This window comes from Abrus precatorius, unplaced genomic scaffold (assembly GCF_003935025.1).
Source record: "Abrus precatorius isolate BTA unplaced genomic scaffold, Abrus_2018 Scaffold11, whole genome shotgun sequence".
Classification (NCBI taxonomy): domain Eukaryota; kingdom Viridiplantae; phylum Streptophyta; class Magnoliopsida; order Fabales; family Fabaceae; genus Abrus; species Abrus precatorius.
In genome coordinates this window covers 11,698,281-11,811,410 of record NW_020874303.1, presented here as the reverse complement: position 1 = coordinate 11,811,410, position 113,130 = coordinate 11,698,281, and the positions used below count along the sequence as shown (strand labels likewise).

General features: G+C 35.5%; 2 protein-coding genes and 2 non-coding genes across 5 annotated transcripts; all 4 read right to left on the bottom strand.

Annotated features, from left to right (window-relative positions):
* Positions 1-8,636: 8,636 nt before the first annotated feature.
* Positions 8,637-79,164, bottom strand: LOC113853730 (alpha-N-acetylglucosaminidase). Of its 2 annotated transcripts, XM_027484301.1 has the most exons (19): positions 78,805-79,164; positions 78,179-78,252; positions 77,563-77,774; positions 76,757-76,878; positions 75,815-75,900; positions 74,917-75,011; positions 74,625-74,706; positions 64,967-65,073; positions 61,796-61,826; positions 45,008-45,125; positions 37,307-37,357; positions 31,640-31,749; positions 31,438-31,540; positions 31,070-31,168; positions 21,775-21,885; positions 13,840-14,084; positions 9,964-10,201; positions 9,162-9,240; positions 8,637-9,082 (listed from the first exon to the last, which is right to left on the bottom strand). In XM_027484301.1, the coding sequence occupies exons 1-19, from the start codon at positions 79,012-79,014 to the stop codon at positions 8,844-8,846; spliced, it is 2,412 nt and encodes an 803-aa protein (XP_027340102.1). In that variant the 5' UTR covers positions 79,015-79,164; the 3' UTR covers positions 8,637-8,843. The 2 variants fall into 2 exon arrangements, with proteins under 2 accessions (XP_027340102.1, XP_027340103.1); XM_027484302.1 differs by lacking the exon at positions 37,307-37,357 and having other exon boundaries at positions 8,659-9,082; positions 78,805-79,098.
* Positions 51,134-51,240, bottom strand: LOC113856711. The gene has a single exon (XR_003502944.1). It is a non-coding gene; the product is annotated as a small nucleolar RNA R71 (small nucleolar RNA).
* Positions 79,165-84,434: 5,270 nt separating the features above from the next.
* On the bottom strand, positions 84,435-84,541 carry LOC113856700. Its single transcript, XR_003502931.1, has one exon. It is a non-coding gene; the product is annotated as a small nucleolar RNA R71 (small nucleolar RNA).
* A 15,458-nt stretch (positions 84,542-99,999) lies between these two features.
* LOC113856104 (polyamine oxidase 1-like) lies at positions 100,000-110,077 on the bottom strand. The gene is made up of 10 exons (XM_027487780.1): positions 109,942-110,077; positions 109,579-109,828; positions 109,312-109,449; positions 109,085-109,146; positions 108,662-108,816; positions 105,777-105,920; positions 103,680-103,829; positions 101,727-101,981; positions 100,751-100,832; positions 100,000-100,646 (listed from the first exon to the last, which is right to left on the bottom strand). The coding sequence occupies exons 1-10, from the start codon at positions 109,991-109,993 to the stop codon at positions 100,435-100,437; spliced, it is 1,500 nt and encodes a 499-aa protein (XP_027343581.1). The 5' UTR covers positions 109,994-110,077; the 3' UTR covers positions 100,000-100,434.
* Positions 110,078-113,130: the final 3,053 nt, after the last annotated feature.

Sequence of the window (113,130 nt, the reverse complement as noted above, 5' to 3'; positions counted from 1 at the left end):
AATACAATGCACATCTTGGTTAAACTTATTGAAGAGGAACATAGGGCATGTGAGTGCTCTCATTCAATCTTTTATGTTATATTTTCGTTTAATTATAAGTTCAATTTCCTTGTGATTACCAATCATTCATACAATTACTTTTTCTCTAAATTAACATCTCCAATGGTTATGTAAGACCTAAATTAAAAAAAGCATAAAGCACGTGTGAACTTTGTTAATTTAATAACAAATGGACAAGAAAGATTGGTTTAGTCCACTTAATTCTTTGTCTCGTTTTATCCTATAGATCCATTAACTAATCGAGGTATGGTCGTCTGACGATATAATTAATTAGGATTATACAATTATGTGCAATAGGATAAACACTAATCACATACGAAAATCAAACATAGATTCAATCTTCAAAATCCCATAAATTCATGAACAATAGTTCCATTGGGTGTATGATAAACACTATCCTGTGGACTTACTAATGCTAAAGGAAAAAACAAAAACAATCATAAATAAAGCCATAGAAAAAAGTAAACTAGAATGAGATGAGTTCTTAATCTTCAAGTACAATCTTTCTAAGCTCCAAGTCCCGTCAAGAGTATGCCAAGGATCCTATGCAAGAGAGACAAGATGAAAGGTGTATTAAAGAGTAAAAGACAAGATGTAAACCTCGATGTCTCATTGGGTGCCTAAGGTCTATCTTTTTTAATAGGGCTTGAAAACCTTAAAAGCTTTATATTAATTAATTAAGCTTACCGCAGATGAGCACGGCTATGTAAGGCCATAGGCATGACTGTGCATGGGCTCGAATCATTCCCGTGCTTGGTGAAATGGTCTGGGTGTGCTGACTGCTGTAAAGCTCTGATCTTCCATCAATTTGAGTCCAAAACACACCTAAAATATACTTGTAGCCTCTTTATACTAAACTGCACAATTAACATGTAAATTAATATAAAATTCAAATAAAATAAAGGCCAAACATAAATATATGGCCTGTAAAAGAGGGCCTAAATACAAACTTATCAACTCCCCCATACTTATCTTTTTCCTTGTCCTTAAGGAAAGTTCTAACTAAGAGAATAATAAAATAACTTAAAACATATTACCACAACAAGGAACCCGAGATAAATGAGATAAAAAGAGCAAAGAGATAAATATCACTGAGCATAAGCAATCAAAAGGTTTTCCAATTACAATCTTATATTCCCTAACTTTTCACTCAAATATCAAATTAAGGTACTTTACTTTCCTCTCTCACTAAGTGTCTAGGGACAAAATGAAATATCACTCAACTCCTCCAAAGAAAAGTGTACTACCATAGGCTTGACCATAAACCGACTCTCCATTAAATAAATTAAATGCAAGTAAAAATCATGAGGTCTTTTTCAAGTTGTAATGTGGCCAAAGAGTTATAATAACTAATGTGAGATAAATAAAAAGAAGGGATATACAAAAAGATGATAAATTATAAAAAATTAGAAACATTTCCTAAAATTACAAATGAAGCTCTTGGAGTAATTTTTATATACAATCAATATTTTTACTCCTCTCTCCTTTCATTCATATATAACTCTTTTTCTTTTCTTTTTGCTATTTTTCATTTTTTTTTTCATACTTTCTTTCTTTTTGCACATGAGAGATATGAAGGAGAATTTATCAAATAATTCAACAACTCAATTGCTTCATTCATAAACTCAAGGTCATCAAAATATTTTATACATTTAATGCAAGGGACTAAGAAAATTAATAAAGCTCAAAGTGGGCAACTAGTTGTATCTCTATCTCAAACATGCTGAAGGCCAAGAATAAAAATTCTATTATGCCTCAATCACATTAAAACATGCAATAAAAAATAGTAGTCTCAAATCAATTACAAGTTAAGGTCTAGAGCACAAATCTTAAGGAGATAAGCACGCAAAATAATGAGGAAAGGGATACAATTAATTAAATTAGGATAAAAATTCTCTTTAAGACTCAAAACTCACATTTGTGAGTTAAAGTTTAATGTAGAGCAAAAAAGTAAGGAACTTAACTAATTATTAGTTTTCAAATGAAAATATAATGCTAATAATAATCACTCAACATGCTCTTCTATTTGAAAATTTTTATATAGATACTAATTTAACTCACTACAACAAATAAATCCTTAGGCCACGGTTAAAAAGTGTGGCCATTAGTTACAAAAAGTGTGGCCTTTGATCAATGGCTACACTTTTAAACCTAAGGCCACGCTTCTCCTATCATGGCCTATAAAGCCATATCTTATTCTCTATGGCCACGCTTGTCCTCAACAAAGGCCATGTTATCCAAGAAAACGTGGCTATTGAAGTTAAAAACATGATATATGGTCGAATTAATGGCCACACTTTTATCAGTGCTAAGGCCATATTTAGTAATGTTGTCTATGATTTCAACCTAAGATCATAGTTTAAAGCGTGCCCTTTTATATAAATTAAATGTCACATTCTTGAATCGTGGCCTTCACTTTGAACTTATTGCCATGCTTTTCAACCATGGCCTTTGCTTTGTTCACTTTAAGCTACACTTTTGACTATAGTTTATTTTGTACCCTAACTACAATTTTGAAATGATTTAAATTTTTTATTCAGCAAAAATTATTTGAAAAATTAATTATTTAATAATAATTTATTACTTTTAATTTTAATACATAAATAATTCTAAACTAAGCCAAAATGATTTTCAATTATATACATATTCATAAACTTCAAAGATGTTTCTCAAAATAAATTGTTCAAAGATTAATCATTAAACAAAAAAACACATCTATAATTCATTAACATTGTCTGAAATAATACATTGACAAATTCTGTAGTCTACACAAGTACTAGAAATTAATTAGTTTAACATATATGTCTAGCAATTAAACAAGATAAAAAGAGACATATAAGTCACAAAATCTATGAAACATTATGATCTCCATAATCATTTGCTCACAATACCAAAGATTAGGATGCTCCATTGCCATCTAATCCACCATCAATATTATCCTACAAAAATTAAAATATAAATTAAAAACAATATTAGTATATTTGTGTGGTATAGGGTCAATGGTGCAATAATTAAAAGCAAAAGAAATCACAAAAACTAATAGAATTTGCATGCAAAATGCATAGTAATCACAAAAACTAATAGAAAGTAAAGGCTAGGAACAATCAACAATTAGTCAACAAGATTTTAACTGTCCTATTTCTACACAATCAAGAACAGTTAGATAGTGTATATAATCATCAAATTAGAAGACTTACATTTTCACTAATTGGAATATGACTTGATCTAGAGGAGTTAGGAACATTTCGTCCTACAATATTTGGTGCGCTGTTTGCATCAGGTGGAGAAATCTGGGCAGATTGTAGTAAAGCTTTGATAGCCTTTGCACTCATTCCAAGGTTGTTTTGCTGCAACATTATTCTCATCAAATTACATAATCCATCCATCCTCTGCTACATGTGGTCAAGGCCATTTTGTAAAGGTGCAACTTTTTGGTTATGTTGTGAAATTTGGAGGATTTCTTCATCCTTTTTTAGATAACTTCTTGTGAATGATCTCCAATAACAACGAACTCGACTAGGTTGCTCTTTTCCAAAAATAGACTCAAATGCATTCTTATCATTTTCTCTTGCATCTTGGCAATTTCGATGTTCTGGTTGTTAAAAGAAACCATCAATTTTAGTCCACTCAATCAATTTTACTACATTTTAATTGTCAAACAATATCATAAATTGTCAAGCAATCAGGTTTCAAAGTGCTTATTGTGTTCCTAAGTGCTCAATGCTACCAACATATATAATTGTATGTTAAAATCACCAAAGTCACAAACAATCTAAATTGCAAAGGATATAGGTGTTTAGATGCCTTTGGCAGACTTTAAAGGAGTTCGATCATTGCATGCAAAATGATATGAATTTGATGGAATGAACTTTATATGGTACAAATATTAAGAAGACAAGCTGAACCTATTGCTGGAAGAAAGGTACTCATAGCTAAATCCTATTGCTAGAACAGGGGTGAAAAGAAAGGTACTCATAATTTCTTGAAGATTTTGTTTTTGAAACTTTATTTTGTTCTATTCCATTTGCTATGTTTAGCAACTCACAATCATAGCCTGTGTTTCAAAATCAAGTTCCTTTCCTTTCTTGCTTGTGCAAGTTGCAATGAACAGTTCAAATTGCGTTAGTTCTTCATTATTCTCTTTGTTGCACGCTACAATATGAAAAGAAAATTTTACATCAAAAAGTGTGGCAAAACTCCAATTGAACTTTAGTTAAAACTAATTATATAAAAACCACCAATTGAATAGCCAAATTAACAAAAAAGTGGAACAAATTTGACAATAACAACAAACAGAATAAAATTTCAAAAGACTAAAACCAGAAAAAAAAAATCCATAAAGAAAAAGAAGTATCAAGTCTAAGCATAAGCACACCAATAACACAAACCTTCCATTATGAAAGCCAAAATATCTAATTATCAACTTGTTTGCCAAAAGATCCTAAGATAGTATTAACAAAGTAGAAGGATAACACCAATTCCATGCACACTATTCTAAAATTTACGAGTCCTATTCGATGCCTCTATTTTTGTTTCTTTCTATTTTCAAAATTCTTGCAACACATAGCCTAAGTTCCCACACAAGAGAAGATATATCAATAACTCGATTTTAAGAACATAAGTATATTGAAAAGATTATAACATTGAACATACACAAATTGTTCCATCTTGGACAATAGGAAGACTCCAATACTGAATCAATTTACGAAACAGAACTTCAAGTATGTCCATAGGATGATTCTGCAACATATCTTCCATGAAATCATACTTATCAAAATGGTTCTTTTTGATATGTCTTTTGTATCACTTCCAAGCATCACAAATGCTAGCCATTACCCAAGTCTTTGCATCTTCTGGAATGATGAACTTGGACTATGCAGCCAAAAGCATATAAATTGTTATCATTTACCACAATTAATTGAATAAAAATGTATAATCTTAAAAAAAGGAATCTTTGACTTACATTAACATAATCTAACATGTTTTTTTGTTATTGCAGTTAGGAACACCTTGCCAATTAGTATACAACAAAGTAACGAAGCTACTATTCCTAGCAATTGTGCCCAAGAAGTTACTAAAGTTAGACACTATTTCTCTTGTTGGACCAACAACTTGTCCTTTATAAAGGTTACCTCTACTCGCTCCTCTACATCTCTAGCATGAATTTTTATGAACCTAGTTTTTCCACAAGTTTTTTTCTTTATTATACCTAATTCCATATAAGAGCCCAACTATTTAAAATTACAAAAGTTAGAGAAATTACAAAGTGATCAAACATTCAATATTTTAATATAAGTAAAAGCTACAAGTTATTAGAAAGTTAAAAGAAAGTACCATCATCACCATCTCCATGATCAATACCATTAAGCTCATCTCTTATATGAATAAGTGATTGTATATGCTTATCTTGTTCATCTTCTTTGAAATGTATTCCTTCCTTTTTGAAAAAAGTGGTCCAGACTCATTGTTGGGCAAATTGGTTTTCTCGTGAGCCTCTTTTGATTGTGCTCCTCTTGAATGCATGTTTTGGGTTGGTCCTTCCCACTATTAATAATGTTCTGCCCTTGCTTTTGACTAAATATTTCACCTTGTGTCGTACTTTTAGTCCTAGACAAATATCTCATTTCTACCTCTGAGAAGATGCCATAGTTGGTTGGATTATGTTTTTCTTCATTGGTAGTCTACTATGCCCAATTTCTATTACCTTATGAGTTTCTGGTGTTGTCTTCTAACTTTATTGGGCTTGAGTTTTCATGCTATTTTTCTTGGTTTCTTCTAATCCCTTTTATGTCTTTATTTGATATAGTTTCACCAATTCTGCACTTGACCTACTATTCATTTTCATTTTAGGAATTCGGTCTTCCTCTTTCTACCTTAGGGTCGATACTCTTTTTCTCTTATGAGTTTCTCCTTTGTTCATTCTATGTACAAGAAAAAATAAAGGAAATGAAAGTCAATACACATAATAGGTGAGTATGGTAGGGCAAGCACGAATGTATTAGTGAGCCAAAAATAGGTGCAACAAAACTGTTTCTCTACCTAAACTATTTTATACCATCAAAGAAGAAAAAAAAAGCCTGCTTTCAAACCAATCAATCATATCGAAACCAAATTGTCAAGAGAAGAATTCCATATTTTTCATATGGAAGCATAATATAAACTATTTTCTACCAATCAAAGCAGAAAAAAAAGTTTACTTTCAGACCAATCAATCATATCCAAACCAAGTTGTAAAGAGAAAAATAAAATAAAAAAACCTTACTTTCAAACAGCTTTTGCAAGCAAAAATAGGTCAACTATTAAAGAAGGTTCAATAATAACAATAACAAGTTAAGAATAAAAAATCATAAAGTAGGAACAGATTACCACAACAACTCAATACCTCAAGAATCACGTTCAGATGTTGGGTTTTTAATGAGGCCATGACACTTGGTCTTTAATTTCTCTCCAGTTGGAAATATGAGCAACACTCTAAGCAGTAGCGATGCATTAACAGCAACGAACGTGCAGGACGTAAAAGGGTGGCACAACAGAAAGGACAATGATGAACGTAGATGAGGATGAAGGGAACACAAATGACAAAAAGGAAGAAAGAAGAACAAATGTCCTATGAGAGAGAAAGGAAGAAACGAGCAAGCTTCAACAAAAGGGGCAACATGCAATCTAAGAGATAAAAGGCAGCAACGATTTTTTTTTTTTTTTTTTTGGCTATGGGTTTGCAAGCAAGAAAGAGGAGATCGATTTTCAGGCAAGAGGACGAGAAGTAACTAGGTAATATTTTGTTTCAGAGAAGCAATAAACGAGAGACATTGGGAACCTATTTAGTTTCAGTAATTGGTGGGAACATTAAAATTATAACTGGAATCTAGAGTCCACAATTTTGAAGCATAGCTCAAATGAAAGATAGAAGCCACAACATACAAGCGTGGTCTATTAATAGTTCAAATGTAGCTGATTTACTCTAAATAAGCCAGTTTAAGAAGCGTGGTCTTTTCAATCTATGGCTACATTTTACAAGCGTGACAATAAAAGCGTGGCCAAAAGTTATGACCTTGGCCCACTCCACTAAAAACGTGGTCTTTGATCATTATAGGCCACATTTTCTAAGTGTTGGCCAAAATAGCATATTTATTGGAGTGCCTATATTATATTTAGTATCTCATGTATGTGAATTGTTTTAAATTTTATTTTTATTCACGAATGTCAAATATCTTCTTATTTTTCCTATCTAAAACATAAAAATAAATAAATTTTTATATTCGTATAACAATTATAGACAATAATATATATATATATATATTTGAATAATCTACATTCTAAAACTACATTTTACCTATACATATTATTTGATTAACATATAGTTTAAGAGTCGTGCCTTTTTTTAAAAAAAAAACTAAAAATTCAGTTCTAAAGTGTTTCAACGTTGAGAAACGAATTAATTGATACATTTTATTTAACATGAAAATAATAAAATATTTTTGACATAAAATGAGATGTAGATTACTAAATTATTGATTTTAGTACTACTATCTTTGAAATTAAAAGTCGCTAATTCTGCAGCAATGAATGCCAAAATTTTGAAGGTAATACATTATTAATACATTTCATTTAATAGAATTATGTTTAAAATGGATTTTTCAAAATAAAAAAAGCCACAATACTTCTAAATTTATAATAAGCACAAAATTAACTAAATCTTAAAATTAATTAACCACATTTTAACTTTAGCTAATCAAATAAATATGTTTGGGTGATAATTGGAACACAGGTCAAATAGTCAGTCTTGTTACCCCTTTAAAAGCAAATTTCACTAATTTTATAGCATTGCTTACTAAATTTTTAGAAGTGAATGTATTAATACACTTTATTTAATATGACAACATTAAAGAATAAGTATTTTTTTTAATACAAACAGTACCAATATGGTAAGTATAAAATTAACCTTATGTTAAGTAAATAAAGATGTAAATTGAAACTTAAATATAATATATATGCTATGGTTCTTCTTGCATCTTTTAAATATATTACTTCATTTAGTTTTCTTTAACTTTTCACTTATTGCATCTTTTATATATTTCTTGGTATTTTGAATTTAAATCGTTTAGACTTTTTTTTTGGTTATATTTTATACACTTTAAATTAAAAATATACTATTTGCAATAGATTATTTTTATAATAGAATTAACATTTTTATATAAACCCGTTCCTCACACAAGTACGAAATGTAGTAATGAAAACATAACTATGGATAAAGTATAATTTAATTTTAAATAATATAAAAATTAATAAAAAGTATTGAAAATAATATTAAATACTATTAGATTTTTGTTGACTGTAATCCCACGTTATCTGGCAAAGAAAAAGTATATATTTTGTATTGGATTCAAACTAAGAAAAAAGACAAAAAGAAAAGATGTTGGAAGCGATTCAACATGTAAACATGTCATTGCTCAAAGAAATATCAAGTGAAGCAAAGGAAAACACTTATTTTTTGTGGAATTCTCGCAACACACTTTTCCGATTCATTCTATTCTATTAGCTGAAATTTATTGAAAATTGTATGGATTCCACTGCTAATTTAACGAGCTTTTATTTTTAATAAATTTCAACTTTCTGAACCTATTGCGAGAACTCATTTTTTATCGTTGAAGAATCACACAATTAACATAATTCATTTGAAACGTACATTTATTCCGGGAACACAAAAGCCAGTACCCTATATGTGAAGGGGCTTGGTATTACTTTTGCATTATTGATAATCTCCCAGTTGATGATTTATCAACTTATTTTGCACAATACTTTTCATACAGAGCTTGAGAGATGTCTAAAGCGTCTCCTTTGGCCTTCCCTGGATAGAGCTCATTACCTTCCTGCCATTTGTTTGACTGCGAAATCCATTGTTTTCGCCACTCAATCAACTTGAACTTCTCATTTTGTCTCAAGCTTTCTGACAAATGACTAAAATAGGTTAAAGCTCGGGGAAGATAGTAGCTTTTCAGAAGCCCACTCCAAAACTTGTTAGCTGATCAGGTACAAGACAGAAACAGGAAAAACGTCAAAACAAGAATGAAATTGCCATATCAGGAATTAATGTATTTTACCATAATCATGCAGCTTGCTCTGAGCAGTTTCATTGGTATCAAACCACATTGTCACTTGCGTCCTAGCATTCCATTCGTACTGGGGAGAAAAGGTAAATGCATTAAACCACCTCATTTGTTTACTTGACAGTTATCTAGATAATATACAAGATAAGAATTGCCTGATTAACTTACAATTAATAAGAGAGAAAAGACGGTGACACTATGTAATGAAGGACCATAGTATCTTATAGGTGTACATTGCCTATTTTCTTTTTTCTTCTTATTATTATTATTATTCAGGTTTGAGTGTAAATACTATACGGGTTCAAACCTTAGGCTAACACCTAGGGTACTTAATTTGTCACAGTTAATACGAAAGCTTCCCCAAGGATACCTTCACAATATGACCAGCATTAGGATATAATTTTACTTTCTTTTGAAAATAAAAATAGACACTTGAGCTATATAGAATAATTATTTAATTAATTTAATCAAATTTACAGGAAATAATCATAATTATAGCTAATAGAATTTACTTTTAATGCATTTTGATGCATATTTAAAAGTTAAATTTATGGAAGCTAAGAGAGTAATAGCAGTTCTCGGACATTGAGATATAGTGTGAGCGACGAGAGCAAAATATTAAGGACATTTGTTTGTATAGTTTGTGAAACTTCACAGAAGTACTGATGATTTTTAAAGTAGTGAGTGGAACACGCTAACTAGATAAAATTTAAATCACTTATTTCGGTAAATCCAAATGGCTTCTAGAAAAAAGGTGTTATGCTGAAGGATTACTTGTAAGGAAAACAATCTTTACCTGCTTTATCTCGCTTGGATTCACTGCCAGTTTCTTAGCACCCTCAAGCCAAGTTCCAAGAAGGAAGTTATCGTCTGAAGCAAGCAGCACATCGATATCTTTTATCAGTTGCAGGAACTTATTGCTGTGAAATTGCAAAGGTTCAATATTTTTCTCCTGAAAGGAAGTAACTGCCTTGATGTATTCTTGGTTTGCCAATTTTGATAATACTTGTCGTGTTAAATCAACCAGGTCATACCTGTCAAAAAGACAATAATGCTTTTGATAAATAGCTTTTGAATTTTTAAATCACTCAGTTAACCAATTCGTTTGCTATTTTTATCTTGCATATTCATTTTGAATTTGCACACACCCAGCTTCAATGAAAGATAAATTCAACTTTTATCCAGTCATGATCAGACTGGGAATTCACTAAATTTGTCTTGAGACAAGAACTATGTTCATTCTATTCAGTTGGAACTTGACATCGCTACCTACTGCCAGGGAGATTTTTCTATCTAGGATTATTATTCTGGGTGGTTTCTTTTTCTGTGGGTTGAGCATTCAGCTATCCTACATGCTGATGTTTTGATGCTGCTCTATTGACGGACTCCAACCCCTTCTCTAGACGTGTCTTGGTGAACAACTTCAGGAGGAGCAACACCTACTAACTCAAGGGGACATGTCACATGACAACTTTGTCACATACTATTTCTATTGCATATTCTGTCAAGAGCAAAGGGAAAGGCCATATGCGACAAGTTCAATACTTGTCCTGGTGGACACTTCTAGGTACCAAAATTAGTGGGAAGACTGATTTATCTATCTCATACTTGTCCTGACATGCATTGCTGTGAGTTTGGTAAGTCAATTGTGCACTCTTCTTGTGAAGAACACCTCAATGTTGTCTACAATTCTTAGATACTGGAAAAATGCTCTTGGTAGAGAGGGCTATTTCTTAAGAAGACTGAACAGAAAACAATTGAGACCACTGATGCTGACTAGGCTGGCTCAATCATAGACATAAAGTCATCATCTTGGTATTTTACCTGTTGAGACTTGAGAAGGAAGAGGACTGAGACATAAAATGAATGTGTCTAAACTACAAAGCAGAACATTTATTTAAAATAGAGATCATTAATATATGAATTGAATAATGAAATATATAGTTATCTGATTACTGTAACTACAAAGATATTAACTTTTCTATTTATAACATTACTATGATTACGTATTTCCAACATACCCCTTAGGTTGGAATTATTGTCAACAAAGTAACAAAATACCTAAATCCTAATGTAGTCATAATACGACTGGGATCAAAAGCATCAACATGAACCAAACTAAAAGGAGACAAAGCCTAATGGTTAATATGACTAGGAAAGAAATTGTGAATATGCTTGCCTAATTAACATAACTCACAAGACAAAGTTGATAGTTTGGAGAGACTTGATATCATTTGCTATAACTTTTGAAGACTAGGATGACCTAGCTGAGCACGAACCAGGAGAGGAGAGTCCATTACTAAACCAACATGAGCAAAGGGATATCATTGATAAGGTCCTTGTGACACAACTCCAGTCTTGCCAAAAAATAGAGTCTTTAGTAAAGGATATAGTGCAATCTAAAGAACCAGTTAGAGGACTGACAGATAACAAATTAAAGGGAGACCCAAGGACATAAGGAACAATATTAACGGATAGGAATGGAAGGGGATGAAAAGTACCAAGACCCTAAGATTGCATGAGATCAATCAGGCTATAATAACTGATTGTAAATAACCAAAAGTAGAAAGAGAAGAGAAAGGAGACTTGTTACTGGTGTTGTAATTAGTAACCGCAAAATTAAGGACCCATTGGGTAGGAGAGGCAGAGTGAGAGATACTGTGAAAGACCTGCCAGTGTGCGCAAAAGAGGTAGTGGAACTAGTAGCCTAACATTCCTTCTATCATCGAAGGAAGTCACTATAGGTGTGAGAAGCAGCAGAGGTTGAAAACACAACTGAAGCCGTAAGCTCAATAGGAGTAAGTGAGGCTGCCTGGGCCATGGGACAGCACAAAAGTAAGAGAAACGGATGTGAACAGTGTCAAAACAGTACAGACCTGCTCCAGTGTTATACAAGGTCTGAAACGCTCAACTGACAGATTGAGAATGAGTATGGGGAGATGAGTATGAGTGTGCTTGCACAAATGGTGGCTGAAACAGAGGACTCAAGCACCACCTTGTGCAGCTGAGGTTTTGGCGAGGAGGGAGAATGCAGTGAGCATGAAAGGCACACGTGTAATGCAAGCATGCTCTGATGGGTCTGAGATTTCAGGGATGGGCCAATCTGGAGGAGCTGGTGCTAATCCTGGGGTTGGTGATAGGAAAAAAAAAGAAGGCTAGTGATGAATAGTGAATCTGGCTGTGAACAATGACAAAACATGCTAGAAAAGTGAGGAAGATGACCGGAAAGACCAGAAACCTTGGAAGAAACAATGTTTCTAAAAAATCTGCCAATGAGCAGTGGGCCCACTGGGCAATAACAGATTGGAATTGTCCTCTTGTCAGACTGTAGATACCATGTTGAGAAAGAGACAAAGAAGACAGGATGAATACTAACACAATAAAGCATATATTTGTATTGATAATTGATAGGAGTAGACAATGTGTGCTTGGACCGTGAGGAAAGACCAAAGGTATGGAGAGTGTATGTTACGAGAAACTGGGTTAAGGATAGAGAAGATGAAGTGGCAGGAGTTGTAACAGAATTGCCAAACAGTGGGGAATGAAGATTTGGTGTATATTGGGGATGAGCAGGGGAGAGAGAGGGGGCTGGTTACTATAATTAAATATATTTAACAGAATACAAAATTGCCTACTCTAATAACAGTCACATGACAGATTTTATTTAATTCCTACGCCTCCTAGAATAACCTGTAGCATAGGTGGTTTGCTTGTGCCTAGGATTGGATCCGTGGCCCTACCAAAGAATCAAGCAAGGAGGAGAGAGTATGACCATGTACTTCAACACTCTAAAGAGGATATGGAAAGACCTAGAACTTTGTAATTGCCATGAAAGGAAATCATTTGAGGATGCCAAATATCATAATCAGGCAATTGAAGAAGGTAAAATCTTCAAATTTTTGGCAGGTTTGGATGATGAGCTTGATGAGGTCTGTGCAAAGGTCATTGGAAGGGGTCCCTACCTTTCATAGGAGACTTGTTCTTGGGGGTACAAAGAGAAGAAATTGGGAGAAACATTATGCTGGGGAAGCGAAAGAAGATAGAACCTGCAACTACACACGGGAGACATGTTGGTAACTCCACAGTCGACCAGCCAATTTCATGGGAACTAAACCCAGATTTAAGTTTGGTCGCACTGCTACCATAGTACACAAGGTAAACAAGAACCTCATCAGGAAAGAATAAGTTGATTAGCTCCTCATCAAACTTCTGCAGTCCAGTACATCCTGCAGTATGCTGTAAATATTCCATAAATTAGGAAATCTGCATTTATTGCGCTGATATTGTGACAGGAATCTTTCCTATTTCCTTTTAGCTGTAATCTTCCATTAGGTCATGTTATTTTCCATTCCCTATAAAAGTGACTGCACTGTTTGACTGAAATAATGCACAGTAAAATATTTTCAACTCTAACTAAATAAGATAACGTATGAGGTTAAGACAAGGAAATATGGTAACTAATTTTAAGGGTTAAGGAAATAGGGAAACTACTTCTAGAGAATAATCTCAAAGGCATACTAAGATATGATAAGATATTTTTGGATATTTCTACATATTCCAATATAAGTGATTAATTACAAAGAAAAACTTAACATGGATAATATGCTTCATGTTAACTGACAAGTGACTAATGTAGAATAAACTTCAGCACATGGTAAATTCAATAGATTACCGATATGTGAGACTTCCAACAAGATTCTTCCCACCAGCTTGGAACAACTGTAACGCCTTGATTACATCTTCAGATGGGTACCACAAATGAGCCTGTGGCATATGAGACACTGTTTCCTGGAATAAGTATCTTCTATATCCAGATGGAAAAGAGTAAATTTTCCTCTGGTGGTTTGATACACCAGTTTCAAAATTTGTTGACGGGTCCCAATCAGGAAACATTACAATAAAATCATGATTATGGTCCTGAAATAATGACAAGTTATCCCAATCAGTATCCAAAGCAACTGCAATACTGCACCACTGAACTCTACTCCCTCGCTATACCCCCCTCCCCCAAAACACACACACACACACATGCAAAGAGGCAGTTCAAACACTTAAAAAAGAAAGATGTAATATTGGCTTGCCCAAGAATGTCCATCATAGTTGTTGAAATTATGTAAATATAGTAATACTGTAATAGGGAAATTAGTATTTTTATAATTATGATAACTCTAACTGTATATTCAGTATGAATGATCCCTATTATAAATATATGTTCTGCTGTGTAGTCCAGATAAGAATTCATCCTATGTTTCTCGTTCTCCTTTTGTAACAATAATTCTCCATGCAAGAAAGCATTTTTGACATTGTGTTGATGCATTTCCCATCCAAAGCTAAAGAAAGGATTATCCTTATTGTGTTTATTTTGGCTACCAGAGGGAATGTTTCTTCATAGTCAATCCCATAGGTATATGTGTATCCCTTTGCAACCAGTCTATCTTTATAGCGATCCAACATACCATCTGAGCAATATTTCACATTGTAGAACCACCTGCAGCATACAGTCTTTTTATCCTTTGGCTGCTCAACAATCTCCTACATCTCATTTCTTTCTAATACGCTCATTTCTTCATTCATGGCTTGAATCCAATTTTCATCCTTTAAAGCTTCTTATATTGAAGAAGGGGTTCTAACAGAACAATGGTCAAAATAAAGCTTTAGTGCTGCATAGAGAGGTGTTAGTAGACACAAAATAAAGCTTTGAATCCAATCTCTTCTCTTTCTCAAGGCAATTGACAAGTTATTAGGATTAGGTTCAATAATTATCTAAGAATTTGTGTAGAGAATTAGAAATAGGAGTACTAACCTCTGGTTTGGGCAATTGGAGTTGCTCTTGGACCAAGTCAGGCTTTTTGTCTTCGTTGATATTGATACTTGTCAAGAAACTTGGGCCTAACTCACTCCCAAAAGTAGCTCATAGGAGGAAGACTACCCTAGCCAATGTGGACACCTTAACACACCCCTTCACGCCTAGGATTGGACATTTGGTGTGTGAAATTTGCAGCATTGGACATCTGCACAGGTAGCACAATAGGACTTTACATCTGTGGCAACCAAACATTCAAACTGGATAGGCTTTGATACCATGTTAAAATACTTGAGCCTAACTTACTCTCAAAAACTAGCTCATAGGAGGAGAACTACCCTAGCCCTCATAAGAAATATTCTAACTCTTTTTCTAACTTATGTGGGACATCTTAATAATACCCAAAGAATCTGTCTTCATTTTCCTGTGTTGCTGGTTCAAAGTTCTTGATTTCGTCAAGGGTAGTGTCCTCCTCATTAGTCAAGTCTTGCATAAGAGAGAAAAAGATGACTCATTGAAGAACTCAACTTCTAAACTAATCTCCCCGTGAAGCTGAGAATTGAGGTATGTAGAGATTAAGAGAGAAAGAGCATAGAGAGAGAGACAGATTAATGTGCAGGAATTGGATACTCTACAATGTGTAGACCCTTATATTTATAAGGATACATGTATAACCCTACTGGCCAAGTCCATTATTATAATACTAAAATAAACCCTAATTTTAATATGTCTATTCTAACTATTCATAACACTACCTCTCAAGCTGGAGTATAGATATTAATCATGCCCAGCTTGTTACAAATATAATTGCTACTGTCTCATTTAAAGCTTTTGTAAACACATTTGCTAGTTGGTCGCCTGTCCTAACATGAGAGATGGTTATAAGCTTCTGCTGAACTTTTTCTCGAATAAAGTGATAGTTTATCTCAATATGTTTCGTCTGTTCATGAAAAACTGGATTTGAGGTAATGTGTATCGCTGCTTGGTTGTCACACCAAAGTTGCATAGGCTTAGTGCTACCAAATCCTATCTCTTCCAGCCTATGTTTCAACCATATTAACACACAAGTAGTCTGAACCATCGCTCTGATTTTTTATTCAGCACTTGATCTTGAAACAATGTTATGCTTCTTACTTTTTCACGAAATTAAATAACCTCCCAATCAGCATCAAAAAACGCCTCTATCTATGCATGTCCATGATCTTTGTACACAATTTCTTTTCTTGGTGCTTTCTTCAAATACTTCACAATGCGGATTAGTGCTTCCGAATGAGTATTCGTTGGAGATGACATAAACTGGCTAACAACACTCATTGGAAAAGCAATATCTGGCCTTCTGTTCTGTATTTTTGTGAATCTGCAAAAGGAACTCCATCTGCTGTCAGTTTCACTCTTAACTCCATAGGTGTCTTACATAGTTTTGCTCCTTTTAGTCCGGTCTCAGTCAATAAGTCTAAGACATATTTTCTTTGTGAAAGGAAGATTCCTTGCTTGGAGTACATGACTTCAATACCCAAGAAGTATTTCGGAATTCCCTAAGTCTTTTGTCTGAAACTTGGTTTGAAGAAATTTCCTTAGGTTGTTGATTTCTTCTTTGTCGCTACCTGTAAGAACAACATCATCAACATAAACAATAAGTAAAATACAACCGTGGTTAGTCTGTTTATAAAACACTGTATGATTACTCTTACTCCTCACTAATCCAAATTCCAGAATCACGTCACTGAATCTCCTAAACCATGCCCTAGGCGATTGTTTCAAACCATATAATGACTTCTTTAAACGACATACTCTTCCACACTCCCCCTGAGCAACAAAGCCATGTGGTTGCTCAATGTACACCTCCTGTAAGTCTCCATGTAAGAATGCATTCTTGACATCTAGCTGGAATAATGGCCAATGATGCATAGTCGCAAGAGAGATGAAGATGCAAACAGATGAGAGTTTAGCAACTAGAGAGAACGTATCACTATAGTCAACTTTGGGCATACCCTTTTGCAACAAGGCGTGCCTTCAAACGAGCCACAGAACCATCCAAATTAACTTTCACAGTGTAAACTCACTTACAACCAATAGCTTGTTTGCCTTCGGGAAGAGGAACCAAATCTCAAGTATCATTCATCTCAAAAGCCAACATTTCTTCCTCCATAGCATGTGTCCAACCATCATGACTGAGGGCATCTGCAAGGGTCTTAGGAATAGAGAGACAGTCTACACCAGCTATGAAGGATTTAGATGTAGAGGATAAATGAGCAGACGTCACATAAGAAGAAATAGGATATATGCAAGATCTCTTACCTTTTCGGATAGCAATAGGAAGGTCAAGGTCAGACATAGGATCTATTGACAATTGAGGAGATAATGGTCGAGGTTGAATATGATCTTGATATTATTAGCCAAGGGGGGCACATCATCCTATTGCACATCATCTTTTCAGTTCATGTTTTGGCCGGCTAGAGTATGTTTGCTCAAAGAACTTGAAACCTGTATCAATAGGAGCCAGAGGTGCAATAGGATGTGTAAATTGGACAAGAGTATAAGTCAAGAAGGGTTCATCTACCTCATACATGGACTGAAAAGATGAAGAAGAATGGAAGACCTTCAAAGAACGACACATCAGAGGAAATAAGATAACGACCAAGATCAGAAGAAAAACAACAGTAACCTTTTTGTGACCGAGAATAACCCAAAAACACACATTTGAGGAACTTTGGATCAAGTTTAGTTACCTGAGGACGAACATCAAACACAAAACAAGTGCAGCTAAAAACTTTAGGAGATAGAAAAAAGAGAGATTGTGATGGAAAAAATATAGAGTGGGGAATATCATCATGTAACATACATGATGGCATGCGATTAATTAAATATGTAGCAGTACAGCATCAGCCCAAAAAGTTTTAGGAACTTTCATTTCAAATAGTAAAGAACAGGCTACCTTCATAAGATGAAGATTTTTACGTTCAACTACTCCATTTTGTTGTGGGATAACAATACAAGAAGACTGAAGTATGCCATGTTTATTCATAAAATTAGTGAAAGATGCAGAAAAATATTCTTTAGCATTATCACTTCTAAGAATGTGCACACAAGTATTAAATTGAGTTTTAATTTCAACACAGAAATTACAAAATATAGAAAAGAAAAGACTTCAGATTTAGATTTCATAAAAAACAACCATGTTGCACGAGAATAATCATCCATAAAGGTAATAAAATATTTAAAACCAAATTTAGAAATAACTAGGCAAGGGTCACAAAGATCAAAATGAACAATTTCAAAAGGGGCAGAGTGGTCAGGAGACTTATTTTCTGTAGTGCTCTTGAGCTCCTCAAAGGAAGACTGCATAACTTTGGAAAAGACATCGGTAATATTATCAACCTGCTTTCTTGACAGAATCTGAAACCGAACTACCTCATATTTCGGATCAAGTCCGGAGAGCCAACTTAAAGTCATGAGTTTCTTTTGTTGCACTATCATTTTGTCAAAAGTTTTGCAAGCTAAAAGAGATTGTATCTCCTCAGTATGCTTCTTAAACTTCAAAAAATAATCGATTAGCTTCCGCTTCTTTTGTTTGGGTCGATAAACTTCCTGCAAGAGAGCATATAACTGATTCAAATTATCAGATTTTCCAAAAATAAATTGCAAAAAATCCCACAACTCCTTCACAGTTTTGTAATGGGTAATAATCGCTTGTATTCGCCTATCAACAACGTTTACTAGCAACGCAAGGATCTTTTTATCACGTATTTTCCATATGTCAACATCCTTAGAATTGACAGGTGCTGTTTCAGTCAAATGATTATCCTTTCCCATTTCACCCAAGGTAATCTCAACCAAATACTTCCACTCCATATAGTTCGTACCATCTCCATCCAGCTTAACATCGTTAAGTTTGGATAGAGATACAAACTCCATAACAGCCCCTTGTGTTGTGCATCCTACATATCCTGGCTATCACATTCAGACATTGTAACGTCGCACTCAAATCACCAGAAAAATTTTCCATCCCCACAGCAGCCATGGTTGGCCTTTTCTGAAGCTACTGTTTTTTTTTTTTTTTGGGCGGCGGTGGGGGTGGTGGCGGCGACCAAAGAGAGAACCTAGAAGGCTTTTGATACCATGTAGAGATTAAGAGATAAAGAGCATAGAGAGAAAGACAGATTAGTGTGCTAGAATTGGATACTCTACAATGTGTATAGATTCTTATATTTATAACGATACATATGTAATCTTACTGGGCCAAGCCCATTATTATAATACTAAAATAAACTCTAATCCTAATGCGTCTATTCTAACTATTCATAACAGGGTAGAAAGACACTTTCATGAAAGATGACATCCATTTAGATATAAAAATGACGACTTTGTGGGTGGTAACATTTGTATCCTTTCTTGCTAGGTGCATAACATACAAGAATACGCTTGACAGCTCGAGGATCTTATTTTCCTCTATGAGGATGAGCATGAATAAAAACATCATCCAAACTCTGAAAGTCAAAGTGGGAATAGTAGGAAAGAAGAAGTTCATAAGTTGGATAGGACTGACACCATGTAGAATTCAAGAAGGTAACAGTGGAGAACTTGCACAGGTGAGCTCATGAGTAGCACCCTTATTTATGGTTAGAGAACAAGTGCTAGATGGCTTATTAAATATATCCATGAGCGCTCGTAGACATTCCAGTTCTGCTTTGCTAAGGGCAGGGATTGCTTTCTCAGTTTGTGACATTGGAAGATCTTCATTGGCAATCTCATAGTCAGAGATTGCATGATTGGCATGTCTCCCTCCAATGCAGGCAAGGACCTTATCCTTTCCATGAAGTTTATAGCACATATCTTTAGTGTGGCTGGACTTCTTACAATAGTTGCACCGTGCACCAACACTCCTCACAGTTAGACTTCATGGAAAGCTTCCCATTTGAGGAAGTTCTTTTTCTAGATACTAAGGTAGATCCTTCAGTGAGTTTATCTTCTAGCATTACTGCTCTGTGACTCTGTTCTCTACGAACAACATAAAACACCTGAAAAGGAAAGGCTGTTTCTCCTTGTTCAAAATCTGAACTCAGATAGGATCAAATTCAGGGTTCAGTCCAAAGAGAAATTTAAAGATTCTTGCTTTTCCGGTAAATTTTGTCAGAATGGCAGTATCTTCATTGCATTTCATTGTTAGATCCTGGCATTGATATAACTCAATCAACAAAATTCATTGTTAGATCATGGCATTGTCAGAATTTTGTAATATTCAGTCAGACAGGGACCCTTGTTTAGTGTGGTATATTTGATTCTCCAAATCATAACAGGCTGAGATGTCCTTCCTTTTTGAGCAAGTTTGTTGCAGATGAAACCAAATATCCTTGGCTGCAGAGAAGAACATACAGTTCCTGCTAATCTCAAGAAGCATTGAGTCCCATAGCCACGTCATAATTAGAGTCTTCGGAATCCCAAACTTCATACTGTTGGTCATCCTATTTTGGGGCTTTCCCTTCAATGTGGCTCAACTTCTTTCTTCCCTTCAAGGTTCTGTGAACAAGCTGCAACCACTGGAGATAATTGCAACCATCAAGTTGATAAGATCCCTGTAAAACAGGAAGGTCATTAGGACCTAATGCTTGAGCAGAGACGTTTTTCTCGTCAGCCATTGACGCTCAGATGAAAGAAAGCAATAAGGATTTGTGAACAACAGCCAAACAGTCCTGGTTTAGTGTCAATCAACCCCTAAAAAAGAACCAGTAAGGTCTGGCAACTTGACTAGTGGCATTGGTGTTTTGAATAGAGGCCGCTACAGTTATGCTTGGATTACACTTGCTGGAAATGGAGAGCAGAAATGTTGCACATGAGGTCGTGTGGTGAAGTTTCTGGCAGTGGCACTTCTGGATTTGGCCAGTTTGGATAGAGCGACTCTGATGGAGGTGTCACTGGTCTGAATGGAGTACCTTTCCTATGAGAGTGGCAGTGGCAACTGGCAAGGGTTACAACTAGCTGCTGGTGACAAAACTGAGGTGCAATAAAGGCACAGAAGGTCATTAAGGTTCTGGCGAAGGCAACCTGAGGTTTACCATAAGGTGGCTAGGATTTTGGAATTCAGATACCAACTTGAAAGAAAAAAGGAGTTTTTAAATTGTCCTTTATCTTATGGATAACATTACAAGGGGGTCTTACACTGTATTTATAGGCTAATTCTACCATACTCAAATCTGTCCTGTTTACAGAAACAAATTTGGTCTAATTATGGTAATCAGAATCTGTCTTATGATAATCACAGCATATCACCTTTAACCTGTTCTGATTTTATTGACCAAATATCCTAATAAGTGAAGACTTGTTTCATCCATTTCATCTTGAATTAGTTCTTGAATAAAGGACTATTGGGTTTATTATCATTATCATTGCCAAGATATGTAAAACGATTGATTGAAAGAAAAATGTAATTCATAAAAAAGCAAATATATAAACTAGATTGATAAATAATATATGTCTAAATGTTGAAATTATAGGCTTGAGGTAGAGAACAAGAGAGAGAAAAGTGTTCAATATATGAAGATTATAATGATATTGTTTTTAATAATGCGATACAAAATACAGGGCTTTATTTACACTAAAATACAAGGTGAAGTAGAAGAAAGCACTGCAACTAGTACAAGCCCAGTAACACAATAAGAAGATTTATCATAATCAAGTAAGCAAATATATTAGGAAATATAATGAACAATTCTAAAATATCATGTGAGTTACTTTAAAATAGTCGAAGGTACAATAAAGATATTATGAGATAATTGTAAAGCAGAAATTAATGCATGAAATACATACAGCAATTCCGTCAGTACAATTGTAAATTGTACGATAAAGAATCTCCCAAGCTGCCTCAACTTGATGAATGACTTTACCATATCGTCTATGTGAATAACTCTTGATCCATTCCTGCAAGATACAACGAGAAACAAAATTTCAACAGACTTACTATTATAACAGAGCCTGAATGTAAATGTAAAACGGAGAAATATAGTGGTCCCCAAACATTGCAAAAAGCCCTGGTCCGGTTGTCCTGTTTAGCAATAGATATCTCATGCACCATGATAACCAAACTTTTCAGGGTTGATACTTATGGGGCTGAATGTTAAGCTTATGCTAGATGAGGGGGAGCCATATTCAGACCAAGATCATAGGTACTGACCCATTATTACTGGGGGTCAATGAGAAGAGGAAAAAGAGGCAGAGAGTCAAAATCTCTGACCCTGTCGCAACTATCTAGCAGCTATGTGTAACCAACTCGTTAGGCAGTTATTAGTCAGCTATGGTCCTTAAATAGAAACTTAGAGAGGAATGAGTAGCAATTCTTTTCAAACTGATTCAGCTACCACATTAGAGCTCAATTGGTCTAGGGCTCTTGAATAAAATCAATATTTTCCTACTAAGTTGATTCCAGTGTTTATAAGAAGATATAAAAAAAGGGTAGGAAAATTGAACTATCTCATTATGACTAGACCAGACAAATACATTGGAGTGTAAGGCAGCCGTTTCATCCACCATCGACTTTCACCATCCCAAATGAGACGACCTCATCTATAGTCAGAGGTATAAACACAATATAGGAATGAAACAAAAGCAAAATAGAAAGGAGATATGCAATTATAATTCAAGTGACAAATATAAATAGGATTATAATAACAAGAGGATCTGACTGACACCTTTGTGCAGTTTATGTTCATGAGATAGAAGCGGAAAAGTGGTTGGAGTGGCAGATGAATCTGGAGGATTGAGCTCCAATTATTGCAGCTCAGGATTTGTACGATTCTTCCTATGGTTGGTGAGAAGAGGAGGAGGCAAGAGAATAGGAGCAGAAGCAGGTTGAGGAGAATAAGCACTTGAGAGAATGTTGTCCAAGTGGCTGAAAACATCAAAAGAAGAGGAGAAGGACTGACTTTTAAAGAGGTTGACATGCACAGAAACAAGGTAATGATAGAGGTCTAGAGAATAACGTCAATAACCTTTCTAAAGACAAGATTAGCCTAGGATAAGACACTTGAGTGATTCGACAGAGTTTCCCTCTGACTAAAGTAAGGTCATGGAAAAAGCAAGTGCATCCAAAAACTTGAAGGGAAAGAGAGTAAAAGTCGATTAGGAAACAAAATGGAATACAATATCTGAGTATTAAGGATAGAGGAGAGCACAGAGCATGCAATTGTCAGTTTGCAAGATTTTAATTTGAGTGTTGAATTGAGTTTGTATATCAAAGAAAATGATTGAAAAATAGAGAAAATGTTCTGTTTTTAAGTAAAAATATTCAAGGCTACAAAAAAATCATCTATAAAGTATAAAGGTGACAAAATATTGATAACCCTAAAGTAGAAGTAGCATGACTTGTACACTAGATATCTGAATGGACCCAAAAAAAAAAGGAGACAACCTTTTTATTGACATGACTAAGGAAAGAACTCCTAATATGTTTTCCTAATTGACACGACTCACAATCTAAAGTGGACACTTTGGACAACTTGGAACCATGACATGTAGTCTTTGAATGTTGGAAGGACCCAATTATTGAGATAGCAGGAGACTTGGTGATTGAACAAAAAATCGGAGCTATTGTGGTAAGATAATATAATCCTAAAGATTCATATCCTACTTCAATCATTTGCCTAGTAGTCCAAAACAAGAACAGTTACTAGTTAAAAGAATTAAGTAGAAGAACTAGTAAATTTGTTAACAGATATGAGGTTGAAAGGGCAACCCGAAACAGAAAGAACTGACTCTAAGGAGAGACTTAGGAGTGAGGTTGTGATGGAGACCAAGCCTTGAGAGATCATGAACAAGAAAGGACAAGGAGCCCAATGAGCCTAATACATTTCAAGGACTTGGAAGCCAATGACGAGAGCAAGAACCAAAAAGATTAAGGAGGCCCTTCAACAAGCCATGATCATATTATTTGGAGAGGAGCCCAACATGAATCAAGAGAGGCCCAAGATGGTGAATTGCATTTAAGAGTTAGAAGAGTGATGGCTTAAAGTATGCAAGGAAGGCCCAATGCTTATTGTGCACATTTTTGTTTTGGAACTTGGTTTTTTTATTTTTGTAATAATGGGCTAATATGTTAAGTGGTCCAATTCTTTTAAGTTTGTGGCTGAACTAGGAGTGTCAAAACAGCCATTGAGGGTTATTATTTTATTAAGTGTGAGTTGAATAATGCCTAGGTGGACCATCTGTTGATTGGCTGAATTATTAAGAGAGAGAGTGGTGCTTTTAGTTGCCTATTTCGGTTACAAAATGGTCATTAAGTGAAGCTTGATGAGTGGAGCTTAATGGGACTTTCAATGAACATTATTGCTGTAATAATTTCAGCCACTAACTCATTGCTTAAGGGATGATCAATTTGAATGAAAATTCAGCCTTTGCAAACTTAGAGAGTGATTTTCTAGATTTCTTGAGTGATTCAAGAACTTAGGTTTATCAAAGGATATCCACTCCCTTTGTGTGCATGCCTAACCTGGTGAAAGAGTTATTCTTTCATTCCATTCCCAATTTCCCCAATTACGTGATTGAACCCTAATTCCCCTATTTCCCCAAATTCGAATTTCAACTAGAAAGGAAACCTAATCTTTATAATTTTTACAAATTCTGCATTTTATTTCCTTAATTATCATCACTATATTATTTTCTTTCCATTTTTGTTCACCCTAGTAAGGAAACTCTAATTTTTCCTTGTGATAACTCAATTTTGCAATTTCTTTTTTCAAATTAATCCCAATCAATCAAAGACTCAATTACCGTGAATAATTCTTCCCCAATTCTCCTAGAATTTCGAATTTCCCCAAGGTCCAAACCCTAACGGTCCAATTATTCCTAATTCGCCATTGAGGGACACATCAGGTTGTAATACCAATGCCAGTGACTCTGGTGTGAGAACCATTAGCTAAGCTGATAGGAAGAAGATAAACAAGAGAAGAGAAGTATTATCAGACAGGCGCCGAAATCAAGAACCCAAGGGCCATGGGATGGAGACTGAGAAGCAAAGGCAATAGGAGTACTTGTTTGAGCTACAGAAGTGACTGAATCATACAAAAAAATTATTGGATTGGAAAGAATCTGCTTGCAAACAGATTAAAGTTCCAGTGAAAGACAATGAGAACTAGCACCATTAAGAATTTTCTACGTTGTTGAGCATGCTTTTCTTCATCACTAGTAAAAAGCATAAGCGTATTATATTCAACCATTAAACTACCAAGCTTACCTAAGTAATTCAGCAAATCCATAACCTATTTCTTTATGGTTAAGGTTGTTGGTGTGACCATATACAGAGACAGTGGATCTTATTGGAGTAGACATTTCTGGCTTTCTCCTAGACCTTAAAGGAGGTCTTAAAATAGTCGTATTATTCTTGAAGTTTAGCACCCATAGGATGCTGTAAAGAGAGGCATTGACCTGCTTCCAATGGTCATGCTTGTCCGCAGCAATCTCCTTGGCCTGGTTGGTGAGATGATCTTGGCAGCCTTGCCTTGGAACCATAGTCCTCATGCAAGGGATCAAATGCAAAGTGGTGAAGGTCACAACAGCTTTCTTTGACTTCAACATCATGAGCACATGGTGGAGAAGGAAAAAAAGAGGTGTAGAATAAAAGTGATCAAGAACTGTACCAGGAAGGTCAACAGAGGGTGGGAAGATACTGAGCGAGGGTGCTGGAGCAGGATCAGCATTGGAAAGGACAAATATGAGCAAATAGGGACAGGGCATGAGATGCACACTTGCTGATGGAGGCAGCAGGTGTGGGAACATGCAGTGGCCCTTGGATAGTGGTCGTCACTGGGAGGAGGTTTCTGGTCGCAGCCTCAGATTGCCAAAACAATTGAAGGCAGTGGACTACTTATTTTTCTTGATTTTGTGGAATAGGAAACACAGGATACTCCTATGCTCACTTCCCTCAATAACCTAATCAACCCTAATATTAAGGGTTTCTAATTTGTAATATGACAATGCATCAATGTAAAAGCTGAGATTTTCTGTCAGGTTTGGATGGATTCCAACCTTGAATGCACACACTCACTCACAATTTCTCAGGAATTGTAGAGGAAACGAAAAAGGGAATTCTCATTGATAGATTCACTTTTGTACAAATGGTCTTATTAATAATCCTGGCTTCTAATGATAATAACCATTTTTCGCGCTAAAGCCAGGATTGTTTGCTCTTTAAGCAATATTAACAACTAATAACATAATTAATCCTATTTTAATCCTCCTAACTTTCTATTATTACAATTCCCCCCCCCCTTCAAATTAGGACTTGTCCCCAAGTCCTCTGCTCTCCACTCAAAATCTGGATATTGGGTTTGTAACTCATGTAATTCCTTCCATGTTGCATCCTCTGGATTGGTCTTGTTCCCACTGCACTAACACCTCAGTAATGGCTTTGTTTTTGTTCTGTTTAATTCTTTGTCCAGTATGGCCAGTGGTCTGATCAGCAAGTCCCCTTCTTCATTGAATTTTGGTAACTGTTCGCAAACTACATGGCTGCCATGATGCTTCTTTAAGAGTGACACATGGAAGACATTGTGAATTCTGGTATCTGTAGGGAGGTCCAACCTGTATGCCACTTTGCCAATCCTTTCTATGACCTTGTAGGGGCCATAGTGTCTAGCTGATAGCTTGTGAAAGGATGTGTTTGCCAAGGAATATTGCTTGTAGGGTTGAATCTCCAAGTACCCCAAATCACCACAATATACTCTGTCTAACCTCTTCCTATCTGCATACATCTCCATTCTCTCTTGAGCCCTGTAGAGGTTTTCCTGCAGCAATTTTCCAATCTGTTTTTTGGTCTTCACAGTGTAATCTACAACCTCAATTAGAGTTTCTCCATTGTCTATCAAATTAGGAATTGTAGGAACATAGCCATATAAGGCCTCAAAGGGTGTCATTTGAGTGGCTGTGTGAAACTTGGTATTGTATCATAACTCTACCATTGCCAAGTGATTTGTCCACTGTTCGGGCACGCTTCCTGTAGCACATCTCCAGTAGGCCTCTAGAGACTTGTTAAGGTTTTCCGTCTGTCCGTCAATTTGTGGATGGAAGGCTGTGGATTTTAACAAATTAACACCTTATGATTGCATCAACCCTGTTCAGAAAGTGCTTAGAAAAATGGTATCTCTATCTGAGATGATTTTCTCTGGCCAACCATGTAACTTTACAACAGTGTTCATGAATAATTTATACTTTTGCTGCACTGAATGGATGTCCAAAGGCTATGAAATGAGCATACTTAGTTAGCCTATCTATGACCACCAGTATGACACTCATCCCATAAGACTTAGGCAGACCTGTGATAAAGTCCATAGCAATTGACTTCCATGCTCTATCAGGTATAGGCAAAGGTTGGAGAAGTCCTATAAGTAACTGATTCACCGATTTAAATCTTTGGCAAGTGACATATTCCCTAATCCATCTGTTTACATCCTTTTGTAATCCTTTCCAAAAAAACTGGTCTTTAATCCTTCGATAAGTGAGTTTAGTTCCAGAGTGTCCTCCAATGGGTGAACCATGAAAATGACTTAAAATTTTGTTTTGTAAGTCCATTTGAGCAGCTATGACCACTTTACCTTTTCTTTTCAACAAGGTACCCATCAAAATTGTAGTGTTTATGAGGCTGTTGTGCCAGCCTTATTTTATCTACCAATTTCTGCAGTTTTGGATCTGCCTTCCAAGACTCAGTGGCATCAGTCATTATTTGAGAAGAAAAATGTAGTATTGCAGCTAAACTTCCAGTGTGTTCAACCCTTGACAATGCATCTGCCACCAGATTCTCATTGCCTTTCTTGTATTCTAGGCTAAAATCTAAGCCCATAAGCTTCTCTAATCCCCAATTTTGCATTAGAGTGGTTGGAGGCTGCAATAATAGGTGCTGAAGAGCTTTTTGATCAGTCTTGATGAAATGCTGTCCCCATAAGTAGTGCTACCATTTTTTGACTGCAAACAAAACTGCATAGAGCTCCTTCTCATAGGCGGAAAGCAACTAGTACTTAGGTCCCATAGCCTTGCTGATGTAAGCAATAGGGTGCCCATTTTGCAGTATAACAGCCCCAATTCCTCCTCCATATGCATCTGTCTCAATGGTGAAGAATTGTTTGAAGTTTGGTAACCTCAGTACTGGTGCAGACATGAGTGCCTCCTTAAGCTTCTAAAATACAGCTCAAGTGTCTTCATTCCACTTGAACTCTTTCTCTCTTTGAAGTAACTCTGTTAGTGGGGCTGCAATCTTTCCATAATTCAAAATGAACCTTCGGTAATATCCTGAGAGCCCTAAAAACCCTCTTAGCCTCTTAGTTCTTTCACCGTTGTTGGTGTTGGCCATTGTTGAATTGCTGAAATCTTATCGTTGTTTGGTTGCACCCCTTGGACGGAAATCACATGGCTTAAATACTCTATTTTCTTCTTTCCAAAACTACATTTCTTATAGTTGACAGCCAAGCCATTCTCCTCTAAAATCTGCAGTGTAGCTGTCAAGCATTCCAAATGATTATTCCAAGTCTTTGTATAGACGAGAATGTAATCAAAGAAGACTAAGATAAACTTCCTTAAATAGCTTCTAAAGATATTATTCATGAGTGATTGAAATGTGGCAGGAGCATTACATAGGCCAAAGGGCAAGACAACCCACTCATAATGCCTATTGTGTGTTCTAAAGGTTGTTTATGTATATCTTCCTCTACCATTCTTACTTGGTTATACCTACTTCTGAGATCCAGTTTGGGAAAGTAACATGCCTCATGCAATTCGTCTAGCAAATTCTCTATTAGTGACATAGGAAACTTATTTTTTATGGTGAATGCATTGAGTTTTCTGAAATCTGTGCAACACCTCCAAGAGCCATCTTTCTTTTTGACCAGCACCAAAGGAGAAGCATAAGAACTAGCACTTTCCCTTATAAATCCAGTTGCCAATAATCCCTGCCCTTGTCATTCAATTTCCTCTTTTTGAACATGTGGGTATCTATAAGGTTTTGAGCAAACTGGTGTCTCATTTATCAAATTGATCCTGTGATCACATTTCCTCTTAGGCAGCAGTTCTGTAGGTTCTACAAATAACTGTTGAAATTGCTGCAGAATTGTTGTGAGGTCTTGTTGTTCTGTTGTTAATGCCTCCTGGTCCCTTGCATCAGCAAAACTAAGAAAAATTGAACCGTGGAATGCAAGTAACATGCAAGTACCCTGTACCAGTTTCAGTTTCCCAGTCAATTCTTGAACCTCTGAACAAGGTTGCTCTCCTTGTAATGTCACCACCTGGCCGTGATGATTAAATCTCATGGTAAGAGTAGCACAATTCCAATAAATTTCTCCAATTGTCCTGAACCATTGCATGCCCAGGATGATCCCAAATGTGCTGCTAGGTAACACTAAGAAATATGCTTCAAATGTATGAACACCGAATCCCCACGTTATCTGCTCACACTTCCTAGTGATTAGTAACTTTTTATCTGAAGCAACCATTACTGAAAAATCCTTGATAAGATGTGTTTTCAACCCAAGCAACTTTACCCGCTTGTCACTAATAAAATTATGAGTACTTCCTATATCCATTAGAAAAGGCATGCGCTGCTTCTTGATTAAGCCTTTAAGCTGCAATGTATTACGACCTGCTATGCCTTGTAGAGCATTGAGGGAAATATGCACATCTTCATCTTGAATCATGGCTAGGCTACTATCGACTAATGCTTGTTCCTCCTCACAATCAGTTGCTTGCATTATATCATCATCTATTTCTTCTTGAGCAGTGAAAATTGCATTCAGTTTATCCCATACTTTACATTCATCCTATGGTTTTTATCCCATTTATCACCACCAAATCTACACAATCCCTTAGCAATTCTTTCACTAACTTCCTTCCGAGAGAAAGAAGTTAAAGTGGGTACCTTAGAATCTGCAGTTGCTGGAGAAGAATTGGAAGCTAGAGAATGATGCTGTTGCAGACTTGTGATGGAATGGCCCTCTGTGAACTAGCAGGTTTTGACAAAGACCTCGTGTACCATGATTGTGTTTCAAGACTTCCAAACCTTCTCTGTTGCATCTTCTATTCCATTTCGTTGAGGATTTCTTCTTGGTGTCTTGCAATATACACAGCTTCTGGCAAAGACTGTGGTTTGTGAACCCGTACTGATTTTTCCAACTCAATTTTCAATCCAGACAAAAAGAAACTTAATGCTATGGATTTTGAGACAGCTACATGTGCCAAGAGAGAATCAAAAGCTTCCAAATATTCAACCAAATCTCCTTCTTGTTCAATCTGGATAACTCGGCAATAGGATCATCAAATGCACTGTCATCAAACCGATATGCCACATCATTTAGAATTTGTTCCCAAGATTTATCCTTGAAGCTAGCTTGCTGCATGTAATGTTGTTGCTATGGGAAGGCTTTGCCATACATGGATAGGAGCAGTAATTGTCCACGTTGAACCTCTAGTGTAGCCTCTAATTTGAAAAACTGTTCAGCCTTTGCCCTCCAATCACGAAAATTGGTACCATTGAATGTAGAAAACTGAATTTGCGCACGTCCAATTGCAGATTGACCGGAATCTGGTGTTTGTCCAATGTCTTCATCGTTTGTTATGATGTTCTTGCCGCCGTTCAATGATGCTATGGAGGAAACAAGACTCTCTATCGCTTTTTGCAATGAATCCAATGTCTTCCTTATTGAATCTTATGCGTTTGAGAATGTTGTCTCAAAAGACTCCATGCTGGTTTCGAGTTCCTTCGTGGTCACCATTGTCCCCAAACATCACGAGCTAACTGATACCAATGTCAGGTTTGGATGGATCCCAACCTTGAATGCACACATTCACTCACAATTTCTTAGGAATTGTAGAGGAAACGAATAAGGGAATTCTCATTGATAGATTCAATTCTGTACAAATGATCTTATTAATAATCCTAGCTTCCAATGATAATAACCATTTTTCGCGCTAAAACCAGGATTGTTTGCTCTTTAAAAAATATTAACAACTAATAATAGAATTAATCCTATTTTAATCCTCCTAACTTTCAATTATTACATTTTCTCTCAAGAAAATTCAAACAAATCAACTGTAAATAAACTACAAATAGAAAGCATATGAACAACGTTACCAGAACTTTAACTTTCTCATCACGAAATGCCATTTCAGACATCAACTCATAAACAATAGGGTTTTGCTCTATTCCTTCCATGCACATACCAACACCTACCTGCAGATAACATTAGTATGACATTTAAAATTCCAAAGTTCAAAGATCATCAATAAGTATTTTTCAGCTTAAATTGGAAAAGACTTTATGCCAAGTCAATAAAATGACAAATAGATATTACATTAGTCATGTGATATGCATGTCAAAAGATGGGTTTTCTCAGCACTGCTTGTGCCATTTTTAGGCTTGAAACAAGTAGAAATTCATGAATTATTGTTGATATCATAATCAACATTATGTTCATGAGACAGAAGAAATATTGGCAGTACCATTGTTGAGTTTTCACTGACACGAGCATCAACAGGCCCTGAAGAAATTGCATCCAGTGTACCATACATTTCAATATTGCCACCAAAATTATGTAGCATGCACCTGGAGCACAGTAACATTGAGAATGCCTTTACAATGATGTTTAGAAAATCATAATTTTGCATAGAAAGTAGTAACATGAGCTACCAAAGAGCTAATTACCAGATATAAGGAGTACCATAAAACTGAAAGGAAGTTTTCCATATTGGTTTTACATCAGCAAATAGATCAAGAATAATCATCTTCCCAAGTGGAACAGAATGTAAAAGTGCCTGCAAACAGTATCATGCACGGTAAAATAATTGGAAGCAGCTGCATTGGCATAAATAACATCACCATGTAAACTGCTGCAAGAGAAAAGATGCAAAACAAAGATTAATAATGCATGAAGAGTGTGTTAGATGAGTATCAAGTTTTGGGTCCTAATACTACTAGCACATTGGAATAAGAAATCAATGATTGTTCTGCCTAATTGCTTTAGTAACTGCTGAAAATGATCATGTCATTCTGAAATTTCATAACACCATCAGAGAAACCTCCACCATCTAAACTCATCCTACTAATCTATAGTTTGTAAAGTCCTCTAATGTGTAACTTAGTTTTATGATAACAAAGTTTCTGATATTTTCTGATAGAGGGTATCTTTCTAATCTTCTGAGACCTATACTATACTACTAACAATTTCTGAGTGTTCCCATATTAAAGATCAGAAGATCGAATCAACATGAGATTATACGGAAAAACATGATCTGCGGAACACATCATGAAGTACACCTGTATAATCTTGGTTTTTTCCTAACCAACTCCACCTTCAAACTCTAGCATTGCATGACTATATTTTAATAAACAAAAGAAAAATGAATTATTCCTTCTGTTGAGAGAGAAAATATTGAATCCGTGTTTTGGGCACGGCAGAGTTATTTCAATTTATAGAGAAGAGTACATAATTACAAAATATACAGTTACTATATTTACAAGATTCTAATAGATTCTAACACTCCCCCTCAAGCTGGAGCATATAGGTCATATCCACCAAGCTTGTTACATATGTAGTTAATCCGAGGACCCCTTAGTGACTTAGTAAATATGTCTGCTAGTTGGTCATGGGAATGGACAAAACTAGTAGATGTTTCTCCGGACATAACTTTCTCTCTAACAAAGTGACAATCAATTTCAATGTGCTTTGTCCTCTCATGGAATACTGGATTTGAGGCAATATGCATAGCGGCTTGATTATCACATATAAGTGAGCAACAAAGCAATGCAATTGCTCCATGTAGACTTCCTCGAGCAAATCACCATGTAAGAAAACATTTTTGATATCCAGCTGATAGAGAAGTCAATGACGTATGGCAGCAATGGACAGGAATAGTGGCACAGAGAGCAATTTGGCCACGGGAGAGAAGGTGTCGCCATAATCCAACCCAAAGATTTGAGTATAGCCTTTGGGGATGAGATGGGCCTTAAGCCGGTCAAACTTGCCGTTTGGACCAACCTTGACTGTATACACCCATTGACAACCAACAACTGACTTCCCTGGTAGTAGAGGAATGACGTCCCAAATCCCACTGTTCTGTAATGCACACATCTCGCCTAGCATAGCTTGTTTCCATCCGGGATGGGAAAATGCATCACCTGCACTCTTAGGAATAGAAACAAAGGACAAGAAAGAAAAGCAAGAATAATAGGATGGAGAAAGACAATGATAACTTAAAGAAATATAATAAGGAGAAGGATTATGAGTAGAACGTATAACTTTTCGAATGGCAATGGAAATGTCAAGTTCAGAGGGTGGGACCGGAAGATAAGGCGAAAGAGGTGGCTCCAAAGGTGAGTCCATGGTGTTGTTAGTGCTCAGTGACTCCAATATAGGACGAGTACGACACTGATATACCTGCAAAGGTGGAGGAGATGGGTGTGGAAGGGATGGAGATGCCTCTAGAGGACAGAAAAGGATTGAACTAGGGGCAGTCGTGGACGGGAAAGACTTAAGTGTAGATGTTCTAAGTTCAAAAAATGGAATGGACTCGAAGAAAGTAACATCAGCATAAATGAAATACCTGAGAAGAGTAGGAGAATAACACTTGTACCCTTTTTGAGATTGTGGGTACCAGAGAAAAACATACTTATGAGACCGAGGAGAGAGCTTGTCAATGCCAAGACCAAGGGCATGAGCAAAACATGTAGAACCAAAGACCCGAGGTGGTAAAAGATGAAGAGAGTGGTGAAGGTATAGAACTTGATGAGAGATTTTACCTTATAAAACAGAGGAAGGCATACAGTTGATGAGATAACATGCAGTAAGTACCGCATCACCCCAAAATTGATGAGGAACATGAGAGTAGAGAAGAAGAGTCTGGATGGTGTCAAGTAGATGCCTATTTTTGCGTTCTGCAATTCCATTCTATTGGGGGGTATGAGGACACGATGTTTGATGTAACACACCAGGTGATGCCATAAAGGTCTGAAACTGAGTAGACAAATATTCACGTGCATTATAACTTTGTAAAGTGCGAATAAGGATACCAAATTGATTTTTTATTTCATAAAAAAAAGACTAAAAATTGAAAAAATTTCTGAACGTTCTTTCATTAAGTATAACCAAGTACAACAGAAAAAATCGTCAATAAAAGTAACAAAATACCTAGACCCTAATGTAGAGGAAATACAACTTGGACCCCAAACATCTGAATGAACTAAAGCAAAAGGAGACAAAGCCCGACTTATAGTGCGACTAAAAAAAGAATTAAGAACATGTTTGGCTAATTGACATGACTCACAAGACAAAGACTCTAACTTAGAAAGACTAGGGTATAGCTGTTTCAACTTATCAAGACCTGGATGTCCTAATCGAGCATGAATCAGAAGTGGAGACGTTGCTGCCAAACCAACAAGAGAGAGCTTGTTGAGCTGATAGAGGCCATGGGACTCACATTCGGAGCCAATTGTCCTCCCTGTAATCCGGTCCTGCAAGGAAACAGAATTTTTAGTAAAAGAGATGACACAATCAAAAGACCGGATAAGTTGACTAATGGACAATAAATTAAAGGGAGCCCCGGGGACATAAAGGACATTGTTAATAGAAAGAGAAGGAAGAGGATGAACAATACCAACAACTTGGGACTAAGTTTGAGAGCCATTTGCCATGGTAACAGAAGGTAAATAACCAAAAGTAAAAAGAGAAGAAAAAAGGGATGTATTACCAGTGATGCGATCGGTGGCCCTAGAGTCAAGGACCCAAGGATGAGTGCGAGAGACCAATTGATGAGGACATGGTTAAGGACAAGAGGAACAACGCACTTGAAGGACTTGGGAGACCTATGATTAGAGCAAGAACTAAGAAGGCTAAGGAGACTCTAAATCAAGTGGTAGCAACAATTCTTGAAGTTGCCCCTAAATTGGAGGACTTAGAGCCTAAATTTGTTCATTGCATTATTCCAATTAAAGATCCTTAATGCAAGAAGGGCTGCTATTATTTTTATTTTATTTTTTTAGGGTTTTAAAAGCATTGTATGCTACTAAATAAAGTTTGTCATAAGTTTAAGTGGGCTGCCGTATGGGCATACGAATTTAGCCTAATAAATTTTAGTTATTGTTATTTCTTTTATTTTCATTATGTTTTAATTGGCTAGCTGGCCCATAATAACTTTTAGAGTTTTGTAGCTGCTAAGTGACAGCCCCTATATGTATTCACATTTACATCAATGAAAGTAGATTTGGATTATCAAACAAAACATTGTGTGAGAGTGATTCTCCTGGGTTCTTGGCTGAACCAAGTCTGAGACTTACAAGGGCTTTCCACCTCCCTTGTAGCGTTTTTGTGGCTTATCTTTCTTCCTGAAATTGGCGCCACCCATTATCACCACCACGTTTCTCTTGAAATCCTAAATTTCCCAATTTTCGTCCAAAACAAGTCTTGTTCATAACTTCCGTTCTACAAATCCTTTTTCAATGATTCTTGAGTCAAAATTGCTTCCCAGAACGTGAGAATTCACCTCGTTTTGGTCTCGTTCAATTTCGAGTTCTATAACTTGAGATATAGTTCCGAGTTCGTAAATGACGTTCTCCAACCCTTGTGCGTTTTTTTATCTAAGAAAGGTCCTCTTCCAGAATTCCAGCAAGGGGATTCCTATCACCAATGAAGGAATTATCATTCTGTGCAACAACAGCAGTGGAATCGGAGGCTTGACGATCGTCATACCATTTTAGGAAATCGTCATCGAAAGGTGATGGATGTGGATCCGGAGCCAATGACAGCGCAGAAGTGGATGAAGGAGACACAAAACCTTGGGCCACCTGAGCAATGCGAGGAAGTCAACCATGTAAAGTCCAGCACTTATCAATTGTGTGTCCTGGTCAATGGCAATGATCACACCAAGTACGTCCTTTGCCACCCTTCCGCTATGGAGGTCAGTTGATGTCGCGAGAAACCAAAGTCAAAGAGTCAATAGGAGTGGGAAGCAAAGGCTGAGAGGAGGATTTGGGGGGCACAAGAAGGAGGGTCGCCTAGGTACTGTCCATAGTAGCTTCTGTGAGGCTCCCCAGGATCTGATCACGAACATGAGAATATTTTGGGGGCAGACCGTATAGAGCCAAGAACATGAAAAACTTCTTGTGATTGTCAAGTTCTGCATCTGGAGTGGCAGCGAGAGGAAGCTATTCATTGAACTCACAAAGAGGGCTTGATACCGAGCCAAGATAGGTCGACATAGAATCCTTAATCGAATGGGCACTAAGGACAGTCATGAGGTCTTCACAAACTTGATAGAGTCGTCGAGAATTGTTTGTAAAGAGTTGTTGAGCTTGTGTCCAAACAGCTTTGCAGGTTTTGTGAGTGCGAAAGACATCACGAAGAGATGGGTGAATGGTGGCCCAGATACAGCACAGTTGAGCGTCAACCTTTTTCCACAGAGGACGGTTGGCATCCGAGACATCGTCTGCTGCTTAGATGAGATATGTCTCATAACCCTGTCCAACAAGCCAAAGTTCAATGTGAGAAGCCCAGGAGAAGTAGTGCTTACCGTCCAACTGCTCAGAAGAGAGAGGTGTAGTGACATGGTTAGTAAAAATCTGGGTGTTGGCTTTCGGAGTGCTAGAGGCAGCCATTGATCAGCGAGAAGAGAGAGAAAATGCCCAAACAGCAGCGAAAAAGAGCAAAATAAGGGCGAATAAATGTCCAAACAGCTAACTGAGACTGGATACAGGTAGAGTAGAGAGGGGCGAGCAAACCCCAGTCGATGGTGTCAAGAAAGGACGCCAGACGCACCGTCACGCGCGGAGAGAGAAGGCGGCACGTGAGAAAACTGACTGAGAGGGCGGCACGTGAGAGCTTTGATGAAGGCGCGGTCAGTGGGGTTTGGCCAATCTGACAAGGGCAACCACAACAGCGGGGTTTCCGTAGTGATTGGAAGTCAGACGGCGGCAGCGGCGGCAATGCCAGAACAGTGGCGGCGGGGCCCAAAAAAAGGGCATCGGTGAACAATGGGTTCACCGGGAAAAAAGAAAGGGATTAGGGTTGTCTCTCTAGGCTTTGGATACCATGTTGAGAGAGAAAATATTGAATCCATGTTTTTAGGGCATAGCGGAGTTATTCCAATTTATAGAGAAGAGTACATAATTATAAAATATACAGTTACTGTATTTACAAGATTATAAAAGATTCTAACACCTATGAAACTACGATCAAGAATTTTGCAAGACAACTATTTTCGGCCAATTTGAGGCTTCACAAATGAATTGCATACGCAACAAAAGGATCAAGTGTTTGGAAAAGGAGGGGGGGGGGCTCAAGAAGATAGAAGATATCTGGTTAGTTTTAGAATTCCATACTTCCATTTGAGGCGGCTTCCAAAATGATGAGTCAGAGTAGAAGAGCCAGCCCTGCAAATTCATTTATATTTGTCAGATACAAATCACTGTCTAATGGCATGAGAATATTTGTGAAATGAAATGGAAAAAGAGGATAATTGTAACTCTTCAATAATGCAAAGGAACTTGAAGATAAAAGAATCCACAACACAAAAAAAAAAAACAAAGAAATAAATACGATCATACAATCATCTGACTATGTTGAAAACTAAGTGCATCATGTATATGATTGGTGTCCAGAGTATTTATGTCCTCTGTAGTCTGTACTATATTTGTACTGTACCAGCTAGTACTAATCACCTAATTAACTGAATATATATACAGAGACCTGCACTGACATTGAGTACAGCTCTCCGACATGTCTTTCTAGATTACAAGGCTGGAAATATAAATCTACATTGAGAAAGTGAAAAAAGAACAAGGGTTAAGGAAATTTATAAATCAATGAAATTATCCACAACTCGAAGACCTTATCTAGTAAAGCATGCATTAAATAGCATATTTTACATATGATTATATTAGAATAGGCACATGTCAATGTCTGTCAGATAGCTGTTACTGTAATTACAAATTTGATTTGCATTTATCACTTATTCCTTTGTACTCTAATATGTAACTATAAATAATAATACATACACATGTACTGATCAATTGATTTTGATGCATATTATTTAATTTATGCATGGCCTAATTGAAATAAATTGTGTTTAAATTTGAAGAATTAGCTAGGATTTAAATTGATAGGCTCCATTGGGTTTATAAGCTAATTTTGGTTAATTTTTGGATCATGACCTGCTCTTGACCTTTGTTCTTTGTGCAGGGAACATCTTGCTCAATACTCCATGGTCAAAGGAAAACTTAGACAATACTTACAGTAGACAAGTTCTAGAGCCAGAACAACCTTTTTAACATATAAAATTGGGCATAAAGATGAAACACAACCTCTGCCTTGGCAGCTTGATCTATACCATCCTGCAGAACCTGAATCTGCAACTCATGATGCAAAAGCTCAACAAGAAAATTCATCTCAAATGGACACATTGTGTAAAAATGAACTAGGACGGTAGAGGAAAGCTGGGATATTTGATTAGAGAAGTAAAGAAACCAGAAAACGTTGACCAATCATGGGCAAAATGGAAGGCTGAAAATTCCCTCGTAATGTCATGGTTGATCTGTTGATATGTAAATATAGTAACTAGGCATGATTGATGTGTAATTGTAGTAATTAAGCCAGTAAAATAGCGTAATTACAGCATGATATCAGGATTACTTTTATTAATGTCATAATTTGTAATTAATGTAGATTCCCTTATACATGTACAAATTCAGATCCTTGGGTCATATGCAATACACAAAAAAACAAACTCAAGCATCAAATTTTATATGTTATCAGTTTTTGGTTTCGATCTGACATATGTTTTTCGGTTGCTACAGTAACTGTGCCCTTAACCGGCCACAATCTCCGCCGCCGTTGACTTTTCCCGCTATCTAACGCTGCGACTAGGACGGTTTTCTCCCGGTGACCACCATCGACTATTCACCGTCGCCACCCACCACCGCACGCGCCCTCACATGCCGCTGCAGTCTCCACACGTACATTTCACGCGCCACGACATTTCGCCCACGTCATCTCATTTTTTCGACGCTGGTTCTACTTCAGCAACCTTCTCTACCCTTTTTCCATCTTCGACGACCTCCCTGGTACGTTCTTATAACCTTTTTCCTCTCTTCTCCTTATTCCTGCAATGTCCACCTACGAGAGTGCTGCTGCGACCTTCACCACTCTGCCTTTGATACCCTGTGAGGAATTCCTCGAGGCTCCCAATTATTTCTCTTGGGCAGCGGCTGTTGAACTTTGGTTCCAAGGACAAGGCTACTCTGAACATCTCACAACACAAGCTAAGGACATTACTGCGGACAAACGAGACCATTGGAAGCAAGTTGATGCCTCCCTTTGCAGTGTTCTCTGGTTCTCCATTGCTACTTAAAAATCATTCCAACGTTTTCTCTGTTTTTCTATCCTTTGCTTCTGAAATACAAACTCAATTTAACAGTAAATTAAAATCTTATGAATTGACAATGCTCGCAAATACTTGTCTACTACCAGTCTTTCTTGTCTGATCAGGGTATTCTGCATCAGTCCTCATGTGCCCATACACAACAAAATGGTGTTGCTGAATGAAAAAATCATCACTTATTTGAACAGCTCGCACTCTCCTCATCCACTACAAAGTACCACTCCGTTTCTAAGGGGATGTTATCCTTAAAGCAATCCCCACTTGCTTGGTTCAGCCACTTTAGTGCTGTCTTACAACAGTTTGGCATGACTCGATGTGAGGCTGATCATTCTGTTTTCTTTCTCCATTCTTCAAAGCATACCTATATCTATTTGGTGGTGTATGTGGATGATATTGTCATCACTGGCAGTGATCGCATGGGCACTCAACGCTTCAAACAGCACTTGTCCCTACATTTTCAGACTAAGGATCTCGGTCTTCTCAAATATTTCCTTGGCATTGAAGTTGCCTAATCCTGCTATGGGATTTCTCTCAATCAGCGCAAATATGCCCTTGATATTCTTACTGAAATTGGCATGCTTGACTATCGTCCGACTGATTCCCCTGTGGAACCCAATATCAAGCTCCTTTTGGGTCAAGGGGAGCCTTTGAAAGACCCAGAAAGGTATTGATGCTTTGTTGGTAAACTCAACTATCTCACCATCACTAGACCAGACATCACTTTCGCTGTAAGTGTAGTCAGCCAATTCTTAAATGCTCCCAGTACCAGCCATTGGGATGTTGTTGTTCGCATTCTCAGATACATCAAACGTGCACCAGGCAAAGGGCTACTTTATTAGAATAAGGGAAACTCTACTATTGTTGGCTACTCTGATGCTGATTGGGCTGTATCACCATCAGATAGACGATCTACTTCGGGATACTGTATTTTTACCCCGAACTTAATCTCATGGAAAAGCAAAAAGTAGCACATTGTTGCTAGATCCAGCGCAGAAGCAGAATATCGTGCTATGGCTGTGACCACGCGTGAACTTACCTGACTAAAACAATTACTCCTACAACTTAAAAGTAGGAGAGGTCGATAAGATGAAGTTAATTTGTGACAATCAAGCTGCACTACACATAGCCTCTAATTAGGTTTTTCATGAACGAACCAAGCACATAGAAATCGATTGTCATTTTATTAGAGAAAAGATTCTCGCAGGAGAAATCGAGACAAGCTTTGTTGGCTCCAATGATCAGTTGGCAGATTTGTTTACAAAATCCTTAAGGAGGCCTCAAGTGGAATATATTTGTAACAAGCTTGGTGCATGTGATTTGTATGCCCCAGCTTGAGGGGAAGTGTTGATATATAAATATAGTAATTAGACATGATTGATGTGTAATTATAGTAATTAGATCAGTAAAATAGCGCAATTACAACATGATATCAGGATTACCTTTATTAAGGTAATAATCTGTAAATAATGTAGATTCCCTTGTACATGTATGGGTCATATGCAATACACAGAAAAACAAATTCAAGTATCAGATTCTATATGATTAATTCTGCAGAGCCAGCAATTGGGAAACCTTATTTGCTCTTACCATCAGCCAAGGAAGTGTGGGAAGCTACTAGTGAGTGTTACACCGATTTGAAGAACTTGTCTCATATTTATGACCTGAAGACTTGAGTGTGACAATCCAAACAAGGTGATCAAGATGTTACTACCTACTACAATGTGATGGTGACTCTTTGGTAAGAGTTAGATCAATGTTATGGAGATGATTGGGAAAACCCCATTAATGTAGTATGACTTAAGAGAAGAGAATGATAGTGTATATGTTCCTTGATGAACTGGATCGAAGTCTGGATGAAGTACAGGAAAATATTCTAGCTCAAAAGCCTTTACACTCCATCTGAGAAGTATCTAGAGAAGATAGACATGAGGAAACTAGGAGAAGGATCTAGCCACCTTCCATATAACACCAAGTGCAAGGATCAGCCCTTGTAAAAAAAGAGTTCAATTCTGCAAGAGAACAAAGAAGTCGTCATAGTGTGATCACTGTAGAAAACCGAGGCATACAAGAGACCTGCTGGAGGCTCCATGGAAAACCACCAAACATGAAGAAGAAATATAGAAAGAGCAGCACTATCCAAACCACTTTTGAGGAAATTAAGTAGCCCATCAATAACTAAAACAACTCCTTTCACAAAGGAAGAATTTCAGCATCTACAGAAGCTTTTGTCTCCCAAAATGACAGTTAATTCGTCTAGCTCTTTATCCCAAAAACGTACTTATCACATTGCTACTCTCTGTAGTTCAGAAGAAAGCTCAGAACCTCTTTGGATCATAGATTCCAGAGCTACTGACCATTTGACAGATTGTTCAAACTTTATCTCCTCTCATAGCCCTTGTGCAGCAAATAAAAAAGATCAAAGCTGTAGATGGCTCCTTCTCTGCAATAGAATTGGATCCACATCTTTCTTTGAAACCTAAACTATCATGCTATATTTGATTGCTCTTGCTGCAAATTTCAGGAATTGAATTCAGGGAGGACGAATTGAAATGCTAGAGATTGATGGGCTAAATATATTTGGAAATGAATGTAACTTGAGTGGACAACATCAAAGTAGTGAAATCATGTTTCTAAGGATAGTGAATAGTGAAATCACATTATCGTGGACTATAAGATAGGCCATCCAAGTTTTAATTCTGTGAAACATTTGTTTCCAGAAATTTTCAGAAATAAAATTTTCTTCTTTGAATTGGGAAACTTGTCAATTTGCCAAAAATCATCATTCCCCTCATTTGTCTTAACCGTACTGTTGCAATCCTATATCAGCTACAAATATAGATAAAGTAGAGCTATAAAAGGTTAAACAATCATCATCTTATAAGCTAGCTTTCGAAGGAGGGTTAGGTGAAGGCCCAAATTTAAGATGATATCAAAGCCTACTGAATATCCAAAATTGAGCCACCCTTGACTGTAAAAAAAAACAAATGACCTGGCCCCACGGGTTTTCCCCGTGCAATTAACCTACTCCGGTTGATTTCCAAGTGCAATTTATTTGGCACCGGGGCTTTCCTTGTGCAGTTAAGAAAAATCAGTCCTATAATTTTCACACTCTAGATATCCAATCTTGAGCATGAGAGGGTGTATTAAAATCCCACATCAACTACAGATATGGCCAAAGTAGAGCTTAAAAAAGATAAAGCAATCCTCATCGTACGAGGTAACTTCCAGGATTGAGTTAGCCCAAATTTAAACATACAAAACATCCAGCCCCTTTACCATCATCTGCAGTGATGTTGCACCAGTAGAGTTTATATTTCTAATTTCTTACTTAAAGTAGACTAATTTCCTTTTATCGGAGCAACTCTACCTTTTAATTACTATGTCTATTGTACGATTCAATCATCAAAGAAATAAAATAGGCCTTCCTTCTCCATTCTCGTACAATTTATAACACCTTTTTCTCTTTTCAATCTCTCTTCCCTTTCTCTTATCTTGGATATGTGCTTGATTTTTAATGCTTTATTGGAACTGAATCCACATTTTTCTCTTGATTTGAATTTGATTATACCTGAAATTCAGATTACTCAATGCCTGATTGAGGGTTCTGAATCAACCTAACATTAGAATTGTGAAGTTAATTCAAATCACTGAAACCTATGATAGATAGCCTTAGGAACTCTTCCAATTAATCATTTTTCTAATTTAATTGAATCTTTCTTTTATCTACTATGGTTACATACACAAACCTCGTGGTTGTATCCCTGTGTTACAAACTAGTTGAAAATTTTTATATGGCTGCAGATCATGTACTTTTTATATACAGTATTAGAAGTCTAAGTTCAGATCCTCCTTAGCTAACCTTAGTTTTACCTTTTGCTACTGCCCTCGCCCTCCATAAACACTACCCACACCTCTCTCTGGTCTGGATCTCCACCATCACTGCTCCTTTTGCCAGTGTGCCACTGCAACCAGAGGCAAACTCCAACAAAAGGCTCTCACATGCACTCTACATCATGCACCACCACCCTTTGCCTATGACGTGGTTTCTGGCAAAATAAATCTTGGAAATTGAGGTAGTTGAATCCCATTTTGGTGTTGCCATTCCTCAACATAAGTATGCACTGGATATCCTTGAAGAAACTGAATTGCTCAATTGCTGTCCTTGTGATACTTCTATGGACTCTAATGTCAAGCTTCTTTCAGGTCAGGTATCAACACACAGCAAGCAAACTTAACTATACAACACCACCTTTGTTGATTTATTCAAGAAGGAAGGACTGTGATCATGTGCACAACAATCAGCCTTGAGATTAGGAATTTCTTAGTTGAAGATAGATTTGTTACTAGTAGATAGAATTTTTTATTAGTGGATTAATTCCATGCATTCAATTCTTCTACTTCCATTTATTAAATAGTTTCTTTTATTTTGATAACACTCGGATGTTATAAATACTCCCATGTAGGCTTCGAAGGATCAAGTTTTCTGTTTGGTTATTCTTATGTTGTTGGGAGTCAATCCACTTAATACAGACACTTTGGTTGGGAATATTTGTTCAGATTCTGCATTTATTATTTTCAGCCCTCTCTCTCTTACGCTTCTTCACTTCTCTATATTTCTATTCTTGTTGCCTAACAATTGGTATTAGAGCCTTCCATCATGTCTCTCAGTTACAAACGAGTGGCACAGATGGTGATGCAGGCATTGTAGTGTTTGTTTGGGTCTAGTCAAGGGACTAGTGTAAAGCCAACCCACGGCAGGGTCAGGGCAATAAGTGGAGGGATGTCAAGAATCAGGATCCAATTGCAAGGTATGAGACTTGCGTCCCACATAGGAAGTATGGGGTTTATAAGGCCTTAAGCTCTGCAACTATAATGGATAACTCTTGTGGTAAAGTCTCCCAAGGTTCTTATCAAGTTACCATCCCATCTCCATACTGGACATCACCTTTGCTGGAAGTGTGGGGATTTCGTTTTTGAATCCTCCATGTTAATATAATTATATTAAAATAGGCACGTATGTCAATATTTGTGAGATAGCTGTTACTGTAATTAGAGATTTAATTTGTATCTTCTATGATACACAACATTCAGATATCCTTCTTTTCTATAGTATACTTTTACCTTTTTCAAGTAACTTAATTTCTAGTTAAATACATTGTATATATTTATCCTCTTATATTTTTGCCCATGATTTCCCTAATTGGGTCCTAAAAAATGAAAATGATTTAATATAAAATTGCCAACAAAGATATCCAAGAAATTTGCACAAACTATAACACATGAAACAATATTTACAACAACATATCTAGAACTAGGGATTCAGAAGGATATTGTTGAACAAAATGGAGGCACCATGCTAGTCTATCTACCTTCAAAAATTGAAGAATAAGGCTCCTGTAAATTGAGTTTGCTTATAAAGTATACAAGAAAGGGTATATCCATCCTCAATTTAATTCAAAGTACATTGTGATCTTAACCCACAAATTGAATGGTGGATACAACCTTACATGTGTATACTTTATCAACAAGATCATTGTAGAGCAACTGTTTTTGGAATTGATAAGCAGATATAATTCAACTTTAGACAATAGGTATATAAGGAATAAGAAATGAATCAAAAGATCCTGAGTCAATTGAAACATACTTGCATTAACCACACAGCATCCTTGTTAACTTTGGAAATTCCTTTATATACTGCAGCTCCAAGAGTTGATATATATGCTGGATCACTGGTAGGTGGGGAGTTTTCATTAAATGTGTCACTGCAGTCAATAATATACCATGTATGTCAGCATCTAAGAGTAATAAACCAAAAAAGAAAATTGCATTCTAATCCAGTTAAAACATCGCATGTGTAGTTAAGGAAGATGAAAACAAGCCAACTTGTGTATGACTACTAGATAACAATCACTACAAAATAAGGGATATGATTAGATATCCATTATGTTGTTCCTCAATATGTAATTATAAACATGATTCATGTGTGATCCTTTGACACAACATTCAATAATCCCTTTCCTTATAAGGTATTTGTTGGAATTGTGTAAATATAGTAATGTTTTAAATCGGGAATTAGAGTCTTTATGGTTCCAGTAATTATGTAATTGTTTATGTTCTCTATTAATGATCCCTATTATAAATTTATGCTCCACTATGTAGTCAAGACACATAGATTCATTCTATGTTTCCCGCTCTACTTTCTCCACATGGTATCTAGAGCCTAACATGGGATAATCCTAATTTGTGATTACCCACTGGGCCCACTGCTTACAAGTGCAATTTTATCGTTCAAAAACTCTGCAATTCGGATTTCAGTTTCCCACTTGTTTGGACGCTGAACCGCCGCTTTCTATTATTCTAACGTGTTTTTCCCAAGAACACCCTCGAATCTAGTTTTCCTTGCTCAGTTCAGCCTGTCCCCAAAATTTTGCACCAACCAATGAGCCCACACACCCTCACACAAGTCTTTGCCTCATCAGTCTTCTCTCTCCTCACTGCACCATTGTCGGCACGTCGCCACTTGTGTTAGTATTATGTAGTTTGATTAAGTTCCACAACGCTTATTCTTAAATGACCTCTTTCTTATTGTTACTATATAAGTAACACTTTGAAATACTTTTATATATAAAGTGCTTCCCTAGTGCAGCTGTGGATGTAGTTACATACGTGTACCAAACCACGTTAAATCCTTGTGTTGTTCTCTCTCATTTTCTTTCTCTTTCTTTTATTGCTCCCAACAATTGGTATTAGTAGCTTATCTTAGTATGCTATGTGAATGGAGCTTTGTTTGATCTTCCACATAAAAAAAGATTTAATTTTTCATAGGGACCTAAGTTTCAAGGAAGTAGTCGTAGATTTCTTTAGAGGAAGAAATAGAAGCAATGGCGCTGGAAGAGAGTAAAATAAGGATTAAAAAATTTGATGAAAGAGACTTTGGATTCTCAAAGATGTAGAAAGAAAATTATTTATATCAGAAGTTGTATCAACCCTTGACAGGAGAGAAGTTAGATGACATGCAGCAAATAGATTGGGAGTTGTTGGATTGACAGGCTCTTGGTGTGATCAGATTGACATTGGCCAAGAATATTATTTTCAACATTGTGAACAAGAAGCCTACTGCAGATTTGATGAAAGAATTACCAAATATGTATGAGAAACCATCAGTAGCCAATAAAGTATATTTAATGCATCGGCTATTCAACCTAAAGATGGGAGAAGGTAAAGTATATTTAATGCATCTTGCCAAGTTGATGTTAATGTAGATCATGTTTGATAATAAGGTGAAGGCGCTAATTCTACTATCATTCCTCCTGGATAGTATGGATGCAATTGTTACTACAATCAATAGTTCTATTAGGAATAAAAGTTAAAGCTTGATGACATTCATGACTTGATCTTAAGCGAAGACGTTCGCAAGAGAGATTTAGGGGAGTCTTTTAGTCCTGGTTTTAGTTCAGAATTGAATACTGAAAGCAAAGAAACAAATAAGTAAAAAGGTCAGAATTAAGGCTGAGGCAGATAAAGTCTAGAGGGAAAAAGGCAAACAAAAGTCCAAAATGATATCATCTCTTGGAATTGTGAAAAAAGAGATTAATTTACCAATCAATGCAAAGCTCCAAAGAAAAGGAAGACCGATAAAAATAAGAAATATGATGATGAATCTGCAACCAATGAACTTGCAGATGCATAAATATGCAGCTTCGATAGTCCTGTTAACTCATAGGTTATGGACTCAGGTACATCATTCCACACTACTTCCATAAAATTATTATCTAACTATATTTCAAAAAAGTTTGGAAAAGTGTACCTTGTAGATGGCAAATCTCAATATTGTGAGAAGTTGTGACATTGACATTAGAATCTCTAATGGGACCTTGTGGACATTACACAATGTCACTCACATCTCTGCCTTAAAGAGAAATTTAATATCTATAAGGCAATTGGAGATGGAGCATGGAATGTAACAAAAAACAATTCGGTTGTAGCTCGTAAAATGAAGCAAGAGTGTCTCTACATGGTTGTAGAAGAGGATACGGTAGCAGTTATTGAGACTACAAATAGTTTTTCTTTGTAGCATCAAAGACTTAGACACTAGAGTAATAAAGGAATGAAGCCCATGGGGACAAAGGGTAAACTATCGAATGTTATGTTATCAGCTATGGATCTAACATGTATGGCTATAGGTTTTGGGATGATCAAAACTAGAAAATCATCATATGCAAAAATGTCGTTTTTAATGAGAACATGTTCTATAAGGACAAATGTACAAAATCTACATTTGCAGGTAAACTGCCATAACTTTCCAAGAAATTAAAGTTGAAAAAATTTTCAAAAAGTGATATAGCCAATAGAAGGCAATAGAGGTAGAATTTGAATCAAAACTAGAACCAAACACAGTGCTAGAAACCCCTTTGACCCAATTAAGAAGATCTAGTTGAGTATCAATAGCACTAGAAAGATATTCTCCTTCATTGCATTATTTGTTGTTAACTGAAGCTGGTGAGACAAAATATTTTGCTAAGGCCATGCAAGGGAATGACTCTACTAAGTTCAGTCAACAATGAAAGAAAAACATGGTCATCAACCAAGTTACCAAAAAAAATTTTTTGCAAAGCAGGTGGATCTATAGGTTCAAGGAAGAATCTATTAGAGTATACAACTCAGTTGTATTAGTTTAGTTAGTTTTGTATTTTATTGGTATTAGTTTTGTATCAGTTTTTCTGTTTTTATTAGTTAGTTAGAGAATCTATTAGCATTTCTGTTTTTATTAATTAGTTACAGAATTTGTTAAGCACTCAACTCTAACTATTTATATCTCCTATAACTGATCTAAACAATTCTCAGGAATATACTGAAAAACTCCTAACAGAGTTTCTTTTTTTCTCTCTCTCTTTTCACTCATTCTTTTCCTCCTTCCTTACATTCTATTATGGTTTCAAGAGCTTAGTTTTGATCCATCTGTTTTCTCATGGCTTCTACAACTAATGATGACACTAATGGCACTTGCCCACCGCCTCCCCCGCCACCAACACCAAAAGATGTGTTACCTATTATGACGACGTTTTACCATACTGTCATTGCTAAGCTCACTAATTCGAATTACCTTCACTGGCGATCGCAGGTTCAGCCAGTCATCAAAGGCCATGGCCTACTCAATTACATTCTTGCTCCACAAATTCCTTAGAAATTTGCTTCAGACCAAGATCGAGATCGCAATACACTTTCACCTGAATATCAATTTTGGGAGCAACAAGATCAATTGCTCCTGTCATGGCTTCAATCAATAATCTCAGAAGCGGTTCTTCCATGGCTTATACCCTACTCCCGTCATGGCATGTCTGGGACAAGCTTCATGAGCATTTTCTTTCCATTGCTCATTCAAATAATAAACAAATTCGTGGTGAGCTTCATGCAATTTCACTTAATAATTGCCCAATTACTGCTTATCTCCTTCATATTCAGACTTTACTCGATTCCTTACTATCCATTGGTGATTCTGTTTCGCTGAGTGAACACACTGATATCATTCTTGATGGGTTGTCGAATGAATATGACATGGTGGTTACGGTTCTTAGTTCGAAAAAGGAACCTCGCACTCTTGATGATGTTTCTTCGCTGCTTCTTGAACAAGAATGGCATCTTGAAAAGTCTAGAAAGAACACACTTAGTACTGTGCATGTAACTGAAGGTACCCCATCTTCCTCCCAAGATGCTGCAGCTCACGCTAATCTTACACATGCTTCCTTGAGCTTGTTTTCTAGTTCTAGTTATGAAAATGTGTCTCATACAATGCACAGTCGCACTGGTGGTCGTCAATTCCCGCCAATGTTGCAAGTGCTTCCTCTGCCTCTACGAATAGCTAGTACCCTGATTCTAGTGCATTTAACCATGTAACCAATATCTATCAAAACATTCACCAAGTTGATAAATCCACATTTTACTAATATTTTAGTTTAGTTTTTAGTAGTTATTAAGTAGTTAAGTAGATCAATAAAACTGAAAATCAAATAAAAAATGCTTTAATGTTCAAAGTTCTTTAAATAGTTTAGTATTTTACATTTGATCCCAATTTTGATATAATCCTCCATCTATAATGTTGTTCTAGATTTCTTTTGTTAGTAATTTATGAATCCGAATTTGAGTTTATGAATTAACTGTGGATCTGAACCTTGAGATTTTAATTGAATTCAGCATTTGATTTTGTTCTTAATGTAATTATTGGACTGATCATTCAATTGAATTGAACTTAGAGGAATTTTCATGAATGGAAGTTAAGTTAGTTTCTCAGATCTGAATCAATTGCCAAGATTAATGATATCTTAGAGATAAGCATTCATAATCTTGTAATCCTATGATTTCTAATACTTAATGCAATGTTTACTTGAATTACACCTAAGGGATTAGGGTAGTTAAGTTGAAGATTAGGATCATTGAGTCAAGGAATTACCCTTTGATTAAATAAGTGAAATCAATTATCAATCAATTGAAATACTTAAAGAGTTCAGAACATGATTGAGTTGCAATTGATAATTTGGTAAAGTGATTCCTAACTCCATTTCATATATCATTTTAATACAAAATTCGTATTTTGTTTTACTGCACCTTTATCATTTCCTACACTTGTTAATTCTAATTTTTACATAATAGAAACTCTCAAATCAATTGTATAGCTCAACTAGTTGTTGATTTGTGAAGTGATACTTGAAAAAACTAATTCCTAAGGATGATACTTAGGACTCAACTTTGATTCCAAAAATTTTATAACTTACTACAACCTACTAGTACACTAGCTAGTGAGATTACTTTAGTGCACACACTATGAAAGTAACAAGTTTTTGGTGTTGTTGCCGGGGATTAGTTATTTTCAATATGATTAGTAACGAAAAGACAATTAGATTGAGCTTTTGTTTTCTGTTTCTTATAATTTTGATTTGTATTTTCGTTATGCATTTTGTTCTGCATGTTGTTCTGAAGTTAATTCTGCATAGTGTTCATTCTTTTATATTATTTCTACATAATTCTTTTTGTAATACTGCATCTTATTTTTGTTTTGTGTAAGTGTCTATACTCTAGTCTACTTTCTTAATTTTCTTTAGAATATTTTGTTGTTAAAATTTTCTACATTAAGCGATTTCGTACACTGATTACTTTCAAGTTGTGTTTGTTTTTATTTCTTTTCTGTGTTTTATGCGAGGTAAAAACAAAAACAAAGTTGCTCTTGTATTTAATTCAAACATTGACAAAACATTAAGAAGATTAAGAAATGAGATAAGAGCAGAAAATTTAACAAGTAAAGACCAAGAGCTGGAATCTACACCTTCTCCACCAAAATGTGTTGATTTTCAATTTACTCCACCTCCACAACACCTCAAGAAACCAGAATGCCTGACCAGAATAGAATGAGAACTTTGGAAAACTATGTCATACCAAATATGCAAAGATACAACTCTTCAATAACCAGACCTACCATCCAGGCCAATCACTTTGAGATTAAGCCAGCCTTGCTTCATTTGGTACAGCAAGATCAGTTTTTTGGTGGAATTTCTAATGATCCTAATTTATATATATCTAATTTTTTGCAGTTATGTGATACAATAAGGATGAATGGAATGAGTCAAGATGCTCTAAGGCTAAGACTGTTCCCATTTTCTTTGAGAGACAAAGCTAAGTGCTAGTTACAAGCACGACCTCAATCTCAAGGGAGCCTCACCACATGGACAGACCTTGTGAACAAGTTCTTAACTAAATATTTCTCTCCATCCAAAGCGCCAAGTTGAGAGGAGAAATTACATCTTTTGTGCAACAGGAAGGAGAATCACTTTACAAAGCTTGGGAAAGATACAAGGAACTCCTAACGAGATGTCCACATCATTGTATTCTAGAGCAGATGCAGATGAAAACATTTTATAATGGAATGAATGCAGCAACCAGAACCATGGTAGATGCAGCTGTAGGAGGCTTTTTGAACACCAAATCTCTAGAAGAGGCTCAAAGAATTATTGAGATGATGGCTTCTTCTATGTAACAGAATACTAATTCAAGAAATTCTGGAAGAAACATTGGATATGAAGCCAAAGCTATAGAGACTCTTCTTGAACAAAATTAGTTGCAAAATCAATTGTTTTCTGAGTAGATTGCTACTCTAACTCAGCAGATTAATAATCTCCAAGCTGGACCTGTCCAAAACACTCGGTGTATCTGTGATTTCTATGGTGGAAATCATGCCAATGGTGCATGTGATGTGCCAACACCTGGGCCCAAGAACAGATTAACTGCATGGGAAACTATCAAAGGCAGTATCAATCTTTTCAACCTAGATTCCAACATCCAGCTAATAGGAATCAACAATTCCACAAGTGGAATCCACAAAATTCTGCTGGTAATAGTACATTTGTTCCAATTTCTAATGCAGGACCTCAACCTCATTAGCAATATTTCCAAGGGAATTCCTCATCTCAGCCTTCAAGGGGGCAGCAGTTCACAGAACCTCTGTCTAAGAGGATGGATAAAATGGAGAAAATTTTTCTACAATTTATGGAAACTACCCAAAACAGCTTCAAAAACCAAGAAGCATCCATGAAAAAGCTGGAAACTCAGATAGGACAACCAGCTGAGCAATTGGGAACCAAAGAAGGAAGATTCTCTAGCAGTACTATTGTAAATCCGAGAGAACATTGCCATGCTATTATGATAAGAAGTGGATCAAGGATTTCTAGTCACCAAGCAGAGGAGGAAAAATCAACTTCTAAGAAATTGAAAGAAAAGCAACAAGATGATTTCAAAGGAGAATATATTACTATTTTAAGAAGAGAACAGCCTCAGGACAACAGCAAGATACAACATGAAGGAAGAACCAAAAAGTTGGAAATCAGAATGATGATCCTACACTAAAAGAAGTCCTTGTTGTTGTTAGATATCAAGACAATGAAGAGCATGAGGATAAGTTTACTGAGTATATTAGGCAGCTGGAAGCTCTTCCAAAGTTATTTCCTTCATGTGCTCACACAGATGAAGAGCTGCAAGTTATTAAGAAAAAAGGGAAATACATAAGGATAGAACAAGAATTGTTACCATCAAAGCTATCCCCTAAAGCTAAAGGTTATGAGGTGTCAAGCTAGTAATGTTAAAAGAGGGTTTTGTGAGAGGCAACTCACACTTGTTTCGTTCTAAATTTTTTGTTAATTTCTGTTTTTGATCTCATTTTTCTAATTCTGATTTTTTAGTTGTAGGGGAGAAATTGAACACAGAAAATTCTTGCATCAAATTGGTTTTTCAAGATTAAGAAACATAAGGTGTCAAGCTAATGACGTTGAAAGAGCACTTTGTGAGAGGCAACACACATTTCTGAACCTTTTTCTTTACTTTTGTTTGAACTTGAATTTTGATTTTTAAATTCTGCATAACTTTGAATTTTATTTCTGCATATCTCTGATTTTTGTTCTGTACAATTCTGCATAATCTTAGTTTTGTGTTGGTGTCAATTTGAGAAGCATAGGAGTTCATAAAAGTGAGAAGATTTGAGCCTAAACGAGTGTAATTACTAAAGTATTCACTATGTTTATGCAGAGGAGAGGCGCAGAAGCTGTATAAGTGAAGTTCACCTCTGAAGTGTTAACTTCAAACACTCAGAGTGCACACGCAAATGCTTAGGAATGATTTCCTTCCCTGAAGTTAACACTTTGTGCACTTAAAGTAGTCACACTAAGGCATTTGTGCATGATTCCTGAGTTCAGGTAATGCACGGTCACACTTTGTTCACTTAGAGTGAACACGTGCAAACTGCAGAAGGCTACGCGTTAACACTTTAATTATTCAAAGTGTTAACGCACATTAGGACTCAGTGAGAAGAAGGGACAATAATCTTTGTAGTGTACACTTTAAGTGTTTAAAGTGTACACGCGCATCTCAAATCCCTCACATTAGCCTTTGCAAACATTTTAAGTGAACACATGCAAGCTATTTAGTTAAGACAACTCTTTGAAGTGTTCACTTTAAGCGTTTAAAGTGAACATTCGCATTGTACTGCTTATAAAATACCTTCTGAAGTGTTCACTTAAAGTGAACACGCGCAAACTGGATTTCATTAAACCTCTTCAGCTTGTTCACGATTTTTGCACACAGTGATCACATGCTCTGCGTAGCTATCTAAAGCATTCAAAGTGAAAACACAAAGCATCTTAATCCCTAAAAACTCAGAATTTTCCATATTTCCAATTCTGAAAAATTTGCGCTGATTGTCAAATTTATCACGAGTATGGTCATGACACTTCTTTCTATTATCTCTGCCATGATGATAGCTATGCTCCATCTCAGCCCAAACAAAATCATTCACCCCGCCCTTCCCAGCATCCCTCACACTCAACCAACCCATCCCCTCCCCATTTCCCAATTTTTCGTTTCCTCAATCATCTTAAGTCTACCCTTATTACCCGTTTCTTCCTTTATGCCATCTTATTACTACCCTTCATCTTATCAGTTTCAACGTCTTTCGTCTGATCCCTGCCAATGTTGCAGGTGCTTCCTCTGCCTCTACGAATAGCTGGTACCCTGATTCTGGTGCATTTCACCATGTAACCAATACCTATCAGAACATTCACCAGGTCACTCCCTTCGAAGGCCCTGAGCAAATCACCATTGGTAATGGTAAAGGTTTATACATTAAATCTTTAGGTGTCACTTACTTTTCTTCCCCTTTTAATAAATCTGTTTCTCTCTGTCTTAAGAATCTGTTGTTTGTTCCTTCCATTATCAGGAACTTGGTAAGTTTCAGCCAATTTTGCAAAGATAAGTATGTGTTTTTTGAATTTCATCCTTCTTTCTGTGTTGTCAAATCTCAGGCTTCTAAGGATGTGCTTCTTCAAGGCACAGTGGGAAACAATAGCCGTTATCGTTTTCCTAACCTACTTTAGCTTCCAAGAAGTCTACTTCAACCATCTGCCTTTGTGCATAACACTGTTAATCCTATTGTTTTTGATTCTACATCACATTCCTCAATTGTAAATGTTGCATCTACTACTAGTGATTCATACTCTATTTGGCATTCCAGACTATGTCATCCTAGTACTGAAGTGCTTAAAACTTTTCTAAAATTGTGTAATGTTTCTTCCATTAATAAATCTGAACTTGAGTTTTGTTCATACTGTTGTCTTGGTAAATCCCATAAACTGCCATCCTTTCCCTCTAATTCTGCTTACTCTACACCTTTTGAATTGTTATACTGATCTTTGGGGTCCAGCTCTCTATGTTTCAGAATGTGGATACAGGTATTATATTACATTTGTTGATGCCCCCACTCGCTTTACTTGGCTGTATCTATTGAAATCCAAGTCAGAAAAATTTAGTGAGTTCAAACAGTTTCAGAGTTTGGTTCAGACAGTTTAATCTACCCATCAAAACTATTCAGTCTGACTGGGGTGGTGAATTTCGTTCTTTTACTAATCACCTTGCTGATTCAGGAATTATTCATCGCCTTATTTGTCCTCATACTCATCACCAAAATGGTGTAGTAGAACATAAACATAGATGCATCATTGAAATGTCTCTGACAATATTATCTCAAGCCTCTTTACCAATGACCTTTTGGGACTATGCAGTAATCTCCAGTGTTTTCTTGATCAATCTATTGCCATCCATTGCAATTCAAGGAGAGGTTCCTTTCCAGAAGTTTGTTCAGAAGCTTGCCAGATTATAAGTTTGGTTGCTCTTGTTTTCCCTTGCTGCAACCATACAACTCTAACAAGTTTCATCCACACTCCCAAAAAGGTGTTTTCTTAGCCTACTTTGTGTCTCAAATAATACAAATGTCTCTCTGCAAATGGTCGTATATATGTTTCAAAAAATGTTATCTTCAATGAGTATGGTTTTCCCTACACCAATCTTTTCCCAACTGAAACCTCATCCACTGCTATCAGCTCCACCCATACTACCAACCCTCTTGCTGTCTTAAAATCACCCTCCCTTACACCTGCTAATTCTGAGCCACCCATTGCTGGCTCCTTTGATTCCATTCCTCTACCAAATCCCATTCCTCTTGTTTCATTAGTGAGGGCAGGTAACATTCACCCTATGACTACACGGGCCGTTAGGTGCAGGCTGAATATGATGCTCTCATAAAAAATGGTACTTGAGAACTTGTTGATTCGCCTCCTTTCAAAACATCCATTGGTTGCAAATGAATCTTTCGGGTCAAAGAAAACCCTGATGGGACAATCAATAAATATAAGACCCAGCTTGTTGCGAAAGAAATTCATCAATGATTGGGTTATTGATGAATCCACTTTTTATTATATTTTTACTTGCCTTTTTAGTACTCCTTAATAGAAGAAATGGACTTAGATAGTGTAAATAATACAGAAATCACATTTTGAGTAAATATCATAGATTTATTAATTTTTGGTTAATTTGCATTTAGTTACATAGATATAAATTGCAATTTTAATTATCTTGATAATTTTGCAGAGTCCCCAAGCTAATTTTGAGAAATCTTGGCCCTTGGATGAAAGTTGACCCCAAAGTAGCCACTTTCAGGAGCAAAAGTAACAACTACAGCAAGTCTGGGCATTAAAGGGTCCAAAGTAGCTACTTTCAACCTTTATAGTTCTAGAAAGCTCCAGGGACGCCACGTGGGAAGCAATATGCGCGTGGACACTATTGCCTTTCATAGTGGCTACGCGCGTCTAAAGTAGCTACTTTGAGCATGAAAAGTGGCAACTCCAGAGAATTTGCAAGCCAACGTAGATACGCGTGGACACTCTCAAGAGCCAAAGTAGACACTTTCAAAGGCAAAAGTGGACACTTTGCTGACATGTCCTCCACTATAAATAGATTTTAGGAATTAGGGTACGAGAGCTGAGACTTTTAATTTTCTTTCATTCCTTTTGCCAAATTAGGACATTTTTTCCCAGAGCTATAGGTTTTAATTTTCAATTTTCCTTTGATTCTCATTGATTTTACATTAATGTTGTTTGCGTTTCTGCATTCCCTTCGTTCATTTGTGAAGCCCATCCATATGGAGGGCTAAATTTTCTTGTAATTCCTAGTCAACTCACATGGTTCTTGAATTCTTGGGTTTAATGGCAATATTACTCTTTCTTTCCTTGGATTTATTAACCTCAATCTCTGAATAAAATGAAATTTATATGAGGGGAACATTGCTTAATGAACCCTAAATTACCCAAACGAAATTCTAATACAAAATTGCTTAATTTTGATTAATCTTTGAGATTGCTTAATCTTAAGGATAGAGATTGGAGCCCATTAAGATGCTTAATTTTAATTGGGATGCTAAAGTTAATTTTTACTTGTTAGATTAACTTAATTCAAGGGAAGAAAAGGGGATTATTGAATTATTTGAAAGAATAGGGATAGAACTCATTGATTGACTAGGGATTACTCTTCTTAATTGATTGAATTTCATTAGTTTACACATTTTGCTTTTGATTAAAATCTGAAAATTGACAAACCTCCCCCCAATTTACTTGCTTTAAAATCTATGTTTACACTTGTTCGATATATGTTCCTAACCAAAAATTCCTTGAAGACGACCTAGGACAACACCTTAGTATTGCATTCATTTCTTTACATATTTGATGAGAATTAACGACTATCTTTGTGCATAACGAGTAGCAAAACCCGTTTCATCAGTTATGACTACAATGAAACCTTTTACCATGTCATTAAGCCTGTCACAGTTCGCATTCTGCTCACTCTTGCTGTAACAAATCATTGGCAACTTCAGCACTTAATGTCAACAATGCCTTCCTAAATGGAATTCTTAAAGAAGTCTATATGACTCAGCCCCCTAGTTTTGAACATTACAATAAAACTCTGGTATGTAAACTCCACAAGGCCCTTTATGACCTCAAACAAGCCCCACAGGCTTGGTTTGAGAAGGTGTAAAGTAGATACTGAGATATCTAAAAGGCACTTCAAAAATGTGTTGTGCTTCAAAAAAGATACTCTCACCTTACAAGGATTCTTTGATGCTGATTTGAGAGGAGATTTAAATGACGGCAAAAACAGCACAGGTTACACTTTTACCTTAGGTGGTATTGTTGTAAGTTGGAAGTTTTAACTTCAAAATAAAGTCGCTCTTTCAACCACTGAAGCCGAATATGTGGCTATGTCCGAAGCAGCCAAGGAGATGCTATGGCTAAAGAATTTTCTCAAAAAAAGGGGAAAAAAAATCAAAATGATTCACCATTATTCAGAGACAATCAAAGTGTTATATGTCTAGCCAAAAACCCATTCTTTCATTCCAAATGCAAGCATATTAATATGAAGTATTATTTTATTGGAAACTTGCTAAGTGATGGAGATTTATCTTTATTGAAGATCTCAATAATAGAACCCATCTAATATGTTGACTAAGATTGTCACAACTAATAAGTTGAGGCTTTGCATTGCCTCAATTAGTCTCCGAAGATAATTGATAATGAAGAGAGTGCACTAGCTGAAGCACAGATAAGCTCGTTGCCAAATCTTTCAAGTGTGTTTTTCAAGGTTACGTCTTCAAAAAGGCTATCATATTTATCCTCAACTTTAACAGTAAATAATTTTTGTTCATCTCACAAGAGATCCTCGAGCTATTCCCTCTAGCCTCAATCCATGTTTCATTCCACCTCCTTTGCTCTTACCAAAGGCGATCTTAAGAGTCCAACAATGCTCCCTTCCACTAATCCTCCAGCCTCATATCCAGCTCCAATAGTTGAGCCATTCACATTTCCTGCACCTAGCTTCTAAGTGTGTTATGAAAAAGTAGTCAATTCTCTGGCAACCCTAATCCTCTTTGTGCTTGTATTTTAATGACTATATATTTCCTTTCTATTTCTCTTTTGTCTCTTATTTGGATTCTGTATCTATTCCTAGGTCTGTAGGTGAAATCATGCTGGATCATTGCTTGAAATGACTGTTTTGCATTCTAGTGACACTTGGGATCTTATTCTTTTATGTCTCTCATATAATAGTTGGTTATCATTGGAGTTATATTGTGAAAATTGGCCCTAATGGTAACATTGATCACTTTAAAGCTCGTTTGGTGGTTATACACATTGGCCCTTGATCAAGTGGATATTAAGAATGCTGATGAATCCATATTTTTACTAAAATTTTAAAATAGTTTTAATCTATTTGATATGGAAAATATGTTAGAAAAAGCAGAAAAACTTATAAAAATAGAAGGATTGAAGGTTGTCTTTAAATACATAGTTATTTTAGCATTTGTGTATTTTCTGCATAGAAATTAATAATTCAAGCATGTTTTTGTAGAAAATCCTGAGCAATTTTCATGAAGATGGAAGATCAATGGAGAGATAGAAGAAAAGTAGCAAGTCTGGACTCAAAGAACAAGATTTATGGAGTTTGGGCTGGGTGTGATCACTCTTGCTAGTGAAAGTGAGTGATCCAGAGCTTAATTGTGAAGTAGAGTTTGCGCGTAGTCACTATTATCAGTGAAAGTGAGTGTTCCAGAGCGTTTCTCAGAAGAACACAGTGTGCGTTGTCACTTTCGCTGGTGAAAGTGAGCGTTCTAGAGAAGCTCCAAACATTGCATGTTGTGCGTTGTCACTTTTGCTGGCGAAAGTGAGTGTTCCAGAGAGACCTCATTCATAGCGAGAAGCGCATGGTCACTCTCGTCAGCAAGAGTGAACATTCCCGAGAGACCTTCAGCTCTGCAAGTTACACGTGGCCACTCTTGCTCTCGAAAGTGATCACGCACACTCCTCGACCTCATGCGTTGCTACTCTTAACAACGAAAGTGAATGTTCCAGTCTTCCAGAAACTACATGAGCCTCTGCATGGCTACTCTTATGAAGCAAAGTGACAACGCCCAGAGTCGAGAAAAATTATAAATTGCAGAAACGCTCAGATTTTTTGATCTTTTATTCATTTTTCATTTTCACTTAGTTCTTGGGTGTGGAGAGAGTCTGAGAGAGAGAGTGGAGACGAACACCGAACTTCAAACTAGAGGAATCGGATTGAAGATCGGTTGAAGATGCTTTTTATGCATTCTTCCTCTTCTTCTCTTTCTTTTTCTTTCTCTGCTGCAATGGCTGTGTAATTTCTTCATAGTTAGGGATTGTAGATCCAAAACGAACATGTTGAATTGATTCTAAATCTGGATTTCAAGTTTTGGAATGAATTGAGTGGTTGATTCTGCACTTTACGTAATAATTGAATGGAAATTTGATTAACTAATTTCAGAGGAACTCTTGTCAATAGAAATTGAATTTGTTCTTCAGATCTGAACCAATCACCAAGATTATAGCTTTCTTAGGGATAAGAGAACTTGATCTTGCAATCCTCTGGTTTCTCACACTTAAAGCAACATTGAATTGAATCAGATCTAAGGAACTAGAGTGATTTAATTGAATGTTAGGTTCACTGAGTTAAGGAATTAACCTCTGAATAATACAACGCGAAACTGATTGTCATTCTTTCTAATTACTTGTAAGTTCAGAACTTTATTAATTCAACATTCGAGTTTTGGTGAAACAACTCCCTAGCTATGGTTTTTACCTTTGTTTTCTCACATTTGTTTGTTCATTGTTCTGTTTTTCTTCTGATTTCAATATTTGTCAATTTCAATTCCAAACACTCTTTTGATATTCGTTAAGCTCAACTAATTGTGGCCTTATGAAGTGGTAATTGAATACTTTTATTCCCTGAGATCGATACTTGGGACTCTAACACAGTTCTATCACTTTTATAACTTGCTACATCAATACTAGTACACTTGCTAGTCAAATTAACTTCTCTTCTGAAGTGTGACAAATGCCTTGTGTGGAAATTTACAGGAAAAAGGATTAGATGAAACAGCCCCTGAATTTTACTATTTCTGGTGACTCTCACTTTGTTTGTCAACTTTGACATTCCCTCTATGTTTGAAGTAGTCTTCGTGTGCCTAGCTCAATCAATTTAGCTCTGCCTTCCTTAATACAGTTTGTCATTACTAGGTGTGAAACTAATCACTCTATATTTCTCTATTCATTTTGTATTTGACTGGTACATTTATCTTGTTATATATATTGATGATATCGTAAAATTTTGGGCTCAGATAATTATGGGATTTTGGTGGTCTTTATAAGGCCTTTGGTACTTCAACTATGATGGCTAGTTTTTGTGGTGTGATTCTTCTAAGGTTCTTATTAATTAATATTAGAGCTTTTTACCATGTTTCTTGGCTATAAATGAGCAGCATGGGTGGTGACACCGTCTACATTGCAAAATTCATCCACAACTAATTGAAGGGCTAGTGAAAATTTTGGGCTCAACTAAGAACCTTAGAAAAACTACACCTATAGTAGCCAATCCCAGATAGTGGCGCAGAGCAACGACCCCAAAAATGCTGTAGCGGGATAGCCGGATGACTATTATTTTAGGCATTGAAATTTGAAACAAAACAAAGTAGGAAAATCAAAATAGAGAAAGAAATAAAAAATAGAGAAGGAAAATAGAAAAAAAAAAAGACTGTTTAGTCACAGGAAAACTTTTAGGTTCGTCAGAAGTTTTACCAGAGATGAAGAAGATAACCGAAAAATGTCCAGGTCATGTTGACAGCTTTGCTGGAGTTGAAAAAGATGACTAGCGATGAAGAAGAGAAACGGAAACATCTGGGTCACGTTGTAAGCTTCGTTGAAGATGAAGAAAGACATTGGAAGCAAGAGAAAAATGAGAATTGAGATAAAAGGGAGAAATGTAAAGGGGGCTTGGGGCGAGGTTGTGAGGAAGAAGAAGATATCAGAAATGTAAAAGGGGAGCAAAATCCCAAGATTTCCCCCCTTAAAAGTCACCCTGTTGAGAATCTCTATATTTCTATTATTAATGTAGTTACCATTCTTTCCCTTTATATAGAAATCTGATTTATTATGCAAATAAGGTAATTAGGGTCAGCTGTAATTTACTCAATCAATCCCTATAATTAAAGGATTCAGTTTTTGTACAGAATGTAATTATAAGGACTGCTGAATGACATTGAGAACACTCAGATTTTACCCTAATTAGTTGGTGTGCTTCTGTCTCATGTAAGGGAGGGTAAAGTAGGGATTTGACCTAGGATGAAATAGCAGTCGCAATGGCCACAATTTGCTCTGTTCTTTGCCACGATTCATGACACAACGGCCACTACAATGAAACGCAACACCCTGTCGCTCTGCTCAACACATCCGCAATGGCAGCTGCCATTGACTACTATGACCACACCACAAAAGTTACCATTGTACTTAGATAGCTCTCAGCCTTATAAAGTCACACTAAAATGTCATACTTCCAAACTTAAGTCCCTTGCAATGGGATCCTAACATTGTGTGTCATAAAGGAGAACATTTGAATTAGTAAGAGTTGCAACAATGTATTGACATGGTAAATCATTATCTTGCAACAAAATTATCCAAGAGAAAAAAAAATAATGTGAAGTATGGAGGATAAGTGAATCTACCAGTTGTATATGTCTGTTACATCCCCATATTCTGTAAAATTTAAGAGTAAAGAAAAGAAAAATGTCAAAATTGAGGTAGATAGTGAAGTGGAAAAAGGAAAAAATGCACAAAAGATTAGGGTCACCATCCAAAGACTAATAGTTTTGCTGCCAAGACATTCATCTAAAAATATAAAAAGAAAAAGGAAGTGATAGATCCTAGTATTCACACTGGTATAACAGGAAAAAGCATAGAGCATCAGAGAGTGATGAATAGTAAATTTGATGACACTAAAAGCTGGCCACCAATCTTACTCCACTTGAACCATTTAGGGGTAGTGACGGTCTCCTTTTTTGCAATAAGATGATCAACATAATCTTGACCTTTAAACCAAAGTTTGATATCCGAAGCCCATGTAGCATAGTTGCTCACATCGAGAGTAGAGAGGTAACAAAGCTAAAAACCAGAGTCTCAACCTTCAGGGGTGGAGGATGGGCCATGGCTTAACACAGGAGAGAGAAACCAACATGAACAGTATAAAAAATGCCAAACAATAGGTATGGAGGTCAAAAAACAAGAAACCAAGAACAGATTGGGGACCAGCTATTGAGTTGCCAACACCCAACAGTCCAAAGAGCTACCCTAAAAATTGACAACCACACACGGTGGAGACAACAGTGGAGAAAAAGGACATATGATGTGGTAGTGTGTGACTGTGATTCAGACCTCCAATGGAGATGAGTCCAGTGCAACTAGGCTGGGCACAAGAAGGCAACCCAAATTCAGGTGTTGCTTGTTAGAAACATCGTCAGAAAAAATGATGCTGGCAAAAACAGTGGCAGAGAGAAACAGAAAGTGATAGGAAACTGGAGCAATAGGTAGTGGGCTTACTAGGTCTTCATAGATTAGGATTGCTTTCTCATGAAGGTCTAGATGTCATGTTCAGAGAGAGAGAAACGAAAAGGCATACAATGAATCCATATGTTTCAACTATGCAACAGTGCATATTAAACATGAATACCAAATTAATTACATAATATACGGTTACCTAATTAATAGAATGACAATGACAATATTTAACAACAGTCATTGCTTGAAATTGCATCCTTCTAGATTAAGCATCCTTTACTAAATTTTCCTTTCCAGGACTGTATTGTATCCCAAAATTAAACCCAGTTAGCTTCGAGACCAATGTAAATTGTTCCTCATTCAATAATTTTTGTTTAGTCAAAACTTCCAGGCTTCTTCAGTCAGTTACAAATACAATGGTGAATCAAGTCCGCATCAAGTAGTGAAGCCACAATTCTGCATTGACAGCACCACTGCCATCCATTCTTGTTCATAAATTATCTTCAATTGAGCATGTTCTAAAGAAGTTTGACTGAAAAATGCTATTCGTTTGTCCCAAAAAACAGCTCCTTTTACTTGAAACATTTGCTTAAATCACAGAAAGGCTCAAAAAAGTCTGGTATAGCCAACGTAGGTAAAAGAGACATGGCCATTTGTAATTCTTCAAAAGCCTGTTGTGCCCCCTTTTTCCAACTGAAACAGTCTTTCTTCAATAGTTAAAGGTTTGGCTATATTCGCATAATTCTTCACAAATAATAGCCTGTAAGACACAAGAACTCTCACACCTTTGAAATCTTTCAGTAAAGGCCAAGAATGCATGATCCTTATCTTCAACAGATCTATAGAGACTCCCTCTTCTGCAAAAGAGTGCCCATGATACACCTGCTTAGGCTATGCAAAGTAATATCTATAACATCCAGGGTTCCACAATCTAAGTACAATCACCCTTTTATCAAAAATTAACCTCCATAACTTCCAGGCCTTTTGGGAAGTCAGCCCCATCATTGAGGAAAATAGAAACAGAATACCATTCAGCCAAATTATCTTGATAACAAAGACTCTACCTTTGTTTTCAATCCTACACACCTTCATTATGGCTACTTAGTACTTACATTACTTATATCTAATGTATAACTTCATTGAGCTCAGGTTTCCGTTCCAGTGTCTTCACTGTGCATTTGAACCATGTTGTGGTCATTGTTCACCACTACCACCATCAGTCATTAGCCTCTTCTTGACCAGTGACCCTACCAAAAGTTGGGCCTACACTAGCTCGGCCAAATCCAAAGCCAACCAAAAGTAGCTATCCTACACATTCATGCATTTCTAATCCCAAGTGTTTTTTTTTGTGTATGACCACCATTTACCATCACCCATTTGTCTAGTTCCACTCCATTGTGACCATGATCTAGCCTAACCGTAGCAATTGAAGTTTTCTTTTATCAAACTCTAACTGTACTTGCTCTAAGTGATATTGTTCCACTGCTATGATGGATAAAGTAGGGACCCGAAGCAACCCAACAGCCTAAACATACCAACATACACATTTGAACACTGAGGACCTCCCAATTTTGTCCATTCCTAACTAGCTCAACAGTTGCAACTATGTCCAATGGACTCAATTTGTCTGAAGAAGCAATAAGCAAACTATGTGGGGTCCATTGTTGTTAATAGAAGGTTCATCTCAAGATATTGCAAGTTCTTAGGTGGCAACTTAATTACATGGAGAAGAAAGATGAAGAATGTGGTTGCAAGGTCAAGCATAAAGGCAAAATTTTGACCTATGGTTCAAGGGATTTCCAAATTAGGGATGAAGGCCATTCTTGATGACCTCAGGATTACACAAGACCCCTATGAAGCTGAATTGTGACAAGTAGTCAACCATTAGCATTGCCCACAATCTAGTCCAATATGACCACACAAATCTTATAGAGATAGGCAAGCACTTTATCAAGTTCAAGTTAGAAAATGGTCTCATAATCACTAACATGTTCCTTCAAGATTTCAATGGCCAGATGTATAGACAAAGGAACTTCCCTTGGAGTGCTTTGAAGATCTTACTAACAAGGTAGGAATGAAAGATATCCATTCACCAGCTTGTGGGGAGTGTTGTAGTGCATGATTAGGACCCCATACATAGATTACTTCCTTATTTATTGTAATTAAGTTTAGCTACCCTTGCTTCCCTATTACCATTATTATGCATAGATTTGTTGCCTAAAATTACAAGGTTAGCACTTATTAACTTGATCTTATACATGTTGTATTACTGTAAAATTGTTTAATCAGAAAATAAATTTCAGTTTCGTTAATTTCAAGTTAAAGGGAAAAAAATCATTCACCTTTGATTTGTTTCCTAATAAAAGCTTCCCCAATTTCAACAAATAAAGGATCAGAGGGATCAAGAAGGTATGTACAACACCAGCGAGGATCACCATCAACAGTGTTCCTAGAAGGAAGAATAATGAAAAACTTAATATGAATGCATGGTAGAAAGGAAGGTTTAAAACTCAAAAAGAAGGTATTTGTGAGCAACAAAATCAAAACATGCCAATTACTAAGAAAAAACATTGTACACTGATAAAATAATGTGCAATTCATGTATAAGATGTTAATGAGTTCATGCATTGGAAATTAAATGCATATATAGTTTCCATAGGAATTAGTCTTTAGGTAGTTAGCATCCTATTGAAAGAAAGAGAGGAACAAGAGAACATGTGAATGAATATATCAGTTCAAATGACACAATCGAGCATATATTAAAATCAAGTGTCATAAATACAAGAATTACTACAAATAATTATAAGAATACAAAAATACAGTAATTAACATAATTACAAAAATATAATTTGTCCTATTTACAATATTTATTGTAATTCCATATTTTCAACATTTCTCCTTAAGGTGGAACATATAAATCACATGCACCTAACTTGTCACATATATAAATCATATGCAAACAGACCAAGATCTTCAACTGAAGGCATCTTGAGATGTAAGGTGGCAACTGTGCAGCATCCAAAGTTCAACATTCTAGCTCAAAGTCTTTTGTTTTTAAATTTTCTCCCTTTCATTTTTACTTTATATTCTCCCTAAAATATACTGCATGCTTATATTTGTTTGTGCTGTTGATGTCTTACTTTATCAGATTCAATAGATCCAATCCAATAATTTATATGATTAAAATTAGAGAATTTTGAATGTGTTCATATATTGAGGCTTCTATGTTAGGATGCATTGAAACTGACTTCTGCTATGAAGCAAACACATGGGGTACAAGATACAATTCGACAATTGACATGAAATATTAAAAAAAAGTTAGAGGGACTTTTATGCAATTATATAAAATATGTTCAAGGATTTATTTGTAAATATTATTTTTAAATAATAAAAAATTAAATGACATTATTAACATTTCAGTAACTAAATCCTAACAAAAAAATTTTATAAGGATTTGTCGCAAAATGTTGAATATTCATACGGACTAAAAACATATATAAGCTTTTTAACTAAGAGCATGTTACTAGCATTTCTCATGGCTCAATACACCAAAAGTGGACCTTTTATCAGAGGAAGCACCTACCTAATCTACCTTGGAACATCTCACAGCCAAAGTATAACCTTTGTCATCACATGACAGTTTTTCTTATAGCTCCTTTAATTTACTCAAGATTTGGATTATTGCTTCTTAATGTCCTTCACAAGGCTAGTTAAAGAACTAACTTAACCACATTAACTGCTACAGAACTGTCCAAACAAGTAATAGTTAGCTAGTTCCTATTAAGGGAAATAGGACCTGTATAATTATATTAATTAGGTAACTGTATATTTGTTCCAAATTATGTAGCTATGATTGTGATTGTCCTTCTTAATATAAATATTCAGCCCGTGGTGTAGTATTTATATTCATCACATGGAAACACATGGAATTCATCACATGCTTTTTCATTTTCTCTCATCTTAACATAGTATCAAGAGCCTAACAAGAAGGTAACCCTAATCCATGCTTTCGCCGTGAGCCCAATGCTCATAAGTGTCAATTTTATTTTTTTTCTAGAAATTGTGTGCGTCTCTGATTTCTGGTGTTTTTTTTATTCCGGCAGCCAACTCCGCTGGCCGTTACTGTTCACCCCCAACAAATTGTTCAGCTTGTTTTTGGACTAGCATCTCACCACCACCGGACTCGCCTCTCTGTGCGCAATAAAACCCGATCAATGCGTCCTAAATGAAGGTCCTACGTGCCACCTCTTTCTCCGGCGACCTTTCTCTCTCCACCACAACCTCCACCGTGTGTGACGGCTCGTTTGGCGACTTTCCGACCACCTTTTTTCTAACTAGGCTCACTTGTTGAGACAATTCTAGATTAGTGGTCCTTTTTCTCCCTTTGAGTATTGAACACTATTACTTGACCCATGGCAACTCTGGGTCCTCCCAAACATGATGCTTCTATTTTCACCAACTTTGTCATTGTTCCGCTGTCTACTGACAAGTTGGATGGTAGTAACCATGATTCTTGGGCCTTTGATATCAAACTTTGGCTCAAGGGTCAAGATGATCTCAGCCATCTCACTACCAAAGAAGCAATAGTGGCTGAGACTGAACATGCTCAATGGAGTAAGATTGATGCTTAACTTTGCAATGTCATTAAGTCCACTATTCATCCTTCTATGAACCAAATCTTCTGCTCCCATAATGTCATTGAATCGGTTTGGTCAGAAGCCAAGTTACTTTACACCAGTGACATACAAAGTCTATATAGAGTATGTTAAAATCATGTGGATGTTGTTGCGGCTCAGAAGCTTGATGGAACTATGTCTACCTATTTGGGTCGTATGAGTGGTCTTCTTCATGACTTCAATGAACTTTTGCCTCCTACTGCGACTGATGCCATGAAATTGGAGAATTGTCAAACATTTTTTATGTTGCTAACTTTGTATGGTCTACCTACAATGTACTCCTAGGTTTGAGATTAGATTTTAGGATCCACTTATGCTCCTGCTACAACTACTACTTCATCTTCTTTGCTATGCATTCCTACCAAGGCCAACACTGCCTCAGACGTTACTCCTGTTCTTGTGTCATCTACCCCTATTAACTCTTTAGCCTTGATATCACAGGGAGTTGATCGTGGTCACTCTCGTAGAACTAATGGTGATCGTCGCTCATGATTTAAGTGTGACCACTACCACAAAATTGGTCACACTATTGATCATTGTTATGCTCTGCTTGGTCAACCTCCTAGAACAGCCAATGTGGTGCAATCTGCTCCTCCTAAATCCACTTCGCTGTCTGCTCCCACCAAAGCTGCTTCCACTACCAACATACCACCGACATTATTCAACAATTTCCTTCATTGGTATAGGGATCATCAAGCCGTTGGTTCCACTGCTTCTGTTGTGCCCACGAGTAATTCTTTTGATAGTGTTTCTCATTCCCCATCTCTTGGTCCATGGGTTCTTCATTCAGGTGCCACATATCATATCACTGGTAGCAAATCCTTCTTTTGTTAGTACTTACCTTATGTTACTATGGCCAACGGGTCTCAAACACAATCTCAGGATGTTAGCGCTGTCTCTCCCTTTCTATCATTATCTATTGACAATGTCTTATATGATCCTGAGTCTTTTTTTAATCTTTTACCCATAAGTCGTCTCACTTGCACACTAAATTGTATTGTTCTTTTACTAAAGACTTTGTTTTTCTACAAAACTGGATAACTAGGTGGATGATTGGCACCGGCTATAAGTCACATAGACTTTATCAACTTCAACCCATTACTCAAGTTGGTTCAATGGTGGATTCACCTCTTCTTTCGCATGCTAGATTGGGTCATCCAAGTCTTCAAAACTTATAACTATTGATGCCAAGTTTCTCAACTATCTACACTTTCTTGTGAGTCTTTTCAACTAGGCAAACATGTTCGTAGTTCATTTCCAATCCGTGTAAATGTTGCATCTGCTAGTAGTGATTCATATTCTATTTGGCATTCCAGACTGGGTCATCCTAGTGCTGAAGTGCTTAAAACTGTTCTAAAATTGTGTAATGTTTCTTCCATTAATAAATCTAATTTGATTTTTGTTCATATTGTCATCTTGGTAAATGCCATAAAATGTCATCCTTTCCCTCTGTTTCTATTTACTCTACATCCTTTGAATTGATATATATACTGATCTTTGGGGTGCAGCTCCCTATGTTCCAGAACGTGGATACAGGTATTATATTACATTTGTTGATGTCCACACTCACTTTACTTGGCTGTATCTATTGAAATCCAAGTCAGAAACACTTAGTGTTTTCAAATAGTTTCACAGTTTGGTTCAAATACAGTTTAATCTACCCATCAAAGTTGTTCAGTCTGACTGGGGTGGTGAATTTCGTCCTTTTACTAAAAACACCTTGTGGATTCAGGAATCATTCATCGCCTCATTTGTCCTCATACTCATCATCAAAATGGCATAGTAGAACACAAACATAGACACATCATTAAAGTGTCTCTAACAATGTTATCTCAAGCCTCTTAACCAATGACCTTTTGAGAGTGTGCAGTAATCTCTAGTGTTTTCTTGGTCAATCTACTGTAAGTTTGGTTGCTCTTGTTTTCTCTTGCTGCAACCCTACAACTCTAATAAGTTTCAGCCATGCTCACAAGAATGTGTTTTCTTAGGCTACTCCGTGTCTCACAAAACAAAACGTATAAGGGTCTCTCTGCAGATGGCTGTATATATGTTTCAAAAGACATTATCTTCAATGAGTACAATTTTCACTACACCAATCTTTTCCTAACTGAAACCTCATCCATTGCTATCCACTCCACCCCTACTACCAACCCTCTTGCTGTCTTCAAATCACCCTCCCTTACACCTGCTAATTCTGAGCCACCCTTTGCTGGCTCTTCTGATTCCCTTCCTCTACCAAACCCCATTCTTCCCACTCCCCCTGTCTCATTAGTGAGGGCAGATAACATTCACCCTATGAAGTATAGCTCATATGCAACAACAGACTGGAAAATACCACCACCCAATCATTTTGGTAGTACATCTGCAAGTTGGTTTCCGGAGGATACAAATTGTCCATTTATTCAGCTTCTCCTTTATGAAGTATCTGACTAACTTGAACATGCTTACTTCTATCATGTTGCACTGAATTATGTACAATGTTTATTGATGACTTGTTATTGCAGTACAGTCCCAGGCTTGTTCCACTCAATTTTCAGATCTTCTAGAATGATCCTTATCCATAGTAGTTCACAAATCTCCAATGCCATTGCTCTGAAATCTGCCCCCGCACTTGACCATAGTAGTCAATAGCAGCCACAGCGGGAGGGGCAGCAGGTTGCCGCTAAGAAGACCTTATCATGGCCGATTGCATCGCGTTTCAAAGTAGTGGCCATTGTGCCATGAATCGTGGTTAAAAACAGGGCAAATCGCAGCCTCACAGCTACTATTTCATTTCCTATGTCAAATCCCTATCTTCTTCTTCTCCCCCGTCAAGCCCTAAAATTTCCTCCCTTTCTGTTTCTCTTGCATTTTTGAGGCAACATGCTTTCGGTTCCTCTTGCTTCTCTGGTGCGAAACTGAGAGTCACCATTTTCGACCAACTTCTTGTCATCTTCTTCATCTCTAGTCGCCTTTTTCATCTTTGGCGATGCATTTTGACGTGACCAAGACGTTTCTGGTCATATTCATCTCCAGCAAAGCTTTTGAGGTGATCATACGTTTTCCAGTTGTCTTCTTTGTCTTCGGCGAAGTTTCCGATGTGACCCAAACATTTTTCGGTGACTGAACACTTTGTTTTCTATTTCCCTTTGCTGTTTATTATATTTCCTTCTCTGTTTTGTTCCAAATATGCGTATTAATTTTATATTTTTCAGCATATATATGTGTGTAACAGTGTCACTTAATTTATATTAAGTATATTTATAACTTGAGAATAGCGACTATCCCACTATCCTACAATAGCATTTTGAGGTCAGTAGCTCCCCGCCACTATCCTGGATTGACTACTATGCACTTGACATTGCAACAACGTTTTGTTTCTTGCTCCTCCAAGTTACCAAATTGTACAACTCTTGTGAGAATTAAACATTTAATAAGCCTTTCTGTTTATTCATTGTAATTAGTAGGAGCTATTCTATTCTATAAATATTAGGATTAGTCCCTTATACATGTAATTGTTATGTAATTAGTGAGAATAGAATTTGTTGTAAAATATAATTAGGAGATTTGTTCCATAATTAGGACAGATTTGGCTGATTTGATTTTGATGAATCCATATTTTGACTGATATTTTAGCATAATTCTAACACAAATGATAAGAAAAATATATAAAGAAAGCAGAAAAACTTAGAAAAAGAGAAGGAATTGAATTTTGTTTACATATGTAGTTATTTTAGCAATTGTGAAATTTTTGCTTAGGAATTAAGTTTTTAATCTTGTTTTTGTAGGAATAAATTGAGCAAGGATCATATTCATGGAAGTTTGATGACAAGGAAGAGGAAAGAAGCAAGTCTGGACTCCAAAAACTCAAGAATAAGAAATTGCAGACTGGGCGTGATCACTATTGTCAGTGAAAGTGATCAGTTCAGACCTCAAAGAAGAAGTGAAGCCTGGGCATTACCACTTTTATCATTAAAAGTGATAGTTCCAAAGAGGCAAAATATCAGGAAAGCTCTGCGTAACCACTATTGTCATCAAAAGTAATCGTTCCAGAGAGTCTTCAACTTGGCGAGCTGCGCGTAGTCACTTTTATCAGCAATAGTGACAACGCGCAACTACCTTGGCTCTGCGTTATCACTTTTATCATCAAGAGTGATAGTTCCAGAGAGCTCTCAATATCAGGAAAATGCGCGTGGCCACTATTTCTGGGAAAAGTGTTAACGCGCAACCAAAAACTCTCTGCGTAACTACTATTTCTCATAAAAGTGATGACGTGAAAATCTGGGAAATTTTATAAATACCAGAAACGATCCGGAAAAAAGAGATTCTGTTCATTTTCCGTTTTTTTAGTTAGTTTCTGATTAGAGGAAGTGAGAGAGAGGAGTGGGGATTCAGATCTTGGAGCTTCACGAAGAGGAATTGGAGTGGAGCAAGCTTCCATGGCGTTTCTGAGTTTCTTCTTCTCTTCTTCTCTTTCTTTTTCTTCTTCTACTGCCATGGCTGTGTAATTCGTTCATAGTTAGGGATTGTAGATCTGAAATGAACATGTTGAATTGATTTGGATCTGAATTTCAAGCTTTGGAATAGATTGAGTGATTGATTCTGAACTTCACGTGGAAATTGAATGGAAATTTGATTAACTAAATTCAGAGGAACCTTTGTCAATGGAAATTGAATTTATTCTTCAGATCTGAACCAATCACCGAGATTTTAGTTTTCTTAGGGATAAGGAACTTTGATCTTGCAATCTTTTGGTTTCTTACACTTAAAGTAACATTGAATTGAATCAGATCTAAGGAATTAGAATGGTTTAATTGAATGTTAGGTTCACTGAGTTAAGGAATTAACCTCTGAATAGTATAATGTGAAAATGATTGTCATTCTTTCCAATTGCTTGTTAATTCAGAACTTTATTGATTAAACATTGGAGTTTTGGTGAAGTAATTCCCTAGCTATGGTTTCTTCCTCTGTTATCACATAATTGTGTGTTCATTATTCTGTTTTCTGCAAGTTCATTTTACTTCTAATTGTTCTAGTTTCTGTTACTACATGTTACCACTCTCATTACAAATTCGAAAAAGCTTAAATGGTTATAATTCTATGAAGTGATACTTGAATCTAAATTCCCTGTGGAGACGATATTTGGATCTTAAATTTACTCATCACTTGCTGCAATTCTAGTGCACTTGCTAGTGTTAGATTGCGAACAACAGATTTGTACAGTTTTTTTATTTTTTCCTTAATTAGGAGACTAGTAGTCTATATAAATGTATTTTGTACAGGCTCTCAATTAATTAAGCAATTCAAATAATATTTTGTTCCTTTTTTCAAGTGAATTTATCAAATTAATTTACAAGTCTTATTAACAATCCATGTGCGATAATATCTTGGGATCCCTTATATTCCCGAATTACTTGTTAATGGATGCACTTGACCAATTGTGAACAAATCCCAATGTCAAACTTCTACCAAGTTAAAGAGCTATTTTCTAATCCGAAAATGTTAACGTGTGGCTTTTACTCTTTCTTGATTCTATTTTGGTTGGTCAAAGCAAAGCTAAAATCTCTCTTTTAGTTTAGTATAAGTAATTATTGTTTCTTAGAATTGCAAGTTTCTTACAGCAATTGAAGGCAAAGGTAGGAAACTAGAACTGTATAAATTGGAGAGCTTCTCGACTTGAATAATATCACCATTTTTTATATTCCAATTCAAAGCATAGTCTCTCATAGAGGAAAATTGTTAACTTCATATCTTCTCTTTGTATTCAGAGAGTATCGAGTGTATACACCGGTGAGGAAATACTATGAGGTATTTGGGGTGTATTTGGGCTATGGGATTTGAGTGTTGTGTGTGACCAATTTAGTTCTCCACATTACCGCTTTTGAATATATACATGTTAATTGTCGTTTCTTATGGCTATACGCTAAATCACGTTCGTCGTTACACATCCACTTTATTTTGGGCATTTATTATAACAGAAAAGGTATAGAAAACTAGTAGGAGACTGAATTATCTCACTTCACTCATTCAAAAATCTCCTTTGCAATTGGTTCGTAAATTAGTTTCTAAACTTTCCCTATATAGGACATTGGGATGAATTTATTCCCTTTCTAAATTATATTAAGGGAGCTACAAGAAAAAATTTATAGTATGAAGAAAAAGATTATAATTAAGTTGAGCTATTGATGCAAATTAGACAGGTTCTTCTATTTACAAGATGTCCTCTTCCAAGTATTGCATATTTATTAGTGATAAATTGTTAAAGTAACAAACATAATATTGGAAGATCAAGTGCATAAGCAGAGTATGGATTCACAACATCAGCCACCAGTTCACTTATATAGATAGAAGAGTTACTCAAAGAATTGAGGTTTGAGGAAGTGACACAGATACAGTCATTTGTGACAATCAAGCTACCTTACATATTGGCTCAAATTCAATGTTTCATGAAGGATGAAACACATTAAGATTGTCATTTCATTAAGGAAAAGATATCTAGAGACAACACCACTACCTTCATCAATACAAATGATCAATTGGAAGATGTCCGCACTAAGTCAATAATAGGTCCTCAAAATGTATATGATTTATAAGTTCCAGATTAAGGGAGAGTGTTCAAAATGATGTAAATAAGGTAATAATAAGTTGATTATGCAATTAGGGACATCATGTAATTAATAGGTAATGCTAAATCATTGTATAAATTAGACTATATATATATATATATATATATATATATATATATATATATATATATAAAATTTGCCTTGCTGTGTATTTGAGACATAAATTCATTCATATCCTCTCTTGTTCACTCTTTCATAAAGATACTTAAAGAGAGTGTTCAAAATGATGTAAATAAGGTAATAATAAGTTGATTATGCAATTAGGGACATCATGTAATTAATTAGGTAATGGTAAATCATTGTATAAATTAGACTATATATATATATAATTTGCCTTGCTGTGTATTTGAGACATAAATTCATTCATATCCTCTCTTGTTCACTCTTTCATAAAGATACTTAAAAAGTGTTTCTAGCTTATTAATTTCAACTATCCTTAGATACTTGCTCCTAAGAAATGAATCAACTTAAGTTCTATCATGTACTATCCCCAAAACACTAAGTTCCAGTGTAATAGAACAAATAATGTTGAGCCACAAGCATCACGATTTCTATATACTAGAAAAATAGCAATGTTTTCCTATTTGCCTAAATTCAACATACTTGTTTGGAATTCTAAACCTAGGTCATACAAAGTCATGCAATGGATGCAGCAAAAAGGTAAACCCAACATGACTTTCCCAAGAAGTGAACTATCACATAAAAGCAAAGTGAAATACCAGTCACCAAGTCTAATTATTTTTGCCGTAGGGAATATCTTTGTCAAAGCAGCTGGAACATTCCCAGAGAAGGATGGCAGCACTAGAATACAAAAACTCAATGTTAAACCAGAGCACTAAATTTAGAAATGTAGCACAACATTTTGAGACTGTAAAACCATTTTCCCCTCAATTAATCTGTGATTCTGTATGCCTTAGAGAAAATCACCAACCATATTTAGATACATGTATTGGTAGCAAACAAAATGAAAACTTGAAAGACAAATCTATATGTTGTACGTTGCAAATATACCTGGAGTCATCCCCAGCTCCAACATTCGAGAAATTATCTGTTTCTGTAAGACCAATTGTTGATCTAACCAATTTTGAGATAAAGGTCCACCCCACCTGTGGAAAGATACAACTCATTAGAAACCAAAACACATTCAGTTCAAAAGTGTTATTACATGATCTAACCCCAATCCCTAAAGTTTAGGGCTCAACTTGATTAGCAATTTATTTGTAGTTTGATCATTGAGTTCTGTTTCCTTATTTTTGTTTAGTCAGCCTTTCAATAAAGATATTATGAATGATGTTTGTTAACATTTTACTAGCCTAATGTCTTTCTTTGATTTAGGAGATTTAAATCAAAAATTAAGGAGAAACAGCCGCAGGTCTTTAGTCAAGTTTTTTCTTATACATTTATCTGATAATCTGACCTTAAATTCTGTTCTACTACCCAATTTGACCCAGAATTTGCTGTCCATTAGTAAACTTACCAGGCATATGAACTGTATCACTAATTTCTCCTCAAATAGTTGCGAATTTTAAGATTGGAATCAGGGAAGATGATTGGTAAAGCTAAGGAATGTGCAAAGCATTATATCCTTAACAGTTCTGACAATCCTAAAGAACAAGCATTATAATTTTGCTGCAAGTAGCATATCACTTTCAGTTATTTCAGCTTTACTTAAAAAACATGGTGTAATAGTTTTGCTGCACTAAAGATTAGGTCATCCAAACTTCAAATAATTTTGAAACAATACCAAACAATAACTCTTTTTCCTTCTTTTTGCTCTAAGCATTATAATTTTCATAACATTTTGTCAACGCAAAAAATATTCAGCAAGGACTACCCCCCCCCCCCAACAAGATTATTTAAATAGCAAGACTATTTCTGACAATGGGGTTTACTTACTGCTTTTACATACCCATGTAAATTTCCCATGCGAGCCCAAGCAAGGAAAGCAGGTCCACCAAAGAAATTATTCAAGTCTTCTGAACTAATGTTAAAATCCTACAATTAGAAAATACTAGTCAAGCTGCTATTCAACGAGAGAAAAATATTAAGTAGTTAAAGCAAATTATTCATGTGATAGTTCACTTGTATGGCTAAAGCAGCATATTTATGAGTTAAAGTTTTGTGAGGTAGGACCTATGAGGCTTATTTGTAATAACCAATCAACCTTACACAATGTCTCTAATGACCAACTGGCTGAGATGCTTACTAAGTCACTTCAAGGTCCAAGGATAACATACATTTGTAACAAATTTGATGCATATGATATATGTGCACCAGCTTGAGGGGGGGTGTTGAGAATCTATGTATTTCCATTGTTAATATAGTTACCATTCTTTCCTTTTATATAGAAATCTGATTGATTATGTAAATACGGTAATTAGGGGTCAGCTGTAATCACTCAGTCAATCCCTATAATCAGGGGATTCAGTTTGTATAGAATGTAATTATAAGGACTGCTGAAGGACAATGAGAAAACTAATATTTTACCCTAATTAGTTTTTGTCCTTCTGTCTCAAGTGTTAAGACATTCTTGAATAAGATTCTTCTCTGTTCTTGTTAATTTTTGGTTCCAATGTTAATCAAAAAACTTGCATTTTGTATGACATCATTAATAACAACATAAATAAAACATTGAATTTCTAATGTCCATAACATGGAGCTCATTACAAAAATAATTTGAGTAAATCATATCTAACAGAGTAAAAAGTGGTATATAGCACTTAATCAAAAAATCTATTGGTATTTAAGGATTCTAGGTATCTTTAACATGGTTAATGTCTTCAAACAAAAAAATTCATTTTTCAACCAAGCTTTATCCAGAAACCAACAAAAAATGCAAATAGCACTTCACCTTAAAAACCTTTTGCCAGATTGCTTCCTGCCCAGTAAATGCCAAGGGCAGATTCACCCCTTGAAGTGCCATCCAGTCTATCTCTTTTTCCCACCTTACCCAGTCCCACCAAACATATGAATCTGCAAAGTACCAAGAAGATTGTGATATTTCATAAGCTTACACAAAAGAAGCAACAGGTTGTCCTCAATTTGTATGGTGCCCAATATTTAGCTTATGATCTTTGCTGTAATGGCATCCCCCCCCCCCCCCAAGGTCTGACTTCTCGCTTTCCCTTGTGAGAAACACATGTCAATTGAAAGTCCAATATTTCCTTAATCAGTATGGATTTGTAAGATAAACATAAACATGGGAAGACCAACTCACCCAACTTAATAATATTCCTTTAACTATACCGGAATTGTAGGCAGTGGCAGTTAGCAATACTGTAAAACTTAACTTCCCTCTGATTTTTATTAATCTCAACAGGATTTTGCATGGCAATTTTGAAATATAGTAAGTTTACAATCTTCTCTTTAACTGAAATTTGTTTAATCTACCCATTAGACCTTCAGAATATACTGAATCTTGTTTTTTGCAAGTAGGTTATTTTCCCTTCCAAATCAAGCCTAGGGACTTATTTGGTTGAAAATTTTCCATTTACAAATGGTAATTAATTCAACTTCTTTGGAATGACCAACTACCACTTTAAGCATTGCCACTTGTCAGCTACTGAACTACATCAGTTCAAATTCTCAGTCAGTCATGCAGTTCAGAAAAATGTGAGAGAAATGTATTGTTCCAGGAAAGTTGATTTTGATACTCACAACTAGAAGTCACAACATTTTGGTAATAATTCCATGGAACAGGGCGTTTAATCTTCAGACCCTCATTATTCAAACGGGGTAGTGACCCTGGCTCAGGGACTGAAGCTGTCTGAATGCCACCTGTCTTATCCCATGAGACGTGTACACTGCACCAATACTTCAGATACCAATGGAGGCCAGATGCAATCTCAACAGCTGTGGTTCCTCTAATGCTGTCAAATCAGTATGCATGACAATCTCAGATAACATAATAGGGAGGAAAAAAACTGATCAGGTGATCATATCCACGAGCAGATAACTAATGACAGTTAGAAACCAACCATAACATTAATAACCTTCTAAAATTATACCACAATACAATGCCAGAATTTTTACCACATGATATATAGAGCAAAACACATTGGACCAATTAATTTTTGAGAAACTTCGTCAAGAAAGTTATTAGCATTTTACACATGAAAAGTAAGTTAAATTATATGAAATGCAAAAGAAGAAGAATTAAATGAAGTTGTAAATAAAAGAATACATCCATCTCATAATTTTAAGGAAAATTTTCAGAAGGAATTAACAAACAAATATTAATCATAATCTGCAGCATAAATTTCCCTTGACATACATAATCTCAGGCCCATTCTGGCTTGACTTCTTGTGATTATTTATAAGAAAACAACTGTCTCCGCCACAGACCTCCTGAAAATTATTAAAAAACAAAACACATTCTTAGATTCAATCATGAAAAACGAGGGCAGATGCAGACTCTAACTACTTTGGCCGGTTAAACAGGATAGTCATTGGTGCTTCCAACAAAATTAGCATGTAAAAGTGACTGTCACACATTGATGGAATGGATTATTATACGCAACTTAGTCTACAAGTACACAAGTATACAAAATGCGAGAACATCGGGTCAAGAGAAAAACAGGTTAAGAACTATCTTGTCAACAACAATACAGCCTTTCTGAACACTCAATCAACCATTATAAAGTAAACAGTTAAGACTTTAAAAACATCATAGAGAGGTTACTATTTTGTATAACTTAACAAACAACCTTTTTATTTTAAGAATGGTCACATCTAGCCACATAAAACTCCAGACACTTCATTTTATTTCTTCTTTTGCATACTAACCAACAGAATCAGAAGAAAAATTCCTTCTTTTATTCTGCATAACTATAACAAAAACTAAGAAATGGCAAAAACCAGACAAACATAAGATTGAACAGAAAGGAAAAGGGTAAACACCTTAGAAACTATCTTGAACTCGAAACTGGATAAATGGGTAGGAAGCAATCTTTTCAGAACACCAACAACTGCAGCTTCTTGCACCGATGGAGGTGCCCTGTTGGAATCCAAGCGCTGAAGTAAAGGTTTTATGGCTTCATACTTAGACAGTGCCACAGGCAGTGAAAGCGTTAGAATCAAAATCAGAAACACAAACTCCAACTTCAACATTGTTCTTCCCGAAAAGGAACGAGCATGTAAGAAAGAAACAAAAGTCTCTGTCTATCTTCTATCTCCAATTTCTTCCTTAATATTTGTTATTATTTTGTTCCGACAGCCACTAGCCAGCACATTAACCATGCGTCCAATATACATGGCTATACACAAGTATTCGCCCTGCTCTCCAAATATGTTAAAAATAGTTTACTCAGCAAAAAAAAAAATAAATAAATAAATAAATAAATATATATATATATATATATATATGTGTTAAAAATAGTTAGCTTACTTTTGAGAAAATAATTAAATTATTTTAAGTTTATATTTAATTTAAATTAAATTTTATTATCGTATTATTTACTAAAATTTAAAAATATAATGATTAAATATATAAAAAATAATAAAAATTTGTAAGAATTTTATATTAAGGATGAATATAAATTTTATAAAAACAAATCTTATAAAAAAAATATCAAAAAGAACCACATATTCATAATTTAAATACAAAAAATAATATATGATTTGCATAAGATAGATAATAATGTTTATAATGGTAAATTAAGCAAGAATGATTCTGCTATAAATAATGAATTTATTTTTATAAAAAGAGACTTTTTTCTTTATTTTATCAACTAAGAAACCATAATCATGCTTTGTGGGATTAAGGTGACTAATTGGGGAACCTAGATATTTACCAAAATGGGCAAAATATCTAATACGAGACTAATTTCTTGGGATAAAATAAAATCATAGTTTTTGAAAAAATAAATTAAAAATTTATTTTTATTTATAGATAACCCATAGGCAAAGTAAAACTCACTTAGGAAAGAACTAATCACTGCAACATTATCTTTATTCGCTTTAGCAATTAAAACAATATCATTAACAAAAAAGAGGTGAAGGGAATTAACTTCCTTCCTAAAGGGCTTTTTAGCTAACATCCAAGGTCCAAATTGGTCCTTATATTGATAGGTCATAATTAAGTTCTTGATTCCCTTAGTGTTATTAGACATTCCCCTATTAGCAACTACCATTCTTTCTCCCTTATTGGCATCCTAACAATACTCACCCTCACTCTGGGTAGGACTATTAGCACACTATTCTTGTTTGTGCCTATATTTACCACATTTAAAACATATAAGTGGAGTCTTTCATATTCTACCTTAAATTCTTGGTCCAGAACTTTGAAAGTTGGGAATAGATTCCTTCTTAGGTCAATTTCAATACATATCTTAGCAAATTTTCCTCTAAAGATCAGTGAGGTATGGGGATCAACTTTCAGTACTGACCCTAAATAGTTTTCTACTTGCCACAGAAATCTATTGTTATGAAGCTCTATGGGTAAATCAGGTATACGCACCAACACCGCTATCTTTCTCAGGTTATAATCTTTGGATCTAAGCAAGGGTCTTCATCTCTAAACCAATAAATAATGATCTAATATTAACTAAGACCCTTCAAAAAGGACTTGCTTGTAATCCTCTATGTTTTCAAATTTGACTAGGAAAAAATCATTATTTTAAGTCAAAAAGTTTTAAAGCCTCTTCCCCCCAAATGTTATCAATTTTCTGGTTTAAGTAGCTAAAGCTAATTGATTTACCTAAGAGTTTAACAATCATTGCAAATTTTCAAAGAGAACACCAATCTTTATAATCAACTAAAGGAATTTTAATATTAAGACATTAATTCTTAGAGTTTTCAGGCAAATCAAAATTATCTTTAGTCTCAGAGCTAATATTGAAGTCATCCAAAGAAATTTCACTATTTCTTCATCATTAAGAGTTATATGTAGGTCATTTGACTCTAAAACTATATCTTTATAAGTGCAAGAACTAGAGAAACTAGGTTTAGAAGACACTGATTCATTTTTAAGTTGGCAAGTCTCTGGTCCTCCTGCATGTGCAAGATCTTCACCTCCATTAAGGTCTTTCTGCCCTTTTTTGGTGCTCCAATCCATGAGATCCAACTCTTCTATGGACCATTTTTCAGCTTCGTGGCACTCCATTCCTTCAGGTCCACTAGAGTAGTGGAGTCAAGGCAGAACCCCTTCCTCACGAGCACCTTAAATATTCTCCCTCAACGTTGAAGTCTCACAAATCTCACAGGATGGCTAGGGAGAGTGATAAATCTATAATTAGGCCTTCTTTTACAACTCATATATTCATGTTTGGCCTTTTATTTTAATTGAATTTTACACTAATTTACATATTTAATTGTGCAGTTTAGTATAAAGAGGGCACAAGTAGATTTTGGGTGCGTTTTAGGCCCAAATTGATGAAAGATCAAAGTTTTGCAATAGTCAGCATGCCCAGACCCTTTCAACAAGCTTCGAGCCCATGCACGGTCGTTTAAGGCCTTGCACGACCGTATTTATATGCAGGAACCCAATTATGAATAGCTTTTAGGGTTTTTCAATCCAATAAAAGAGAGACCTCAAGCATCCTGTTTAACACTGTGTACATCTTGGCTTTTGCTCTTTGATACATCTCTCATCTTGTCTCTCTTACACGGGATCGTTGACATACTCTTGATGAGACTTGGAGCTTTGAGCGACCATACTTGAAAACTGAGAACTCATCTATTCCTAGTTTGTTTTTCTCTATGGTTTTGTTTATGATTGTTCTAGTTCTTTCTTTTAGCATGAGTAATTGTAACGCCCCGAATTTTTGGTAATATTGTTTAATTATTAAGTATCTATATACATATATTTTTTATGTGTTGATTGACATAAAGATGATGGATATATGTGTGTAATGATGTGGACATGTATGAAAATGATTGTTGAAAAGTTCGTATGACATAGTTGGAGTGTAATGTGAATTATGATTAGACTGGAATAGATTGAATATATATATATATATATATATGTGTGTGTGTGTGTGTGTGTGTGTGTGTGTGTGTGTGTGTGTATTGATGAATCCATATTTTTACTGATATTTTAGCATAATTCTAGCTCATTTAATAAGGAAAATATATGAAGAACTCATTTAATAAGGAAAATATATGAAGAAAGCAGAAAAACTCAGAAAAAGAGAATGATTGAAAGTTTTAATTCAATTTGTAGTTATTTTCGCATTTGTAGAATTTATGCTTAGTTCTTAAGGAATTTATCTTGTTTTGAAGGAATAAGCTGAGCAAAAGTCATGGAAATGGATCATCAATGGAAAGGAAGAGGAAGAATGGCAATGTTGGACTCCAAAATACAAGAATGATGGGATGTAGGCTGGGCGTGATCACTATTGTTAGTGAAAGTGATCATTCCAGAGCCTAAATGAGAAGAGGAGCCTGTGCGTAATCACTTTTAGTTACAAGAGTGAGCGTTGCCAATGTGCGTTATCACTTTCGCCAGCGAAAGTGAACGTTCCAGAGAAGACTCTATTCCTGAGGAGCTGCGCGTTGTCATTCTCGCCAGCGAAAGTGAGCGTTCCAGAGGCACTTGTATCAGGACAGCTTGCGCGTGGTTACTATTACTCACGAAAGTGATCACGCGCAGCCCTTGACCTCCCGCGTTGCCACTATTTTGAATAAAAGTGAATGTTCCAGAGAAGCCTTCAACCCTGCAAGTTGCGCGTGGTTACTCTTGCTCTTGAAAGTGAACACGCGCACTACATAAAGCTTCTGCGTGGTTACTCTTGTGAAGAAAAGTGACAACACGCAGAAGTGGGGTTTCTATATATACATGATTGAAGCGCGAAAACCGGGATCGGTTGCTCATTTTCTGTTTTGTTAGTTAGAGTCTCGTTGAGAGAGAGTGGAGAGAAGACTGGGGTCGAAGCTTGAAGCTCCAAGAAGAGGGATCGGATTGGAGCTCGTGGCCATGGCTGCTTTGCATTCTTCTTCATCTTCTTCTTCTTCTTTCTCTGTTTTTGTTGCAATGTGTGCTTAATTTCCCATAGTTAGGGGTTTATGGAACTCGAATTGATGTATTGATTCGACTTTATCTTCTGAACTTTAAGTTCTTGGATTAATTGAGTTGTTAATTCTGCTTTTCATGCAATCTCTGAATGGAAATTCATTTGATTAATCAAGAGGAATCTTTACCAATGGGAATTGGATTGTTTGCTCCGATCTGAATTGGCAACCAGAGTTTAGGGATTTCTTAGGGATAAGGAGACCTAATTCTGCAATCTTATAGTTCTAATTCTTAATGCAACCTGAAATTGAATCTCACCTAAGGGATTAGGGAGGTTTAGTGGATTGTTAGGGTCAATGAGTTAAGGAATTAACCTTTGGCTAGATATATGTGAAACTGATTGTCAATTATTCAATTGCTTGAATGTTCAGAGGATTTAATTGGATTGATATTGATATTCTTGTGAAGTAAATTCCTAACTATCCTTCATTGCTATTTCATTTCATCACAAATCTTATACTCTGTTTCTCTGCAAGTTCTTTGCTTTAATTGCTTTGGTTTATTGCTGTTATATGTTACAAATCTCCTTCAAAAATTCGTATGGCTCAAATGGTTATAATTCTGTGAAGTGGTACTTGAAACCTAAATTCCCTGTGGAGACGATATTCTGATCTTAAATTTACTCATCACTTGCTGCAATCCTAGTGCACTTGCTAGTGTTAGGTTGCGAACAACAAGTTTTTGGCGCCGTTGCCGGGGAAATTAGAGTTTCAATATCATTAGTAACATAAGAATAGCTAGATTGAGTATTTTGTTCTCTGAATTTCTATAGTAGTAGTCTGTAGTTAGACATTTTGTCCATTCTGCATAATTCTGCAACTTTTTAACTTGTGTTTCAATTACTTTTACTGATAATTACTGCATAATTTTCGTGGTGCAGTTCTGAATACTACTTTGTAGTTTACTTTTGCTTCATTTTGAATTGTATATGCGTGGCAAAAACAAAAACAAATCAACTCTAGTCTTTGATCCTGACATAGACATAACCTTAAGAAGATTGAGAAAAGAGTCTAGAGCAGAAAAAGCCATAGGGAGTGATAGTGAGTTAGAAGCTGTCCATTCTCCAGAATCTCAGAGTAATCCTAGAGTGAAAAGAACACCTACATCTTTGAGACAACTAAATTCAGAAATAGAGATGGCAGAACAGAACAGATTTAGAACATTAGGGGACTATGCTATTCCTAACATGCAAGGTTTTAACTCTTCTATAATCAGGCCAACTATTCAAGCCAACCATTTTGAGATTAAACCTGCTTTATTACACTTAGTCCAACAAGATCAGTTTTCTGGTGGAAATTCTGATGATCCTAACTTACATATTTCAAATTTTCTACAGCTATGTGACACCATAAGAATAAATGGGGTTAGTGAAGAAGCAATCAGACTGAGACTATTTCCTTTTTCCTTGAGAGATAGAGCAAAATGCTGGTTACAAGCTCAACCACAAGGAAGCATCACAACCTGGACAGAACTTGTGAATAAGTTTTTAACCAAGTACTTCCCTCCATCCAAAGCTGCTAAGTTGAGAGGAGAAATTACGTCCTTTGTGCAGCAAGAAGGAGAATCATTATATGAAGCTTGGGAAAGATACAAAGAACTGCTTAGAAGGTGTCCACATCATTGTATTCCAGATTGGATGCAATTGAAAACTTTTTATAATGGGATGAATGCAGTAACAAGAACAATGGTTGATGCTGCTGCTGGAGGTTCATTAAATACAAAGTCCTTGGAAGAAGCTCAAAGGATTATTGACATGATGGCATCTTCAATGTATCAGAATTCAAACTCAAGGAATCAAGGAAGAAACTCTGGTCATGAAGCTAAAGTTCTGGAAACTTTTCTTGCACAAAATCAGCTACAAAATCAAATGTTTTCAGAACAATTAGCTGCCTTAACACAACAAATCAACAATCTGCAAACAGGGAGTATGCCTACCAGTCAGCTAAGTTGTGATTTTTGTGGAGGAAACCATGCAAATGGTGCATGTGAGGCATCCACAAGTGAACCACAAGAACAAGTGAATTATATGAATAATTTTCAGAGACAACAACCATCATATCCCCCTGGATTTCAATTTTCGAATAATAGAACTCAGCAGTATTCTAATTGGAATAATCAATATTCTGCTGCAAAGAATTCTAATTCAAATTTTCCTTTTTCTAATGCAGGTCCAACAACACAACAGCCTTATTTTCAGAAGAATTCATCCACTCAACCTCAAGGAAATCAGAAATTTTCCAGACCTATGAATGAGAGGTTGACTGAGATGGAAGAAACTATGCTGCAATTCATGAAGGTAACTCAAACAAGCTTCAAAAACCAAGAAGCCTCCATGAAAAAACTAGAAACACAGATCGGACAATTAGCTGAACAATTATCCAGCAGGGATGAAGGAAGATTTCCAAGCAATACAGTAGTCAATCCTAAAGAGCAATGTCAAGCCATAACTACAAGGAGTGGAGCTGTAGTTGCAAGCCCTAAACCAACAGAAAAGAAAGTGAATGATGTAGTAGAAAGAAACATTGAACAAGATCTGCAACAAGGAAATTTTAAACTATTGAAGAAAGACCATTTAGAAGAAAAAGAAAAAGTTCCCATGAATTCTGAAAGGAAAACCAAAAAGCAACTCTTTGAGGAAGCTTGTAAGCCAATAGACCCAGAAAAATACAAGAGGCTACCCTATCCTTAAAGAGTCCAAAATCCTAAACAAGAGGAACAATTTGAAAGGTTTATGAATGTCTTTAAGAAATTACAAATTAACATTCCTTTTGCAGAAGCTTTGGAGCAAATGCCTTCATATGCAAAGTTTATGAAAGAACTACTTTCCAGAAAAAGGAAGCTAGAGCATGACAAAACAGTACCTTTGACAGAGGAGTGCAGTGCCATTCTCAAGAGAAAGCTTCCTCAAAAGTTGGAAGATCCTGGATCATTTAGCATTCCTTGTGAAATAGGAAACTGCACTGTGGGAAGAGCATTGTGTGACTTGGGAGCAAGCATAAATCTGATGCCATTAGCTGTTCTGCAGAAACTTGGAATAAAGGAAGTGAAGCCTACCAACATTACACTGCAGCTAGCTGATAGATCATACACTTATCCATATGGAGTTGTTGAAGATTTATTAGTTAAAGTTGATAAGTTCATTTTTCCTGCAGATTTTGTAATTCTGGACATGGAGGTGGATTCTAACATTCCTTTGATCCTAGGGAGGCCATTTCTTGCAACTGAAAGAGCTTTAATAGATGTGCAAAAAGGTGAACTTATGCTTCGAGTTCAAGATGAGAAGGTAATATTTAATGTGTTTGAAGCTTTAAAATATCCAGTTGAAGATAATACATGTATGAAGATAGATATACAGGATACTTTCATTACACAACATTATATGAAAGATTTTGATGAAATTGCTGTGTTAGAAGAGATAATATCTGCAGGGAATGACAAATCTGAAACTCTGAATGAAGAAGATATCATGGAAGTGCAGCAGCAACTAGAAGCTCTGCCAATTCAAAAACCTGCAGAAAATATAGTGAAAGAAGAGCTGAAAAAGGATGCTAAAGAAGAAGAAAAGCAAAGGCTAGAACTGAAACAACTCCCTTCACACTTGTAGTATGCATTTCTGGATGAGAATCATGAAAATCCAGTCATCATCAATAATGAACTTAAGGAAGAACAAGAGGAAAAATTGCTCAGAATTTTTAGAGAACACAAATCTGCAATTGGCTGGAGTATTGCAGACCTGAAAGGTATAAATCCTTCATTTTGTAAGCACAGAATTTTATTTGAAGAGAATTTCAAACCTGTTGTGCAGCCACAAAGGAGGTTAAACCCAGCCATGAAAGAGGTAGTTAAAAAAGAGGTCATAAAGCTATTAGATGCAGGAATAATATACCCAATTTCTGACAGCAATTGGGTAAGTCCAGTCCAAGTTGTTCCAAAGAAAGGTGGTATAACAGTGGTACCTAATGAAAAGAATGAACTTGTCCCTACTAGGACTGTGACTGGATGGAGAATGTGCATAGACTATAGAAAATTAAATGATGCAACTAGAAAAGACCATTTTCCACTACCATTTGCAAATCAAATGTTAGAAAGACTTCTGGACATTCATTTTATTGTTTTCTTGATGGGTATTCAGGATATAATCAAATAGCTGTAGATCCTTTAGATCAAGAGAAAACTGCATTTACATGTCCATTTGGAGTCTTTGCATATAGGAGAATGCCATTTGGTTTGTGTAATGCCCCTGCCACTTTCCAAAGATGCATGCTTTCTATTTTTTCTGATATGGTAGAAAACATCATAGAAGTGTTCATGGACGATTTCTCTGTTTTTGGTGATTCTTTTGATGATTGTTTAGCTAATCTATCCACTGTTTTGCAGAGATGTCAAGATACTAACCTTGTGTTAAATTGGGAGAAGTGTCATTTCATGGTACAAGAAGGCATTGTCCTTGGTCATAAAATTTCAGAGAAAGGAATGGAGGTGGACCAAGCTAAAATAGAAGTCATTAGTAAATTGCCTCCACCTGTCAATGTTAAGGGAGTTAGAAGTTTTTTAGGACATGCTGGTTTTTATAGAAGATTCATAAAAGATTTTTCCAAGATTGCTAAACCCTTGAGTAATTTACTTGCAAAAGATGCAGATTTCATATTTGATGATAATTGTTTGCATGCATTTTCTGTTTTAAAAGAGAAACTGATTTCTGCACCTATTCTTGCAAAACCAGATTGGAAATTACCTTTTGAACTCATGTGTGATGCAAGTGATAGTGCAGTGGGTGCTGTTTTAGGACAGAGGAAAGATAGGAAATTACATGCTATCTATTATTCAAGCAAAGTGTTAAATCCTGCACAAGTGAATTACACAACAACAGAAAAAGAACTTTTAGCTGTTGTACATGCTTTTGATAAGTTCAGATCATATTTAATGGGTTCAAAAGTGATTGTATACACTGATCATGCTGCTCTTAAATATCTTTTGACAAAACAGGATGCAAAACCCAGATTATTAAGATGGATTCTACTCCTCCAAGAATTTGAGCTAGAAATCAAAGACAAGAAAGGGAAAGAAAACAGTGTTGCTGACCACTTGTCCAGACTTCCTTTGGAGAGTTTAACCACTGAATCATTGGAAATAAATGAAGAATTTCCAGATGAAAAGCTGTTTGCAGTGGAAAACATGCCTTGGTTTGCTGACATTGTAAATTTTAAAGCCACTCAATTCATTCCAAAGAGGTTTACTTGGCAGCAAAAGAAGAAGTTCTTACATGACAGCAAATTCTATGTGTGGGAAGACCCATACCTGTTCAAAATTGGAATAGATGGGTTAATTAGAAGATGCATTCCACAAAGTGAGCAAGCTGAGATACTATGGCATTGTCACAATTCAGAATATGGAGGCCACCATGCAAGTTCAAGGACTGCTGCAAAAGTTTTGCAAGCAGGTTTCTTTTGGCCTACACTCTTCAAAGATGCCAAGAAGTATGTGGAAAACTGTGATAAATGCCAAAGAACTGGAAATATTTCAAGAAGACATGAGCTGCCATTAACCAACATCCTAGAAGTGGAACCATTTGATGTATGGGGGATTGATTTCATGGGACCATTTCCCCCATCATTCTCACACGAATACATTCTAGTTGCAGTGGATTATGTGTCTAAATGGGTAGAAGCAATTCCCACCAGATCAAATGATGCAAAGGTAGTGATTTCTTTTATAAGAAAGAACATTTTTTCAAGATTTGGTGTGCCTAGAGTGCTGATAAGTGATGGAGGTATTCACTTCTGCAATAAGTATCTTGAAGCTGTATTAATGAAATATGGTGTGAAGCATAAGGTTGCTACTCCATACCATCCACAAACAAGTGGACAAGTGGAGGTTTCAAATAGAGAGATCAAGCAAATTCTAGAGAAAGTAGTGAACAGTTCAAGGAAGGATTGGTCAAAGAAACTGGATGACTCACTGTGGGCATATAGAACTGCTTTTAAAACTCCAATTGGTATGTCTCCATATCAGCTAGTATTTGGAAAGGCCTGTCACTTACCTCTAGAGCTGGAGCACAGAGCATATTGGACTACCAAGTGGCTTAACTTTGATTTATCAAGTGCTGGAAAGAAGAGAGTTTTACAGTTGCATGAATTGGAAGAATTCAGACAACAAGCTTATGAAAATGCAAAGTTGTACAAAGAAAGAACCAAGAGGATCCATGACAAATTTATTCTGCAAAAAGATTTCAGACCTGGCCAGCAAGTACTATTATTCAATTCAAGATTAAAATTGTTTCCAGGGAAACTGAAATCTAGATGGTCTGGACCATTTTTAATCAAGGAAACTTCTCCCTTTGGAGCAATTCTTATAGAAGATCTGAAAACAGGGAGAAAATTCAAGGTCAATGGCCAAAGATTGAAGATCTATCATGGAGAGGAGTTTATAAGGAACATGTCATGCATGAAACTGGTTTCTCTTGAGTGAGAAACATTTAATGTCAAGCTAGTGACATTAAAGAAGCGCTTTGTGAGAGGCAACTCACATTTCTAACCCAATTTAACTTTTCTGCATTAATTTTGAATTAACAGTATTCATAAAAGTCAAAATCTGAACTTTTCATCTTAGTTACCTTGCTGAATTTGATGTTTGGAATAAATATGGTGGCTGAAACAAGAATGCAGATTGGAATTAATTAGAATGCTTAAAGTTCTTGTACAGTCTGAATAATAGTTATCAAATTCTGCAAATTCTCTGAAAAATACAAAGTTCTGCATCATACTCATCATATTCTGTAAATTTGATGCAAAAGGTAAATTTTGAAGCATGTTAAATCTGTCATTTGTAGTGAATCTGATAAATGTAATTGGACTTCATGATATAATGTGTTACGGAAAAGTCAGAATTGCATTGTGAATATGTTAAGCAGAAATTCTACAGAATTCAGCCTTGGATGAATGTTGCATATGTAATTAAAGGTGAACATGATGAGAGAAATAGGTATTTTATATGGTGAGTGTGTATTGGAATGATTATGATTTGTTAAGTGAGCCAATTAAAGTTTGGAGAACTTGGATTGATGAAAGGAATCACTCTTTTGCAGGAAAGCAATCAAGCAGAGATGGAATTCTGAGATTTCCCCTCTGGAACAATCACTCTCGCTGATGAGAGTGATAACGCAGAAACTGACTGGGAAACACAGCTCTCTGGAACAATCACTTTCGCTGATGAGAGTGATAACGTAGAGGCAGATGAGAAAAACACACTCTCTGGATCACTTCCTTTCCTTGTCAAGAGTGATCACGCGCAGGTAAGTATAGAATATTTCATAGCGCGTTACTCCTTTTACTGATAAAAGTACCTACGCTCAAGCAAAAAGCTTGCGCGTTATCACTTTGCCCAGCAATAGTGATAACGCGCATTGCATTCAAAATTTTCAAGTTCTCTGGAACACTCACTATGTTCGACAAGAGTGACAAGCAGAATTTTATTCATAAGGGAACGTTCACTTCTCACTTAAAAAGTGGGCACGTGCACACGCGTGACCCCAAATTCCATATAAAGGAACCACGCTCACATCCATTTAAACCTAAATCCCATTTCCCTCTGAATTTCTCTGACTTTCAATCTTTCTTGAAGCAACCAGCAAGCAATTTCTCCCTTTTTTTCATTGTCATTCACATTTTTGAAGCTCCAGGTACGCTCTCTGCATTCTCTGAAATTGTATTTAGGGTTTTTCTTTGCTGCAACTCTGGAAAAATGTCAAAAATGGCAAATGGGGAAATATCTTGAGCGTAATTGATATAAGTAACTTTAAATACTGTGAATAGGGTTTCAAAGTCATTCAATCTCCTCTGTTAACATATGCACATCTGCATTATGCGAAAAAAATCTGAAAATGACTTTGAAAGAAATAGAAATATTCCAGTTGCCTTCAGCGAAAATACTCCTTGCATGCAATATTTGAATGTTGATGTCTGAACTGAGTTGTATGGAATAAGTTACTGTTGTATATTACACTGCATGATTGTACAGATACCATACTGATAGTCCTGCATTAAACTGATCTTTAGTCTTTGATGATAATGAATGAGTACACTGTCCTAATTGTATGTGATTCAAAGAAACAATAGGCAATATTCTGGATGAATTTTACTGACAGAAGAAAATTTCTTTTAGGAACCATTAGTAGTTGAAATTTGGTTGAAAATTGTGATTCTTTTTCTGCATTCTTGGTGAAATTGTGAACTTTGAGTTTACAAATTATGAAGGCCAGTTTAAAATCCCCTGAATATGGTTTGATTAATTTTGTACCTAAGTTCTGGTGTATCTGAAAAGTTAAGAGAGCATGTAAAAAAATATATATATATATGCTGATGACCTATAATAGCATCTCTGTGTTAACCTGATGTGCTTTGAGAGTGTGCACTCTAAACTACAAATTTAAAGGTTTAACCAATTTTGACTGTGATTGCTTAGTAATTTGCAATAGTGCTTGTGTGTTGATATGATTACATTCTCATGACAGCAACTGATTGTAAATAGATACATACTGCAAGTTGGAATTCTGCACATGGATTGATTGAAATTATCTAGTAAAGAGATGTATATTGTCACAATTCTGTGTCTTGAATTTTAAACTGTCAAATTACTTGCTTGTTTTTGCAGTCACTTCAAAATGGTCAGAACTTCTTTGAATACACCAGTTGGACCTTCTAAGAAGACCAAAGCTGGATCTGCCAGCAACACTCCAAGAAGGAGATCTATCAGGAATATGCAAGCTGGAACAGCCAGGAATTATTCAACCACTAAAAGAGCAAGAACTGATGGTGTCTCACCTTCCTCACCCATTGAAATTGCTGACCCTCCTCAGCCAAGTATAACCACACCTGCAACCTCTTCACCACCTCAGCCGACCAGAAGAAATGCGCCTTCTACCTCTACCCCTATTGATCATGATCCAAGATTCAGGAGCATTGCTCATGAAAACTATTTCAAGGCAAATATTCTGAGGAGGAAGATTGTCCCAGATAGAGCCTTTGAAATTGCTGAAGGAAACTACCCTGAGTACTCAGAAGAAATTCAGAAAAGGGGATGGGACAACTTCTGCTCCTTGGCTGATAATGGTTGGAGAGAAATTACACAGGAGTTTTATGCAAATGCAATGCGGTTCAAGGGAGACCAAATTCCCAAATTTCACACAATGGTCAAGGGTATGAGGGTGGATTTCACTGCTGCCAACATCAATCGAGTGTTGGAAATTTACACTGAAAGACAACCTGGGCAGATGGACTTCACTGAATTTAAGAATAGTCAAGACAAGGATTATATTGAAATCCTGCACAGAATTGGAAGGCCAGGCACAACTTGGCAGCTGAACCTCGCCCAGAAACCCAAGTGCATCACCACCAAGAACCTACTACCATTTGCTAAAGTTTGGAGTACCTTTCTATTGAATTCTTTCATGCCAGTCAAGCATAGTTCAACCCTGGCAGTAAAGAGGGCTGAATTATTGTTTGCTATTGTTAATGATATGTACATTGATGCAGGGGAAGTAATTAGTGAATGTATCTTAAATATTCTGAAAACAAAAAGAGATTCACTAGCCTTTCCCTCATTAATCACTTTACTTTGTGAGGATGCAGGGGTTGAAGTTGGAGACTACCAAGAGAAAATCAGATCTGCTCCCCCTATCTCTGTCTCAATGGTAAAGGAAATCTATGCCACCACCTCCTGCACTTCAGCTGCACCTATTCCCACCCAGTTCAGAAAGGAGAAACCAATGAAGATGAAGGACATCCTACATCTTTTGGTTGAAAGGCAAAATCAATTGGCTGAACGACAAACTGAGCTCCACAACAGTTTGAAGGCAGGAACTATGCTAGTGGAATGTGTGTTGATGAATCTTGGTCAGAAGATGGGAATGACCAAAGATGAACTTTATCACACACTAGACTTGGCTGAGAATGCTCAATGTCTACGCTCATCAGTTTTTAAAGACTTGCCAATATACAAGACTCATTTTCCACAGCCAACTGAAGAAGTGGTGGAGGAAGAAGAAGATGAGGAGGATGAGGAAGAAGATGAAGATGAAATTTCTGATGAGGAGGATGCTCAAGATGACTAGCTTAGGATTTTTGTTTTCTTTTCTGTTAATTCGAATTTTCTCTTGATGGTTTTGTAATTAAGTTTCAAACTTTTTGGTTTCATTTTAGAATTTGGGTTTGTAATTTGCACACTTGGTATATTTTGGTTTCATGCTAATTCTGAACAATTATGTTTTGAACACACATTAATTCTGCAGAATTCAATCCCTTTTCACTTGATAATTGATGGAATTTTTGGTGTTTTGTGCAGAAAATGTCACAACCACACAACACTCACACACCTTGGAAGCTGACACTTGCACAAGCTGCCATGAAAGGGGGGTTTCATTCTCTACCTCTTATTCATGAGTTAGCTTCACAATTACACTGAATTATTCCTGAAAAACACCAAAATACTAGAATAGATAATAAATTGTTGGCTGTTAATCAAATAAAAATGATTGACAATTTTGTGAATTCTGTGTAATTTTCTTTTTAAGTTGTTTTTCCCATTCTCAAAATGAGATCACACTTGTATTTTCAAAATTGAGGCAATTGCCACTCGGTGCATAAATTTCTGAAAAGTGCATTGTGTTTTCATTAATCCACATGATCACTTATAATACCTAGTGAGATTTGAGCTGTCTAATTCTTTTCTTGTGTGATTAATCATATTTGGCTGTATTCTCTAGAACTTGCCCTTGTTCTTAATTGAATATGCATGCTACAGTTTTCACCCACATGATAGAGGCCATGTTTGATTATACCTAGTCAGCCTAAAGGCCTTCCTTTATGATTGAATGTCTTAGTACACCCTTTTGAGCTTAATATCCCTTTTCTTGAAATTACCTCATTATAAAGCCTTGCCTGAAAAACCAATTTTTACCATTCAAAAGATCAAAGGCATAATGAGTTTAATCAAGAATGAGTTTTAAAACTAAGTTTGGGGTGGCATCCAGATTTTAATTGCTTGAGGACAAGCAATGTTCTAAGTTTGGGGTGGGAAATAGCATGCTATCTAAGTTGGAGTTCAACAAGCCAGAAAGAAAGAACAAAAGTGCTGCAGCAAAATGGAAAAAAAAAATTATGAAGCAAAGCTGTGAAAAGAACAAAAATGTGATTTCAAAAGAAAAGAAGTGCAGCAAAGTGCTGCAGAAAAGAAGATAGTGACTGAAAGCAAGAAAAGAAGAAAAGAGATGAAAATTCTGCTGCAAGAAAAATTCTGTTTGCTGCATAAGTGAGAGAATTAAGGAGGAATAATGTAGATCCAGGCTAGTTTTAAAACAAATCACTCAAAATGCCTCTGATCTTTTGAAACTGCATGTATTGTTTTCCATTTTCTTTGATACCTACCTTAACCTTAGCCTTGTTATAACCTGAAAAAGTCCTCTAGATGTGTGATTAATTGTACTAAGCAGAGGAGATGGAGAAATTGGGCAAGCATATGGTAGAGTACAGTGAAATTGATGATTTAGAGTGAAAACAGCACCTAAACACTGTTGAGTGATGAGAGAAACACTTCCAAGTGAGCTGTGATCATGTTGATTAATTGTACTCACATGAATTTTGATGAAATATATGAACTTAGGTAGCAATTCTTACTTAATGATGATTATGCAGTAGGAATATCATGATGAGTATTTGGATAAACAACTTGATTGAAAATTTTGCAGAAAACACAGAATTGGAAATTGGAAAATCTGAGAAAAGCAGTTTGCTATTTGAATTTGAAAATGGAGGAACTTACCCTTGGTTTAGTTTGATTTGCTTGAGGACAAGCAAAAATTCAAGTTTGGGGTGGTGATGAATCCATATTTTTACTGATATTTTAGCATAATTCTAGCTCATTTAATAAGGAAAATATATGAAGAAAGCAGAAAAACTCAGAAAAAGAGAATGATTGAAAGTTTTAATTCAATTTGTAGTTATTTTCGCATTTGTAGAATTTATGCTTAGTTCTTAAGGAATTTATCTTGTTTTGAAGGAATAAGCTGAGCAAAAGTCATGGAAATGGATCATCAATGGAAAGGAAGAGGAAGAATGGCAATGTTGGACTCCAAAATACAAGAATGATGGGATGTAGGCTGGGCGTGATCACTATTGTTAGTGAAAGTGATCATTCCAGAGCCTAAATGAGAAGAGGAGCCTGTGCGTAATCACTTTTAGTTACAAGAGTGAGCGTTGCCAGTGTGCGTTATCACTTTCGCCAGCGAAAGTGAATGTTCCAGAGAAGACTCTATTCCTGAGGAGCTGCGCGTTGTCATTCTCGCCAGCGAAAGTGAGCGTTCCAGAGGCACTTGTATCAGGACAGCTTGCGCGTGGTTACTATTACTCACGAAAGTGATCACGCGCAGCCCTTGACCTCCTGCATTGCCACTATTTTGAATAAAAGTGAATGTTCCAGAGAAGCCTTCAACCCTGCAAGTTGCGCGTGGTTACTCTTGCTCTTGAAAGTGAACACGCGCACTACATAAAGCTTCTGCATGGTTACTCTTGTGAAGAAAAGTGACAACACGCAGAAGTGGGGTTTCTATATATACATGATTGAAGCGCGAAAACCGGGATCGGTTGCTCATTTTCTGTTTTGTTAGTTAGAGTCTCGTTGAGAGAGAGTGGAGAGAAGACTGGGGTCGAAGCTTGAAGCTCCAAGAAGAGGGATCGGATTGGAGCTCGTGGCCATGGCTGCTTTGCATTCTTCTTCATCATCTTCTTCTTCTTTCTCTGTTTTTGTTGCAATGTGTGCTTAATTTCCCATAGTTAGGGGTTTATGGAACTCGAATTGATGTATTGATTCGACTTTATCTTCTGAACTTTAAGTTCTTGGATTAATTGAGTTGTTAATTCTGCTTTTCATGCAATCTCTGAATGGAAATTCATTTGATTAATCAAGAGGAATCTTTACCAATGGGAATTGGATTGTTTGCTCCGATCTGAATTGGCAACCAGAGTTTAGGGATTTCTTAGGGATAAGGAGACCTAATTCTGCAATCTTATAGTTCTAATTCTTAATGCAACCTGAAATTGAATCTCACCTAAGGGATTAGGGAGGTTTAGTGGATTGTTAGGGTCAATGAGTTAAGGAATTAACCTTTGGCTAGATATATGTGAAACTGATTGTCAATTATTCAATTGCTTGAATGTTCAGAGGATTTAATTGGATTGATATTGATATTCTTGTGAAGTAAATTCCTAACTATCCTTTATTGCTATTTCATTTCATCACAAATCTTATACTCTGTTTCTCTGCAAGTTCTTTGCTTTAATTACTTTGGTTTATTGCTGTTATATGTTACAAATCTCCTTCAAAAATTCGTATGGCTCAAATGGTTATAATTCTGTGAAGTGGTACTTGAAACCTAAATTCCCTGTGGAGACGATATTCTGATATTAAATTTACTCATCACTTGCTGCAATCCTAGTGCACTTGCTAGTGTTAGATTGCGAACAACATGTATGCAGGCTAAGTGTGGATGTTGCGGTAGGACATTCTCGCTGTAGCGAGAGGCCCTTAGGCGTGAGGCATGAAATTGTGCCTTTCTCGCTGTAGCGAGAAGGTACTGAAGGAGAAGGATGAAACTGTCGCCTTGTTGCTGTAGCGACAAAACCACAGTTTGGGCTGTATTTCTGGGTGCAGTCTCGCTGTAGCGAGATTCTGCAGAAATCAGAGTGCAATTTTGTCTGAGTTTTTTGCTGTAGCGAGGGAGGGAGTCGCTGCAGTGAGAATATCTCACTATAGTGAGAGTGTCGCGACCAGAGAGGATTTAAAGGTGGTTAGGATTCGAGAAAGGTTATTTCTCACCTTCCCTTAGAAATGTTTTCGATTCTCTCAACCCAAAACCCTATCACATCGATTAAATTGCCTCAAAATCTATTTGGGAGCTTGATTAAAGGTTGGATTCGTGTTAGGAACGCTTGGAGGTGAGTTTTAATGGTTAGAGTTTTTGTTTTTCATCCTCTTTTTCTTTTTCTCGGTTTCCTTGGATTCTCATGGAGTTCTTTCATGTATTTAGGCCGAAATCCATGTGGAGAGCACTTCCGTGGTTGAATTCGAGTGTGAGTCTTCAATCCAAGGTAAAAGGAGACTCTACCCTATTTATTTGGGTTCAATTGTCGTGTATTTTGATGAATGTTGCAATGTGGTTGAGATAGAGGGTAAGAAATATGTATTTGTGGAATTTGCTGTGTGTTGTGAGGCGTGATAACATGTAAAAACCCATGATGGGTGATTGTGTGGTGTAAGTATGCTAATACTTGATGAATGAGGAATGTAAATGTGAACTATGTTGAAAATATTGTGTGAGTAAATAAGGGCAATGTGTGTGTCTTGCAATGTGAATAAGTGTAGGCCGACAGCCTTATATAATGGTGAATATTGTGTGTGTGGTTGAAATGAATTATGTTGTAAATGCATGTGGGCACTTGTGTCGTGTATTGAGAACGATTATTGCGAACAAATGTGGACCTAAGAGCTGTGTAAAATAAATGATTGTGAGCTTTGTGTCGTGAATTGTGACTAAATACTGAAATGTGTGTGGTTATATTGTGTTGTGAATGGTTCAGCGATACACTAAGAGTGTGGAAGATGGGAACGTTAGAAATACCTTGGGAAAGATAGAGTGATGGTGACACCAATAGTGAGCGTGAGTGCACCACAGGCCACACACTTTCTTCCTGACTAGACCTCTGACGACTACTTTTGCTGAGCGACCTATGACTGCCCACGTGGTATCCGTGAGGCGGCGTTAAACAGCGACCATCCATAGTGAAAATATGTGATCACGTGCCATAGTGAGCGTGACTGGCGTGCAGTGAGTGCACAAGATTATTGTTTGATAATTACGTGTGTGTAAACTGTTTGGTGTCGTGAGTGCATCAGAGTTGAATTAAAAATGAATTGAGTGGTAATGCTGCCTATGAATATATTTATATGAATTGTATTAGAAATAATGTAAAATATGCGCAAGGTGAGACTCTGTATTTGTTTGTGTAATGAGTAGTGTATAGTACTCACCCTTACATTCATTTTTTAGGTAATCAAGACGATCAATACCAGTCTCAGTAAAGGGGTGGATGGAAATGCTATAGGACTTAGGATATCATTTTGAAATTAATGTATTTGAATTAATTATGTAGCAGTGATTTGATATGAATTTTGTAGCCCTTTTCCTTAAATTTGAAACATTTTAATGAGGATTTTATTTGAATGAAAAAGTTTATTCTCCCTATTTTTATGAAATTCATTATTTTGGAAAGTTAAATTAAGGTGTTACAGTAACTAAGTCCATAACTAGGACTATGAAAACTCTTGTTCATGAATTCATGGAATTTTGATGTTTGAATTTAAATTTGATTTCCGTTTGTGATTATATTTTATCCTATTACGCTTCTTTGTTAATCTTAATTAATTATATCGTTATGCGGCCGTACCTCAGTTAGTTAATAGATCTATAGAATAAAATGAGATAAAGGATTAGGAGGACTTAACCAATCTTTCTCTTCTAATTGTTATTAAATTAATAAGTTCATAGATGTTTTATGTTTTCTTAAATTGATGTCTTGCATGACCATTGGTGATAATAATTTATAGAAAAGAATATTAATATTGCATGACTATTGAGTATTGATAGGATTTGTATGAATGATTGGTAATCACAAGGAAATCGAATCTAGAATTAAACAGAATAATAATATAAAAAATTGAATGAGTAAACTTATATACCCTAAGTTTCTCTTCGATAAGTTTAAACAAGACGTGCATTGTATTCTTTATTCTAGTTTTTAGAATTAATTTTATAAACTTTTGTTTTATTTAATCTCGTATCTTTGAAGCTCAAAACAATTGAATTAGAACATTCTTAATAATTGAAAATCAATTTTTGTAAGACAATATTTCAGAAACTTAATTTAAAAATCCTTTATTACTTCTCGATCGGTACACTTATCCTCCGAACAGAGAGGAACCCTACTAGTACCTCTTTTAGTTTCTTTTAAAAGAAAAGAAAAGAGTAATAAGAACTCTTGCTACGCTCTTGGAACACTTTCTTTAAATTTCAAAAAATATTAAAAAAATAACTCAAGTCATTTCTAACTTATAATTACATGCATACATATCATAATTATTTAAAACTTCTATTCTTTTTATTAAATTCTATACTAATTATAAAGTATTAATCATTCTCTTAGAATTATTTTTTATAAGCTAAGCATTGTCTAAACATCAAATTTTATAAAAAAAATATTCATTTAATAAGATTATAAATGAAAAATATTCTATTTATAAATTAATAAAATATAAATTTTAATTTAAAAATATTTATAAAAATATAAATGAATAAATAAATATAACATATCTAGAAATTACAGCAAAATTAGAAGAAAGCTAATTTAGTCTGAGGAAGTTTTCATCAAAGAGTGGAATATGAGGATAAAACATGTACATAGAAGACAATAACTTTGCTGATGTGTTAGCCAAAATTAAATGTTCTGTTTTCATGATCCTGTTTTTAATCATTTACGAGTTACTTATTAGTAAACTAGGGCATATGGTAGTTGTTGATGCTGTGTGAGTTACTAGTCACCAACTGGTTCTCGTGCAACTTTCTCTTTGTTTGGGCTTAGGCCCGTTAATAAAATAAAATAATTTATTTGAATATATATATTAACAATGATATAGATTACATTTATTCTTACACTATTAATAACTTAATATAGAAAATAATTTTTATTTATTAAACCATTAAATTATAATTATATATTATTTATATTAATTTTTGTAAAAATCAAATATTTATAAAATTGTTATAAAATGGTCTTATTTTTATAAATGTTAAAAGTATATATTATGTTAATTTTTATATATATGAATAAGATATTAAATATTTTGAATCAATTTTCAATTTTACATGTATAATTTATATAATATAAATTTTTAATCTAATTAAATCATCTAAAAAAATTATAATTATATATATATATATATATATATTCTTTTTGTATGTTATATATATATATATATAAAAGCAATCAAATGTATGTTATATATATATAAAAGCAATCAAATAAAGTTCGTTTCTTTTAAATGGACATCACTGACTGACAAGTAAAAAGTTAGGATCCAAACATTAGCTAGCATCCTTACAATGCAACTTGCTTTTGACTATAAAGAACAAAGTAATCGTACGCGTATACCAAATAATTTCCTTAAAAAATCAAAACCTAGTGAGCTGCGCTAGCAGTGAAATGGACTAAAGTGAGGAGACATCTGCGCAGTATTCCGGCACCTCTTCCCCTCACCAACATACTACAGAAAGTGGGTAATCTACATTACCAATGGGGGCACCAAGGGCTTGGATGAGACTTAGGATCAAGAATGTCCTGGCCATGATGATTCTCATCAAGTATGCTTCTTCAAGCATCATCTACAAGGGGAGGACTCTCTACAGTCCCAAATGGTCATAATATTGGCTCTGGCATCCCAAGCTTGCCACTAAGATATAATTGTGTAGGAATATCGCATTTATGGATGTTGGAGACCGTTTCTGACTTCGACATTGTTAATGATCCTGACAATGCTAGCAAGGGCTCTAACAAAAGAGTTTGGCTCTCACTTTTTCTTTCCTTTTCTTTCCTCATTTCTTCTAGTAATGCTTTGCTGGTGTCAATACCTGATAAGCATCCAGGAGGAAAATAAATTCATATCCACGTGTGAGGTCTTCAAGTTATTGCTACTAGAGTTATCAGCCACTAGGAATAGACTTAAGTGCCTCACCTGCGAGGTATCCACCATGTACGTAGCCGTTAAATCTTTCACTGGTGTGCTCTCCTGTGAAGAAAATTCGACCTACTGGGGCCTGAAACATTTCAAAAGAGATAAACTATATAAGGGCGAAAATAGTTCTTGGTTTGTTTTTTAGATGAAAGGAAGTTCTATAAATAATAAGTTTTAAGTTCCTTTAATTTAATTTTTTATTAATTCTTTTTTTTTCTCTCTTCCTTTATTTTTTAAATTTTTTTCTTTTTTCTTATCTAAAAATTCTCAAATAAAAAAAATTATTACACAAGTCTTTTCCTTTTCTCCTAAAACCTAATTCCCAAACAAAGCTTAACTTATTCACTTATTTAATATTTGTGTTGGGCTTTGTTGGTAAAACACCGTCTATGACGTTCAAAATTTCAAATATCAAATTTGGAAGTGAGCATCCCCGGATCCTGCTTCCCTATTCATCAGCGACCAGGGGTACCATAAAATGAAAGTAACATCAGATTCATTCATTCACAACTAAACGTGAATTTAGTGTTTGAGTGATGATAAGAAAGGGAATATAGGTATGTGCTATGTAGCATTGTCACTATGACCCCCCCCCCCCTCCTCTCCCCAACAGCACATCTTTTCTCTTATGGGGAAGATTGTTCAGGAATGAAATCAAACAAAAACAAATTATATTAAATTCAAGGCCTAAATAAATAAATGTATTTGTTTTCGTATTTAGTACGTCAAAAATTCACTAGCGTTGAAGGAACTAGGATGACAACAAACTCCTTGACGCAGAAGTATAGTGATAATTAATTATAATCGCCAGCTGTAAGCTCGAGGTCATCTCTTGTTTTGTTTTCACATGCACTGTGGTGCAGAATATATAGACAAGTATAGCATCAATTGATATGTTAAAGAACAGAACACATTCAAAAAGACATTGTCACGCAATTAAAAAATATATGAAAAGTCAACAGGATAATAAGCAAACCTTAATATTTTGAAAAACTTTAAGGTTGGAAATAATGGGGTAGTTGCTGTAGCTGCCACGCTGAAACCTGTTATTCCACCAGCAGGGAACAAGTATATCAATGGCATCCGGGATGTTGGGTCCGAACATATCCCTGAGAACTGCCATAGCTTCTCTCAAGGTCTGTCCATCTGATTGAGCTTCCACACGTTTTGATTCCCCATTAGTCAATGTCACTACTAAGATATTGGAGCCAGGATATGCGTTCTCCATGTGCTGGTGACAGAGCAGCAAATTAGCGGATAACAAAAAAGATTTGGATGAGTAAGCAAAGAAACTAGACATCTATTCTAATTTGTACGAGTCATAAAGAGATTAGGTGAATCAATCCCAAAGATTATTTCAAAATTATTACGACTCAGTTGCGAAGGATAGATATACACGAACTTACTCCACGAACGGAGGTGTTTTAAATCCACGACATCCAGATCACAAGGCAATAACCTTTATGTTGCACTAAGGTTCGCCCTCAAAATTATTTTGATTCATTTACCAAAAAATATTATTCCGATTCTGACTTCAATTATTTTCAGTTCTCATAGAAAGTTCAAACACAAAGTCAATAGGTTCTCAGTATTGACAAGAATGGAAACTAATATCCTGGAACAATATTCTATGATGTCCAAGAGGCCATTTTTGCTTTTTATAATGCTATTCTATAGTTTGAAATATGTCCTGTTACGTAATATAGAAGAGAAACAAATTCTGGATGTTACATAATATAGTTTAAAATTTTGGATGTTCAAATAACGGGATTGTATTCTATATTAAAGAGAAACAAATCATAGCAGTTCCCATTACGAAACTTATACAGATAACTCCAAGGGAATGCCAACATTACAACCATCGCAGAGAAATAATGAACCATTTAATATTTATTAACAGTGAGAAGGAAAAAAAAATTATTTCTGTTATCCCAACGGAGATGTATTAATATTACTGTAATAAGACAAAAGGAAATAGTTGCAGCAGCAGTATTTAATGTCATGAAGACGTAAAAGGTCAAAATTACAACTTCAAATATAAATAAATAAATTCATACCTAGGTGTCATCTTGCGTAAATCAGGGAAGGGGAATATAATCAAAGCTATTTTTCCATATCAAACAAAGGATTACTTCTTATCAATTATAGAGTTCGGCTTTAGTACGTTGAATTACCAAACAATAGGGATAAAAATGGCATTTAAAGCTAATTGTAAATAAACTCATCATGAAGTTCAACCGATCGTTGATTTGATTCGGAACTAGGTAATGAGACAGATGAAATTCAATGACTATATAAGAGCACTGGGATTTATGCAAAACCTCACAGGATGTGAGGAGCCTGTACATTTAACAGGGAATTGTTATGTTACAAATATCTAAATATTTGACCAGAGTGGATAACAACAGGAAGGGGATAAAATAACAGTCTTATATGCTTAATAACTAGTTTGATAACATTATTTCAGCTATTTCTTGTTAATCAGGATAAACCACAAGTTTAATTGATAGCTGGAAATTAAGATGCACCATGTGACCCACATGTACCGCACAATATAACAACAAAGTATTATTTAAATCCTCAGCATGCCAATCGCTGTCTTTAGTTTATGCTCTTTAAATCATCTAAAGGAAAGATATGTATGCTCAAGTTGGTCCCTAAGATTAGGTAAGCGGCTTGTACTTTCACGGGAAGTAAAATTGACAGCATAGCAAATTTTCCCTTATTTCGTTTGCTGGCAAGAATTAGAGATTTTAATTGACTTATAGTAAGTTGGTTCTCTGTTCATCCTAATGAATAGATGAGAATTACTTCAAACTTTGTCGAGAATAGAAACAAAACAGAAACAGAAAGCAAAAGAAACAGCTCATTAGAAAATACATCATGGAAAATGAACTGACAACCATTAAGGAAAATTTAAGAAAAAAACCTGCCAAAATGTGTAGTAGCCTCTCCGCTCGTGAGCATAGATGAAGAATTCCTTTTCGGGTCCACTCGGCCAGAACTTATATGGAAACTTCAGAAAGATTTTGGTGTACACCATCACATCACATTTCTCGATGGCTTCCAATTTCCATCTCTGTTTCATTATTTTATTCATCATGGACATTGAATCAGACAATATTTTGCTCAAAAAGACAAAATGTATTAACTAATAAAAACATTATTGAAGGGACGTTTAGACGACTAAAGCCCACCTAAGTAGTATACGGAATCGGAAAAGTACCTCAATGATAGTACCCCTTAATATTTTAGTTTTATGGCCTCATATCATTGGTAATGCAAAAAATTTGATCAAATACATTACGTGTTCTTATGCATATCTCGTTCAACATTTAAAATACTCTGTATTGAAGTCCTTCAGACCTCAACTCTGACACTAATCATAAGTTTTAATCATATGATAGGCATTGAAATCACATAAGTTGTGATATGCATATATTTTCACAGCTTTGCCTTATGTTTAAGATATTATACTTCAATTCTTATTTACAACAAATAAATACTTAATTTATCCAAAACTAATAACAAATACTTATATGTAATAAACTTTTACTGATAATATTAAATAGTTAAATTAATGTACTATGTATTAAATGAATGAATGTATACACTTAATGAATAAATGGTGAGTACTTCATTGATATAAATTTTAAAATAAATAATGATATAAAAAATACTTATCAATTAATGTATCTGAAAAAGAGTTTTTATTTCATATATTTAATATAAAAATTATTGATACTTATTTTTTATTAATATGATTGAGAATGATAAAAAAAATTAATAATATAGAAGAAGAAAACTTAGATGCTATTTGGTATGTGCTGGTAACACTGTTTATCGATTAAAATTAGTGTTTTATTTTAGTAAAATATTTACATTTGTTGATATTGTAAATTACCAAAGCAAAACTTTAAATTTAATTGGCAAACAATACCAACAATACATAAGCAACTCTACTTAAATTTTGTCTCATACACGATCACGTTATGCGTGTAAACCATGACTTGGCCTAGCTGTATAACACAAAAGTTTCCTTACGCAATCTCCCCCGGCCCCTACCGGACACATAATTGAGAGGGTTTAGGTTAGGTTGCTTTTTTTATAGTGTTTTATTTCACGACACAGGGCATTAGTCCACCCATAGGCTTCTAAAATTCATATGAATATGATACAAAAATAAAATCGACAAACGTTTTCTATGGTGACACCAACCCCACTCAGTTACTTTTGATCCTTTCCTTTCCATTTTAAAAGTAAAGCTCGTAAGTTAGTAGATTTTGAGGTATTGGAACTAATAAAACATGACTAACTATTTCATATAGCTGCATTTATTCAAGCTAGTTAACTATTTCATATATATAATTTGATTGCAATCATATAACAACCATTGTAAGGTAAGTAACATTTTAAATTTCTGAAGACAACACAGACAAGGGAGCTATTTGAATTTACAGCTACAAATGCAAGTAGGTGTCCTCTTTCCACGTGTTGACCTAAACAAGCGGGTTAAAAGACCATCTACGATGAGACTGTGGATCACTGATACCGTGGATCATGCAATCCATGGTTTCTGCATATGAAGACACCTCGAAAACTTCTTCTGGCGTCATCAACCAGAGAGCTCAATTTAATACGAAACCTATCTATCCCTATATTTCTTTACATTCCCAACCAATGATATTTAAGACTGTGGGGCCACGACCTGTAAACAGAAGGGAAACTACTACTGTAGGGACCCGTATAGACAGAACCACACCCTAAAGATTCCATTTCCACCACGTTGGTAGCAAGTAAATACGTTACTATAGAATATAGAATGGCCTTGATTCTCAATTTAATGCCCTTAGAAAGATCAATGTGAGAAGCACGAGATGTCCACATATTTAGGACCAATAGGTAAGCTCCACATCATTTTATAAATTATACTTAAGTTATAACAGCTATCTTTGCTTGATTTTACACGGGGCTCCTGAGAGTAGGGGCAAAAAAGAAAGGAGAATAGTATAAAGAAAAGACGTACAGGTAAGGGTGGATTGAAGGTGAGTAGGTCGCTTTGGAGAACGCCAATGCTCACAGACAGAATCACGTAATTGGCTTTGTAAATGCAACCATCCTCCGTTATCACCTTAACGCCACTTTTTGAATGCTGTAATTCGCGGACGACCTGGACAAATCCATGCAGAAAATTATGATTCGGCTCTAAATTCTCCTTGTTATTACTAAGGCGAAGAAGTTAACTCCCAGTAAGTAAAATGAACTCCGTGACCCACAAAAATCTAATGCTGTCAAAAAGAAAAATAAAGTAGAAAATTGAAGTCCAAATCAATAAAATCTCATGAGAATCTGAGCTGTCAAACCTTGAAATCAACTAATAAATTTGAGGAATATTTATTACAAAAGAATCTGAGCAGACTTGGAGCACATCCAACTATTGCTGATTTATTGGAGCTTTATGTAATTGGTCTTTTTATGTGATCGAAGTTAAGAAATTAAAAATAGTATTTTTTTATTAAAAATTATAAAAATTATCTTATATATATTATTTATTTAAAATTCTTAACATGTTTATTTATATATACGTGGAAAAAACCGTTATGCAATGTATCCAGAATTATAAGTCTTAAGCCAGGTCCATTAGTTTCTGATCTTTGAGCAATTGAGGAATTGCCTAATAAATGGGGGATATTGACAAGACTCCCTTCTTCCGTGTTATTATTATTTGAGATGAAATGACATTGGGTCAATTCAAATAGTTTGGCTGGTAACAGAAATTGGAACTCCGGGGCCAACTAATTTATGAGATGTAAAAGACCTTCAAAAGGATTGAAATAGAAGGCATTATTTGTGGGTCAAATTTTGCTTGTAAGTGGAGGTCCCCAAAAGGTTTCGGAATATTGATGTACGACGGCAAACCATTGAAAATATGCAGCAACGGTCAAATACACCCTGAGATCGACCTGCTTAGTGTTTGTCTTCAAACACTGAAATGATGACTAAAAAGATTTCTGTAATCAAAAGAAAAAACAAGAAAAGAGAGAGAAAAAAAACAGAATAACCCCAGTACTTATCCACCAAGTGTACATTCCCCAACTGAAGAATACATAGGAGAAAAATGTTACAAGACAACTTTTGTCGTGATTTTTTATGGCAATTTGAGTAAGTAGTTTTCAATTATTTTATTTTATCCAACAACCACCTTTATAATATTTCAAAATTCTGCCCTTTTCTTAACATTTCTTCTACAAAACGTAAATGTTAATTCAACGTCAGGTGAAATTCCACTTCTTTCAAAATTTTATTCGGTTTATTTTGATTCGTTAGTGTTTCATTTCATAAGTTAATAAGCTAGATAATTTTAAGCGTCGAATATATCCCATCGAAAACTTCTTAAAGATTGAATATATTAACTGAAAATATCATACAAATTTAATCAGGATAAATATAAAAATTAAAGATAGTTTTATTGTTTAACGAAAACTACAGTGGATTAAGCAAGATAAATAATGATGAATGCAGGTAACCCTTTCATGGTTAGTGATTGATGATTTTATTTTTTTTAAAGTTTGTCCAAGTTATTCTATGAGTAAATAATTCTATTCTAAGTAGACTAATGGGATTTGCCAATAAAAGATTAAGATAAAATTTAATATAATGTATTAACTTTGTTAGATTGACATGAGATTCATGCCGAAGACACAGATACACACGTCTCTCTCTCTGTATATATAACATTTCTGATGCTTATATTATTTGTATTCGTACATAATTTTTCTAACACTCAAATTTTAAGATAGATACTAATAACATCCTCTATTGAGTGTACTTTATAACACACACTGTCTGTAATTGATCAATTTTTTATAAGTTTAAATACTTACATGATAAATATAATACCTTAAAAAAGTCAATAACAATAAATGTGTTGAACAGTGTACTACAAAAATATATTATTAACATTTTTCAAATTCTAATTTTAATGAGTTAAATATTCTTTTAGTGTCACTAAAATACATCAAAATTTTATTTTAATTCTTACATTTTTTATTTTAAACTTTAAAAAATCATTAATTTTAGTTTCTACTCCCTATTAAACATAACATTACCAACTCAAATATTATTGCGTGTTAATTATTTTAAGTCACGTATTAATTTTTTTATGAAACTACTTTAATGAACGAAAGAGACCAAAATTTGATATAATATTTTATCTGTATGGCCAGTAATTTTACGCCTTAAAGTTATTGACATTCCCTTTAATAAAAAAGGACTTTGGATAATACTGCAATCACATCCATTATTTTTATTTTCTCTTTATAAAAAATGCTTCGCTAGTAACATAAATCTGTAATATATTTTCTACAGTTAATTATTTCTTGATGACATCAGCATCTTCAGTATATTTTATTATATGATTTAAAAATCTTCTCAAAGCTTAATTAAATTAATTAGTAGTTTATGTTTCAGAAACAAAGTATAGTCAAAGCTTCACGTAAAAGGTATGGGAGTTGACACCAGAACAAGGAGCACGAAATGAGTGACAGAAATATCGCAAATGCACACGCAAAAAACAAAAGCTAAACAGTCCTGAAAAGTCATTATCTGCAAACTCTAAAAGTGGGACACTCGAGCTTAAGTAACAGACAACGAAACATAATAACAAAATAAATGAAAGGGGCAAAATAAAACAGAAGGCAACGGAAACAAACAAATACAGATTTTCACCGGGTATTCAGGTAAGGGGCAATGCCAATGGTTAAGTAAACAGACAATCCAATAGAGTACCGCCACTCCATCAGGTCATGGGCAACGGAAAAGTCTTATGAAAGAAAACTTCTAAGAGAGAGAGAGAGAAAGAGAGATAGAGAGAGAAACAGCTTAATTATGGGGTGTTGCATTGTATTGTACCTTGTTGAGTTTGAGACGATCGTCCAAGATTCTACCCTCCGATGTGAAGAGGAAATCTTCGGCCATTTTGTACAGCAAGTAATCGTACCCTCGTTCGTCCGCAACCAAAAATTCTCTCTCCCCAAAATCCACGTATGTAGATATTGGTTCTACCTCTGCACCCAAAATTTCCCAATTTCAGAAAAGAGTCCAAAAATTTAAAAAAGAAATAAACATATTGAAGCAGTTAAGGAATCGAAAAGGACATTAAAAAGCTGTTAAGACTCCACTTTGCTTCCAAATAACTTTTTATTTCATTTTATCTGTTTTGTGTGCACGCTCGTGTTTGTTGGACAAAACTACAAGCACGAATTTATATTACTTTGCTTTTTGATTTGCTTCATGGAGGCAACAAATTAACAGCGAAAACTCAACGGATCCTACCAGCCATTTCGAAATCATGGAGGATGAAATCAATGGCGAGCTCTATCGGCGTCTCCGGCGTCCTAAAAGAGGAAGCAGAAAAGATATAAGCAACAAAAAGGGAAAAAGAAAAGAAGAAAAACAACAAAACAATTCAAAAAAGGAAATAATTGAAGGCATGATTATATACAGCCACAACAACACATTCACAGAATGGCTTTTGCGGCTGAAAATGACGCTTCACTTACGAAGGCGGTTTCGTTAGTTTGGAGACATTGTTATTGCTATCATCGTCAGCTTCTGCCTGGTTCCTCAACTTCTGAATCGCCGAGTCCACCGCTTTTTTGTACGAGTCAGCAGCGATTCCACTCGGAATGATGTTCCCGCTGCAACTCCACACAGAACTCAGTTAGCTAAAACAAACCAAAACAGAGCATCGAGGACAAACAACGAAACGACGTCGTCAACACTATAAATGACAAAACTTGAGAAAATAAACTATTGTTCGTTAGAACCTGCGATCGTAGATGTTGTAGCGAGCATTGCTGTAGTCGGAGAAGCATGTACGGAGGCCGAATTGGCCGGCGAGTTCCCAAACAGGATTGGCCTGTGGGCCTCCGACGCCGGCGATCCAACCGGCGCCAAGCTCCACCGACACGTCGCCGAAACGCTCCTTGCGGATCCTGCCGCCGATGCGGTCAGAGGCCTCCAGAATCACCAGGTCTTCTATGCCGTTTTCAGCCAACACTTTCGCCGCAGCAATACCTTAATTGAAATCAGCAAAGCATAACAAAGAATGAGATTCGCGAAAATTCAGTGTAGAAACAGCGGTGGTGGCGGATGAATGAGGCACGAGTCGTTGCCGTGAAGGAACTCACCGGAGATGCCGGCACCTACGATGATGACGGAGGAGCGAGAGGGAGAGTCCATGAACGTGTGAGAGAGGTGGACAGAGAGAGAAAGAGAAGCGAAATAGTATGTGTTTGGGTTTGTGTTCTGAGTTCGTTTCGTTGACACGAGCAGAAAAATTATAGCGGGAGTCGGTTTATAAAGGTTCATTTTTGTGTTTTTATTTATTTATTTTAATCACTATTGTTCTTTGCTTTTTAGTTGTGATGCAAAATAAAACTCGTTTTAAACAACAATGTTTTATGTGTGATTTTGCATTTGAATCTAGTCCACGAAGGTCGCCACTCGCCAACGCGTTTTTCGACGGGAACATGGTGTGGAAGCTGCCAGAGCACTTACCTAAACTTTTAGGGGCAACCTTTTCTTTTCTTTTCTTTTCTTTTATAACAAAAACTAAATTTCATTCTTAAGAAATTCAATATAGGATACTTTATTATATTGATATATTAAAATCTCACAGAAAGCGTTTAAAAGATAAAACTTTTTAAGTATTGTATTATAAGTAATTTAAATATATTTTAATTACAATTTCAATTAAAATATAATATTAAAAATACTTAATGATATACTTGATGTGAAGGTTTAGAATGACGAAGAATTGTAATCTTAATATCGAGACCATGTGAGTCACCTTGCATGATTTCCTTAATGTTAAGTCAATATGAAATGGTATAGAGATGATTAGTGAATTTGAACGGAAAAAGGCAGATAAATGATTAAATTTAGCCATGGTCTAATGCTTTGCTTTTATGCATTACATGATATGCATTAGGTAAATGACATAAAATGGTTAAGTATGAAATATAAACAAACTTGCAATGACAAAGTTATGCATAAATATAATTATGTCACAAAAATTGTGAATTCATATGATTAATTAGAGAACATATATAAAATTAGTTAGGAGTTGATACAATTATCCCAATTAGTTTATTCAGTTAGACTATCAATAAATAAGTAAACATGACATGTTAAGACAATTTGACAAAGTTATTCCTCATAAAATGTCAAGGTTAGAGAGGTACTCCACAGGGTTAGTCCTGAATTGACATCTCTGTTAATAATTCTAAATCATTCTACTCTTTATTTTTATAAATCTTCCTAATTACTAAATAAGGAAAATATTCAATGTATTTTATGTTTTTAACATAATAATACTTACTTTATAAAATAGTAGGAGAATTATTAGGAGGATGTAACAAAGCTCTACTAAAATTCTAAAACTCATGATACAGAATTCATCCCTCTCTAATTAAAATTTTTCTAGTAATGAAGTTCCTTTTGAAAAGAAATTGGCCATAATGTTCACACTGAAGACAACTTATGATAGGGTTTGGTGATTGTATTCAAATGCAACAAAGAAAGTAATATACTCCTGAAGGTAGAGAAGAGATTTACTTCAAATTTTGTGAAGCTACCCCTTCGTTTTAATGAGGTAAGGCTATCATAATTTCCTTTTCTTCTTCTTCTTGATTATTATTATTATTATTATTATTATTATTATTGTTGTTGTTGTTGTTGTTGTTGTGTCTAATATATAATCTTTCTGCAATTGATTGTGCTTCACCCTCACTATATGAATTTTTGTTATCAAAACAATTAATTAGATCAAACAGAGAAAAGTTATTTACTACATGCTTATCCAATAGAGGACTTCTATGTTTATTTTGTTGTGAAATTCGCACAAGATTATGTGTACCATCTCTTATAATCACCAGATTTTGTGGGTCATTATAAATTTGATTTTGCCATTATGCCCAGGGAGGAAAAGCGACACATGCAATGCAAAGACATTCCCAATTTTTAAAGTAATCACATGAGTGTGTTTAACTAAGTTTTCTATTCTTCTCTCAGATATGAAAACAAGTTTGAACAAATTTAACTGAGTTTGCTATTTCTTTTATTCATAATGTTCATTTTTTGCAATTATTATTGTTGACACATTTAACAGTATACTTCTAAAGATAGCAAGGAGATTTCCTTCAAATACTGTGCAACTACCCCTTCATTTAAATGAGGTAAGATAATCGAAGTTTGTTTTTCTCTCTTCTTTTTATTATCTTCATCTCTTATATATAAGCTTTCAGTACACATACAGAGAGAGATGTGACATATATAACGAGAGGATATTTTTGAGAATAAATATTAATTATTAAATTTTATCATGGATAATTAAAGCATACAAATTATGTGAATGTTAAAAAATCACATTTATTTTAAAGTAATTATGTGACATTTTAAATTCTTTTGTTGCTGCACCTATAAGATCCCTGTCTTCAGTGTTAGGTATGAATTGGCAGAGGTCCCCAGGGACATTACCTCACACTACCTGCAGTTGAAGTTTTTTATTGAATGGAATGATTGATTTTATGTTATTTTCCCCATTTTTGGCACTTGACGTTGTTGTGTTACAAATTTTGATTTTAGACGAATTTGATGCACCATTAAACATAGGATTCATCAAGCAAATAACTTTTATCACATCTCACTCTTCTAATTATCGTTATAGAATTGACCTATTTTTTCTACTCAAGCTGAGGTAATGAGTGTACTCTTAATTTTAAAAGCACTATTTTAAGAGATTTATTTCAATTCTATTTTTCACTTACATTTATCACTTCATTTGTCATGCCATTTTTCTTTTTCTGTATTACTCTAATTTTTTATTTTCTTCTCTTTCACCTTTCTTTCACATACTCTGTCTCTTAAACTCTAAATAAAGAACCACAGCTTCAAAATATCTGAAAATCAGAAATTGTTAGGGAACGGTGAAGAAGATGGTCACTCTATTCTACTCAAAGGTTTTTTTTTATCTTTATTATTAAAGATTATATCAATTCTATGCCGTTACAGTCACATTAAATCATTTTGACAGTCAATACAAGATAAGTTTTTTTTTTGTTTTTATTATATTTTTTCCCCAAAAAATGTCACGTGCAGTATCTTTTGGTGTATTATTATTATTTTTTTCCTGAAAGCGTAAATTACATTAAAAAGTCGAGTTTATGCACGTATTTATTTTCAGAGCTTTTATTTATGAAAAAAATTATATTAGATTATTGTTAGGTTCTATGTTTAGCCTATTAAAGCAAGGTTGTAAGCTTTTGTTTCATTGTAGCCACCATCTCATTTTCTTATTCTATTGACCCTTGAACCGT

Excerpts from the sequence above, each read along its gene's own strand:
- LOC113853730 (XM_027484301.1), bottom strand. The coding sequence starts at position 79,014 with ATGTTGAAGTTGGAGTTTGTGTTTCTGATTTTGATTCTAACGCTTTCA. Across the intron at positions 45,126-61,795 it reads GTAACAGACATATACAACTG|TGACACATTTAATGAAAACT; the intron begins GTAGATTCACTT and ends TATTGACTGCAG. Across the intron at positions 21,886-31,069 it reads ATGAGAAAGTTAAAGTTCTG|GAATGGATCAAGAGTTATTC; the intron begins GTAACGTTGTTC and ends TGTATCTTGCAG.
- LOC113856104 (XM_027487780.1), bottom strand. The coding sequence starts at position 109,993 with ATGGACTCTCCCTCTCGCTCCTCCGTCATCATCGTAGGTGCCGGCATC. Across the intron at positions 109,450-109,578 it reads TACAACATCTACGATCGCAG|CGGGAACATCATTCCGAGTG; the intron begins GTTCTAACGAAC and ends GTGGAGTTGCAG. Across the intron at positions 100,833-101,726 it reads AAGTTTTTCAAAATATTAAG|GCCCCAGTAGGTCGAATTTT; the intron begins GTTTGCTTATTA and ends GAAATGTTTCAG.